This window comes from Hyla sarda, chromosome 7 (genome assembly GCF_029499605.1).
Source record: "Hyla sarda isolate aHylSar1 chromosome 7, aHylSar1.hap1, whole genome shotgun sequence".
NCBI classification, from domain to species: domain Eukaryota; kingdom Metazoa; phylum Chordata; class Amphibia; order Anura; family Hylidae; genus Hyla; species Hyla sarda.
The window spans coordinates 75,034,047-75,178,225 of record NC_079195.1 but is presented as its reverse complement, the minus strand read 5'-3'; the positions used below and the strand labels follow the sequence as shown (position 1 = coordinate 75,178,225).

The 144,179-nt window shown below is 44.3% G+C and overlaps 1 protein-coding gene and 1 long non-coding RNA gene across 11 annotated transcripts; one reads left to right on the top strand and one right to left on the bottom strand.

The window, feature by feature from the left end:
- Positions 1-33,012: 33,012 nt before the first annotated feature.
- Positions 33,013-102,919, bottom strand: LOC130281927 (uncharacterized). Of its 3 annotated transcripts, none has more exons than XR_008846166.1 (10): positions 102,807-102,919; positions 65,730-65,838; positions 64,120-64,176; positions 62,990-63,037; positions 55,544-55,565; positions 43,796-43,814; positions 42,689-42,742; positions 41,983-42,021; positions 36,090-36,825; positions 33,013-33,279 (listed from the first exon to the last, which is right to left on the bottom strand). It is a non-coding gene; the product is annotated as an uncharacterized LOC130281927 (long non-coding RNA). The 3 variants fall into 3 exon arrangements; XR_008846167.1 differs by lacking the exon at positions 102,807-102,919 and adding an exon at positions 65,909-65,973; XR_008846165.1 differs by lacking the exon at positions 102,807-102,919 and having other exon boundaries at positions 65,730-65,925.
- CALHM2 (calcium homeostasis modulator family member 2) lies at positions 61,916-138,823 on the top strand. Of its 8 annotated transcripts, XR_008846164.1 has the most exons (5): positions 62,625-62,967; positions 78,065-78,124; positions 120,089-120,679; positions 136,861-137,393; positions 138,741-138,823. XR_008846164.1 is itself a non-coding variant. In XM_056529679.1 (4 exons), the coding sequence occupies exons 3-4, from the start codon at positions 120,137-120,139 to the stop codon at positions 137,275-137,277; spliced, it is 960 nt and encodes a 319-aa protein (XP_056385654.1). In that variant the 5' UTR covers positions 61,916-62,371; positions 78,065-78,124; positions 120,089-120,136; the 3' UTR covers positions 137,278-137,863. The 8 variants fall into 8 exon arrangements, 7 of the variants coding, with proteins under 7 accessions (XP_056385654.1, XP_056385652.1, XP_056385655.1 ...); XM_056529679.1 differs by lacking the exons at positions 62,625-62,967; positions 138,741-138,823 and adding an exon at positions 61,916-62,371 and having other exon boundaries at positions 136,861-137,863; XM_056529677.1 differs by lacking the exon at positions 138,741-138,823 and having other exon boundaries at positions 136,861-137,863.
- The last annotated feature ends 5,356 nt before the right edge of the window (positions 138,824-144,179 follow it).

Genomic DNA, 144,179 nt, shown 5'->3' with positions numbered 1-144,179 from the left:
AGCCTCCCAATCCACCCACCAACGACCCTACGCCGCCCAAGTAGCCCCACTCACAGACCGCTGTACCAAACTCATCGCCAAGGTCACACCAGCCCCCACATCCACTCTGGACAAGGGAGCCCTCGGTCCTCCACCTCTGGGGCCAACTCTCGAAGCCTGTCCCACTGGAAATGAGAAATAGCATCAGCGACAGAGTTCTGAACCCCTGGCACATGCTGCGCCACAAAATGAGCATTCAACTCCAACCACATGACCACCAGAGGGGAGCTAGCTGTCTGTGCATTAATGGCCTGCAGCCCCCCCAAATTATCACATTGAAAGCACACCTGCCGGTTTCTAAACTCAGCCCCCCATACCTCAACAGCAACCACTATGGGGAACAGTTCCAGGAGCACCAAGTTCCTAATCAACCCAGCTGCCTTCCACTACTCAGGCCATGCCCCCGCACACCACTGCCCCCGGAAGTATGCCCCAAACCCACAGCTCCCAGCCACATCGGTGTACAGCTCCAAGTCTCCACTGGAGATCGGATGCTCAAACACCACCAAACTCCCGTTGAACCTGCCCAATAAGTCCTTCCAAACCCCCAAATCTTTCCGCAACTCAGCCGATAGGCCCACAAACTGGTGTGGCCTGCACACGCCTCCAGTAGCAGCCGCCAGATGCCGGCAGAACACCCTCCCCATAGGCATGATGTGACAAGCAAAGTTAAGATGGCCCAACAAAGACTGGACCTCCCGTAGCCTCAGCTTGTGCACTTTGCATGCCTGGTCAACCTCACCTTTCAAAGCTTTGAGCTTATCGGCAGGCAGCCGACACTCCATGGCTACCGTGTTGATAACAATCTCCAAAAAACTAAACGTCATTGCCAGCCCCTCTGTTTTTTCCGGAGCCAAGGGGACCCCGAACTACCGAGCAATGTGTTCCATAACTTGCAACAAAATCGCACACACCCTCGACCCCGCTGGACCTGAAAACAAAAAATCGCTCAGATAGTGGAGCACAGAATGAACCTGCGCCTCCTAGCGCTCCACCCATTCCAAAAACGTGCTGAAGTGTTCAAAATATGCGCAAGAAATGGAAAACCCCATGGGCAAACAAAGGTCAACAAAAAACCAACCCTCACAATAACAACCCAACAGCGGAAAACTGTCCGGATAAACTAGCAGCAACCGAAACGCGGCCTCAATGTCCGTTTTCGCTAACAGCGCTCCCCGGCCATACCGCCGCACCCAAACCAGCGCCTGATCAAAGGAAGTGTAAGACTATGAAACAAAGCTCTGGGTCAATTCCTTCATTCACCGACCCCCTTCTGGGTAGGACAGGTGATGAATCAGGCAAAACTTGTTCGGCTCTTTCTTTGGCACAAGGCCCAAAGGGGAAACCCGCAACCCAGTCAAACGGACCTGCCATTCGCCCCAACGCTACCTCCTTACCCAGCTTTTCCAGCTCCAGCCCAGGCTGAGCCTGTGCTGAAACAAAGTTGCGAACCCCCCCTTCAACCGGCCCCGCCGTAACACTCGGAATCCTAAAACCCCAGGAAAACCCTTCCCCCAAGAGCGCCGCCACCTCCCTATTTGGATACCTGGAGAGGAAAGGCCCCATATTTTCCACCATGACCAGGGTCACCCCCATTTTGGTCAGAATCCCCGCCCTTTCCCCAACCCTTTTTGAAACACCGGGCAAGCCCATGAGCTTCCCCGCACCCGGAACACTAGTGTTTGATACAGCACTCCGTTCCAAACTTACAGGACCCCTCGTTAAACTTCCAACACAGTCCTTTAGCTCCCCCTGCTGATCGCCCAGATCCCGCGCCGGAACCCCCGACGCCCTCCCGAAAGGGCTGCTGCCCACCCCGCGGCACCGCCATTAGCTTCATCCAAAGACTGATGTCTTTGTGATCCCACTGCAGCAACGGCATGACCGCCATGCGCTGCCGAAACTGCTCATCATAGCGCAGCCGTCCCGCCGTACACTCTATACGCCTCCCCCACTGAGTCGAGATAACAAAAGAGACTGGAACAATGCTTCGGCGCCTTTTCCCCAATCCCACTGGCCAGTATCGGAAACGCCTGAAGCCAGTTGGAAAACTGAAACGCCTGAAGCAGTATCAATCGGTACCGCCGCCATTCCTCCTCCTCTTACGCTTTGAATCCCCCGGCTTCTCCTGATCCAAATTAAACTATTCAAGGGGCAAGAAAAAAAAAATCTCTACATATTCCCCTTTCCAATTCTTTTCATGGACCCCTGACTTCAAATGAGCCTCCAGCGGCCTTTCAAAGCACACATATACTTCCCCTTTCACAGCGTCCACCAACCTGACCCAGATACCAAACCTTCCGCAGTGCCAGGGACCACCACAGTCCCCGCCACCCCCTGACCACCAGGCTCGCTGAACCCAGAGGAACCCCTACAGCCTGTGCACCCCATACTGACACCGGGGACCCACCAACCCCCCACCCTGCAGAAGGGCCTGCATCCCCTGCCATAACAATTGCAAACCCGCCAGACTAGGTAAATTCCTCCCCCCCCCCCCCCCAAGGACCCAAAAGTAGGAGTGGACTCACCAGACCCTTCTGGCATGGCTCCGCCAGCGGTCGTCACTCCAGCAGGAACTGGACCAGGGGCACCCCCGCCCACAGAAGCAGTAGCAGCAGCAGCAGCAGCAGAACTAGAAGCAGGGCCGACCGCCCTCTCCCGATCAGCACCTCCTCGCCAGGGCCAGACGCCCCCTCTCACAGTAGCCGGAGCAGGGGCCTCCCTGCAGTGCCCGGAACCACTAACGACATCCTCAACAGTAGCAACAGCAGCAGAAGCCAGGGGCAGCACCACCCCCACCACATCATCATCTAAATCATTGCCTGGAAAGCTGGAGGTGGGGCTAAGGGAATCCCCCCTCGCACTGCTGAGAACGCTCCTCCATTAGCCGGCTTCGATGTCCAGCAGCCGCCGTGACGTCATCCCCACACGTGGCCTGTGTTCCACCCACCAGACCCGAGTCTTGCCGTCCTCCCCACCGGGAGACGGGGGCAGCTGCAGCCGCAGTCAAGCTCCGCCGGGCCTGCCTCCTCACTCCGTCAGCAGCCTGGGAGCGGGCCGCACCACGACCAGTCCTCTCATTGGGCCGCCGCATCAGGGAGATGGGAATCGTTTTATTTATATTGACCCAATTAATAAAGATTACTTGTCAGTTTTACCAAAAAGTGCACTGGGCAAAAACCTAAAATACCTTTTATGGTAAAATGAAAAGTGGCAAAAAAATTTGCTTTTCAAAAAAAAAAGCCCTCATATGTGTCTGTGTATGACTCTTAAAAGGCAAAACTGAAATTTGTAAAAACTGTGCATTGTATCGTTCCACTATTGTAGGTAAAAACTGTGCATTGGATTTGTCCACTTTTTGAGGTAGAGACTGAACCAATGCACAGAGACAGTTGGGACTGTTGGGATGGGTGGGGGGGAAGCCATCTTGCTTTTCTCTGGCGATCACAGTCTACAGACAATCCTATAAACTCTGATCCAAAGTGAAGGCAGAAATCTATGAGGACTATATGGATTGAAGCCTACACATGTGGTTTGTGTTTTTACCTATGGATTTAAATGGACACAAGTATATATTGTAAGTGTGAATAAGGCCTTACCTCCGCATACTCCATTATTTCCCTCATTTTGTTTATGCAGGCTTGAAGCTAAAAAAAAATAACAAGAAATGTCTTTATTGTGGCTTTTTTGTTATTCTACAGTCTAGTGTTTTACATTGTGATTGATTTCAGTATCCTGTCCTGTCCTGTGGCCATCAGAATAAGATTATTATACAAATCTACTTGTGGATTATAATGGATTACAAAGTGATCTACCAATATATTATTATATAAAGTATTGAGGATTAAACATATAGGGGGAGATTTATCAAAACCCGTGCAGAGGAAAAGTTGACCAGATTGCTTCTTTATTTGGAAAAAAAACAAAACTTCTGAAAAATGAAAGAAGAGATCTGATTGGTTGCTATGGGCAACTGGTTGAATGTTCCTCTGCACATGTTGTGATAAAGCTCTGCCGTGAACAATTCTATAACTGAGTGATCACTATGGTTACCTGGATATAAAATATAATCTAATACCTTCTCCCCATTCATAAATCTGCACAAATATAACACAGAGCGGTTCCTATTCTAATGTACAAACAGATACTACAAGTGTGAGTGAAGCCTTACATCAGTATCCCCAGTATATAAATATTCTCAGAATATAGGACACTAAAAAAGTAGGAAGAAATGTTTTCTCTAGTGTGGTTTCTATGTCATTGTACAGTATAGTGTTTTTATAATGCATTTATACTACTTTACCCCCATTCAGCATATATACAGTAATTCATAACTTTAATTCTGAGTTACCTCCTCGGAAACTTGAGAATTCATTTTTTTTTTCTTTTTTCAGAAAAATCTGTAGAACTGAAGAACAGAAAACCGTTTTTACAATGGGCCTTATGTACTCTTCTATTTTATCAAAAACTCATATTAAGATGGCGGGCTCAGATATGGGGGATATCAGAATACAGAGAGCTTGTCATAAGGAGGGTGAAGCATATACAGGAGGTGGAAGATGGGAAATAATAAGGAGGGTGAAGAATATACAGGAGGTGGAAGATGGGAAATAATAGGAAGGTGAAGCATATACAGGAGGTGGAAGATGGGAAATAATAAGGAGGGTGAAGAATATACAGGAGGTGGAAGATGGGAAATAATAAGGAGGGTGAAGCATATACAGGAGGTGGAAGATGGGAAATAATAAGGAGGGTGAAGCATATACAGGAGGTGGAAGATGGGAAATAATAAGGAGGGTGAAGAATATACAGGAGGTGGGAGATGGGAAATAATAAGGAGGGTGAAGAATATACAGGAGGTGGAAGATGGGAAATAATAAGGAGGGTGAAGAATATACAGGATGTGGAAGATGGGAAATAATAAGGAGGGTGAAGAATATACAGGAGGTGGAAGAGGGGAAATAATAAGGAGGGTGAAGAATATACAGGAGGTGGAAGATGGGAAATAATAAGGAGGGTGAAGAATATACAGGAGGAAGAAGATGGGAAATAATGAGGGTGAAGAATATTCAGGAGGTAGAAGATGGGAAATAATAAGGAGGGTGAAGAATATACAGGAGGTGGAAGATGGGAAATAATAAGGAGGTCGAAGAATATACAGGAGGTGGAAGATGGGAAATAATAAGGAGGTCGAAGCATATACAGGAGGTGGAAGATGGGAAATTAAAAGGAGGGTGAAGAATATACAGGAGGTGGAAGATGGGAAATAATAAGGAGGGTGAAGAATATACAGGAGGAAGAAGATGGGAAATAATAAGGAGGGTGAAGAATATACAGGAGGAAGAAGATGGGAAATAATAAGGAGGGTGAAGAATATACAGGAGGTAGAAGATGGGAAATAATAAGGAGGGTGAAGAATATACAGGAGGTAGAAGATGGGAAGTAATAAGGACAGAACAGGAGATGAAGACAAATGTACTTAACTTACCAAATCCAACTCCAGTTTTGAAGAGCTGAATGCCAGTTGGAAGCCTTACAAAGCTTTTATGTGATGTCATGTGATGTCGTAAGAGTTTAGAATGTTGTGCTTAGAGGAAGACCAGCAGCCTATCAAATTCAGTGTATAAGTATATGTGTGTGTGTGTGTGTGTGTGTGAGAGTGTGTCTGTGTGTGTATGTGCGAGTATATGGTTATATATCACTATTTTACCACCAAATCTACAATAAACAAAAAAAAAATATTATAATTTGTGGGGCAAAATTGAATAAAAATATATATACCGTATATTGCACCTTTTGGGGACTTCCATTTCTACACAGTAGAAATGACACATTGGCCCTCATTTACTAAGAAAATCGGGTTGTAAGTCTATGTTGCTTTCTTACCCGACTGCTTTTTTCCCCTGGTATTTATTATTATGTCGCATCCTGTTTGTCGCACGTGGGTTTTGTTGGTTCAATTCAACAAATTCGGGTTGGAAACCTTAATAAATACGTGGGAAAGCTCAGAAATGTCGGGTTACGCCACTTTTTCGGGTTTGGGAGAATCCACATTGGGTCCGTCGGGAAAAAATGTTGCATCGTGTCGCAGACTGGCGCAGGATGTCTGCGACATGGCGCAGACAAAGATGCGACAAAAAAACCCGACAAAAGAGGTCGGGTTTAGAATAGTAAATGAGGGCCATAATCTTTATTCTGTAGGTCCATACAATTAAAAAGATACCTAACTTATATAGGTTTTGTTTTATTTTACTACTTTTTAAAAACAATAACTTTTTATGTGCTTAAAATTGACCGGATCTGACCCCTAAAACACAATTCTTTTTAATATACAGGGCTCAGTTTTTTTGCACACTGATTTGTAGTTTTTATTGGTACTATTTTTATTTTGATAGGATGACATTTTGATCACTTTTTATTATTACTATTATATATATATGTATGTATATATATATATATATATATATATATATATATATATATATATATAATGCCAAGGATGCAGCACTCCAAAAAATATAAAGTGGTTTATTTTCTCATCTTCAGTGAAGCAACGTTTTTGCTCCTATGGAGCGCCATTTTCAAGCTTGAAAATGGCTCCATAGGAGCAGAAACGTTACTTCACTGATGATGAGAAAATAAACCATTTTATATTTTTTGGAGTGCTGCATCCTTGGCGTTTTTTCTATCTGAATGGACTTTAATCAGGTTTGGGTGCTGGCACCACAGTTGCAATTTTTTTAAGAGTGCTACAATTATTTTCTATTTTGTATATATATATATATATATATATATATATATATATATATATATGTATATACTAGCTGAGTACCTGACTTCATATCTCGTCCTTATATATTGTTGTCATATCTCAACCTCATATCCGGTCCTCATATCCCTACCTCATATCCTGTCTTCATGACCCTTCATCATATCTTGACCTCATATCTCGTCCTCATATCCTGTTCTCATATCCCGACCTCATATCCCGACCTCATATCCCGACCTCATATCTCGACCTCCTATCCCGACCCGTAATATGTGTACATATGTAGTATGTATTATTGAAATATCTCCAGCCGCACGGAAGTTATGTGGGAAAACTTCCCATTTATTTGCATGGGTCTTTAAACAAAAACCCTGACCCTCACAAATGGGGGTAGTTAAGTGTTAAATTACCTATCCTATATTTTAAGTGGACATATAAGTAACATGTGACCAAGTATTATCAAAATATCTTCAGCTGTTTGGAAGTTATACAGTAACACATATTTCCCATAGACTTGTATAGGACTTTAAATAAAAACCCTGACCCTGGCAAATGGGGGTGAGTAAGGGTTAAATTCCCTATCCTATGTTTGTTGTTGACATATAAGTAACATGTGTGCCAAGTTTCATGTTAATATCTTTAACCGTTTGGACGTGATGCTGGAACATACATACACACATACACACACTGAGTTTTCTATATATAGATATAAAATATATGAAAGCTTGAAAATGGCGTCGAGAGGCCGCGGAAACGTTGCTTCTGTCATGTGGTGATGCAATAAACAACCACTTTTTTTCATCAAGCTTTGTGTGCCGTTGGAGTCTGGATTTTCTATAAAATATATGAAGTGACTAAAAAACTTCAATTCTGGTATTTATCTTTACCATTGACCGTGCAGTTTAATTAATGTTATATTTTAATAGTACGGACACTTACGCCACGTATGTTTATTTTTTATTACAATATTTTATTTAAAAAAAGGGGAAAGGGGGGTGATTTAAACTTTTATTAGGGAAGAGGAAAATTAATATTTAACTTTTTAAGACAAATGTTTTAACTATTTTTTAGTCCCCATAGGGGACTATTACAAAAATTCTTACAATTTCAAACACTGAACAGTGCTGCTCCATTGAACAGCATTGAGCAGTGTTATCGGCTCTCCATTACTCCAGACTGCCATGGCTTCCATGGCTTCTTGGAGCACCGATTAGATGGCGAGGAGGCAGGTAAGAGCCCTGCACTAAGCTACCGGCATGTAATTTCTCCAGTTTTAGACGCCGCAATCAAAGTTAGGGGTTAATGACAGACATCAGCCCGTGTGGCAATTTACTGATAGCAACCGGAACCCACCGGGGCGCATCTGACATATCGCTGGAGTGGGTGCAGGACATACATGTGGGTCCTTCGTCCTTAAGTGGATATATATACACATATATAAATAGGATGGTACAGTACATTGTACTATAGGAGAAATTTAGCCAGTGGGAATTCTGCATTTTACACAGATAAACATCACCAAATGGTAAATCATCAAAACACTTGAAGGGGTGAGAGGTTGGGGTAGAGATGTGCTGGGAATTTAAAAACAGGTATCTTTTAGGGTAGGGTCACATGTAGCGCATTCGCAGCGCATTTGATGGTCCTTAGAGTGTGCCTCATGCTGTTCCCATGTGTTCTGCGCTGTGTGCTCGTAATAGCAATCTTCCACTACAAGCAGACACTGGGATCTGCAAGTTGCACACTCATGCACAGTTTGCTCACGGACATTGTGGCCCCGCTCTTGGCCTAGCTCAGTTTTTCCATAGAATAAGGTATGTTTTGGAGTTTAGACCCTTAAGACAGTGTTTTCCAACCAGTGTGCCTCCAGCTGTTGCAAAACCACAACACCCAGTATGCATGGACAGCTTTTGGCTGTCCGAATATGCTGGGAATTGTAGTTTTGCAACAGCTAGAGACACCCTGGTTGGGAAATGCTGTCTTGAGGACACAAAGAATAAAAAAGTTAGCATATTTGCTTTTTTCTCCTCATTTTCTTATAAATGGACATGAGTGAACTTTTACAGAGTCGAGTTGGCTCTGTTTGATGCGAATCAGCAATGAAATAAGCCTCTAAACAATTTATAACACATAACACTGCCTAACAGCTATAAAGCCCTGCTAGGAATGTATTCAAGTAGTTTTAAAGTGTTTTTATGGCTCAGTTATGGCAACATGCGGTAATCTATGGTAAATAACCTTTTAACCTCTTGGGGATGCAGGGCATATACATACGCCCTGCATCCCGATCCTTAAGGACTCAGGGCGTACCTGTAATCCCTGGTCCTGTTTACCGGGTTTAAACCATTCTCACCAGCAGAGAACAGGTTAAACCCGGTGGGTCTCAGTTGCAACGGGCAGCCGATGCCCAACATTAACCATTTAGACACCGCGATTAAAGTTGAGCACAGTGTCTAAAACTAAAGTAAAAGAATCCCGACAGCTCAGCGGAGCTGAACCGGACTATCACGACAAAATCGCGATGCCCCGATCAGCTTACCGGACGACGGGAGGGTCCTCACCTGCCTCTCTCCGTTGTCCGATTGGCGATCTACTGCTCCATGCCTGCAGGCTAGAGCAGTAGATCACCGATTACACTGATAAGTGCTTTGCAATGGCAAAGTACTGATCAGTGTATGCAATCAGAAGATTGCATGTTGTAGCCCCCCCCCTCCCCCCAAAAAAGTGTACATTTTTTTAAAATAAAAATTCATTAACCGCTTCCCTTCCTTGTTTATATCACCCCCCTTTTCCCATTTTTAAAAAATAAAATAATGAAATAAAGAATAAAAATAATCATATGTGGTACCACCCCGTGCGTAAATGTCCGAACTATTAAAATATTAGGTTATCTAAACCACACGGTTGATGGCGTACACATAAAAAAAAATGTGCATTTTTGGTCACTTCATATACCATAAAAATATTTATAAAAAGTGATCAAAAAGTCCCATCAAAACAAAAACGTCACCTATAAAAACTACAGATGGCGCAAAAAATGAGCCCTCATACCACGCCGTACACAGAAAAATAAAAAAGTTATAGGGGTCATAAGATGTCAATTTTAAACATACTAATTTTGGTGCATGCCACATCAACCTTTTCCACAAGAATACAATGGAGAACCGCTGCAGTATCCACAGACTGAGCCCACTGCTGCCGCTGCACATCTGAGATGGCTGAGTCTCTAGCAGCGCACCCTCTGCCCAGGGACTGAGACTCGTCTGGCGATCAGCACAATCTACAGAAGGTATCCATTCTGACTACACTTTGTGTAGCGCTGTTCTTATTGAACTTAACACTGCCGCTGCACAATTGGGAGACGGCTGTGTCTCCAACTACGAGCCCTCTGCATAGAGGATCCAGATTTGTTACATTCTAAAGTCAATTGATACAATTGCCACTAACTAACTTTGCACAAATCGCTGCATTATTTATTCAAGACATTTACTATTTATTCTAACTGAATACAAAATAATTGTGGAAATAGCGAACCAAGACTATAAGAGAAATCACTGCATTTTTACAAATCACTAAACCATTGCTTTCATTCCTATAGATGTGTGGACACTTATTTAAAGGATTATTTTATGTGTTTTAAAAGCCATATTTTATTGTAATATCCCTTTTTATTTGCCCTGATTTTAATTTTACTGTCTTAACCATTGAACAACCATTTTGTGTTTCTGTTGATTCACAAGTATACTAACTTTATACATTATATACTGAATTAAACATACGTTAGCCTAATATTCACGACTTTGAGCCCCAATTTCTATATTCTAATTTTGGTGCATGTAGTATTAAAATAAAATAAAACCTATATAAATTGGGTATCCTTGTAACCATATGGACCTACAGAATAAAGATCATTTTTACCAAATATTGCACTGCGTAGAAACGGGAGCCCCCAAAAGTTACAAAATGGTGTTTTTTTTATTTTTTTTGGTTCAGCGCAGGTTATATTCTAAGATAAGTGATGTCATTGGAAAGTACAATTGGTGACGCAAAAAACAAGCCTTTATATGGATCTTTAGGTGCAAAATTGAAAGCATTATGATTTTTAGAAAGGAAGGAGGAAAAAGTGAAAGTGCAAAAACGAAAATTTGTCCTTAAGGTGAAAATAGGCTGAGTCCCTAAGGGGTTAAAGGGGTACTCCACTGGCCAGCCTTCCTGCTGCGTTCGGAACATTTACTTCTGAACGCTGTGCGTGCGCTGCGGGGGTCGACCACCCCCCACTCGTGACGTCAGGCCACACGCACTCAATGTAAGTCTATGGGAGGGGGCGTGACGAAGGCTGGTGGAGTACCCCTTCAATGCACTCAAGGATTTTTTAGGCTTATTTGCACTAAAATAAAGTGGCATTAAAGGAGTACTTCAGTGGGAAAAAAAATGTTTTTAACTAACTGGTGCCAGAAAGTTAAACAGATTTATACATTACTTCTATTTAAAAGTCTTAATCCTTCCAGTCTTAATCCTTCCAGTACTTATCAGCTGCTGTATACTACAGAGTATACTCTTTTCTTTTTGAATTTCTTTTCTGTCTGACCACAGTGCTCTCTGCTGACACCTCTGTCCATGTCAGGTACTGTCCATTGGAAAGGGATGGCTTTGAGGAGGGACCAAAAGGCGCTGACTGACCACGACAAGGTATGGAGAATAAAAGGATTTTATGGACCAAGATGCAACCTTCTCAGGCATGACAAAGGAGGTACAACAGCATGTTTATAAAGGTAAGAATTAACCCCTTTTTTAACAAAGCAGGAACCAGACACAAAACAACAGGAGAAATTAACCCCCTGTGTGTCTAATATTACCCACATTGCGAGTTGCCACGGGCAATCGCATAATGCGAATCCCGTGGCAAATCGCAATGTGCAGTTAACAATAATCAAGGAACATTCTCTGTTGATTCATTGAGCCCCTGGTGGGTCAATGTAGCAAGCTTAAAAATCCCATAGGATTCATGGTTAATTAGTTTTTGATAATTATGCTGTTGTACCTCCTTTGTCATGCCTAAGGAAGCTGCGCAAGCACAGTGAAACGCATTACATCTTGGTTAATAAAATCCTCTTTTAGCCGGGTCCCTCCTCAAAGCCATCCCTGGCCATAGCATATACCAGTGACCGGAGGGCAGCAGACGACCTACTATTTGTAAGCTATCACTGTAACTCTTTACTAATAGGCCTTCCTTTCTCCAAACTCTCTCCTCTCCAGTCCATCCTTAATGCCGCAGCCAGACTCATCTTCCTCTCCAGCCGCTACACCGACGCCTCCTCCCTGTGCCAGTTACTACACTGGTTACCAATTCAGTCCAGAATACAGTACAAAATCCTCAGTCTCACACACAAAGCTCTCCACAATGCTGCACCTCCCTACATCTCCTCTCTCATCTCTGTCTACCATCCTACACGTTCTATCCAATCTGCTAATGATCTCACACTAACATCTTCTATAATCCGAACTTCTCACTCCCGTCTCCAAGACTTCACTCTTGCTGCATCGGTTCTCTGGAATGCTCATTTTTTGTTCCATGATCTGTAGATATCTTTATTAGTACCATATTTGTTTAAATTGAACTTTTTGATTACTTTTTGTAAAGTTCTTGATGTTCCTGTTTTTTTTTCTTAATGTTTATGGCATTTATTATTCGTGATTAGAGATGAGCGAATCGAAGCTGACAAATCCGAATTCGTTACGAATTTCATGAAAAATTCAATTTGCAATGTATGCGAATATCACTGCGATTCTATTGCGCGAATAGCTTCATAAAACTCCATTTAGTGCGGTCCAGAGCATCTAAAATGCGGATCCACTTGTGAGGACATGGGGCAAGGAACTCTGGGAAGGCGGGAACGAGGGTAGGCGGGATGACCCTGAATCACATGCAGAATGCAGCTAGTCACCCCTTTGATGTCACAGCCCTATATAATCGGCAGCCATATTCCGGATAGTCACTTCATCCTTTCACTGCAGAGAGAAAAGACAGCGGTGTGTGTTACACAGAAAAGCTTTTTACAGCAGCGTTTCACCTCATAGTCTCATCAGTGTTCTGGTGGACAGAGAGCAGTGCATTTTTCACACAAAAGAATGTTTCCTACAGTGATCAACTTCCGAGTCACTTTCTACAGCATTGTATTAAAAGAGGGACAGAGAGCTGTGTGCTGCCTCATACATTTCAATAAGCTGCCTCAACTTCATAAACCTTAGCAGAGGAGGCAGGAATAATTTTTCAGCACAATTCTGTGTTTTTGTTCCCCAACAAATCATCTGCTGATTATACCCAGTAGTCCACTCCTAATAGTCTTTGACAGAGCGCAATTTTGGGTTTAGAACACAGCTTTTGTGTGCTCCAGCACTGCTGTGTACTGCTGGTTTTGTGCAAAAATATGTTTTTTTAACCGTACTGTAACACATTTTTCTGCCTGCATAAGTGCATACCACATACCTACATCTAAGTAGTGTACTATTTTGTACCTGTTAATCTGTCAAGGGCCTAGATACTGTGAAAGTTCAGGCAAAAGTGATCACCGGCTGGTGTTTTACTCCAATACGTCTTTTTAAGCTTACTGTAGCGCATTTTTCTACCCTCTTTGTTCCACAACAAATGGTCTGCTGTTCCACAACAAATGGAGCGAGACAAGATGGATTTTGCGCACTAACGCACAAGGCACTTTAGGATGGAATGATAAGGTAGACCTAGCAATTTTTATCTAAAAGGTTATACCTGCATCTCCTTCTGCCTCTCTGCATAGTTGTAATTGTTTTTAACTTGTCTGTGATTCACTTTGGGTTTTTTCTATGTCCCTTTGCACAGTTGTAAGTTAAGAGATACGCCCACCTGCACCGGAGCTCAGGTATTTAATCTGGGTTCCAGCGGTAGTAGGGGAGTGGTCTGAGGAAGTGCGCTTTGCGCACGAAATAGCTTTCACCGCTACGTGGACGGCGTCCGAGTCCTCCCTTGCCTTGCCTTTAACTATGTTGCACTTTATGGAATAAACACGTTGTGTGCCATTTACCTTCTTCATTTCTGCATTCATATAGACTGTCTTCCAAGAATTGAGCACCCCAGTCTAGATTCACTGCAGTTGCCATTCTCAACACAGGTGTATATGAACTTGCCATAGAGCCACATTTATGTAGTGCTGTGCCGAACGCTATTTCTGTATTACTGATCTGCTGGTTATACTAATCTGTAGACAGTATAATACAAACTAAGCAGTCCATTCCTAATAGTCTGTGAGAGAGTGCAATTATGGGTTTAGTACACAGCGACTGTGTGCTGCAGCACTGTTGTGTACTGCTGGTGTTGTGCAAAAATACGTATTTTTAAGCGTACTGTAGCACATTTTTCTGCCCTCATAAGTGCATACCACATACCTACATCTAAATAGTGTACTATTTTGTACCTGTTAATCTGTCAAGGGCCTACATACTGTGAAAGGACAGCCAAAAGTAATCACCAGCTGGTACTCAGATACTTTTTTAACTGTACTGTAGCGCATTTTTCTTCCCTCATAAGTGCATACCACATACCTACATCTAAGTAGTGTTCTATTTTGTACCTGTTAATATGTCAATGGCCTAGATACTGTGAAAGTCCAGGCAAAAGTACTCACCGGCTGGTGTTGTACTCAGATACTTTTTTAAGTGTACTGTAGCGCATTTTTCTGCCCTCATAAGTGCCTATCACATCCGTACATCTAAGTAGTGTCCTATTTTGTACCTGTTAACCTGTCAAGGGCCTAGATACAGTGAAAGGCCAGGCAAAAGTACTCACCGGCTGATGTTGTACTCAGATACTTTTTTAACCCCTTAAGGACTCAGGGTTTTTCAGTTTTTGCACTTTCGTTTTTTCCTCCTTACCTTTTAAAAATCATAACCCTTTCAATTTTCCACCAAAAAATCCATATTATGGCTTATTTTTGCGTCACCAATTCTACTTTGCAGTGACATTAGTCATTTTACCCAAAAATCCAAGGTGAAACGGAAACGGGGGCTTCCGTTTCTACGCAGTGCATATTTCGGTAAAAATGACACCTTATCATTATTCTGTAGGTCCATATAGTTAAAATGATACCCTACTTATATAGGTTTGATTTTGTCGTACTTCTGGAAAAAATCATAACTACATGCAGGAAAATTTATACGTTTAATAATGTAATCTTCTGACCCCTATAACTTTTTATTTTTCCACGTACAAGGCGGTATGAGGACTAATTTTTTGCGCCGTGATCTGAAGTTTTTATCGGTATGATTTTTGTTTTGATCAGACTTTTTGACCACTTTTTATTAATTTTTTAATGGTATAAAAAGTGACCAAAATAAGCTTTTTTGGAATTTGGAATTTTTTTACGTGTACGCCATTGACCATGCGGTTTAATTAACTATATATTTTTATAGTTTGTACATTTAGGCACGCGGCGATACCACATATGTTTATTTTAATTTACAATGTTTTATTTTTTTGTTATGGGAAAAGGGGGCAGATTCAACATTTTATTAGGGAAGGGGTTAAATGACCTTTATTAACACTTTTTTTTTTTACTTTTATTTTTGTAGTGTTATAGGTCCCATAGAGACCTATAACACTGCACACACTGATCTCTTACACAGATCACTGGCGTGTATTAACACGCCTGTGATCAGTGTTATCGGCGCTTGACTGCTCCTGCCTGGATCTCAGGCACGGAGCAGTCATTCCTCGATCGGACACCGAGGAGGCAGGTAAGGGCCCTCCCGGTGTCCTGTAAGCTGTTCGGGACGCCGCAATTTCACCGCTGCGGTCCCGAACAGCCCGACTGACTAGCCGGGATAGTTTCACTTTCACTTTAGAAGCGGCGGTCAGCTTTGACCGCCGCTTCTAAAGGGTTAATACCGCACATTGCCGCGATCGGCGATGTGTGGTATTAGCCGCGGGTCCCGGCCGTTGATGAGCGCCGGGACCGACACGATGTGATGCGACCCCGCTTCATATGGCGGGAGCCGGCGCAGGACGTAAATATACGTCCTGCGTCGTTAAGGGGTTAAGTGTACTGTAGCGCATTTTTCTGCCCTCATAAGTGCATACCACATACCTACATCTAAGTAGTGTACAATTTTGTACCTGTTAATCTGTCAAGGGCCTAGATACTGTGAAAGTCCAGACAAAAGTAATCACCAGCTGGTGTTTTACTCCACTACTTCTTTAAGCGTACTGTAGCGCATTTTTCTGCCTTCATAAGTGCATACCACATACTTTCATCCAAGTAGTGTACTATTTTGTACCTTTTAATCTGTCAAGGGCCTAGATCAGGGGTCAGCAACCCCTGGCACACATGCCACTCATGGGGTGCCTTTGGGTGACACGCGGGGCTCCGGCTCGAGATGCGCTCACTCCGCTAATGGGGATGCAGGACTCTTCTCCCCGATCCCCAGGTGAGCGAGCGCCGCTCTAAGCTATGTGCGCACACGCACACACAGCTAAAGCTGTGAGCTGCGGGACCTGCGGCTTCACTGAGAGGCGACCTGTGACCTCTGCCCCCACGCAGCGCAGGCGCCGATGACGTCACTCATCGGTGCCTGCACTGTAGTGGGAGAAGAACGCAGCCAGCCTGTGCTGCTGAGGAGATCCCTGCCTGCGTATAAGTGAGTAAAATTTTCTTTTTTTTCTTGATAGGGTAGGAGGGGCAAGTGATGATGGGATGGGGGGTGCAAGTGATGATGGGATGGGGGGGTGCAAGTGATGATGGGATGGGGGGGGCAAGTGATGATGGGATGGTGGGGTGCAAGTGATGATAGCATGGGGGTGCAAGTGATGATGGGATGGTGGGGTGCAAGTGATGATGGGATGGTGGGGTGCAAGTGATGATGGGATGGGGTGTGCAAGTGATGATGGGATGGGGTGTGCAAGTGATGATGGGATGGGGGGGTGCAAGTGATGATGGGATGGGGTGTGCAAGTGATGATGGGATGGGGTGTGCAAGTGATGATGGGATGGGGGGGTGCAAGTGATGATGGGATGGGGTGTGCAAGTGATGATGGGATGGGGGTGCAAGTGATGATGATGGGGTGCAAGTGATGAGGGTATGGGGGGTGCAAGTGATGATGGGATGGGGGGTGCAAGTGATGAGGGGATGGGGAGGTGCAAGTGATGATGGGATGGGGGTGCAAGTGATGATGGGTGGTGCAAGTGACGGGGGAAAGGGGGTGCAGGTGACAAGGAGGGGGGTGCAGGGGAGGAGGGCGCAGTTGACAGCGAGGGGGATGATAATTTAAATGTGAAGGAGAATTGGCTACTTCCCTCCTTGGCTACTTACACAATGATAGGAGTGCACCTACTTAGCCTATGGCTACCTACCTACATAGCAACCTAATTACCTAACTACCTACTTGCTACCTACCAATCTACCCAGGTACCTACCTACCTACATACATAGCTACCCATTTACAAACCTTGCTACCTACCTATGAACTTACCTCCATATCTACTTACCTACCTGCATAGCTACCTACTTACTTATATCCAAGGAAAATCGTAGCTCACCAAAGTATAAAGTGCAGAATTCAGTGTAGTTTATTCCATTTCAAACAGTGTTACAGAGCAGGCTACGTTTCGTCGCCGCTCATGCTTGACAAAGGCAAAGACAGGTCGCTAAAACGTAGTTTGTTCTATAACGCTGTTTGGAATGGAATAAACTGCATCGAATTCGGCACCTCTGGGGACTACACTAGAAAAATGTAGAAACTAAGATGTTTGTCTTGCAGATGCTGCAGTGATGGGTTTTGGCTGTAAGAAGTCGTCATGGTGGTCTGAGCCAGAAGGAGAACAGAAGGAAAGAGGACGACGCTGACCGTAAAAGATGTGAATTGTGAGTCAGTTAATGTAACTGTATGTATATTATTGCACAACACGACTGGGGTCTGACCCTGGGGTCTCTATTATGTAAAGGGGGGAGGATCTTTATTGTGGTGGGGCCTAATTCTGGGGTCTGTATTATAGTGGGGTCTTTATTATAGTGGGGTCTGATTCTGGGGTCTGTATTATGGTGGAGTCTGATTCTGGGGTCTGTATTATGGTGGGTGGTGATTCTGGGGTCTGCATTATGGTAGGTGGTGATTCTGGGGTCTGTATTATGGTGGGTGGTGATTCTGGGGTCTGTATTATAGTGGGTGGTGATTCTGGGGTCTGTATTATGGTGGGTGGGGATTCTGGGGTCTGTATTATGGTGGGTGGTGATTCTGGGGTCAGTATTATGGTGGGTGGTGTTTCTGGGGTCTGTATTATGGTGGGGTCTGATTTTGGGGTCTGTATTATGGTGGGTGGTGATTCTGTGGTCTGTATTATGGTGGGTGGTGATTCTGGGGTCTGTATTATGGTGGGGTCTGATTCTGGGGTCTGTATTATGGTGGGGTCTGATTCTGGGGTCTGTATTATGGTGGGTGGTGATTCTGGGGTCTGTATTACGGTGGGTGGTGATTCTGGGGTCTGTATTATGGTGGGTGGTGATTCTGAGGTCTGTATTATGGTGGGTGGTGATTCTGGGGTCTGTATTATGGTGGGTGGTGATTCTGGGGTCTGTATTATGGTGGGGTCTGATTCTGGGGTCTGTATTATGGTGGGTGGTGATTCTGGGGTCTGTATTGTGGTGGTGGTGATTCTGGGGTCTGTATTACGGTGGGTGGTGATTCTGGGGTCTGTATTATGGTGGGTGGTGATTCTGAGGTCTGTATTATGGTGGGTGGTGATTCTGGGGTCTGTATTATGGTGGGGTCTGATTCTGGGGTCTGTATTATGGTGGGGTCTGATTCTGGGGTCTGTATTATGGTGGGGTCTGATTCTGGGGTCTGTATTGTGGTGGTGGTGATTCTGGGGTTTGTATTACACAGGTCTGAGTTAAAATTGTTGTTCTCACTGTAAGGTCCTTGCAGGGAGAACAATATATAGGGACAATTCTGTAAAAAACCCACCTTGTGACAAGCCACACCCCCACAAGCCACACCCACAACAAGCCACACACATGTTGCCGGCACAACAAGCGACTTCGAAAAAAAAGTTGGGCACAGCACTACCAAAAGGTTGCCTACCCCTGGCCTATAAAACAAAAAGAAAAACAGGCGCTCCCTTGTGAAGAACCAACGGGATCACAGGTGTGTGGGAGGGGAGGGAAAAAGTGAAGGCTCACCCTGCCAGGTTGTGTGCACTCCCACACAACAAAGATGTGCTTTTGATATAATGATCCCGGTCTGCAGCCTTCCCAGAAACAGCGGAGAGATATAAAGCGAACTTCGGAAGAGATGGAAATACCGGCGCTGACCAAAGGAGAAGACAATAGAGCCAGGTGTGTAGCGAACAGATTTAATCCAATGCGACGCGTTTCACCGCGCTTGCGCGGTTTCATCAGGCATAACAAACACTTCTCAGAGAGGGATTTATATGCACGCAGGTATTAACCCCTACCTGACAAAGTAGATTTTCACATCAAATATACAAATGTAAGCATATATACTCATAAAATACATTTAAACACTTAATCAAGGAAAAAAATAATTAATAATCAATTAATGAAACAAAAAATTATTATAATAAAAAGACAAAATAGGAAAAAAGAATAATAAAAAATAGGGGAAAGAAAAAACGCACATAATGTATGGGACATGAAAAATATGCATACATACACATGTATGTTAACGCAACCCCTTCTATATATGGTCAGGATGTAACAAATGACAGATATACATATATGCATATATATATATATATATATATATATATATATATATATATATATATGTGTATATAGACCTATGTGCATATAGACGCACATGCACACATACACATCTATATACATACATATAGAAAATTAAAAATTTATATATTGTGACGATCCGTCTTGGGGATTAGCTCTGGGATCGTCCTGGACCACGCCACAGGATGCGTTTCTTCTCAATAAACCATCAAACAAACGCTTATAATGCAAATCTGGCACCTTGCCAGTTTTATTAGACAGGTTGCAGGGAAAGAAATAAACAAAAAGCAGGAACAAAACAAAATCCTAGACCGTCTGGTCACTGACTAAACAGATCAGCTTGTCCTGACTAACAACCTCTGAGCTTCCCTCAGCCGGTTAAACATATGTCCCCTGCAACCTTCTACTCACAATTCATGGCAGTCTCTTTGAGCCCCTCATAGCTCGGGCTGTGTACTCCTCAGCAGGCTCTGTCTCTTCCCTACAGCCCACATGCTGTCTCCTAGGAAGAGCCTAGATTAGACTGAGTCTCCATCTCATATACACTTCCCTTCCTTCCTGCCTCATTACTTAAGAAGCAGGTGAGAGCTTCTGCAGGGTGAGCCAAGGAAATACACCCTTTCCTTGCCACACTGCCACATATCCCCCCCCCCCCCCCTTTGCTCAGACCACCGGGAAGGAGCACATGTATTTGAAAGGCAGAAACCATCTGCCTTTCCTTTCTCTTGGACAATTTTTGTCCCACAGTCTCTGAAGTCCTTGACTTTTTTCTTCCGGACTTTTACCAGCCACCAATTGCAAGTCTCTCGGTCACACCTCTGTAGTACCAGGTTCTTCACCCTGGTGTGGGCAGGGTTCTTTAAATTAAGGAGTGAGAGGACCGATGCTTCTAACGTTTGTCTTCTTCTGGCTTGCCGGACCTCTGCTTTAGAGAATCTTTCGGCCTCAGTGGCTTCACCAACCACTGTCTTGTTCTCTGTACCGTCAGAGGACCTCTGACACGGGTCCATCTCATCCCATCCAGCTTTCTCTTCTGGGGCACCAGCTTCCTCAGGTTTGGCTTCAGAGTCTTTGGCTCCTTCAGATTCTTGTGTAGAATCAGCTTCTACTACTGCAGCTTCTTCAGGCTTACTCTTCTCTTCACCTGTAGCTTCAGTTGTGCCATTCTCTTTACTCACAGCTTTTGAGGTTGACTCTGGTTTAGCTTCTGCTTCAGAGGATTTCTCTGCCTCAGCATTACCTTCAGAATTTTTGGTCTGCTCAGGTTCAGAGGATTTCCCACCTCTCTTCTCCTTAGTCTTCACTTCAGAGGATTTCCCACCAGGTTTCAGCTCAGTCCTAGCTTCAGGAGACTTCTTACAGGACTTCACCTCAATCTTAGCTTTAGAGGACTTTTTCGCAATCAGAGAAAGCATAACTGTATCCTGTAACTTCGGCCCCAGAAGCCTTTCTTGAGCCAATTCCACCATATCTTGGTCTCTGCTCTCTTTTAGGACTTCCTGGTCCTCTTCCTTTTTCTCACATTTTCGCAGCTTACACTGGAGCTTAGCGGACTTCATCCTCTCACTGTCAAGTAACTCTGTCAAGTCCCTGACAGTATCTTCCGAAGACAGCAATTGTTTCCTCAATTGTTCATTGTCCGCCAGCACAGCCACCTGCTCGTAGAGTTGCGCTCCCAGCAAAACCAAGGCAGCTACGTGGGACCTTCTGCGCGTTTCGTTCTGCGCTTCCAGGCTCTCTTTTAAGATCTTCATGTCATCTTCCAGCTTTATATATTTCAGCTGCTCACTCTTGAGCTTTGTGGAGATCACCTTCTCACTGTCCAGCAACTGTTTCTTGGACTTCACTAACTCATTGATAGATTTTCCACTCTCACCAATCTGTTGAGATAGATCTGAGATCTCCTGTTGCAAGTTCTTGTTTTCATGTTGCAGAGTCTCAACTTGTTCCAGGGCCTCCTCATACTGCTCACGGAGCAAGACATTGTCATGACGAGCAGATTGAAGAGCATGTGCAAGGGCATTCTTCACCTTGACTTCCTCCTCAAGTTGTCTCTTAGCTTTTGAGACACTCTCCAGATTGCTGGCAAGAGCTTCAGCTTTCATCTTCATTTCATTCTTCTCTTTTTTCCATGGCTACCAGGCTAGCCTTGTGATCACTCTGCAGAGCCTGATATGCACCATGTAGAAGACTCACTTCTTCTTCCTGGAATGACATCCGCTTGGCCAGACTCTGCACTTCACTCTCCTTGCTGGTCACAAGACCCTGGGAGCGGGACAGTTCATCCTGCAGAGCCACAAACTCACTTCTATGATGCTCCATTACTTTTTCCAGCTGAAGCCTCACTTCTTGCTCTTTTTTAAAGTCAGCAAGTGATTTGTCCCTCTCCTCTGTCAAGCGATGTACCTCTTTTTCTTTCTCCAACAACTTCACAGAAACCATCTGCAGGGTTTCTTCCAGATTCTGGATCTGCTCCAGTTTTTTCCCAAGGCCAGCTCGTCTTTTCCGAGACCTTTTACTGACAGCGGTCTCCTCACTCTCGCTGTTAGACCTTGAGACATCCTCTGGTCCTCTGTCAGACACTCGACCCAGCTCTTCTCCATCTCTAGATGAAGTCTCCCCCTTTTCCGTGGTTGCGGCCACTTGCGCCTCATTATTATCATTCACAACAGGTGCCACTGACACCTGGCACTCTTCCTCTCCCACCACGTTGGCAACTCTGGAGACTCTCGCTAAACACTCCCGTCGGACCGGCAATCCCTTGGCGGTAAGTTTGTTGCCCCTAGCAACAACTTCAATGGCTCTTGGCACCAGCGAGTCAGGGAGATTCCTGATCAGTTCCTCTGAACTGTCTCTCAGCTTCTTGGCAGACTTTTCTTTTGTCTTGTCACAGTCTACTTCACTTAGGACTCTGTCTGTGACCGTAAGTGCAGCCCCCAGCTCCACTGGTACTCTTTTCTGGAGTTTTGGTTTTTCCACAGCCATCTCTGGAGCTTCTATTCCAGTCACCACTTTAACTTGACTCGCAGACTGTTCTTCAGCTCCCCTAGTGGTCTGGCACACTCCCACCTGACATATACCTAGGGTCTGCTGACACTCCCTGTCCTCAGCTGAGTTACTGTCCCCTGCTATGTGGTGAAAACCAAGTGTTGTGAGCCTATCAGGTGTTCCTGCTCTAGTCACCTGACTATCTTCCCACAACTGCTGAAAAAACGGAAAATCCTTCCCCAGCACTACTTCATACTCTAAGGTAGGCTCTATTGCAACCTTGTGACTTATGGTACCATAGGGAGTAGAAATACACACATTAACTGTTTTATAACCCCAAATACCGGCCTGTATAAACATTACAGCAGGATCTGGCTTTCTGCCGCTGGTCTTTACCAGACTTATTACACATTTTGGATCTAACAAAACAGTCATCTTTTTACTTTCTATTTCCAGCTCACACAGGTTTTCTTTTGTCCTGCGAGAGGTGGGAATAGAACTCTTTACATCAGAACACATTAACATAAGTGTTTCAAGAAAAACATTATCAGCCTGCATGGGTTCACAATATACAGCACCATTCACACAGTCCAGTAGAGACCCCCCAGTCCTCATTACTTCCGGGACCTTTGTGTGCAAACTCTCAGGTGCACTCTCAGCATCCCACAGCTGCCAGAAATACGGAAAGTCTCTGCCCAGTACAATTTCCACTGTAAGTTCCGCACATACCTCCATCATATGGCTTACTGTCCCAAAACATGTATCAAAGGTAATTTGAACAGTCTTACCCGGCTCCGGGTGGGACTTCACAAATGGAATTATTTCTGGCATAATCCGAGATACAGTCTGGCAACAATCTAAGTCCACCCACAGTGGGATTCCGCCCACCGACAACTCACGGGACCTCGGCTTCTTCTTGGCGTCCACCGGTTGTGGCCCACGTCGGTTGCTCCCAGCAACAGCCTTTCGAGATTGTCCCATTTTCTTGAAAAAAAATTCTCGATCCGTTGCCCCTAGCAACGCTCCTCCACAGACACCAAACTGTGCTTGAACTCCTCTGCTGGGCTCCTCCGACTTGCAATCTTGCAGGGGGTTGCTCCTAGCAACAGCTCCTCTCCAACTCGCTTGTTGGTTGCCCTTGGCAACGGGTTGCCCTTAGCAACGGCGTGCCCGCATCCTCCACCAAAATGTGACGATCCGTCTTGGGGATTAGCTCTGGGATCGTCCTGGACCACGCCACAGGATGCGTTTCTTCTCAATAAACCATCAAACAAACGCTTATAATGCAAATCTGGCACCTTGCCAGTTTTATTAGACAGGTTGCAGGGAAAGAAATAAACAAAAAGCAGGAACAAAACAAAATCCTAGACCGTCTGGTCACTGACTAAACAGATCAGCTTGTCCTGACTAACAACCGCTGAGCTTCCCTCAGCCGGTTAAACATATGTCCCCTGCAACCTTCTACTCACAATTCATGGCAGTCTCTTTGAGCCCCTCATAGCTCGGGCTGTGTACTCCTCAGCAGGCTCTGTCTCTTCCCTACAGCCCACATGCTGTCTCCTAGGAAGAGCCTAGATTAGACTGAGTCTCCATCTCATATACACTTCCCTTCCTTCCTGCCTCATTACTTAAGAAGCAGGTGAGAGCTTCTGCAGGGTGAGCCAAGGAAATACACCCTTTCCTTGCCACACTGCCACAATATATATATATAAAAAAAATTTTTATAAAAAAATATATGTAAAACAGGGATAATATTACTAATAATAATAATAGATGGAGGATCAAATAAAATAAAACTTTTTAACATAAATATATATCTATAAAAATTTATCACATAGAACAAAGTGGTGCATGACAACAATCTTATACTGGAAAAAATCAGAACCACCCCAGTAGTCCGAACTGGCAATACAGGATCTCTAATTATTGAAATAAAAAACGCTCAATGTGTACTACTACTTACTAATACTTAGCACTTAGATAGAGTAATCCGGTAAAAAAAGGGGGGAAGGGGAGAATGGATCGTTGATATACAATTGTGGAGGTGACCACATGAAAATATAAGATAACATGAGACCACAGAGAAGTTATCAAAAAGGAAAAAGAAAAAGGAAAAGAAAAGGGAAAGAAAAACTTTGCCTAAAAATAGGTGTTATTTAACATTCTCTATGGTCTCATTAAGCCCATTGGGGGTCAATGTTAAGAGCTTGTAAATCCAATAGGATTCACGATTAATAAGACGTTGGTACCTGTTTAAATGATCGGATGGAATTGTTTCAAGGATTGTTAGTTTTAGAAACTCCAAATTATTATCATGTTTAAGGGTAAAATGTTTTGACACGCTATGCAGCAGATATTTATGTTTGATGTTCCATCGGTGTTTATTCATACGTGCCCGCACTGTTTGTACAGTGCGGCCTACGTATTGAAGATTACAACTGCATGTTAGTAAGTATATTGCAAAAGAAGTATTGCATGTAACCTTATCCTTAATATTATATGATAACCGGGTTTGGGAGGAAAAAAATGATGTGGTTCGTTCTTTGATTAGACTACAACAAAGACAGCGTGAAATTCCACAAGGGGTACAAAAACCATCTCTAGATGTTAAGAGACGTGATTTGGTCTTATATTTACCTGGAGCTACTATATTCTGCAGGGTGCTCGCCCGTCTAAAGGTAACTCTAAGAGTAGAAGGGATTAACTCCTTAAGGACTGGATCTTGGAGTATGATTGGCCAATGTTTGTGTAATATTTGTTTTATTTGTGAAGCTTCCTTGTTATAATTAGTCACAAAATGTATTTTAAATTCAGAGGTTTGTACATAAGAATGGTTATTTAAATTATTGGTAGAACTATTTGGAATATTTACTTTTGGAATAACTAAATCTGATTGTTTTTTATTTTTCACTTTATTGTAGGAATTAATAAGGAGTTTTTTTGGGTACCCCTTTTCCGCGAAACGTCCCCTAAGGACAGCAGCCTGCGCATCGAAATCCTCATCAGAGGTACAATTTTTTCGAATGCGCAGGTACTGTCCATAGGGGACACCCCTCAGCCATACCGGATAATGTGCACTGTCGAAATTGAGAAAACTATTAATATCCACTTTTTAAAAAAATGTTTTGGTGGAAATCTGACCTGTTTCTAGCCTCGTTAGTTCTAAATCTAGAAATTGGATAGTATTAGTAGAATAGTGCATTGTAAATTGTAGACCCCAAGAATTCTGATTCAACTCATAGACGAAATTTTCAGCCTCAGAAAAAGTGCCTCCCCAAATAAAGAAAAGGTCATCAATATACCTACGAAAAAAGTAGACTAAATTAGTAAAATCCCGGGACTGTGCCATGACAAGGGACTCGAAGCGCCCCATGAAAAGATTTGCATAATTTGGGGCGAATCGAGTCCCCATGGCACAGCCCCGGGTCTGTCTGTACAAATTATTATCGAAACAAAAAATGTTATGTTCTAAAATAAATCTAATAGATTTTAATAAAAATAAAGATTGATTTATGGATAGGGAGGAAGCATTCCCAAATGTATCCCGAATGGCATTCAATCCCAATTCTGTGTCAATATTAGAATAAAGAGAACAGACGTCCAAGGTTAAAAAGGAAAAATTTTTGGGCAAAGTTATTGTGCTAAGTTCGTGTATGAGTTGAGCAGAATCCTTCAGGTACGAAGGAAGGCAAATAACATACGGCTGTAAAAAAAGATCTATAACATGTGAGAGATTGGCTGTCATAGAACCCACCCCAGAGATGATGGGGCGGCCAGGGGGTTTATTGTGATTTTTATGTAATTTGGGAAGGTAATAGAAATACGGTAAATTATAATGTTTAATAGACAAAAAACTTTGTTCTTTTTTATTTAACAAAAAACCATCAGCAGCCTCCTTGATTAGGTTACAATATAATTAAAAATAAGTGGTAGATGGGTTAGTAGATAATATCTCATAATAATTTGTATCTGATAAAATATGAAGTGACTCCTCCACATATGCACCACGATCCAAAATTACAGTTCCGCCCCCTTTATCAGCGGGGCGGATAATCACATTTTCATTATTTTGTAAAGTCTTTATAGCCGCCCGTTCGGACTTACTGAGGTTGTCCATACCCTGACTGATGACAGATTTATCACATAATCTATTAAAATCTTTATTCACTAATGAATAAAAGGTATCTAAGAAATTTCCCCTATGATGCAAAGGGTAAAAATTGGATTGAGGTTTTACATCCACATGTCTAATAAAAGGATCATACTGATGTGGACTAGAAAAAGTATCTGCTTGTGCATCACCTGAGTTTATGTCTTGTCCCTGGTTTATTTTCATTTTATCAATAATAGAAAAATGCCTGTTTAATGTCAACTTGCGTATATAACTGTTCAGATCGAGAAATAGTTGAAAATCATTGGGGCGAGTAGTTGGGCAAAAGGAGAGACCCCTAGCCAATAGGTTAATCTCCCTCTCTGTCAAAACATACTGTGATAAATTAAAAATCTTTATTTGGTTAGCTTTAAATTGCTGTGCACTCGGGTTGGATTTTTTAGAGGAGGACCTGCCTCCTCTGCGGCCTCTATATCTATTTTTCTTTTTATAGGTTTTTTGTTGTTGTGGTTCCTTGGTGATATCGGTGCAACCGGAAAATAGTGTGTGATCGGAAAGTGATCGGAGTTGACTGAAATCGATGTGAGGACAGTGTTTACACTTGGGGTGCGGGAGGCTAAAAAAGACACCGAAGATGTGTCTATACTTTATGTATTATAAACATCAGAATTATCTTGTAGAGTAATAAGGGAGGAATTCAAAAGGTCCTCCACATTTGCATGATGTATCGGACTCTGTGGTATTAGTGGGGGGAGAAGGGGACAGACCATGTTTGGAGATGGACGGTCTAAAGTGTGTACAGCTGATGTGTCTGAATGGACGTTTGAATTAGTGTGCGTTTTTGTAGATTTTTGTGTAATGGGGGACTTGGATGAATTCCCAAGAGTTTTAGTGTCTGCTGTGTTTGTTGTTTCCACAGAAAAATTCTTAGTGGGTACTGTGTTTGCTGGAGAGTTCTTAGTGGGTGCATTTTTAGATTTGTGAAGAGTGGAATTAATGATCGTACGAGCATGTTCAAATTTACGTTCAGATGTAATCGGTATTTTATTACTAATCTGAGGGTTATGCTGTTTTTTCATGTGGTGCTGGTTAACCTTCTCATTCACCTTATTATTAGGATTGGGGGAAAAAGGATCCACTCCATCAAATTTATTTTTTGGGAAATTAGGCTTGGGCCATTTATGAATTTGGCCACAGGCATAATCATTTCTGTCACGATTAAATTTATTTTCTTATTTATAGTTTCTATTTCTAGTTTCTGTAATCTATTAAGAATTACCCCATCAGTTCTCTGGTACTCAGAATAATTAGAAAATGTTGAGAGGTCATGCTTAATATCACAAGCTAATTTTCTTGCATCTAGTGCTGCAGATCTGCGTTTAGCAATCAGTCTTCCCATGAGACCGCGAGAGCACTTTTCACTGTATTCATCCCACTCTGTGGAAAAAACAGAATCCTCCGGAAAGGAAGACTCGAATGGTAACCTCAACCCACGAGGGGTGAAGTTATCTGAGAGGTAACGAGACAAAAATAGGGCTTCAATGCTATGTTGTAATTCAATTTTACACTGCACTTCATATTTTATCAGATACAAATTATTATGAGATATTATCTACTAACCCATCTACCACTTATTTTTAATTATATTGTAACCTAATCAAGGAGGCTGCTGATGGTTTTTTGTTATAATTTACCGTATTTCTATTACCTTCCCAAATTACATAAAAATCACAATAAACCCCCTGGCTGCCCCATCATCTCTGGGGTGGGTTCTATGACAGCCAATCTCTCACATTTTATAGATCTTTTTTTACAGCCGTATGTTATTTGCCTTCCTTCGTACCTGAAGGATTCTACTCAACTCATACACGAACTTAGCACAATAACTTTGCCCAAAAATTTTTCCTTTTTAACCTTGGACATCTGTTCTCTTTATTCTAATATTGACACAGAATTGGGATTGAATGCCATTCGGGATACATTTGGGAATGATTCCTCCCTATCCATAAATCAATCTTTATTTTTATTAAAATCTATTAGATTTATTTTAGAACATAACATTTTTTGTTTCGATAATAATTTGTACAGACAGACCCGGGGCTGTGCCATGGGGACTTGATTCGCCCCAAGTTATGCAAATCTTTTCATGGGGCGCTTCGAGTCCCTTGTCATGGCACAGTCCCGGGATTTTACTAATTTAGTCTACTATTTTCGTAGGTATATTGATGACCTTTTCTTTATTTGGGGAGGCACTTTTTCTGAGGCTGAAAATTTCGTCTATGAGTTGAATCAGTATTCTTGGGGTCTACAATTTACAATGCACTATTCTACTAATACTATCCAATTTCTAGATTTAGAACTAACGAGGCTAGAAACAGGTCAGATTTCCACCAAAACATTTTTTTAAAAAGTGGATATTAATAGTTTTCTCAATTTCGACAGTGCACATTATCCGGTATGGCTGAGGGGTGTCCCCTATGGACAGTACCTGCGCATTCGAAAAAATTGTACCTCTGATGAGGATTTCGATGCGCAGGCTGCTGTCCTTAGGGGACGTTTCGCGGAAAAGGGGTACCCAAAAAAACTCCTTATTAATTCCTACAATAAAGTGAAAAATAAAAAACAATCAGATTTAGTTATTCCGAAAGTAAATATTCCAAATAGTTCTACCAATAATTTAAATAACCATTCTTATGTACAAACCTCTGAATTTAAAATACATTTTGTGACTAATTATAACAAGGAAGCTTCACAAATAAAACAAATATTACACAAACATTGGCCAATCATACTCCAAGATCCAGTCCTTAAGGAGTTAATCCCTTCTACTCCTAGAGTTACCTTTAGACGGGCGAGCACCCTGCAGAATATAGTAGCTCCAGGTAAATATAAGACCAAATCACGTCTCTTAACATCTAGAGATGGTTTTTGTACCCCTTGTGGAATTTCACGCTGTCTTTGTTGTAGTCTAATCAAAGAACGAACCACATCATTTTTTTCCTCCCAAACCCGGTTATCATATAATATTAAGGATAAGGTTACATGCAATACTTCTTTTGCAATATACTTACTAACATGCAGTTGTAATCTTCAATACGTAGGCCGCACTGTACAAACAGTGCGGGCACGTATGAATAAACACCGATGGAACATCAAACATAAATATCTGCTGCATAGCGTGTCAAAACATTTTACCCTTAAACATGATAATAATTTGGAGTTTCTAAAACTAACAATCCTTGAAACAATTCCATCCGATCATTTAAACAGGTACCAACGTCTTATTAATCGTGAATCCTATTGGATTCACAAGCTCTTAACATTGACCCCCAATGGGCTTAATGAGACCATAGAGAATGTTAAATAACACCTATTTTTAGGCAAAGTTTTTCTTTCCCTTTTCTTTTTCTTTTTCCTTTTTGATAACTTCTCTGTGGTCTCATGTTATCTTATATTTTCATGTGGTCACCTCCACAATTGTATACCAACGATCCATTCTCCCCTTCCCCCCTTTTTTTACCGGATTACTCTAACTAAGTGCTAAGTATTAGTAAGTAGTAGTACACATTGAGCGTTTTTTATTTCAATAATTAGAGATCCTGTATTGCCAGTTCGGATTACTGGGGTGGTTCTGATTTTTTCCAGTATAAGATTGTTGTCATGCACCACTTTGTTCTATGTGATAAATTTTTATAGATATATATTCATGTTAAAAAGTTTTATTTTATTTGATCCTCCATCTATTATTATTATTAGTAATATTATCCCTGTTTTACATATAGTTTTTTATAAAAATTTTATATATATATATATATATATAAATTTTTAATTTTCTATATGTATGTATATAGATGTGTATGTGTGCGTGTGCGTCTATATGCACATAGGTCTATATACATATATATATATATATATATATATATATATATATATATGCATATATGTATATCTGTCATTTGTTACATCCTGACCATATATAGAAGGGGTTGCGTTAACATACATGTGTATGTATGCGTATTTTTCATGTCCCATACATTATGTGCGTTTTTTCTTTCCCCTATTTTTTATTATTCTTTTTTCCTATTTTGTCTTTTTATTATAATAATTTTTTGTTTTATTAATTGATTATTAATTATTTTTTCCTTGATTAAGTGTTTAAATGTATTTTATGAGTATATATGCTTACATTTGTATATTTGATGTGAAAATCTACTTTGTCAGGTAGGGGTTAATACCTGCGTGTATATAAATCCCTCCCTGAGAAGTGTTTGCTATGCCTGATGAAACCGCGCAAGCGCGGTGAAACGCGTCGCATTGGATTAAATCTGTTCGCTACACACCTGGCTCTATTGTCTTCTCCTTGATCAGCGCCGATATTCCCATCTCTTCCGAAGTTCGCTTTATATCTCTACCCCTGGCCTAGATACTGTGAAAGGACAGCCAAAAATACACACCTGCTCTAGACAAATACTGTTTTAAGCATCGTGAAGCGGATTGTACTCCCCTCATATACGCACTATGCATGTCAGGCAGAGAATTGCCAGGACGTGCACAGAGGAGTGACAGAGGCCTAAATTCATCAGGCGCAGGCAGAGGTCACAGCAGACTAGAGGCGAGTGGCATTTTTCATGAAATTCGTAACGAATTCGGGTTCGTCAACTTCGATTCGCTCATCTCTAATCACTATTATAGGCAGTCTTTAGGTGCACATGTGAGGCCGACAACATATCAGCTTTCTCCCTCCTCCCATTGTATGTGTGCTTAGCCACACTGGAGTGAACTGGGAACAGGCTGTGTCAGTCCTAATGCCACTGTAATTGCCCACTGGCCCCTAGTATTGACCATATGGCATAGGTAGGTTTAGTGTTAGGTCCTGTGCAACTTGAGAAACCTTGGCGTTGGTGTGTGGACTCAGGTATGTCCTTCATATAAGGATATACTGGCTAATGTCTCACTTTTAACATCAGTTTGAGGGTCAGTCATATGTCACTGTATACATCTACCACAGTAGTGCACCTACCGTATTTTTCGCCATATAAGGTGCTCCGGCATATCAGACGCACCCAATTTTAAAGGAGGAAAATCTAGAAAAAAAAAGATTCAGAACCAAATACTGTAGTAAAATTTTTTATATCAGTATAGTTCCCCCACAATAGTTGGCAGTATAGTTCCCCCACAATGGTAGGCAGCTTCCCCCCACCACAATGGTTGGCAGTATAGTTCCCCCACAATGGTAGGCAGCTTCCCCCCACCACAATGGTTGGCAGTATAGTTCCCCCACAATAGTTGACAGTATAGTTCCCTCACAATGGTAGGCAGCTCCCCCCCCCCCACAATGGTTGGCAGTATAGTTCCCCCACAATAGTTGGCAGTGTAGTTCCCCCACAATGGTAGGCAGCTCCCCCCCCCCCACCACCACAATGGTTGGCAGTATAGTTCCCCCACAATAGTTGGCAGTATAGTTCCCCCACAATGGTAGGCACCCCCCCCCCCCCACCCACAATGGTTGGCAGTATAGTTCCCCCACAATAGTTGGCAGTATAGTTCCCCCACAATGGTAGGCAGCTCACCCCCACAATATTTGGCAGTATAGTTCCCCCACAATGGTAGGCAGCTCCCCCCCCCCCCCACAATGGTTGGCAGTATAGTTCCCCCACAATGGTAGGCAGCTCCCCCCCCCCCCACACACACACACACACAATGGTTGGCAGTATGGTTCCCCCACAATAGTTGGCAGTATAGTTCCCCCACAATGGTAGCCAGTTCCCCCCCCCACAATAGTTGGCAGTATACTTCCCCCACAATGGTAGGCAGCTCCCCCCCACAGACATACAGCTTCCAGCCATATACAGTGTACGGCTGGAGGCTTTATGTTTGTGTGCTGCCCCCACAGTGTTCCGGTCACCGCTCCTCTGGCCCAGTGTCACAATCTACTGCTATGGCCTATGGACCATAGCTGTAGGTGCCGGGACCGGAGGAGCGGTGACCAGAACACTGAAGATTACGCGGCGCCGGTCACTCACCAGGCCCAGGAGAAGCTGTCTTCAACCTTGGATCGTATATAGGCTAACGATGTCCTGGCGACACGATGTGATAATATATTTCCCTACACCACCCGTGGTACCACACTTTTTCTACTGAATCTGCTGGAAGTGAGTCAGTCTGATTTAATCCGTGTATCCATTCCCTGATAATGGAATTTTCAGAACCAAGACAATGTGTGAGACAAGAAAAAGAAGTCTCTCAGTATAGGTGTAAGATAACATTGTGTAAGCTGGATGCTTCAATTAACCCCAGGCAGTAATACGTCCACAAAACAGACACAAAATCTGTAGGCTGATGATGACAGAGTTTTATTCAATTTTCATCATGAACAATAAATCCAATCATGTCTTGTACATAAACAAAGAATGATCCAGGTGAAGTCACGTCACGGATTCCTTTACTCTGCACGGAGCCTCCTAGATTCAGCCGTCTAGTTTGCAGATCACTGTGGACTGAGTGTTCGGCAACATTTCTGGAGCCACCGCCCCCATTGTCAAGCATGGCATTAGTGCACCCAACACCATATTAAATAAACAAACAAGTATCGTAAGATCTCACGTCTGTAATAAAAATTTGTGTAGAATTAGTATAAAACCTAACAGTACTATAGAGCAGTATAGTCTTATAAAAATACATTGAAATTACATGATTTTTTTATACCATGAGGGTGTAAAATCAAGAAGAACATTTTCCCAAATGATGATTTATTGTGTTACTAAGTAAGACAAAACACAGGCAAATGCTGCAATCTGTGACCAGTATAACAGTAAATTTCTTCTTGATAATACTCCTTTGGCAAACAATTTTCCTTGGTATCCTTGACAAGTAACATCTGTAATAGTTACCCCTATGCTGCCATAAGGGTGTATAGAGTTAGGCACAAAAAGACCTCCCATTGTAGGAGTCTATTCTTTAACTGTGCTGTATTGCTGCCTTGAATCTCCTCTAGTATCATCCACCTTAGTTTATTAATCTGGTACCTATTCTCAATAAAGTGCCTCACTAGACCAATTTCACCAAACCTGTCCTCTAGTCCCTCCATTTTTCCTTCCAATTTTCTCCTTTCATATGTCCTAATAGCGCTCTTACGTTCATTTAATCTGATTTTTATGGCTCTCGCTGTCTGTCCCACATATACCTTGCTGCAGGGGCATTTTAGAAGGTAAACCATTGTTTGCTATCACAGGTGAACCACCCTTTTATAGGAAACACACTTGCGTTCCTTTTAAAAAGTTTGTCTATTTATCTTTTTCATGTCAGTCCTAACTAAATAATTGGCAATTGATTTCCCCTTTCGGTATACATATCTTGGATGCTGCTGAAAAAGTTAGCTATATTTCTCATCAGATTTTAATATATTCCAATATTTGTTAACAGTCTTTCTTATCAACCTGGAATGACCATCATACGTCGAGAAGAAATAAAATCCCTCCTCTCTATTCTTTTTTTTCTTTTTTCTATTCCTAAGATCTTCACTTGGTATTTTATTAACACCCTTTGCTATTTCTCCAATATATTTTTGTCGTACCTTTTTTTCATGCATTTTTGCACTAGCATATATTTATTTTTATGGTATTCTTCATCAGTATTACAAATTCTCTTAGCTCTTACAAGCTGCCCTTTTGGGATACCTCTAAACACCGGAGGGGCATGTCTACTACTTCTTAACAGCATATTATATTCATCTGTCTGTTTGACATAAAGTGTGGTATCTAAGTGACCATTCTTGTGTTTTGGAACCTGTACATCAAGGTAAAGTGTACTCTGTTTATCAAACTCGCAGGTTAATTCAATTAGGGGATGACAATCATGAAGATTCTTGAAGGGTTACTTCGGAGGAAAAAAATTTTTTTTTCCAAATCAACTGGTGCCAGAAAGTTAAACAGATTTGTAAATTACTTCTATTTAAAAAAACATCTTGATCCTTCCAGTACTTATCAGCTGCTGTATGCTCCAGAGGAAGTTGAGTTGTTCTTTTCAGTCTGACCACAATGCTCTCTGCTGACTCCTCTGTCAATGATAGGAACTGTCCAAAGAAGGAGCAAATCTCCATAGGAAACCTCTACTACATTGGACAGTTCTGACATGGACAGAGGTGTCATCAGAGAGCACTGTGGTCAGACTGAAAAGAACAACAACCAAGAACTAAACTTCCTCTGGAGCATACAGCAGCTTATATGTTCTGAAAGTAATACGATTTTTTTAATAGAAGTAATTTACAAATCTGTTTAACTTTCTGGAACCAGCTGATTTGAAAAAAAGAAAAACTAACATTTTCCACTGGAGTACCCCTTTAACAAATTCCATTAATTGTGGCTGTGTATCTGTCCAGTGGACACACACATCATCCACATAACAGACCCATAGCCCCAATTTTCACTCAATGGATCAGTATGGATGAATTTACCATTACAATTGATCATGAAAATGTTTGCAAGATTTGGGGCTACATGGAACCCCATGGAAGTCCTCTGCGTCTGTAAGAAAAATTCCTCCTTAAATCTGAAATAACATTAGGACAGCACATATTCTAGCATACTCATCAGTAAACCTAAACCTTTTTTTTATACTCCCCTCTTGTGTGGAGATGTTGGTATACAGGCTTTTGATATCCAAAGTACATAATCATTATTCCTCAGTGGTTTCAATGTCTGCTATAGGATCTAAAAACTCATTAGTGCCTCTAAGGCAATTGGGAAGACTAGCCACTATTTTCTGTAAGTAGTTATCCACATATATTTCCAAAGTACATCACTGGGACCCGAGGATTGTCACTGGTAAGTGCTATCTTCTCATCTATTTCAATAATCCCCTCTGTGTAAGCTTCTTCTAACATTAAATCAATTAACCTTTTTATTTCATGTGTGGGATCACCTTTTAATTTGATATACATTGAAATCCTCCAATTCACTATAGGTTTCATTTACATACATCTCTATACCAAGAACAACAGTAGCCCTACCCTTATCTGCATTTTTTTTATAATGATTCTCTCATCATTCTTTAGCTCTTTTAAGGCCTCTCTTTCAGTTTTATGTATTTTAGATCTCATTCTGTACTTCCTATTCTCCCATTCATTAGTGACTTCCCTTATTACCACTTGCTGGAAGCTATCCAATAGGGCACTGTTCCCACAAGGATCAAAATTACTCTTCTTCCTTAATCTGGCAGGAATACTCATCACATTCCCTTTTTTACTCCAATTAATATAATAAAAAAAATGTTTTCAATCTAACATAAAGTTTGTAAAAGTCCACTGTAAAGTCAAATGTATCAAACTCTAACGTTGGCACAAAACCTAATCCTTTATCAATCACCTTCCTATGTATGTCAGAGAGTTCAACAGAGGAGATACTGAGTAACAACTCACCAGCTTTTGATGCTTGTCACGTCCTCATGCTCTGGTCTGCGCTCCCTCTTCTCCACTTACTTTGTTACTTTTTTCTTTTTGGGATTCTTTGGACGTGTCTCCAAAAAATCCTGACTAGATCTTTCAGACACCTTTACATTACGGCTTCTTTCAGGGTCAGCAGAAGCGTACTCCAAGGCATCAAACTCATTCTTTTGTTCTCTCCACTTGTGACGGATCTGTCTCCTTTCATCTGTCCATGAGTAGACACCATCCAGGAGATAGTCCTTAGTGTCCCTTTAGAAAGTTTGACCTGCAAGATGGATGTGCGCAGTTTCTCTATGTTAACCCTCAATTCTTGGGGCGTTGTTTCAACAGCCTCTGCGGTTCCTGTTTTTTTTTTTGTTTTTTTTTTAATCCTCATTGCGTATGGCAGTCTCTTTCTTTATATCCTTTACAGCCACTTGCCAGTGTTACCGTAAGATACATCACATCCAGTGAGTGTCCTTTACATAATGCCTCCCATTTTTGCAGATAATCGGTGTTGTTCTGCAATAGAACAGGTAAGACCTGACTTCTCAATCCTTGTGGGATCCTCTGAACTTAAATATTCTATAAGAGTTGAAGTGTGCAGGACTATGCTGGCCTCTTTTTTCATCAGCTTATTTGGCTTCCTTGCACAATTCACCTAGATGTTTCGCTCAAGTTCAGATCTGACGTCCCTGCCACCTATAAAATACTGCTCCGATCACCGTCTCTGAGAAAGCAAACAAATCTGCGACTTTGTAGTTATCAAAATGGCTTCAAAGGACATTTTATATTTTTTTTGTCAAAATTCTACTTGAACTCTCCACTTCTCTTGGAGAAAATATAATTCTAAGAAACAAGACAATGGCCCTGATTTACTATTGTAACCTGACCTGTTTTGTCGGGTTGTGCGTCAAATTGTGTCGCATTGCACCACAAATTGTTTCTGCACCAGAATTTGCACAAAAAAAAATTAAAAAAAGCAACCAACTCTCTATTTTACTTAGAAAACCTGAAAAACATGTGTGGCCTCTGGAAAAGGGCTGTGGCTGTCGAAAAGGGGGCGTGTTCCCATTAAAAAAATCCCAACATATTTACTAATGTTTTCACCAAAATGAGGTGGATTTGAGCTCTGGAAAACCCTACAGCTCAAAGCAGCTGTTAAAAAAAAAAAAAAAAAAAACACGAATGGAAAAAAGTGCAAAATGTAGGGAAACCTTAGTAAATACTGTAGAAAAATGTCTGTTGGGGAAAAAAAAACCACAAAGAAAACTACACTTTACTCTTAGTAAATGAAGGCCAATGTCTGAGACGGGAGAAAGAAGTCTCTCACCATGGGTGTTTGATAACAATGTGTCAGCTGGAGGCTCCAATTAACCCCAGACTCTGAGTGAGAGATACTTGTTTGTCTATGTAATACCATGATGGGTGTACTAATGGGGCGGTGGCTCCAGAAATGTTGCCGAACGTTTACACTCAGTTCTCAGTGATCTGCAAACTAGACGGCTGGAACTATAAGGCTCCGTGGGGAGTGAAGGAATCTGTAATGTGCCGCACATGAATATCTGCTGACTTCACCCGGAAGACATGATCGGATTCATTGTTCATGATGAAAATTGTATAAAATTTTAAGTCATCATAAGTCTACGGATTTTGTGTCTGTTTTGTGGATTGGTTGTGGAATTTGCCTTCTAGGTCTCAATGACATGTCAGAAGTTTGCTGAACATACAGGTACACATTAACCACTTAAGGACACAGCCTATTTTGGCCTTGGCATTTTTGTTTTTTTCTCCTCACCTGCGTAGAGCCATAACTCTTTTGGTTTTACATCCACAGACCCATATGAGGGCTTGTTTTATGTGTGACCAATCCTACTATAGAATAACGCCCTTCATTTTACCATAACATTTATAATGTAATCAAAAAATTATTATTTGTGGGGGGAAATTGATAAGGAAACTTTTGGGGGGATTGTTTGTTTAGAAAGTGCACTTTATGGTAAACATGACACTTTTTTTCATTCTGTAGATTAAAGTGATACCCAAATTATATAGCTTTTTTTATTATTGTACTTTTAAAAGTGGTACAGTAGTAGTAGTATTACTTTAAAATTAGTATGCCTAAAATTTTCCTAAAATTGCGCAACCCCACTGAAGCCTGCGAGAGCTTTGCCTCGCCATGTCCCACACGCACTACCAGGCCGGGAGAAAACCAAACTAACGGTTTGACTTGCGTCAGGGAACAGCACAGAGCCACCTAGTGGCCGTTTTTTTCAATCACATAAAAAATATATAAAAGTTGAGAATTTTTACAGCAAGGAACAATATATTAAAAGTTTAGTTTGGTGACAGGTACTCTCTAAGGCCCAGGCAGCAAGGGCATACCTGTGCACCCTATGTCCCATATAGGTTAAGGTAATTGGATCTTTTCCCTTTAACCCCTTAAGGACCAGGAGTTTTTCCGTTTTTGCACTTTCATTTTTTCATTCCTTACCTTTAAAAAATCATAACTCTTTCAATTTTGCACCTAAAAATTGATATGATGGCTTATTTTTTGCACCACCAATTCTACTTTGTAATGACATCAGTCATTTTAACCATAAATCTATGAAGAGATGTAAAAAAAAAAAATCATTGTGCGACAAAATTGAAGAAAAAACACAATTTTGTAACTTTTGGGCGCTTCCGGTTCTACGCAGTAAATTTTTCGGTAAAAATGACACCTTATCTTTATTCTATAGGTCCACACGATTAAAATGATACCCTACTTATAGAGGTTTGACTTTGTCGTACTTCTGGAAACAATCATAACTGCATGCAGGAAAATGTATATGATTACAATTGTCATCTTCTGACCCCTATAACTTATTAAATTTTTTCCCATACGGGGTGGTATGTGGGCTCATTTTTTGCGCCGTGATCTGAAGTTTTCAGTGGTACCATTTTTGTATTGATCTGACTTTTTGATCGCTTTTTATTCATTGATTCATGATATAAAAAGTGACCAAAAATACGCTATTTTGGACTTTGGAATTTTTTTGCACGTACGCCATTGACCGTGCGGTTTAATGATATATTTTTATAATTTGGACATTTCCACAACCGGCGGTACCATATATGTTTATTTTTATTTACACTGTTTTTATTTTAATGGGAAAAGGGGGGGGGGTGATCCAAACTTTTATTAGGGAAGGGGTTAAATGATCTTTATTCCCTTTTTTTTCCCTTTTTTTTTTTTTTTTTTTTTTTTTTGCAATGTTATAGCTCCCATAGGGGACTATAACACTGCACACACTGATCTTTTACATTGATTAATGGTTTCTCATAGGAAACCATTGATCAATGATTCTGCTTGAATGCTCATGTCAGGATCTCAGGCACTGAGCCTTCATTTGGCGATCGGACAATAGGAGGCAGGTAAAGGGACCCTCCTGCTGTCCTACAGCGACGATCTCGAACAGCTTCCTGAGCTAACCATCATTGGTTTACTTTCACTTTAGACTGCCTGGCCCCGCATCATAGCAACGGCCGGGACCCGTGGCTAATAGCGCGCAGCACTGATCGCGGTGCCACGCGCTGTTAGCCACGGGTCCCGGCCGTTGTTAGAGGCCAGGCCCAACCCGCTATGACGCGGGGCCACGCCATGGCCCCTGCGTTATAGTAAGGGAGAGGACTCAGGACGTACTGGTACATCCTTGGTCCTTAACCCCTTAACAACAATGGACGTAAATGTACGTCATGGTGACGTGGTACTTAACGCACCATGACATACATTTATGCGCCGACATGATGGTGAGCACCGGAGCGGTGCTCGTGTCATGCCCGGCAGGTCCCGGCTGCTATCAGCAGCCAGGGACGCGCCGGTAATGGCGGATATCCGCGATCGCGCGGATGTACGCCATTAACCCCTACGATGCCGTGATCAATACAGATCACGGCATCTGTGGCAGTGCGGTACTTTGAATGGATGACAGGATCGCCCGCGGCGCTGCCGCGGGGATCCGATCATCCAGCATGGCGGCCGGAGGTCCCCTCACCTGGCTCCGGCCATCTCTCGGGGTCTTCTGCTCTGGTCTGAGATCAAGCAGACCAGAGCAGAAGATCACCGATAATACTGAGCAGTGCTGTGTCCTATACATAGCACTGCACAGTATTAGCAATCAACTGATTTCCCCTATGGGAACATAAAAAGTGTAAAAAAAAAAGTATAAAAATTTTAAATAAAAAAGTTAAAAAATTTGAAAAATCCCCTCCCCCCAAAAATAAGTAAAACATCAGTTTTTCCCATTTTACCCCCAAAAAAGCGTAAAAAAAATAATTAATACACATATTTGGTATCGGCGAGTGAGTAAAAGTCTAAAATATTAAAATATATTGTTAATCATCCCGTACGGTGAACGGTGTAAAAAATTTTTTTTAAAAGTCCAAAATTGCTGCTTTTTAGTCACATTTTATTCCAAAAAAAATTTATTAAAAATTTATAAAAAGTAAAACCTAAGCAAAAGTGATACTGATAAAAACTACAGATCATGGTGCAAAAAATTAGCTCTCATATCGCCCCATATACGGAAAAATTTGAAAGTTATAGGTAGTCAAAATAGGGCAATTTCAAACATACTAATTGTGTTAAAATGGTTTGAGATTTTTTTTTAAGGGGTACAATTATAGAACAGAATATAATCATGGGTATCATTTTAATCGTATTGACCCACAGAATAAAGAAAACATGTAATTTTTACCGGAAAGTGTACAGCGTGGAAACAAAACCTTCCAAAATTTGCTAAATTGCGGTTTTCTTTTCAATTTCCCACATAAATAATATTTGTTTGGTTGCGCCATACATTTTAAGTTAAAATAAGTGATGTAATTACAAAGTACAATTGGTGAGGCAAAAAACAAGCCCTAATATGGGTCTGTGGATGGAAATATAAGAGAGTTATGTGAAAGCGAGGACTAAAAAACGAAAATGCACAAATAAAATTGGTCTGGTCCTTAAAGGGGTATTCCAGGCCAAACCTTTTTTTTTATATATCAACTAGCTCCGGAAAGTTAAACAGATTTGTAAATTACTTCTATTAAAAAATCTTAACTTCAGAAGCTAATAACTATTGGAAGGATTGAGTTGCTGTTTTCTGTCTAACTGCTTTCTGATGACTCACGTCCCGGGAGCTGTCCAGCTCCTATGGGGATATTCTCCCATCATGCACAGCTCCCGGGACGTGACATCATCATTGAGCAGTTAGACAGAAAACTTCAGAAGCTAATAACTATTGGAAGGATTAAGATTTTTTAATAGAAGTAATTTACAAATCTGTTTAACTTTCCGGAGCCAGTTGATATATATAAAAAAGTTTTTGCCTGGGATACCCCTTTAAGGCCAAAATGGGCCTGGTCCTTAAGGGGTAAAGGGGTACTCAAGTGGAAACCTTTTTTTTTTTTTCAACTGGTGCCAGAAAGTTAAACAGATTTGTAAATCACTTCTATAAAAAATTTTAATCATTCCAGTACTTTTTAGGGGCTGTATACTAAAGAGAAATCCAAAAAAGAAATGCATTTCCTGTGATGTCCTGACCCCAGTGCTCTCTGCTGACCTCTGCTGTCCATTTTAGGAACTGTCCAGAACAGGAGAAAATCCCCATAGCAAACATATGCTGCTCTGGGCAGTTATTAAAATGGACAGCAGAGGTCAGCAGAGAGCACTATGGTCAGGACATCAGAGGAAATGCATTTCTTTTTTGTATTTCTCTTTAGTATACAGCCCCTAAAAAGTACTGGAAGGATTAAGATTTGTTAATAGAAGTGATTTACAAATCTGTTTAACTTTCTGGCATCAGTTGATTAAGGGAAGTAAAGGGGACATTTATCAGAATGAATATCGTATACTCACTATTTGTAATAGAAACAGCAACAGAAGAAAGATGTTATCCTAAAGATTACAAAAAAAAAAGAAACAAGCTCACATCAACAAACATACTTCAGGGATACAAAGTTGAAATTAATAATTAACTCTGTATAGAAGTCTCATAAAATACAAGGTAAAGTAGGTACCTCTGGCACATATTTAGTTTATCTATTCATAGGAATGGATGAGCCTTGTACTGCAGCTTATCCCAGTGAATGGGATCCAATAGATCTAACATTAGTGTCTGTTCGTAGTACAGGCCAAAAATATTTTAAAAAGGTGTCTGAACGTTTGTTGTTAGCAACTATTTTGTATGCACTATATCTGAGATCCCTGTGAACACATCCCTACAGGAAGAAAACATAATAATAATAATAATAATAATAGATCATATCATTCTAAATTTTCCATAATACAAACCTACCATTTGTATTCTATTTTCCTGGGACTCTTTAAAAAGTCCCTTCCTCTCATGTATCCCATAAAACACCATTATGCCATTTCTCTATAGTAAATGATACCACATGGCTGGCGCCCACTGAAAGGCATCTATGAGGGCAGATATATAGTATGTGCAGACTGGTTATATCATTATTTCTATCTTCATTTCTAGTCATCAGGGATAATGAGGCTTTTCCATCATTGTGTGATCTGTAATCTTTATATTTACATACTGAATCTCTTTACTTACGTTTCAATCCACCCCATCTCCTCTTTCTCCTCTTCCTCTTCTGGTGTCTCCTCCCTATTGTACATGAAACACATATTATCTAACAAATATATGAATGCCAGAAGTTATTAGAGTTCTACATGGAGGGTTCCCAAGGGCATTGGAGCCAATAAAAGACGGTAAAATTGTCCTTAATCACTCTCTACCACAAATGCAACCTTTTGTAGCTAAAGTAAACGGGTTATCTGGTATCGCCGTATGCAGAATTATCTGAAGTATTAAAATGTAATGTTTATGATCCCGGACGATGAACAGTGTAAATGTTTAAAAATACAAAGTGCCAGAAATAGGTTAGGTTTTAGAAAGTTGTTCCAATAAAAACTTCTGTTCATGGCACAAAAAATTATTCCTCGTACATCCCCGTTTACATGAAAAAATAATAAATTTTTTGTTAAATTAAATTTAAAAAAATTTAATTTTTTAAAGTACGGTAGTGCAAGAATAGAAAAACTGTCATTTAGGTATCATTTCAATCATATTGACCCACAAAATAAAGAGAACATGTCTGTTTTACCAAAAGGCACTACATAAAAACCAAAGCCCCCAAAAAGTTGCAAAATTTTCTTTTTAATTTACAAATAGAAATCTACAAATAATTATTTGGTTTTGCTGTGGATTTTATAGTAAAATGAAAGGTGTTATTACAAAGTACAATTAGCCTCACAAAACACAATCCCTTGTACGGCTCTGTAGGTGGATAAATAAGATAAACCCAATTTTATGTTTTTAAGTTTTTGCCAGTATGACACGCAATACAAACAAGGGACCTCCTATTCAGCCACATCAAGTGGGGGCAGCATGGAGGAGGGAGCAGAGAGGCCGCCATACCTGCTGACTCCTCCACCGCTCCAGGCTGCTTACATGGCAGCAGGGATTTTGCCAGTCAGGACATCACTGCTGCCTCATATGTAAGACATTGGCGCTGGAGCAGTGGGAGATATAACAGATGACAATTATTTGTTTTTAATGAGCTGCTGCCATATTTTGGGTATTAACTAGCTAATGTCTGGATGCTATAACAATGGGATTTTCAGACAGGTTATACGAATCGAAAATAGATTTATTTACCTGACTTCTCCTTCTGGACCTAAAAATACAAATAAAAAATAACCATGAATGAGATTTGCTGAAATATTTTCCGTAAAAATAAATAATCCATTCATCATGTTTGCTGTAGAATCATACTGCTGAGGAAGACTAAGGGATCTTATACACAGGCAGATAATATAGGAGGAACTATATAGGAAATGGATGCTTTATTCTCAGTTACTTTAGTCTTCACCTCAGTTATCTGGAGGGTTTGGATGAGTGATTTTAGTTCTGATGGTTCAGTCCATCTCCTCTTCTCATAGACATAGTTTACAGAATTATTCAGACCCAACTGTGCAATCATTTCTGATGGATACATTATATCAGCAATGCCTCAAGGTACAATACAATGAATGTTTGATCTCAAGTCTCTACAAATTTTAGGCTCTGTTCTCTAGACCAAGGCCGCCGTCAGGGGGGTACAGCCAGTACCCCAGTAAGGGGCCAGTGTACCTTCCTGCAGTAGCCCAAGCACAGAAGCAGGAGAACTGTTACGCCGAGCGCTCCGGGTCCCCGCTCCTCCCCGGAGCGCTCGCTTCTCTCTCTCCGCTGCAGCGCTCCGGTCACGTCCTCTGACCCGGGGCGCTGCGATCCCGCTGCCAGCCGGGATGCGATTCGCGATGCGGGTAGCGCCCGCTCGCGATGCGCACCCCGGCTCCCCTACCTGACTCGCTCCCCGTCTGTTCTGTCCCGGCGCGCGCGGCCCCGCTCCCTAGGGCGCGCGCGCGCCGGGTCTCTGCGATTTAAAGGGCCACTGCGCCGCTGATTGGCGCAGTGGTTCCAATTAGGGTAATCACCTGTGCACTTCCCTATATTACCTCACTTCCCTTGCACTCCCTTGCCGGATCTTGTTGCCTTAGTGCCAGTGAAAGCGTTCCTTGTGTGTTCCTTGCCTGTGTTTCCAGACCTTCTGCCGTTGCCCCTGACTACGATCCTTGCTGCCTGCCCCGACCTTCTGCTACGTCCGACCTTGCTTCTGCCTACTCCCTTGTACCGCGCCTATCTTCAGCAGCCAGAGAGGTGAGCCGTTGCTAGTGGATACGACCTGGTCACTACCGCCGCAGCAAGACCATCCCGCTTTGCGGCGGGCTCTGGTGAAAACCAGTAGTGGCTTAGAACCGGTCCACTAGCACGGTCCACGCCAATCCCTCTCTGGCACAGAGGATCCACTACCTGCCAGCCGGCATCGTGACAGTAGATCCGGCCATGGATCCCGCTGAAGTTCCTCTGCCAGTTGTCGCTGACCTCACCACGGTGGTCGCCCAGCAGTCACAACAGATAGCGCAACAAGGCCAACAGCTGTCTTAACTGACCGTTATGCTACAACAGTTACTACCACAGCTTCAGCAGTCATCTCCGCCGCCAGCTCCTGCACCTCCTCCGCAGCGAGTGGCCGCTCCTGGGCTACGCCTATCCTTGCCGGATAAATTTGATGGGGACTCTAAGTTTTGCCGTGGCTTTCTTTCCCAGTGTTCCCTGCATCTGGAGATGATGTCGGACCTGTTTCCCACTGAAAGGTCTAAAGTGGCTTTCGTAGTCAGCCTTCTGTCCGGAAAAGCCCTGTCATGGGCCACACCGCTCTGGGACCACAATGACCCCGTCACTGCCTCTGTACACTCCTTCTTCTCGGAAATCCGAAGTGTCTTTGAGGAACCTGCCCGAGCCTCTTCTGCTGAGACTGCCCTGTTGAACCTGGTCCAGGGTAATTCTTCCGTTGGCGAGTATGCCGTACAATTCCGTACTCTTGCTTCAGAATTGTCCTGGAATAATGAAGCCCTCTGCGCGACCTTCAAAAAAGGCCTATCCAGCAACATTAAAGATGTTCTGGCCGCACGAGAAATTCCTGCTAATCTACATGAACTTATTCACCTAGCCACTCGCATTGACATGCGTTTTTCCGAAAGGCGTCAGGAACTCCGCCAAGATATGGACTCTGTTCGCACGAGGCGTTTCTCCTCCTCGGCTCCTCTCTCCTCTGGTCCCCTGCAATCTGTTCTTGTGCCTTCCGCCGTGGAGGCTATGCAGGTCGACCGGTCTCGCCTGACACCTCAAGAGAGGACACGACGCCGTATGGAGAACCTCTGCCTGTATTGTGCTAGTACCGAACACTTCCTGAGGGATTGTCCTATCCGTCCTCCCCGCCTGGAAAGACGTACGCTGACTCCGCACAAAGGTGAGACAGTCCTTGATGTCTACTCTGCTTCTCCACGTCTTACAGTGCCTGTGCGGATGTCTGCCTCTGCCTTCTCCTTCCCTGCTGTGGCCTTCTTGGACTCTGGATCTGCAGGAAATTTTATTTTGGCCTCTTTCGTCAACAGGTTCAACATCCCGGTGACCAGTCTCGCCAGACCCCTCTACATCAATTGTGTAAATAATGAAAGATTGGACTGTACCATACGTTTCCGCACGGAGCCCCTTCTTATGAGCATCGGATCTCATCATGAGAGGATTGAACTTTTGGTCCTCCCCAATTGCACCTCAGAAATTCTCCTTGGACTTCCCTGGCTTCAACTTCATTCCCCAACCCTGGATTGGTCCACTGGGGAGATCAAGAGTTGGGGGCCCTCTTGTTCCAAGAACTGTCTAAAACCGGTTCCCAGTAACCCTTGCCGTAACTCTGTGGTTCCTCCAGTAACCGGTCTCCCTAAGGCCTATATGGACTTCGCGGATGTTTTCTGCAAAAAACAAGCTGAGACTCTACCTCCTCACAGGCCTTATGATTGCCCTATCGACCTCCTCCCGGGTACTACTCCACCCCGGGGCAGAATTTATCCTCTCTCTGCCCCAGAGACTCTTGCCATGTCCGAATACGTCCAGGAGAATCTAAAAAAGGGCTTTATCCGTAAATCCTCCTCTCCTGCCGGAGCCGGATTTTTCTTTGTGTCCAAAAAAGATGGCTCCCTACGTCCTTGCATTGACTACCGCGGTCTTAATAAAATCACGGTTAAGAACCACTACCCCTTACCCCTCATCTCTGAACTCTTTGATCGCCTCCAAGGTGCCCACATCTTCACTAAATTGGACTTAAGAGGCGCCTATAACCTCATCCGCATCAGAGAGGGGGACGAGTGGAAAACGGCATTTAACACCAGAGATGGACACTTTGAGTATCTGGTCATGCCCTTTGGACTGTGCAATGCCCCTGCCGTCTTCCAAGACTTTGTCAATGAAATTTTTCGTGATCTGTTATACTCCTGTGTTGTTGTATATCTGGACGATATCCTAATTTTTTCTGCCAATCTAGAAGAACACCGCCAGCATGTCCGTATGGTTCTTCAGAGACTTCGTGACAACCAACTCTATGCCAAAATTGAGAAATGTCTGTTTGAATGCCAATCTCTTCCTTTTCTAGGATATTTGGTCTCTGGCCAGGGACTACAGATGGATCCAGACAAACTCTCTGCCGTCTTAGATTGGCCACGCCCCTCCGGACTCCGTGCTATCCAACGCTTTTTGGGGTTCGCCAATTATTACAGGCAATTTATTCCACATTTTTCTACCATTGTGGCTCCTATCGTGGCTTTAACCAAAAAAAATGCTGATCCCAAGTCCTGGCCTCCTCAAGCAGAAGACTCCTTTAAACGACTCAAGTCTGCCTTTTCTTCGGCTCCCGTGCTCTCCAGACCTGACCCTTCCAAACCCTTCCTATTGGAGGTTGATGCCTCCTCAGTGGGAGCTGGAGCTGTTCTTCTACAAAAAAATTCTTCCGGGCATGCTGTCACTTGTGGTTTTTTCTCTAGGACCTTCTCTCCAGCGGAGTGGAACTACTCCATCGGGGATCGAGAGCTTCTAGCCATTAAATTAGCACTTGAGGAATGGAGGCATCTGCTGGAGGGATCAAGATTTCCTGTTATTATCTACACCGACCACAAGAACCTCTCCTACCTCCAGTCTGCCCAACGGCTGAATCCTCGCCAGGCCCGGTGGTCTCTGTTCTTTGCCCGATTTAATTTTGAGATTCACTTTCGTCCTGCCGATAAGAACATTAGGGCCGATGCTCTCTCTCGTTCCTCGGATGCCTCAGAAGTTGATCTCCCTCCGCAACACATCATTCCACCTGACTGCCTGATCTCCACTTCTCCTGCCTCCATCAGGCAGACTCCTCCAGGAAAGACCTTTGTTTCTCCACGCCAACGCCTCGGAATCCTCAAATGGGGTCACTCCTCCCATCTCGCAGGTCATGCGGGCATCAAGAAATCTGTGCAACTCATCTCCCGCTTCTATTGGTGGCCGACTCTGGAGACGGATGTTGGGGACTTTGTGCGAGCCTGCACTATCTGTGCCCGGGATAAGACTCCTCGCCAGAAGCCCGCTGGTTTTCTTCATCCTCTGCCTGTCCCCGAACAGCCTTGGTCTCTGATTGGTATGGATTTTATTACTGATTTACCCCCTTCCCGTGGCAACACTGTTATTTGGGTGGTCGTTGATCGATTCTCCAAAATGGCACATTTCATCCCTCTTCCTGGTCTTCCTTCTGCGCCTCAGTTGGCTAAACAATTTTTTGTACACATTTTTCGTCTTCACGGGTTGCCTACGCAGATTGTCTCGGATAGAGGGGTCCAATTCGTGTCTAAATTCTGGAGGGCTCTCTGTAAACAACTCAAGATTAAATTAAATTTTTCCTCTGCATATCATCCCCAGTCCAATGGACAAGTAGAAAGAATTAACCAGATCTTGGGTGATTATTTGTGACATTTTGTTTCCTCCCGCCAGGATGACTGGGCAGATCTCCTTCCATGGGCCGAATTCTCGTATAACTTCAGGGTCTCTGAATCTTCCTCCAAATCCCCATTTTTCGTGGTGTACGGCCGTCACCCTCTTCCCCCCCTCCCTACCCCCTTGCCCTCTGGTCTGCCCGCTGTGGATGAAATTTCTCGTGACCTTTCCATTATATGGAGAGAGACCCAAAATTCTCTCTTACAGGCTTCTTCACGCATGAAGAGGTTCGCGGATAAGAAAAGAAGAGCTCCCCCCGTTTTTTCCCCTGGAGACAAGGTATGGCTCTCCGCTAAATATGTCCGCTTCCGTGTCCCTAGCTACAAGTTGGGACCACGCTATCTTGGTCCTTTCAAAATTTTGTGTCAAATTAATCCTGTCTCTTATAAACTTCTTCTTCCTCCTTCTCTTCGTATCCCTAATGCCTTTCACGTCTCTCTTCTCAAACCACTCATCCTCAACCGTTTTTCTCCCAAATCTGTTCCTCCCACTCCTGTTTCCGGCTCCTCGGACGTCTTCTCGGTCAAGGAAATTTTGGCTGCCAAAAAGGTCAGAGGGAAAAATTTTTTTTTAGTAGACTGGGAGGGTTGTGGTCCTGAAGAGAGATCCTGGGAACCTGAGGACAACATCCTTGACAAAAGTCTGCTCCTCAGGTTCTCAGGCTCCAAGAAGAGGGGGAGACCCAAGGGGGGGGGTACTGTTACGCCGAGCACTCCGGGTCCCCGCTCCTCCCCGGAGCGCTCGCTTCTCTCTCTCCGCTGCAGCGCTCCGGTCACGTCCTCTGACCCGGGGCGCTGCGATCCCGCTGCCAGCCGGGATGCGATTCGCGATGCGGGTAGCGCCCGCTCGCGATGCGCACCCCGGCTCCCCTACCTGACTCGCTCCCCGTCTGTTCTGTCCCGGCGCGCGCGGCCCCGCTCCCTAGGGCGCGCGCGCGCCGGGTCTCTGCGATTTAAAGGGCCACTGCGCCGCTGATTGGCGCAGTGGTTCCAATTAGGGTAATCACCTGTGCACTTCCCTATATTACCTCACTTCCCTTGCACTCCCTTGCCGGATCTTGTTGCCTTAGTGCCAGTGAAAGCGTTCCTTGTGTGTTCCTTGCCTGTGTTTCCAGACCTTCTGCCGTTGCCCCTGACTACGATCCTTGCTGCCTGCCCCGACCTTCTGCTACGTCCGACCTTGCTTCTGCCTACTCCCTTGTACCGCGCCTATCTTCAGCAGCCAGAGAGGTGAGCCGTTGCTAGTGGATACGACCTGGTCACTACCGCCGCAGCAAGACCATCCCGCTTTGCGGCGGGCTCTGGTGAAAACCAGTAGTGGCTTAGAACCGGTCCACTAGCACGGTCCACGCCAATCCCTCTCTGGCACAGAGGATCCACTACCTGCCAGCCGGCATCGTGACAAGAACGTTGTTTAAAGCGCAACTGTCACCACCGTGCAGGTACGGAGGTGCAGTTACCATTGCATAGAGTAGAATGTGCAGTAAATGCGGGTGCTTTTACTCACATTCGCTGCGGTCTGTAAAGGAGAATTCTTACTTTATTCTGATGCAGGGCCACAGTCGGATGGGCCGGCCGACTCCCACAGCGGCATGCCCCCTCTCCACCTCCTCTCTGCTCTTAGCATGGTGCACTGCACGTCAATCATGCAGGATCAGCAAGATTAACGTGCAGTGCTCTATGCTAAGAGCAGAGAGGAGGTGGAGAGGGGGCATGCCGCTGCGTGAGTCGGCCGGCCCATCCGACTGTGGCCCGGCATCAGACTAAGGTAAGAATTTTCCTTTACAGACCGCGGCAAAAGTAAGTAAAAGCACCCACATTTACTGCACATTCTTCTCTATGCAATGGTAACTGCACCTCCGTACCTGTACGGTGGTGACAGTTACGCTTTAAAGTGGTCTCCTGCTCCCAGGGGCGGAATGACGGTCGGGCACTGCCGAACCCTTAGAAGGGGCCCACCACTGCCAGCAAAATTTTTTCTTTAAACCTGCGACATGCGGGACCTGTAAAATGAGCACTGGGGCCGTTGACTATCTGGGAGGAGAGCAGAGGAGAAGAGCAGAGAGGAAGACTTCCCATGCCCACAGCTGGATCCTGCCCATCAAAGTAAGTAACCTTCTGGGGGGAAGGGGGGGGGCAGGTTGCAATTGAGGGATTAGTGGGAGGTAAATAGGCACTATCTCATGCAACAGCTGGAGGCACCCTGGTTGGGAAACAATGAGACAGTGCCTTTTTACCTTAATCTCATTGTTTCTCAACCAGGGTGGCTCCAGCTGTTGCAAAACTACAACTCCCAGGTTGCCTTTGGCTGTGTGGTCATGCAGGGAGTTGTAGTTTTGCAACAGCTGGAGGCACCCTATTTGGGAGACACTTTTCTATCGATTTATCTATCATCTATCTTTCTCATTATCTATCTTGCTGCCAGCCCCTTACCCCAGGTCTCCCATACACCCCTCCCCGTGCCCCTACTCATTTGATGCTGGGATGGGATGTGGGCCCTTTAAAATCAGCACAGGGGCTACTATGTACTGGAGGCAATACCTACCTGTGGGCATTACCTACATGGGAGAACTTCCTATTGGAGGCATGACTTACCTGGGGGCACTATGTATTGGGGACACTATATACTGGGGGAACTACCTACTGATTGTACTACCTACTAGGGGCATAACCTACCTGGAGGGCACTATTTACTGGGAGCATTACCTACCTGGGAGAACTTCCTATTGGAGGCATGACTTACCTGGGGGCACTATGTATTGGGGGCACTATTTACTAGGGGCACTACCTACTGATGGTACTACCTACTAGGGGCATAACCTATCTGGGGGCATTACCTATTACATACCTACTGGGGGCATGACCTACTGCCTACCTACTAGGACAATACCTACCTGCGAGCATTACTGTGGGCATTACCTACTAGGGGAATTATCCACCTTCGGGGGGGGGGGGGGTCTACCTTATAGGGGGATTTCCTACATACCTACCTACCTACTGGGGCCACTACATAATAGGAGAGGGGGAATAAACTACCCACCACCACCCTATCCCCCTACCCTTTCCCCCAACACACTTAGCTACTTCCTTATACTATTCAGGGCACCAGAGGGGGCATTTTTTGGGGCACTTAGGGTAGGGAACAGACGGGAAATGTGCTGAAAAAGTGCAGAGCCTAATATGTTTGTTATCTGGCAGATTCTGTGAAGACCAATTATGTTAGTAAGAAGACTTGGTAACAGTCTGAGACAGCTAGAAAAGGAAAGAGAACGACTCCAAGAAGACACCCCCTGTGAGTAAGTAAATGTAACTGCACTGTAATCACTCATAGTGTATGCAGAGCCTGTGTAGAGTCGGGGTCACCACTATATGGGCTTTGTATGGGGGATAATGGTCTATGTTCAGTGGTTTAATTTCAATCACTGTGTGATAATGGTGGTAATGGTATGGTGGTAGTTTTCTCACTTTTTTGTCTCAGTATACAGGATTTGGTCAGTAAAAGTATAATGGTAATATGTATGTTATAAAATACCTCCTTGTGTACTGGTTTTATTGGTACTATTGGTCTCAGTATACTGGATTTGGTCAGTAACAGTATGGCGGTAATATGTATAATAATATTTCCTACTTCCTTCCTCTTAGAACTAAAAGGCTCTTGTTACTCTGACCGGCCGGTCCATTCGACCGTCGTCCGAAGGCCTGTCCGGGAAGAGGGCCCGCTGTCCGCTCTGTACACTGAGGTACAGAACCCTGCTTGTCCTCAGTGTACAGAGCCCTGCTTGTCCTCAGTGTACAGAGCCCCGCTTGTCCTCAGTGTACAGAGCCCTGCTTGTCCTCAGTGTTGAGAGCCCCTCTTGTCCTTGGTGTACAGAGCCCTGCTTGTCCTCAGTGTACAGAACCCTGCTTGTCCTCAGTGTTGAGAGCCCTGCTTGTCCTCAGTGTACAGAGCCCTGCTTGTCCTCAGTGTACAGAACACTGCTTGTCCTCAGTGTACAGAGCCCTGCTTGTCCTCAGTGTACAGAGCTCTGCTTGTCCTCAGTGTACAGAGCCCTGCTTGTCCTCAGTGTTCAGAGCCCTGCTTGTCCTCGGTGTACAGAGCCTTCCCGAAGAAGTGTCCTGATCTCTCTGCCGGCCTTCTCAGTCGACAACTGCATGGACCCAAAACAGGGTAGCCTGGCCAGGTGGGTGGCTTATGAATTGTATAGTTATATGTATCTCTGATGAAGGAAAGCGTTACTTTCCAAAATGCAATAGATGCATTTTGGCCTTGCGCTCTCACTGTAGTAGTGACGTCACTCGCAACGCTAGGTCACAGCACAGTACAGCAAGCCGGTGAGACGCCACTGGCCGGGGCAGATCTCCCGACTAATAGGCTGACTGGAACCATGGACTTCTGAAAACTACTCCAAGCACAAAAAAGGAAGTACAATGGGACAAGCTCCATACTATCAAGGACACAGACTTACAGCTTTGTGGGATCTTTAAGTGGAGACAAGAACTTCCCTCTGGGCAGAGATTCCGAGTACACTCCCCATCAGGATTTTAGTAAGTGAGCTTCTATCACAATTTTGTAGTTTTTATTATTAGAGCGCAGATACATATTTATATATATTGTATACAGCTCCATTTTTTGAGGTTTTAGCCGAGATCCACCTGTTGTATCTCTTCAGTGCTGGTGTTATCTTTTCATTTTGTTATACTGACTTATAAGTTATATGTGAAATATAACTTATATCTCTGACTGTGCCGTCATGTAGGGGGCGGTGAAAGGCAGGGAGAAGATGGAGTAGTCTTCCCAGCAGCACAGAGTATTTCTAGCAGGAACTGTAGTGAAGCAGACAGTCTGCTTCACTACAGTTCCCTCCAGAAATACTCCGTGCTGCTGTGCTTTTTCTTTAATAAATCTAAGAGGCCTCAGCCTCCCCCAAGCAGGGGGCAAAAAAGCAGGGGGTAAAGTGTGTGGCTTGTAAATGGACCAGTTGCTATTTTTTACCTGCCTTTCACCGCTTACAATATGATGGCACAGTCAGACATGAGTTATATATCTGACTGTGCCATCATGTAGTGAGCAGTGAAAGCAGGAATTCTTTTTTTTTTCTTTTTTTAAAGGGGTTCTCCCTTGTTTATACTGTTTTTTGTTATTATGTTTGTGTGTTATGTGTGTATAAGTATGTGATTTTTATGTGTGTTGTGATTATGTATATATGTATTTTCTTACCTTTTGTGAAGATCCGGAAGCTGGCCCCTTTTTCTTCCAGCGGCTTGCTGTGTACCTCGGCCCCTGCCATGTTGTGTTCGGTAAGTGGGATGTCGGGGGGTGTGTTCTTGCTTCTGTCCTTCCTATCTTCTGATGTCCGAGGTGAATCTTTTCTTCCTGTTTCTTCCGTGGCTCAGCGACGAATCTGCGGCCTCTTCCGGCCCATGCGCAGGTAGTTTTTTTTGTTTTTTTTTACCAATAAAGTTTTTTTGTCTAATTGACAAACTGTCTGCGCTTGTGCGAAGCTACGCTATTAGTGTATACCTAAAGTACGCTATGCTGTTAGCGTAGCACTTGCGTACTCGCGCATGCGCAGACAGTTTGTCAATTAGACAAAAAAAACTTTAATGGTAAAAAAAAAAAAAAAAAAAACCTGCGCATGCGCCGGAAGAGGCCGCAGATTCGTCGCTGAGCCACGGAAGAAACAGGAAGAAAAGATTCGCCTCGGATGTCAGAAGATAGGAAGGACAGAAGCAAGAACACACACCCCGACATCCCACTTACCGAACACAACATGGCGGAGGCCGAGGTACACAGCAAGCCACTGGAAAAAAAGGGGCCAGCTTCCGGATCTTCACAAAAGGTAAGAAAATACATATATACATAATCACAACACACATAAAAAAACACATACTTATACACACATAACACACAAACAAAATAACAAAAAACAGTATAAACAAGGGAGAACCCCTTTAAATCAACTGATGCTAGAAAGTTAAATAGATTTGTAAATGACTTCTAATAAAAACCTTAATCCTTCCAGTACTTATCAGCGGCTGTAAACTACAGAGGAAATTCTTTTCTTTTGGATTTCTCTTCTGTCACGACCAAGGTGCTCTCTACTGACACCCCTGTCTATGTCAGGAATTGTCCAAAGCAGGAGAAAATCCCCATAGCAAACATATGCTGCTCTGGACATTTCCTAAAATGGACAGAGGTGTCAGCAGAGAGCACTTTGGGCGTGACAGAAAAGAAATCCAAAAATAAAAGAATTTCCTCTGTAGTATGCAGCCGCTAATAAGTACTGGAAAGATTTTTTAATAGAAGTAAGTTACAAATCTGTTTAACTTTCTGGCACCAGTTGATTAAAAAAAAATGTTTTCCACTGGAGTACCCCTTTAAGGTGAGTGAAGGCTGGAGCCAAGTTGGACTGGGTATCACAGACAGAGATCCCAAGTTGACATAAAAAGGAGGATAGTTTAGTGTTTTTAAGCGCTTGGTGTAGTTAAGGTGATTGGCATTGCTATCCCTCAAAGTACACCATAGCCTCAAGCGCACTGCACCCCCTATTCTATGGCAAATATTCATATACATACTGGGCCGCAAAAAAGGGGCAGGGCAGAGGTGGGGCCAGGGGTGGAGTCTCGCTGGGGGCCCTTGCTTTATTTGGTCCGGGGGGCCCTGAGTGGTGTCAGTCCGCCCCTGCCTGTGTCATTAAGATATTTGTTTCATAGACAATGGGTAAGATAGAGGGCAGGCACTAGGGGCAGACTTGTTGTTGGGCACGGGGGGGGGGGGGGGGGGGCAGGCCTTGAGCTGTGTAAGCCCTGCTCTGGACATCATCGCAAACTGACAAATCTCATGGACAAATAAGGGGGTCTGTTGGTTCCCATTATGGCATCTGTCATCTATTTTACTCAGCACATTTTTTGTTTGCCGAATATGCAGAAAACCATAAGCCTCCAATACAGATATATCACAGTATTATAGTCACAAAATGAGACAAATGTATCATAGAATATCAGTACTTACAAGCCATCATTTTCTCTAGAGTCTGTAATAGTAAAGAAAAGAAAAAGGTTTAAGCAGAGAAGTATATAAAGTAATTGAAAGATTTCAGAATGTACATTGTCTATAATTTAAAGGCCTCCATTATACTTTACTTTTTAAATGAATGGTTTTTAACCCCTAGAGGACACAGGAAGTAAGTGTACTTAGCGCACCATTTACGTCATGCACATGTTGCGCTCATTTCATAGATGGCGGGTAGCAGACGGGACCTCACCACGATTGAAGGACATCACTGAGCAAGTTAACTTCCCTTTGGATGCCATGATCAGTGCTCATCATGGCATCAAATGCAATTGCGGGGCTTTGGAGAGCAGCTCAGAGGAGGGTAAGAGACCTCCGGTTGCCATCTTCACTCATGTGACCCTCTGTAATCATGCTGCGGGTGGACCGATAAGTGAAGGTGGTGGCCGGAGGTCACTTACCCTTCTTAGTGCAGCTCTTCGGGGTTCCTCCTGTATAGTTTACCAGCACACGGGGTGTCCATATACATTGCCGATATTACTGATCAGTGTTATGCCACTGCATAACACTGATCAGTAATAGCAATAGAAAGATCACTTAAACAGTCCATTGGGGTGACTTAGAAAATACGAAACAATTAGTAAAAAAAAAAATATATATAAATAAGCCCCTCCCTCAATAATAATTCGAATCCCATCCCCCCTTTTCCCATTTTACTAATGAAGTATGATATGAAATATGAATGTAACAAAATCCAAAAAGTCCAAAATTGCTGATTTTTGGTCATATCACACCCCAGAAAAAAATAGAATAAGAAATTATCAGCCATACATATATACAGTGATAAAAACTACAGATCATGGTGCAAAGAATTAGCCCTCAAAACTGTATACACATAACTCAGGGATTGTCTGGATGCTGCTGACCCTTACAACACCCTTATTACCCTTCACCCCCCCCCCCCCCCCCATAACACTCTGAGACACTGTTGGTGTAAAACGGCCACAGCAGACCAACTTTTATTAAACATTAACAAATTCTAACCATAAATAACCGTATGAACTTCATACATAACATAACAGCATAACAGGTATAACCTATCCTTAAACCAGAACTAGGGGAAAGACCTTGAGGCACCTCACCCACTCTCTCCATTGTCAACTCACCTGAAAGGGACCTCCTTCTTTACCCCTGGCCATAGGTCGCCGGACCCCGGGGCACCAATTTCAGAGTCCGTACCCCTCCTTGGGGCATCATTGCCCGCAAGGAAATCACCAAGCTGGGTGCCGCCACCCAGCCAACCAATCACTTCATCCATCATAAGTCTCCAAATGTGCCTCCAAGCCTTCCCCCCCCACTACCGCTGCCGTGACAAATTATACAAAACAAAATACAGGGCGGACGGGTGGTAACGTTCTTCTGTGGCTCTGTCCTGCAGACTGTCCCCTCCTCTTTCGCCCCTCAGCCTTTTAACCCCCTGTCTACTCCTCCCCTGACCTCTCCCTGACCTCTTCCTGACCTGCACTTAACCCCTCCTCCTATTAACCCTTTCCTGCTGCTCAGACACCCCTTGTCATGAGCCCCTCCCATACAATTCCTTTCTGTCCAGGGCTTTTTTGACTCAGGGATTGTCTAGATGCTGCTGACCCTAACACCACCCTTATTACCCTTCACCCCCCCCCCCCCCAATAGCACTCTGAGACACTGTTGCTGTAAACTGACCAACTTTTATTAAACATTAACAAATTCTAACCATAAATAACCGTATGAACATCATACATAACATAACAGCATAACAGGTATAACCTATCCTTAAACCAGAACTAGGGGAAAGACCTGGAGGCACCTCACCCACTCTCTCCATCCTCAATCCACTTGAAAGGGACCTCCTACTTTACCCCTGGTCGTAGGTCACCAGACCCCGAGGCACCAATTTCAGAGTCCGCACCCCTCCTTGGGGCCCCAGGCGAGAAAGGAAATCACCAAGCTGGGTGCCGCCACCCAGCCAACCAATCACTTCATCCATCATAAGTCTCCAAATGTGCCTCCAAGCCTTCCCCCCCACTCTCGCCACAGACGACGGGTGTGACCCCTTGCACCCCGCCGCTCCGCCACAAAACCTGCCTGTTCCACTGCCTCACGAATTGCCAGAGTCCATAGTCCATTTCCATGGCATTCAGATGAACCTCGTCTGGATCCATGAACTCTGACGACCCCCTTCCAAATCCCGGTGCCTCACTACCAACCCCCCATTCCTAGCTACGAACTTGCTGACATGCCAGTTCACCTTAGCCCGTGCCCTATTCAAGGACACCACAGACCGAGCCTGCCGCCACTGACGCCTGACCACAATGTCCGGCCATATCAGAATAATGCCAGGGAAAGTAGACCACAGCCGTAACATGTCCAGTTTCACGTCCCGCATAACATCCCTGTACCTCCTCAACCCCAGGTCATTACCCCCTACGTGAAGCACCAGGACATCTGGGGCCCTGTCTAAGCAGACATAAGAGTGGATGTGGGGCAAGAGCCCCATCCACAACATCCCCCCTTTCCCTAACCACCGCACCTGAGCCTCACCTCGGGAGAACCCCAGCTGCCACCCATTTGGCCGAACAGCAGCACAAACCCCACACCGAACCACATAAGGATGGCCCAAAATCCAGTTTAAACATGATCCCGCATCTGTAACAGAAGAAGAACAGAAAAATAGCAACAAAAGAGTTTACAACAATTACGGACGAACATACAGCCTAAAACGTTCAGACTCCCACCGCCCAATACGTCTAATGGCCTCAGGATCAGACTCCACCATGATGCTTCAGTAGCCGCCCCAATACAGAAGGAATGCAAGCTAAAGGTACTTGCCTCACAACTCACCACCCGCAAGCACTTCTGAAAAACCCCCACAAACTGGAAATGGGAAAGGAAACTCCCATCCTCATGCAGCAGCATAGGACCCTCAACCCCAGGACGCACCAACATAAAATCCCTAAAGCACGCTACTGGGCACATAGCTGAAGCCCCATCCTCTGCCAGCCACCCCAGCACCCCCCTACCCAGCTGATCCTTCTTAGACCTGCACACCCAACATTCCAACACCCCCGCCTCCAGCCGTACATCAGCCCGCAACAAACCCCCTGACACCGAGTGACTAGGAGCCACCAATTCAGAGACCCAAAAAGCCCCAAAAAAGGCTAGCGCAAAAGCCAGCTGAAACAACCGCACCTCATACCGCGAAAAACACACCGATCCCAGAACACCCCCCAACCGCTCCAGCAGGGAAAAAGACACCGGCCTCGTGTCCCGGAACACTGCCCCTTTGCGAAAAAACCCCGCAACGCCTGCCAGAGCAAAAAGGATTTCGTAACATCACTCAAACCCCAAAACTTGAACCAAAAAGCAAGAGCCACCATCCGGCGGCTAATGCCCGAAGGCGTGACGCTCTCACCAAATGCCCACCCCACATAATATAACACTGCTGCCTCCCAATCCCGTTCCTCCCTAACACCTGACAACTGACACAGCATAGCCTCCCATTGCACCCACCAATGACTATACGCCACCCAAGAAGCCCCACTCACAGACCGCTGTACCAAACTCATCGCCAAGGTCACACCAGCCCCCACATCCACTCTGGACGAGGTCCTCCACCTCTGGGGCCAACTCTCGAAGCCTGTCCCACTGGAAATAAGAAATAGCGTCAGCGACAGAGTTCTGAACCCCTGGCACATGCTGCGCCACAAAATGAGCATTCAACTCCAACCACATGACCACTGGAGGGGAGCTAGCTGTCTGTGCATTAATGGCCTGCAGCCCCCCCAAATTATCACATTGAAAGCACACCTGACGGTTCCTAAACTCTGCCCCCCATACCTCAACAGCAACCACTATGGGGAACAGTTCCAGGAGCGCCAAGTTCCTAATCAACCCAGCTGCCTTCCACTCCTCTGGCCATGCCCCCGCACACCACTGCCCCCGGAAGTATGCCCCAAACCCACAGTTCCCAGCCGCATCGGTGTACAGCTCCAAGTCTCCACTGGAGATCGGATGCTCAAACACCACCAAACTCCCGTTGAACCTGCCCAAGAAGTCCTTCCAAACCCCCAAATCTTCCCGCAACTCAGCCGATAGGCCCATGAACTGGTGCGGCCTGCGCACGCCTCCAGTAGCAGCCGCCAGACGCCTGGCAGAACACCCTCCCCATAGGCATGATGTGACAAGCAAAGTTAAGTTGGCCCAACAAAGACTGGACCTCCCGTAGCCTCAGCTTGTGCACTTTGCATGCCTGGTTAACCTGCGCCTCCTAGCGCACCACCCATTCCAAAAACGTGCTAAAGTGTTCAAAATATGCGCAAGAAATGGAACACCCCATGGGCAAACAAAGTTCAACAAAAAACCAACCCTCACAACAACAACCCAACAGCGGAAAACTACCCGGATAAACCAGCAGCAACCGAAACGCGGCCTCAATGTCCGTTTTCGTTAACAGCGCTCCCCGGCCATACCGCCGCACCCAAAACAGCGCCTGATCAAAGGAAGTGTAAGACACGGAACAAAGCTTTGGGTCAATTCCATCGTTCACCGACCCCCTTCTGGGTAGGACAGGTGATGAATCAGGCAAAACTTGTTCAGCTCTTTCTTTGGCACAAGGCCCAAAGGGGAAACCCGCAACCCAGGCAAAGTAGGAGAGTCAAACGGACCTGCCATTCGCCCCAACACCACCTCCTTACCCAGCTTTTCCAGCACCAGCCCAGGCTGAGCCTGTGCTGAAACCAAGTTGCGAACCCCCCCCCCCCCTTCAACCGGCCCCGCCGTAACACTCGGAATCCTAAAACCCCAGGAAAACCCTTCCCCCAAGAGCACCGCCACCTCCCTTTTGGGTACCTGGAGAAGAAAGGCACCATCTTTTCCATCATGACCGGGGTCAACCCCTTTTTGGTCAGAATCCCCGCCCTTTCCCCAACCCTTTTTGAAACACCGGGCAAGCCCATGAGCTCCCCCGCACCCGGAACAATCGTGTTTGAAACAGAACTCCGTTCCAAACTTACAGGACCCCTCGTTAAACTTCCAACACTGTCCTTTAGCTCCCCCTGTTGATCGCCCAGATCCCGCAACGGAACCCCCGACGCCCTCCCAAAAGGGCTGCTGCCCACCCTGCGGCGCCGCCATCCAAAGACTGATTCTTTGTGATCCCACAGCAGCAACGGCCTGATCGCCATGCGCTGCCGAAACTGCTCATCATAGCGCAGCCAAGCAGTCCCGCCGTACACTCTATACGCCTCCCCCACTGAGTCGAGATAACAAAAGAGACTGGAACAATGCTTAGGCGCCTTTTCCCCAATCCCACTGGCCAGTATCGGAAACGCCTGAAGCCAGTTTGAAAACGTCCGCAGTATCAATCGGTACCGCCGCCGTTCCTCCTCCTCCTCTTACGCTTTGAATCCTCCGGCTTCACCCGATCCAAATTAAACTTCTCAAGGGGCAAAAGAGAAAAAATCTCTACATATTCCCCTTTTCAAATCTTTTCATGGAACCCTGCCTTCAAATGAGCCTCCAGCGGCCTTTCAAAGCACACATATACTGTCCCTTTCACGGCATCCGCCAACCTGACCCAGCTACCAAACCTTCCGCAGTGCCAGGGACCGCCACAGTCCCCGCCACCCCCTGGCCACCAGGCGCGCTGAACCCAGAGGAACCCCCTACAGCCTGCGCACCCCATACTGACACTGGGGACCCACCAACCCCCAGCCCCCCCACCCTGCAGAAGGGCCTGCAACCCCTGCCATAACAATTGCTAACCCGCCAGACAAGGTAAATCCCCCCCCCCCCCCCCAAGGACCCAAAAGTAGGAGTGGACTCACCAGACCCTTCTGGCATGGCTCCGCCAGCGGCCGTCACTCCAGCAGGAACTTGACCAGGAGCACCCCCGCCCACAGAAGCAGTAGCAGCAGAAGAACTAGAAGAAGGGCCCACCGCCCTCTCCCGATCAGCACCTCCTCGCCGGGGCCAGACGCCCCCCTCTCACAGGGGCACCCCCGCCCGCAGAAGCAGTAGCAGCAGCAGCAGCAGAACTAGAAGAAGGGCCGACCGCCCTCTCCCGATCAGCACCTCCTCGCCGGTTCCAGACGCCCCCTCTCACAGCATCCTCAACAGTAGCAACAGCAGCAGGAGCCAGGGCCAGCACCACCCCCGCCACATCATCATCTAAATCATTGCCCGGAAAGCTGGAGGTGGGGCTAAGGGAACTCCCCCACGCATTGCTCAGAACACTCCTCCATCAGCCGGCTGCGACATCCAGCAGCCGCCGTGATGTCATCCCCACATGTGGCCTGTGTTCCACTCACCAGGCCCGAGTCCTGCCGTCCTCCCCACCAGGAGACGGGGGCAGCTGCAGCCGCAGTCAAGCTCCGCCGGGCCCGCCCCCTCACTCTGTCAGCAACCTGGGAGTGGCCCGCACCACGACCAGTCCTCTCATTGTGCCGCCGCACCGGGGAGTGCGCTGATGCTCTGACCCCCCCAACCGCACCAACCGCTCACCGCCGGCACCGCCAGCAGCGGAGGTCGAAGGGCGGGCGCCAGGGCTACACTGGCGGCATCTGGAATGAGGCACCGGGCTGGGGCTCAGGCGGGTCGGTGGCCGGGACCGGCGTCCATTCACCCACAACTCCGGCCCCTCCGCCGACACCCCCACCGCAAGTCCAGCTGTCGGAGCTCCCACCATGCCCTGCAGCTGCTCCGACAGCCATCCAGGACCCCGGAGCAGCGCCTCCTCCTGCACCCGGGCCAGCAGATCATCAATGGACGCCATAAAAGAAAGTTATAGAGGTCAGAATATGGTAATTTTAAGCCTACTAATTTTTTTTACTTTTTTTAAAAAAAAAGGAGTACAATATAAAAGGAGTACAATACAAGACAAGAGTGTAACCATGGTAATCGTTTTATTTATATTGACCCAAAAATAAAGATTACCTGTCAGTTTTACCAAAAAGTGCACTGGGCAAAAACCTAAAATACCTTTTATGGTAAAATGAAAAGTGGCAAAAAAAATTGGTTTTCCCAAAAACAAGCCCTCATATGTGTCTGTGTATAGAAAAAACTGAGTTATGACTCTTAAAAGGCAAAACTGAAATTTGTAAAAACTGTGCATTGTATCGTTTCACTATTGTAGGTAAAAACTGTGCATTGGGTTGGACCACTATTGGAGGTAGAGACCGAACCAATGCACAGAGACAGTTGGGACTGTTGGGATGGGGGGGGGCGGGGGAGCCATCTTGCTTTTCTCTGGCGATCACAGTCTACAGACAATCCTATAAACTCTGATCCAAAGGGAAGGCAGAAATCTATGAGGACAATATGGATTGAAGCCTACACATGTGGTTTGTGTTTTTACCTATGGATTTAAATGGACACAAGTATATATTGTAAGTGTGAATAAGGCCTTACCTCCACATACTCCATTATTTCCCTCATTTTGTTTATGCAGGCTTGAAGCTAAAAAAAAAAATAACAAGAAATGTCTTTATTGTGGATTCTTTGTTATTCTACAGTCTAGTGTTTTACATTGTGATTGATTTCAGTATCCTGTCCTGTCCTGTGGCCATCAGAATAAGATTATTATACAAATCTACTTGTGGATTATAATGGATTCCAAAGTGATCTACTAATAATATATTATTATATAAAGTATTGAGGATTAAACATATAGGGGGAGATTTATCAAAACCCGTGCAGAGGAAAAGTTGACCAGATTGCTTCTTTCTTTGAAAAAAAAAAATTAAAAATGAAAGAAGAGATCTGATTGGTTGCTATGGGCAACTGGTTGAATTTTCCTCTGCACATGTTGTGATAAAACTCTGCCGTGAACAATTCTATAACTGAGTGATCACTATGGTCACCTGGACATAAAATATAATCTAATACCTTCTCCCCATTCATAAATCTGCACAAATATAACACAGAGCGGTTCCTATTCTAATGTACAAACAGATACTACAAGTTCCAAGAGAAGAGAAAGAAATCGGCAACTCACCATTCAGCTGGTATGTTCTTCTTTTATTGAAGCATACTCACATAAATATAACAAAGGGAGAGGGTAGTGGGGGGATAGTGATATGCGACCGAGCTCCAGTCGCATATCACTATCCCCCCACTACCCTCTCCCTTTGTTATATTTATGTGAGTATGCTTCAATAAAAGAAGAACATGCCAGCTGAATGGTGAGTTGCCGATTTCTTTCTCTTCTATTGGAATATATGAATATCTTATTGTGTCAGAGCACCACCAGCAGCACCTAGCTACACCAACGCATATCCAACACGTTTATTTCCACCAATACCGCAGTGCCGTGCTACTTCTTATATGAACAGATACTACAAGTGTGAGTGAAGCCTTACATCAGTATCCCCAGTATATAAATATTCCCAGAATATAGGACACTAAAAAAGTAGGAAGAAATGTTTTCTCTAGTGTGGTTTCTATGTCATTGTACAGTATAGCGTTTTTATAATACATTTATACTACTTTACCCCCATTCAGCATATATAGTGTAATTCATAACTTTAATTCTGACTTACCTCCTCGGAAACTTGAGAATTCATTTTTTTTTTCTTTTTTCAGAAAAATCTGTAGAACTGAAGAACAAAAAAACGTTTTTACAATGGGCCTTATGTACTCTTCTATTTGATCAAAAACTCATATTAAAATGGCGGGCTCAGGTATGGGGGGTATCAGAATACAGAGAGCTTGTCATAAGGAGGGTGAAGCATATACAGGAGGTGGAAGATGGGAAATAATAAGGAGAGTGAAGAATATACAGGAGGTGGGAGATGGGAAATAATAAGGAGGGTGAAGAATATACAGGAGGTGGAAGATGGGAAATAATAAGGAGGGTGAAGAATATACAGGAGGTGGAAGATGGGAAATAATAAGGAGGGTGAAGAATATACAGGAGGTGGAAGATGGGAAATAATAAGGAGGGTGAAGAATATACAGGAGGTGGAAGATGGGAAATAATGAGGGTGAAGAATATACAGGAGGTGGAAGATGGGAAATAATAAGGAGGGTGAAGAATATACAGGAGGCGGAAGATGGGAAATAATAAGGAGGGTGAAGAATATACAGGAGGTGGAAGATGGGAAATAATAAGGAGGGTGAAGCATATACAGGAGGTGGAAGATGGGAAATAATAAGGAGGGTGAAGAATATACAGGAGGAAGAGGATGGGAAATAATAAGGAGGGTGAAGCATATACAGGAGGTGGAAGATGGGAAATAATAAGGAGGGTGAAGCATATACAGGAGGTGGAAGATGGGAAATAATAAGGAGGGTGAAGAATATACAGGAGGTGGAAGATGGGAAATAATAAGGAGGGTGAAGAATATACAGGAGGTGGAAGATGGGAAATAATAAGGAGGGTGAAGAATATACAGGAGGTTGAAAATGGGAAATAATAAGGAGGGTGAAGAATATACAGGAGGTGGAAGATGGGAAATAACAAGGAGGGTGAAGAATATACAGGAGGTGGAAGATGGGAAATAATAAGGAGGGTGAAGCATATACAGGAGGTGGAAGATGGGAAATAATAAGGAGGGTGAAGCATATACAGGAGGTGGAAGATGGGAAATAATAAGGAGAGTGAAGCATATACAGGAGGTGGAAGATGGGAAATAATAAGGAGGGTGAAGAATATACAGGAGGTAGAAGATGGGAAATAATAAGGAGGGTGAAGCATATACAGGAGGTGGAAGATGGGAAATAATAAGGAGGGTGAAGAATATACAGGAGGTAGAAGATGGGAAATAATAAGGACAGAACAGGAGATGAAGACAAATGTACTTAACTTACCAAATCCAACTCCAGTTTTGAAGAGCTGAATGCCAGTTGGAAGCCTTACAAAGCTTTTATGTGATGTCATGTGATGTCGTAAGAGTTTAGAATGTTGTGCTTAGAGGATGACCAGCAGCCTATCAAATTCAGTGTATAAGTATATGTGTGTGTGTGTATGTGCAAGTATATGTTTATATATGTATATATGTGGGTGTGTGCGAGTATATGTTTATATATGTATATATGTGGGTGTGGGTGTGTGAGTATATGTTTATATATGTATATATGAGTGTGTATGTATCCTCTTGAAGACACAGGGATTTTTTCATTTTCTTTACTTTAACTTTTTCCTCCTTACCTTCTACTAGCCATAATGCTTTACATTTTCCACCTACAGATCCATATGAGGCTTGTTTTTTGTAGCACCAATAGTACTTTGTAATTACATGACTATTTTACCACCAAATCTACAATAAACAAAAAAAATTATTATAATTTGTGGGGCAAAATTGAAAAAAAAATATATATATTTTGCACCTTTTGGGGGCTTCCATTTCTATGCAGTAGAAATGACACATTGGGGGAGATTTATCAAAACCTGTGCAGAGGAAAACTTACCCAGTTGCCCATAGCAACCAATCAGCTTGCTTCTTTCATTTTCATGAAGGCCTGTGAAAAATGAAAGAAGCGATCTGATTGGTTGCTATGGACAACTGGACAACTTTTCCTCTGCACAGGTTTTGATAAATCTCCCCCATTATCTTTATTCTGTAGGTCCATACAATTAAAAAGATACCTAACTTATATAGGTATACACAATTCTTTTAAATATACAGGGCTCAGTTTTTTTGCACAGTGATTTGTAGTTTATATTGGTGCTATTTTAATTTTGATAGGACTATTTGATCACTTTTTATTATTACTAATATATATATATATATATATATATATATATATATATATATATACTACCTGGGTACCTGACTTCATATCCTGTCCTTATATATTGTTGTCATATCTCAACCTCATATCCGGTCCTCATATCCCTATCTCATATCCCATCTTCATAACCCTTCATCATATCTCGACCTCCTATCCCGTCCTCCTATTTCAACCTCCCATCTCTTCCTCCTATCCTGTACTCATATCCCGACTTCCTATCTCGACCTCATATCCCGTCCTCCTATCCCGACCTCCTATCCCATCCACCTATCTCAACCCCATATCCCGTCCTCATATCCTGACCTCTAATCCCGACCTCCTAACCAGACCTCCTATCCCATAACCTGACCTCCTCTCCCATCCTCATATCCCGTCCTCATATTCCGACCTCCTATCTTGACCTCATTTCCCATCCTCCTATCTCGACCTCCTATCTCGACATTATATCCCGTCCTCATATCCTGACCTCATATCCTTTCCTCATATCCCAACCTCATATCCCATCCTCATATCCCATCCTCATGTCCCGTCCTCATATCCCATCCATATATCCCGTCCTCATATCCCAACCTCATATCCCGACCTCATATCTCGACCTCCTATCCCGACCCGTAATATGTGTACATATGTAGTATGTATTATTGAAATATCTCCAGCCGTACGGAAGTTATGTGGGAAAACTTCCCATTTATTTGCATGGGTCTTTAAACAAAACCCTGACCCTCACAAATGGGGGTAGTTAAGTGTTAAATTACCTATCCTATATTTTAAGTGGACATATAAGTAACATGTGACCAAGTATTATCGAAATATCTTCAGCTGTTTGGAAGTTATACAGTAACATATATTTCCCATAGACTTGTATAGGACTTTAACTCCTTAACAACGCAGGACGTATATTTACGTCCTGCGCCGGCTCCCACGATATGAAGCGGGATCGCGCTGCGATCCTGCATCATATCGCGGTGGTCCCGGCGCTCATCAACGATCGCGGCCATGTGCGGTATTAACCCTTTAGAAGCGGCGGTCAAAGCTGACCGCTGCTTCTAAAGTGAAACTGAAAGTGACCCGGCTGCTCAGTCGGGCTGTTCGGGACCGCCGCGGTGAAATCGCGGCGTCCCGAACAGCTGACCGGACACCAGGAGGGCCCTTACCTGCCTCCTCAGTGTCCGATCGACGAATGACTGCTCCGTGCCTGAGATCCAGGCAGGAGCAGTCAAGCGCCGATAATGCTGATCACAGGCGTTTTAATACACGCCAGTGATCAGCATAGGAGATCATTGTGTGCAGTGTTATAGGTCCCTATGGGACCTATAACACTGCAAAAAAAATGTAAAAAAAAAGTGTTAATAAAGGTCATTTAACCCCTTCCCTAATAAAAGTTTGAATCACCCCCCTTTTCCCATAAAAAAAATAAAACAGTGTAAAAAATAAATAAATAAACATATGTGGTATCGTCGCGTGCATAAATGTCCGAACTATAAAAATATATCATTAATTAAACCGCACGGTCAATGGCGTACGTGCAAAAAAATTCCAAAGTCCAAAAAAGCGTATTTTGGTCACTTTTTATACCATTAAAAAAATTAATAAAAAGTGATCAAAAAGTCTGATCAAAACAAAAATCATACCGATAAAAACTTCAGATCGCAGCGCAAAAAAATGAGTCCTCATACCGCCCTGTACGTGGAAAAATAAAAAAGTTATAGGGGTCAGAAGATGACATTTTTAAACGTATATATGTAGTTATGATTTTTTCCAGAAGTGCGACAAAATCAAACCTATATAAGTAGGGTATCATTTTAACCGTATGGACCTACAGAATAATGATAAGGTGTAATTTTTACCAAAATATGCACTGCGTAGAAACGGAAGCCCCCAAAAGTTACAAAATGACGTTTTTTTTTTCAATTTTGTCGCACAATGATTTTTTTTTCCGTTTCGCCCTGAATTTTTGGGTAAAATGATGCAAAAAATAAGCCATAATATGGATTTTTAGGTGGAAAATTGAAAGGGTTATGATTTTTAAAAGGTAAGGAGGAAAAAACGAAAGTGCAAAAACGGAAAAACCCTGAGTCCTTAAGGGGTTAAATAAAAACTCTGACCCTGGCAAATGGGTGTGAGTAAGGGTTAAGTTCCCTATCCTATGTTTGTTGTTGACATATAAGAAACATGTGTGCCAAGTTTCATGTTAATATCTTTAGCCGTTTGGACGTGATGCTGGAACATACATACACACATACACACACTGAGTTTTCTATATTTAGATATAAAATATATGAAAGCTTGAAAATGGCGGCGAGAGGCCGCGGAAACGTTGCTTCTGTCATGTGGTGATGCAATAAACAACCACTTTTTTTCATCAAGCTTTGTGTGCCGTTGGAGTCTGGATTTTCTATAAAATATATGAAGTGACTAAAAAACTTCAATTCTGGTATTTATCTTTAGCTTTATACTATTGACCGTGCAGTTTAATTAATGTTATATTTTAATAGTACGGACACTTACTTACACTTACTTACTTACGTATGTTTATTTTTTATTACAATATTTTATTTAAGAAAAAGGGGAAAGGGGGGTGATTTAAACTTTTATTAGGGAAGAGGTAAATTAATATTTAACTTTTTAAAACAAATGTTTTAAAGGGGTATTCCAGGCCAAAACTTTTTTTTATATATCAACTGGCTCTGGAAAGTTAAACAGATTTGTAAATTACGTCTATTAAAAAATCTTAATCCTTCCAATAGTTATTAGCTTCTGAAGTTGAGTTGCTGTTTTCTGTCTAACTGCTTTCTGATGACTCACATCCCAGGAGCTGTGCAGCTCCTATGGGGGTATTTTCCCATCATGCACAGCTCCCGGGACGTGACATCATCATTGAGCAGTTAGACAGAAAACTTCAGAAGCTAATAACTATTGGAAGGATTAAGATTTTTTAATAGAAGTAATTTACAAATCTGTTTAACTTTCCGGAGCCAGTTGATATATAAAAAAAAGTTTTTGCCTGGAATACCCCTTTAACTATTTTTTTAGTCCCCATAGGGGACTATTACAAGAATTCTTGAAATTTCAAACACTGAACAGTGCTGCTCCATTGAACAGCATTGAGCAGTGTTATCGGCTCTCCATTACTCCAGACTGCCATGGCTTCTTGGAGCACCGATTAGATGGCAAGGAGGCAGGTAAGAGCCCTGCACTAAGCTACCGGCATGTCATTTCTCCAGTTTTAGACGCCGCAATCAAAGTTAGGGATTAATGACAGACATCAGCCCATGTGGCAATTTACTGATGGCAACCGGAACCCACCGGGGCGCATCTGACATATCGCTGGAGTGGGTGCAGGACGTACATGTGGGTCCTTCGTCCTTAAGTGGATATATATACACATATATAAATAGGATGGTACAGTACATTGTACTATAGGAGAAATTTAGCCAGTGGGAATTCAGCATTTTACACAGATAAACATCACCAAATGGTAAATCATCAAAACACTTGAAGGGGTGAGAGGTTGGGGTAGAGATGTGCTGGGGATTTAAAAAAGGTAACTTTTAGGGTAGGGTAACACGTAGCGCATTCGCAGCGTATTTGACTGTCCTTAGAGTGTGCCTCCTGCTGTTCCCATGTATTCTGCGCTGTGTGCTCGTAATAGCAATCTTCCACTACAAGTAGACACTGGGATCTGCAAGTTGCACACTCATGCACAGTTTGCTCATGGACATTGTGGTCCCGCTCTTGGCCTAGCTCAGTTTTTCCATAGAATAAGGTATGTTTTGGAGTTTAGACCCTTAAGACAGTGTTTTTCAACCAGTGTGCCTCCAGCTGTTGCAAAACTACAACATCCAGCATGCATGGACAGCCTTTGGCTGTCCGAATATGCTGGGTAGTGATGTCGTGAACATCAAATTTTCGGTTTGCGAACCGCGACCGTTCGCAAAAGTTCGCGAATCGGGCGAACCGCCATTGACTTCAATGGGCAGGTGAATTTTAAAACCCACAGGGTCTCTTTCTGGCCACAATAGTGATTTAAAAGTTGTTTCAAGGGGACTAAAACCTGGACCGTGGCGTGCCGGAGTGGGATCCATGGCAAAACTTCCATGGAAAATTACATAGTTGATACAGAGTCTGGTTTAATCCATAAAGGGCATAAATCACCTATTATTCCTAAATGGTTTGGAATAATGTGCTTTAGCCCCCTTTAGGCAGTACATGGAGCCCCCCTTTAGGCATCACATAGTTAGATTCCCCCCTTTAGACAGCACATAGAGTCCCCCATATTAGGCAGCACATAGATTCCCCCATGTTAGGCAGCACATAGATTCCCCCATGTTAGGCAGCACATAGTTAGAGCCCTCCTTGAGGCAGCACATAGTGGGATTTGAAGAAGGCCCCAGCGCTGCAAGGCAGCAGTGCTAACCTCTGAGCCACCATGCTTCCCTTAGCATACATCTTATATCCACGGTTGCAAAAATGGACAGAGATGTCAGCAGAGAGTACCTGAAAAATTAGGCATGTACACATGCCTGAAAAATTGGGTATTGTCGCAGCCGCATCTGTAGCAGCGGCCATAAATATTGCAGCACCATAACAAGTGCAGCAGCAGAGGCCAGAAAAATTAGGCATGTACACCTGGCTGGAAAATTTGGTATTGTCGTAGCCGCTGAAAAATTTCTGTTTGTTTCGCCAGGCAGAAAGTGCCCTAAAACATTGCGGCTTGAACCCTAGTTGGTGGCGGATAAGTCACGCAATTTATCCGGCATTCAGAGTTCAAATACAGCAGCGTGTGGACCATTTTTAGGCCAAGGCAGCTCATCTGATCAGGCCTTGTTCAGTCAAATGTATCGCCCAGTGTCAGTCCCTTCGGGATCCATCCCTCATTCATCTTAACCCCTTAAGGACTCAGGGTTTTTCAGTTTTTGCACTTTCGTTTTTTCCTTCTTACCTTTTAAAAATCATAACCCTTTTAATTTTCCACCTAAAAATCCATATTATGGCTTATTTTTTGCGTCACCAATTCTACTTTGCAACAACATTAGTCATTTTACCCAAAAATTCACGGCGAAACAGGAAAAAAAATCATTTTGCGACAAAATCAAAGAAAAAAAGCCATTTTGTAACTTTTGGAGGCTTCCGATTCTACGCAGTACATATTTCAGTACAAATGACACCTTACCATTATTCTGTAGGTCCATACGGTTAAAATGATACCCTACTTATATAGGTTTGATTTTGTCGTACTTCCGGAAAAAATCATAACTACATGCAGAAAAATGTATATGTTTAAAAATGTCATCTTCTGACCCCTATAACTTTTTTATAGGACTCATTTTTGCGCCAATATCTGAAGTTTTTATCGGTACTATTTTAGTTTTGATCGGACTTTTTGATCATTTTTAATTCGTTTTTTAATGGTATAAAAAGTGACCAAAAATACGCTTTTTTGGACTTTGGAATTTTTTTGCGCGTACGCCATTGACCGTGCGGTTTAATTAATGATATATTTTTATAGTTAGGACATTTACGCATGCGGCGATACCACGTATGTTTATTTAATTTTTTTTATTTACACTGTTTTATTTTTTTTTATGGGAACAGGGGGGTGATTCAAACTTTAATTAGGGAAGGGGTTAAATTACCTTTATTAACACTTTTTTTTTTACTTTTTTTTGCAGTTTTATAGGTCCCATAGGGACCTATAACACTGCACACACTGATCTTTTACACAGATCACAGGCGTGTATTAACACGCCTGTGATCAGTGTTATCGGCGCTTGACTGCTCCTGCCTGGATCTCAGGCACGGAGCAGTCATTCGTCGATCGGACACCGAGAAGGCAGGTAATGGCCCTCCCGGTGTCCTGTAAGCTGTTCGGGACGCCGCGATTTCACCGCGGCGGTCCCGAACAGCCCGACTGAGCAGCCGGGATACTTTCACTTTCACTTTAGAAGGGGCGGTGCCACGATCGGCGATGTGTGGTATTAGCCGCGGGGCCCGGCCTTTGATGAGCGCCGGGACCGATGCGATGTAATGCGGGAGCCGGCGCAGGATGTAAAAATACGTCCTGCGTCGTTAAAGGGGTTAAGAAAGGTGAGGTAATCCAGACTTTTTTGACCAAAGCGACTCCTCTTCTCAGTGACAATACCTCCTGCGGAACTGAAGGTCCTTTCTGACAGGACACTTGAAGCAGGACAGGCCAGAAGTTCGAGCGCAAATTGGGATAGCTCAAGCCGGCACACCCAGTAGTCAAGGGGTTCATCACTCCTCGGAGTGTCGATATCTGCGGTTAAGGCCATGTAGTCTGCTACCTGTCGGTCAAGTCATTCTCTGAGGGTGGATCCCGAAGGGCTGTGGCGATGCGTAGGACTTGAAAAGCTCCGCATGTCCTCCATCAACAGCATGTCTGTACAGCTTCCTGTCCTTGCCGGCATGTTCGTGGTAGGAGGAGGAGGAGATCCCTGTTGTGCTGTGACATGACCCTTATACGCTGTGTACAGCATACTTCTTAATTTATTTTGGACCTGCTGAATCCTTTCCGCCTTGCTGTAATGCGGTAACATGTCAAGCACTTTATGTTTATACCGGGGGTCTAGTAGCGTGGACACCCAGTACAGGTCGTACTTTCATCCTTTTTATACAAGGGTCCTTCAACAGGGATGACAGCATGAAAGACCCCATTTGCACAAGGACGGATGCCGAGCTACTCATGTCCCGTTCCTTGTCCTCAGTGATGCCAGGGAAGGTATAATCTTCTTCCCCCCAGCCACGTACAACACCACGGGAACCAGATAGGTGACAAGGAGCACCCTGGGATGCCTGCGGTGTTTGGTCTTCCTCCTCCTCTTCAAAGCCACATTCCTCCTCTGACTTCTCTTGATCACAATCCTCTTCCAGCGTTGCCGCAGGTCCAGCAAGCGATGCTGATAAGGCTGTTTCTGGTGGTGATGGTGTCCACAATTCTTCCTCTTCATGCTCATCTACTGCCTGATCCAGCACTCTTCGCAGGGCACGCTCCAGGAAGAAAACAAACGGTATGATGTTGCTGATGGTGCCTTCGGTGCGACTGACCAGGTTTGTCACCTCCTCAAAAGGATGCATGAGCCTACAGGCATTGCGCATGAGCCTCCAGTAACGTGGCAAAAAAATTCCCAGCTCCGCAGATGATGTCCTAGCACCCCGGTCATACAAATATTCGTTGATGGCTTTTCCTTGTTGGAGCAGGCGGTCGAACATTAGGAGTGTTGAATTCCAACGTGTCGGGCTGTCGCAAATCAAGCACCTCACTGGCATGTTGTTTTGCCGCTGGATATCTGACAAGTGCGCCATGGCTGTGTAGGAATGCCTGAAATGGCCACACACCTTCCTGGACTGCTTCAGGACATTCTGTAAGCCTGGGTACTTGAGCACAAAGCGTTGTACAATCAGATTAAACACATGTGCCAACTTGCCCAACCTCAATGCCGCCAACAAATTTGTTCAGTTGTCACAAACTACCTTGCCGATCTCCAGTTGGTGCGGAGTCAGCCACTGGTCCACCTGTGCGTTCAGGGCCGACAGGAGCGCTGGTGCGGTGTGACTCTCCGCTTTGAGACAAGTCAACCCCAAGATGGCGTGACACTGCTGTATCCGGGATGTGGAATAGCACCTGGGGAGCTGGGGGGTGCCGGTGATGTGGAGCAAGACGCAGCAGTGGAAGAGGACTCGGCCAAGGATGTTATGGAAGAGGATGGAGTAGGAGGTGTAGAGGAGGTGGCAGCAGGCCTGCCTGCAAGTCATGGCAGTGTCACCAACTCCTCTGCAGAGCCACGCATTCCATGCTTGGCAGCCGTCACCAAGTTTACCCAATTAGCAGTGCAGGTGATATACCTGCCCTGACCATGCTTTGCAGACCAGGTATCAGTGGTCAGATGGACCCTTGCCCCTACACTGTGTGCCAGACATGCCATAATTTCCTTTTGCACAATGGAGTAAAGGTTGGAGATTGCCTTTTGTGCAAAAAAATTTCATCCGGGTACCTTCCACTGCGGTGTCCCAATGGCTACAAATTTTTTAAAGGCCTCAGACTCCACCAGCTTGTATGGTAAAAGCTGGCGGGCTAGCAGTTCTGACAAGCCAGCTGTCAGACGCCGGGCTAGGGGGTGACTTCTTGCGCTCAAACATCTCCTTGACAGACACCTGGCTGTGGGCAGATGAGCAGGAACTGCTCAAGGCGAGAGGCGGATGGTGGTTGAGAGGGGGCTAGGAGGGCAGCAGTGGTTGACCTGGCTGAAGATGCTGGACCAGGAGGAGGATGGCAGCTTTGACTTTGTGTGCTGCTTGTACTGATGTGTTGATCCCATAGGCGTTTGTGATGTGACATCATGTGCCTTCGCAAAGCAGTTGTGGGTGTCGGACTTCCCACGACTCAGTTTCTTCTGGCAAAGGTTGCAAATGGCCTCGCTGTTGTCAGAGGCAGACACACAAAAAAAATGCCACACTGCTGAGCTCTGCGATGACAGCACTCTGGTGGTGGCAACAGCATGCGTTGATTGGTATCCCGTCTTGCTGACCCCGGGTGCCGATGCATGCTGTCTGACTGTGCCACTAGCTCCTTGCGATGACCTCCCCCTGCTTCCAACTCGTCTCCTCCTCCTCTCTGTCTCCCCATCTGAACTTTTCCCCTCTTCTTCTCTTCTAGCGCTCACCCACGTGGCATCCACGGACACATCGTTATCATCAACACCTTCACCGCTATCTGACAGCAGGGTACAACAGGCAGCGGGTACAACATCATCCTCACACCGTACGTCCATGTGTGTAATGCTGGCTGACTGAGACATATCCCTGTTAACTACATCCTCTGCCAATAATGATTGTGCATCACTCATGTCTTCAAACTGATGTGTAAATAACTCCTCTGACGGATCAAGTAAAGCTGCTGTGGTGCTAGTGTTGGTGGTGGCGGCAGGCAAGTGGTAGCATGAGAGGTGCTCGAAGCTAAGCTAGAGAAGGAGAAGGATGGTGCGTCAATGTTCCGAGCGGAAGCTTTAGTAGTAGATTGGGTGTCTTGTGATAGCCAGTCAACTAAGTCCTCAGAACTTTGGGGGTTCAGGGTACGTGGCCTCTGAACACTGGCCATTCTAGGGCCAAAGTGAATCCCAGCACCACGACTGCCCCTGCGGGGTGGCCTTCCTCTGCTTGTCATTTTTTTGGTTAAATTTGCACAAGTGTCACACCTAATGTGATTTGCACTAGGGTGACACAATTTGCCCTGCAGGCAAGAAAAATGGCAACTGTGATGTGAACAAACAGTGATGACTGATTGTATTTAAAAGCCAAAAAAGGTATTTTTTTTTAATTTGCACAACTGTCACACCTAATGTGATTTGCACTAGGGTGACACAATTTGCCCTGCAGGCAAGAAAAATGGCAACTGTGACGTGAACTAACAGTGACTGCTCGGCCCTTGGGGATTTCAAGAATCAAGCTTTGGATCTTAAAAATAGATTCATGGAAAGGGGAAATCCAAGTGGGCCCTTGAAGAAGGCATATTAGCATGCCATCTCCCAGGATAGATCCTCCTTGTTGAGACCAAAAAGCAAGAAAGAGGATGAGGACATTATTCGTTTGGTGGGCATGTTTGACAACCAGAATAATAGAATTATGTCAATTCTGAGGAGACACTGGAATATCCTAAGAGCAGATCCCGATATTGCCAATGTAATTTCAAAACATCCATCTGTGACCTATAGAAGAGGCAGGTCCATAGGTGATCGGATTATTCATAGTCATTACTCTGGACCTCCAAGAGAAGGGACGTGGCTCCAATGCAGACCTGTGGGCCAGTTCAGATGTAGTGGATGCATTGCCTGCCCCTTTATAAGCACTGGCAAAACCTTCAAAAATTTTCTAAATGGTCGTGTCTATACAATAAGGGATTTCTTAAAATGTAGAACCATAGGAGTGGTATATCTCATCACATGTACCTGCCCATTAAATTATATAGGCAAAACCAAACGGGAACTTAGGAGGAGAGTAGGTGAACATCTTAGCGATATTAGGCATCGCAGAGATACCTCTGTCGCAAGACATGTCTGGGAAAAGCATGGGGAGGGGACAATAAAACCCTTACTTTCCAGGGAATCGAGGTAATTCGTCAAAGCCCCAGAAGGGGAGATTGGGATAATAAAATCCTGCAAAAGGAAACTCAATGGATTTATAGGTTTGGTCACCTCATGGTCTCAATGACCAATTATCATTCCAATGCTTTATTGATTAATTAATCTGCTATTTTGGGTGTCTGTTGGTTATATCATAAATGGTGAAACCGATGAATCCTAGAAAAATCTGGGATATTTTGTTATCGTTTGAGTGGGGAACAGATGGTATTATGTTTTTGGCCGTTTTGTGGCAAACCATTTGTAGATACCTACATTAGATCTATGAGGCCCTAATATTGTTGTGGATTCAATCATAGATGCCTAATTTATATGAATATAGGGTTGAATTAGTGTATATATAAAAATTGATAATGTTACACACATACTGTTCGTCTATATAATTGTACCCTTTAAATTTGATCTATAGTAAATTATTTATTTTCTTAATATTGTTTATTTAGATGTACCTTTGTTAAACAAATAGTGTGGGGAGATATATTTTTCCATCATCTAGTTATATTTACAATTATCTGTATACAGGATATTTTATTTTATTATACTGTTATGTGGTGGGCTAGATTTCTCCCATTATATTTATATAGACTTGTAGCTATACCACATGGCGAGAGGCAGTATGGATATATGGCCATGATCATTTTATACACTTAATATGGCCATCTTTGATATAATATGATTACCTGCTATTGAGCAACTTCTGGGTATTTAAACATCTCAATTATAATATATTAATTTGTATAATTGTATTATCCCTGTATCACAATATGCGTTTCACGGGGTATGGCACGCATACATCATGTCCGGCCCACACTAGAATACTTGTTTTCTCTGTTTGCGTTCCACCCCGGGAGGTTGGTTGACACGCAAACGTCACTTCCGGTTATTTACCCTGGATCGCTCACAGCATCCGGCGGAGACTGTATCAAGGGGTCATTTCACCCTGAGCGCATGCGCCGGATGCACGTAATGATCGGCGGCGATTGGCTGGCATGTTTCAAGAATACTTTGAGCGCATACGTATTATACACTTCCGGACTCCACTTGGATGGCGCTCCACATGGCGTTTACAATGGAACTACACATTTATTGGATTATCTGTTATATTTTGGATTTTGGGGATGAAACAGGTGTGTAACTTTTTAATTAATCCCTCCCCTATCTGACTATAAAAAGATCTTGGTTGCTCCCAGTGTTAGGGACGCACGGCATCTATGTGCACCACAGCTTTGGAGAGTATTCACTGTAGTGTTGCTACCATCAGCTTCTCACATAGCTACTAATTTACATCTATTTTTCTCCCTCCTGAGGAACCCCAAAATATTGAGAATGGGGGGAAACGTGTAGAGGAAGTTCATGGTTTTATCTTTTGTTATTATCATATTGTTTGAGCACATTTTTGCACATTTTAGTCTGTGAGTGGTGATGCATCATCATTAGGGACCTTATTCCAATATAGGGTCATATAGGGTCATATAGTGGACAGTCAATGCTTGAAGTGGGGGCTCATCCTCCACTGTGAGGCAGGGCCAGTATAGGATTGGTATTGTAGGGAGAGTATTATCATTGTTTACATTGTTTATACCATCATTCCCAACAGAGGACACCCTACAAATGCCTCCAGCTGACTAGCCTGTCCTGCTGATTTCGGCGAATAACTGTAAGTGCTATAAATTACCAATTTTTTTGCTGTATATATGCATTCTAAGTGTCATAAACTATCTATCAGAATTGTATATATAGGCAATCTGTATATTTTGATATTGGCTTTAGGCTTTGCTATATATATGTGGTCCATAGAGCCTCTATATGTCACCTGATTGATAAAAAAGTAATTGGATTGATGTTTTGGTTTACCTGGATATAATCTCTAATTAAATACGGTATATCTTGGTTTACTGATATAATAATTTTCTGTGCCATGATGCACACTCAACAGACAATTTTTGGTGGTTTCATTGGTCATTTATTATATTGAAGGAACATAATAAAAGTTATATTCTAAAAGGGGTATTGTGCTACACACTTAGTTACGTGTGAACTTACAGTGACGGCTGATTTTATTTAAAAGCCAAAAAAGGTATTTTTTTTTATTTGCACAACTGTCACACCTAATGTGATTTAAACTAGGGTGACACAATTTGCCCTGCAGGCAAGAAAAATGGCAACTGTGACGTGAAGTAACAGTGTCGATTGATTTTATTTAACAGCCAAAAAAGTTGTTTTTTTTTATTTGCACAACTGTCACACCTAATGTGATTTGCACTAAGGTGACACAATTTGCCCTGTGATTTGCACTAGTGTGACAATGAGCAAAAAAAAATTGCCAGCGGAGTTCCCCTTTTATGCAGTGGTCCCCAACCAGGGTGCCTCCAGCTGTTGCAAGACTAACGGACTGATATCTTTCAGCCCTTTGAATACTGTAGTAGTTAGTTGCTTTAAAGAAAAAAAGCTTGCCAGCGGAGTTCCCCTTTTAAGCAGTGGCCCCCAACCAGGGTGCCTCCAGCTGTTGCAAGACTAACGGACTGATATCTTTCAGCCCTTTGAATACTGTAGTAGTTAGTTGCTTGAAGGAGCTTAAGTTTGATTCTGAAGTACCCCTTTTAACCAGCGGTTCCCTCCCAACCAGGGTGCCTCCAGCTGTTGCAAGACTAACGGACTGATATCTTTCAGCCCTTTGAATACTGTAGTAGATAGTTGCTTGAAGGAACTTAAGTTTGATTCTGGAGTAACCCTTTTAACCAGCGGTTCCCTCCCAACCAGGGTGCCTCCAGCTGTTGCAAGACTAACAGACTGATATCTTTCAGCCCTTTGAATACTGTAGTAGATAGTTGCTTGAAGGAACTTAAGTTTGATTCTGGAGTACCCCTTTTAACCAGCGGTTCCCTCCCAACCAGGGTGCCTCCAGCTGTTGCAAGACTAACAGACTGATATCTTTCAGCCCTTTGAATACTGTAGTAGATAGTTGCTTGAAAGAACTTAAGTTTGATTCTGGAGTACCCCTTTTAACCAGCGGTTCCCTCCCAACCAGGACTGATATCTTTCAGCCCTAAAAAGTTTTTTTTTGGGTGCTGTCCTTAAAGCAGATGTTACACTAGTGCTTTAGGAGTAAACTGGACCCTGAATACACCACCTAGCAGCAACCTAGCTATCGCTTTCCCTATACAGCAGGAGCAGCTTCTCTAACCCTCCACTTCCTAAGCCTGCAGCATGCCGAATGAGGCTAAAATGGTGTCCGTGCAAGAGGTAGGAGGGTCTGGAAGGGACAGATGCTGATTGGCTGTAATGTGTCAGCTGACTCTGACTCACAGGGTCAAAGTTTACTGCAATGTTAAAGTATAGGGGGCGGATCGAACTTCACATATGTTCGCCCGGCGATTCGAACGCGAACATGCAAAATTCGCCGGGAACTGTTAGCCGGCGAACAATTCGCGACAACTCTAATGCTGGGAATTGTAGTTTTGCAACACCTAGAGACACCCTGGTTGGGAAATGCTGTCTTGAGGACACAAAGAATAAAAAATGTTTGCATATTTGCTTTTTCCTCCTCATTTTCTTGTAAATGGACATGAGTGAACATTTAAAGAGTCGAGTTGGCTCTGTTTGATGTGAATCAGCAATGAAATAAGCCTCTAAACACTTTATAACACTGCCTTACAGCTATAAAGCCCTGCTAGGAATGTATTCAAATAGTTTTAAAGTGTTTTTATGGCTCAGTTATGGCAACATGCGGTAATCTATGGTAAATAACTTTTTAACCTCTTGGGGACGCAGGGCATATACATACGCCCTGCATCCCGATCCTTAAGGACTCAGGGCGTACCTGTAAGCCCTGGTCCTGTTTACCGGGTTTAAACCATTCTCACCAGCAGAGAACGGGTTAAACCCGGTGGGTCTCAGTTGCTACGGGCAGCCAGGACCCCTGGCTAATGCTGGGCATAGCTGATCGGGCCGATGCCCTACAGTAACCCTCTAAAATGAAAGTAAAAGAATCCCGGCAGCTCAGCGGAGCTGATCGGGACTATCACAACAAAATTGCGATGGCCCGATCAGCTTACCGGACGTCTGGAGGGTCCTCACCTGCCTCTCTCCGTTGTCCTACTCCGCGATCTACTGCTCCATGCCTGTAATGCATGCGATTACACTGATCAGTGCTTTGGCAAAGTACTGATAGGTGTATGCAATCAGAAGATTGCATGTTGTAGCCCCCCCCCCCCAAAAAAAAGTAATTTTTTTTAAATAAAACTTCATTAACCGCTTCCCTAATAAAAGTTTAGATCACCCCCCCCCTTTTCCCATTTTTTTAAATAAAATAATGAAATAAAGAATAAAAATTATCATATGTGGTACCGCCACGTGCGTAAATGTCCAAACTATTAAAATATTAGGTTATCTAAACCCCACGGTTGATGGTGTACACATAAATAAAATACCAAAGTCCAAAATTGTGCATTTTTGGTCACTTCATATACCATAAAAATATTTATAAAAAAAAGTGATCAAAAAGTCCCATCAAAACAAAAATGGTACCTATAAAAACTACAGATGACGGTACAAAAAATGAGCCCTCATACCACGCCGTACACGGAAAAATAAAAAAGTTATAGGGGTCATAAGATGCCAATTTTAAACCCACTGGGGGAGATTTTTCAAAACCAGTGCAAAGGAAAAATTGCCCAGTTGCCCATAGCAACCAATCAGATCGCTTCTTTCATTTTGCAGAGGCCTTGTTAAAAATTAAAGAAGCGATCTGATTGGTTGTGATGGGCGACTGGGCAACTTTTCCTCTGGACAGGTTTTCATAAATCTCCCCCACTAATTTTGGTGCATGCCACATCAACCTTTTCCACAAGAATACAATGGAGAACAGCTGCAGTATCCACAGACTGAGCCCACTGCTGCCGCTGCACATCTGAGACGGCCGAGTCTCTAGCAGCGCACCCTCTGCCCAGGGACTGGGACTCGTCCGGCGATCAGCGCAATCTACAGAAGTAAAGAATGTAGATAGACACAGTTCATAGATGGACAGCACGGCGCTACTTTCCCTTCAGGTGCAGAACGGTGATGACACGGCAGACTGGGACTAAGGATTGCTGGAGGTGGTGCTCTGACTAGCCATAGTGCATGGAATTGCAACAAAGAAGCAGAGAAATAATCGGCAACTCACCGCGGCCAGCTGAGTAAATCTTCTTTTATTTCATACTCACAAAAATATCATATGGGAAGAGGGTAGTGGGGGGACACAGGATGGCGACCAAGCTCCGTTTCGCACGATGATCGTGCTTCCTCCGGCCGGAGGAAGCACGATCATCGTGCGAAACGGAGCTTGGTCGCCATCCTGTGTCCCCCCACTACCCTCTTCCCATATGATATTTTTGTGAGTATGAAATAAAAGAAGATTTAAGCACGATCATCGTGCGAAACGGAGCTTGGTCGCCATCCTGTGTCCCCCCACTACCCTCTTCCCATATGATATTTTTGTGAGTATGAAATAAAAGAAGATTTACTCAGCTGGCCGCGGTGAGTTGCTGATTATTTCTCTGCTTCTTTGTTGCAATCTACAGAAGGTATCCATTCTGACTACACTTTTAGGGTGCGTTCACACGGAGTAAATGAAGAGTAATTCACGCTGAAAAATTTACAGGGGGAAAAAAGATTTTTTTTTCATGCAAAATTCGCTGAAAATTTGCACGCAATTTGCGCGCGGACATGGGGGAGAAAGAAGTTGTCACGATGCCGGCTGGCAGGTAGTGGATCCTCTGTGCCAGAGAGGGATTGGCGTGGACCGTGCTAGTGGATCGGTTCTAAGTCACTACTGGTTTTCACCAGAGCCTGCCGCAAAGCGGGATGGACTTGCTGCGGCGGTAGTGACCAGGTCGTATCCACTAGCAACGGCTCAACCTCTCTGACTGCTGAAGATAGGCGCGGTACAAGGGAGTAGGCAGAAGCAAGGTCGGACGTAGCAGAAGGTCGGGGCAGGCAGCAAGGATCGTAGTCAGGGGCAACGACAGGAGGTCTGGAACACAGGCTGGGAACACACAAGGAAACGCTTTCACTGGCACAATGGCAACAAGATCCGGCGAGGGAGTGCAGGGGAAGTGAGGTGATATAGGGAAGTGCACAGGTGATCAGGCTAATTGGAACCACTGCGCCAATCAGCGGCGCAGTGGCCCTTTAAATCGCAAAGACCCGGCGCGCGCGCGCCCTAAGGAGCGGGGCCGCGCGCGCCGGGACAGGACCGACGGAGAGCGAGTCAGGTACGGGAGCCGGGGTGCGCATCGCGAGCGGGCGCTACCCGCATCGCGAATCGCATCCCGGCTGGAGGCAGTATCGCAGCGCCCCGGGTCAGTGGATCTGACCGGAGCGCTGCAGTGAGGAGAGTGTAGCGAGCGCTCCGGGGAGGAGCGGGGACCCGGAGCGCTCGGCGTAACAGTACCCCCCCCCTTGGGTCTCCCCCTCTTCTTAGAGCCTGAGAACCTGAGGAGCAGACTTTTGTCTAGGATATTGTCCTCAGGTTCCCAGGATCTCTCTTCTGGACCACAACCCTCCCAATCCACTAAAAAAAAGGTTTTCCCTCTGACCTTTTTTGATGCCAGAATCTCTTTGACGGAGAAGATGTCCGAGGAGCCGGAAACAGGAGTGGGAGGAACAGATTTGGGAGAGAAACGGTTGATGATGAGTGGTTTAAGAAGAGAAACGTGAAAGGCATTAGGAATACGAAGAGAAGGAGGAAGAAGAAGTTTGTAAGAGACAGGATTAATCTGACACAAAATTTTGAAAGGACCAAGATAGCGTGGTCCCAACTTGTAGCTAGGGACACGGAAGCGGACATATTTAGCGGAGAGCCATACCTTGTCTCCAGGGGAAAAAATGGGAGGAGCTCTTCTTTTCTTATCCGCGAACTTCTTCATGCGTGATGAAGCCTGTAAGAGAGAATTTTGGGTCTCTCTCCATATGATGGAAAGGTCACGAGAAATTTCATCCACAGCGGGCAGACCAGAGGGCAAGGGGGTAGGGAGGGGGGGAAGAGGGTGACGGCCGTACACCACGAAAAATGGGGATTTGGAGGAAGATTCAGAGACTCTGAAGTTATACGAGAATTCGGCCCATGGAAGGAGATCTGCCCAGTCATCCTGGCGGGAGGAAACAAAATGTCGTAAATAATCACCCAGGACCTGGTTAATTCTTTCTACTTGTCCATTGGATTGGGGATGATATGCAGAAGAAAAATTTAGTTTAATCTTGAGTTGTTTACAGAGAGCCCTCCAGAATTTAGACACGAATTGGACGCCTCTATCCGAGACGATCTGCGTAGGCAACCCGTGAAGACGAAAAATGTGTACAAAAAATTGTTTAGCCAACTGAGGCGCTGAAGGAAGACCAGGAAGAGGAATGAAATGTGCCATTTTGGAGAATCGATCAACGACCACCCAAATAACAGTGTTGCCACGGTAAGGGGGTAAATCAGTAATAAAATCCATACCAATCAGAGACCAAGGCTGTTCGGGGACAGGCAGGGGGTGAAGAAAACCAGCGGGCTTCTGGCGAGGAGTCTTATCCCGGGCACAGATAGTGCAGGCTCGCACAAAGTCCACAACATCCGTCTCCAGAGTCGGCCACCAATAGAAGCGGGAGATGAGTTGCACAGATTTCTTGATGCCCACATGACCTGCGAGATGGGAGGAGTGACCCCATTTGAGGATTCCGAGGCGTTGGCGTGGAGAAACAAAGGTCTTTCCTGGAGGAGTTTGCCTGATGGAGGCTGGAGAAGTGGAAATCAGGCAGTCCGGAGGAATGATGTGTTGCGGAGAGAGTTCAACTTCCGAAGCATCCGAGGAACGAGAGAGAGCATCGGCCCTAATGTTCTTATCGGCAGGCCGAAAGTGAATTTCAAAATTAAATCAGGCAAAGAACAGAGACCATCGGGCCTGGCGAGGATTCAGCCGTTGGGCAGACTGGAGGTAGGAGAGGTTCTTGTGATCGGTGTAAATAATAACTGGAAATCTTGATCCCTCCAGCAGATGCCTCCATTCCTCAAGTGCTAATTTGATGGCTAGAAGCTCTCGATCCCCGATGGAGTAGTTCCTCTCCGCCGGAGAGAAGGTCCTAGAAAAAAACCCACAAGTGACAGCATGCCCGGAAGAATTTTTTTGTAGAAGAACAGCTCCAGCTCCCACTGAGGAGGCATCAACCTCCAATAGGAAGGGTTTGGAAAGGTCAGGTCTGGAGAGCACGGGAGCCGAAGAAAAGGCAGACTTGAGTCGTTTAAAGGCGTCTTCCGCTTGAGGAGGCCAAGACTTGGGATCGGCATTTTTTTTGGTTAAAGCCACGATAGGAGCCACAACGGTAGAAAAATGTGGAATAAATTGCCTGTAATAATTGGCGAACCCCAAAAAGCGTTGGATAGCACGGAGTCCGGAGGGGCGTGGCCAATCTAAGACGGCAGAGAGTTTGTCTGGATCCATTTGTAGTCCCTGGCCAGAGACCAAGTATCCTAGAAAAGGAAGAGATTGGCATTCAAACAGACATTTCTCAATTTTGGCATAGAGTTGATTGTCACGAAGTCTCTGAAGAACCATACGGACATGCTGGCGGTGTTCTTCTAGATTGGCAGAAAAAATCAGGATATCGTCCAGATATACAACAACACAGGAGTATAAAAGATCACGAAAAATTTCATTAACAAAGTCTTGGAAGACGGCAGGGGCGTTGCACAGGCCAAAGGGCATGACCAGATACTCAAAGTGTCCATCTCTGGTGTTAAATGCCGTTTTCCATTCATCCCCCTCTCTGATGCGGATGAGATTATAAGCACCTCTTAAGTCCAGTTTAGTAAAGATGTGGGCACCTTGGAGGCGATCAAAGAGTTCAGAGATGAGGGGTAGGGGGTAGCGGTTCTTAACCGTGATTTTATTAAGACCGCGGTAGTCAATGCAAGGACGTAGGGAGCCATCTTTTTTGGACACAAAGAAAAATCCGGCTCCGGCAGGAGAGGAGGATTTACGGATAAAGCCCTTTTTTAAATTTTCCTGGACGTATTCAGACATGGCAAGAGTCTCTGGGGCGGACAGAGGATAAATTCTGCCCCGGGGTGGAGTAGTGCCCGGGAGGAGGTCGATAGGACAATCATAAGGCCTGTGAGGAGGTAGAGTCTCAGCTTGTTTTTTGCAAAAAACATCCGCAAAGTCCATATAGGCCTTAGGGAGACCGGTTACTGGAGGAACCACAGAGTCACGGCAAGGGTTACTGGGAACCGGTTTTAGACAGTCCTTGGAACAAGAGGGCCCCCAACTCTTGATCTCCCCAGTGGACCAATCCAGGGTTGGGGAATGAAGTTGAAGCCAGGGAAGTCCAAGGAGAATTTCAGAAGTGCAATTGGGGAGGACCAAAAGTTCAATCCTCTCGTGATGAGATCCGATGCACATTAGAAGGGGCTCCGTGCGGAAACGTATGGTACAGTCCAATCTTTCATTGTTTACACAATTGATGTAAAGGGGTCTGGCGAGACTGGTCACTGGGATGTTGAACCTGTTGACGAGAGAGGCCAAAATAAAATTTCCTGCAGATCCAGAGTCCAAGAAGGCCATAGTAGAGAAGGAGAAGGCAGAGGCAGACATCCGCACAGGCACAGTAAGACGTGGAGAAGCAGAGTAGACATCAAGGACTGTCTCACCTTTGTGCGGAGTCAGCGTACGTTTTTCCAGGCGGGGAGGACGGATAGGACAATCCCTCAGGAAGTGTTCGGTACTAGCACAGTACAGGCAGAGATTCTCCATGCGGCGTCGTGTCCTTTCTTGAGGTGTCAGGCGAGACCGGTCGACCTGCATAGCCTCCACGGCGGGAGGCACAGGAACGGATTGCAGGGGACCAGAGGAGAGAGGAGCCGAGGAGAAGAAACGCCTCGTGCGAACAGAGTCCATATCTTGGCGGAGCTCCTGACGCCTTTCGGAAAAACGCATGTCAATGCGAGTGGCTAGGTGAATGAGTTCATGTAGATTAGCAGGGATTTCTCGTGCGGCCAGAACATCTTTAATGTTGCTGGATAGGCCTTTTTTAAAGGTCGCGCAGAGGGCCTCATTATTCCAGGATAATTCTGAAGCAAGAGTACGGAATTGTACGGCATACTCGCCAACGGAAGAATTACCCTGGACCAGGTTCAACAGGGCAGTCTCAGCAGAAGAGGCTCGGGCAGGTTCCTCAAAGACACTTCGGATTTCCGAGAAGAAGGAGTGTACAGAGGCAGTGACGGGGTCATTGCGGTCCCAGAGCGGTGTGGCCCAAGACAGGGCTTTTCCAGACAGAAGGCTGACTACGAAAGCCACCTTAGACCTTTCAGTGGGAAACTGGTCCGACATCATCTCCAGGTGCAGGGAACATTGGGAAAGAAAGCCACGGCAAAACTTAGAGTCCCCATCAAATTTATCCGGCAAGGATAGGCGTAGACCAGAAGCGGCCACTCGCTGCGGAGGAGGTGCAGGAGCTGGCGGAGGAGATGATTGCTGAAGCTGTGGTAGTAACTGCTGTAGCATAACGGTCAGTTGAGACAGCTGTTGGCCTTGTTGCGCTATCTGTTGTGACTGCTGGGCGACCACCGTGGTGAGGTCGGCGACAACTGGCAGAGGAACTTCAGCGGGATCCATGGCCGGATCTACTGTCACGATGCCGGCTGGCAGGTAGTGGATCCTCTGTGCCAGAGAGGGATTGGCGTGGACCGTGCTAGTGGATCGGTTCTAAGTCACTACTGGTTTTCACCAGAGCCCGCCGCAAAGCGGGATGGACTTGCTGCGGCGGTAGTGACCAGGTCGTATCCACTAGCAACGGCTCAACCTCTCTGACTGCTGAAGATAGGCGCGGTACAAGGGAGTAGGCAGAAGCAAGGTCGGACGTAGCAGAAGGTCGGGGCAGGCAGCAAGGATCGTAGTCAGGGGCAACGGCAGGAGGTCTGGAACACAGGCTGGGAACACACAAGGAAACGCTTTCACTGGCACAATGGCAACAAGATCCGGCGAGGGAGTGCAGGGGAAGTGAGGTGATATAGGGAAGTGCACAGGTGATCAGGCTAATTGGAACCACTGCGCCAATCAGCGGCGCAGTGGCCCTTTAAATCGCAAAGACCCGGCGCGCGCGCGCCCTAAGGAGCGGGGCCGCGCGCGCCGGGACAGGACCGACGGAGAGCGAGTCAGGTACGGGAGCCGGGGTGCGCATCGCGAGCGGGCGCTACCCGCATCGCGAATCGCATCCCGGCTGGAGGCAGTATCGCAGCGCCCCGGGTCAGTGGATCTGACCGGAGCGCTGCAGTGAGGAGAGTGTAGCGAGCGCTCCGGGGAGGAGCGGGGACCCGGAGCGCTCGGCGTAACAGAAGTGAAGGGTTTTACAGCCATTTCTGCGCAAATTGCCCGCGAATTCCGGGCGAAAACGATATCGGGCGGAATTTTTTATTACCTTTGACTTCAATTGATTTCTGCTAGCGGATTCCGCTTAAAGAATGAACATGTTCTTTGTTCAAGCAGAAAGGAATTCAGCGTCGGAATTCTGCTAGCAGAATTTCCGCAGTGTGAACAGGACAGCAGAAATAACATTAAAGTCAATGGGCAGAGGAGATGTGCATTAATTTGGAGCAGAGAATTCAAGAGGAATTACTCGAGTAAATTCCTCTTGAATTACTCCGTGTGAACGCACCCTTAACCCCTTCATGACCCAGGGTTTTTCAATTTTTGCACTTTCGTTTTTTCCTCCTTACCTTTAAAAAACCATAACTCTTTAAATTTTGCACCTAAAAATCCATATGATGGCTTATTTTTTGCGCCACCAATTCTACTTTGTAATGACATAAGTCATTTTACCCAAAAATCTACAGAGAATGGGAAAAAAAAATTCATTGTGCGACAAAATTGAAGAAAAAACACAATTTTGTAAATTTTGGGGGCTTCCATTTCTACGCAGTGCATTTTTCGGTAAAAATGACACTTTCTCTTTATTCTGTAGGTCCATACGGTTAAAATGATCCCCTACATATAGGTTTGTTTTTCTTGTACTTCATAAAAAATCATAACTACATACAGGAAAATGTATACGTTTAAAATTGTCATCTTCTGACCCCTATAACTTTTTTATTTTTCTGCGTATGGGACAGTATGAGGGCTAATTTTTTGCGTCGTGATCTGAAGTTTTTAGCGGTACCATGTTTGTAATGATCGGGCTTTTTGATCACTTTTTATTCATTTTTTCATGATATAAAAAGTGACCAAAAATAAGCTTTTTTGGACTTTGGAATTTTTTGCGCATACGCCATTGACCATACGGTTTAATTAATGATATATTTTTATAATTCCGACATTTACGCACGTGAAGATACCACTTATGTTTATTTTTATTTACACAGTTTTTTTTTTTTAATAGGAAAAGGGGGGTGATTCAAACTTTTATTAGGGAAGGGGTTAAATGATCTTTATTCACTTTTTTTCCCCACTTTTTTTTGCAGTGTTATAGCTCCCATAGGGACCTATAACAGTGCCCACAATCATCTTTTACATTGATCACTGGTTTCTCATAGGAAACCAGTGATCAATGATTCTGCCGCTTGACTGATCATGCCTGGATCTCAGGCACTGAGCAGTCATTCGGCGATCGGACAGCATGGAGGCAGGTAGGGATCCTCCGGCTGTCATGTAAGCTGTTCGGGATGCCGCGATTTTGCTGCGGCGATCCCGAGCAGCTCCCTGAGCTAACCGGCATTAGTTTACTTTCACTTTAGACGCGGCATTCAACTTTGAATGCCGTGTCTAAAGGGTTAATAGCGCGCGGCACCGCGATCACTGCCACGCGCTATTAGCCACGGGTGTGGCCCCCACGCCGTGGCCCCAAGTTATAGAATGGGAGCCGACCCATGACAGACATGTATGCCATGGGTCGGGAAGGGGTTAAAGCGCTGTTCTTAAATGGGCACTGTCATGAAATAAAAAAATTCATATGTTGTAGTACTTAAGTACTTCAACATATCTCTATTATACTTTAATTTAAAAAAGTGATTTAAACCAGCTTAAAATCACTTTTAAATTCGGCCACTAGGGGTCGCCCTCCTAGTGGCCGAATGCATTCGGCAGTGACGTCACTACGGAATTTCGACTCATTTAAGCCTGGCAACAAGTCAAAATTCAGTCACTGCGGTGCTCGCTCCCGCCTGTCAATCAAACAGGTGAGAGCGAGCACGCTGATAGCTGGGGCTGCGCGCATTGGCCAGCTCCACTGGCCTCGCGCGCGGCCCCGCCTCCGTTACCCTGTCCGGAGGCAGCGCGCAAACTCATTGCTGCGCTGATCCTCCGGATGGGTAAGTCTGATCTGAGGTCTTATAATACCGGCCCCGGGTCTCGGCTGTAATATCGTGCACGGCAGGCCGGCGATGCTCCTCTACTCCTCCTCCCTGGATAGCACATGCACAGGTAAACAGGGAGGAGGAGACCCCGGAGCTGCCTGCAGTGCTATTGGCAGATCATCTATGCACAGGAGCGCTGCATAAACGATCTGAGGGCGGAAGCAAGCGCCCAGCAAGGCGTCAGTGACGTTGCGCCTGTTGGGAAGCGCTGCTTCCTGCCCTGCTTTATAGAGCAGATTTAGAAGCACTAAATCTGATTTATTAAAGCGATTTAAAAAATTGTTGAAGCTAGGTAGGGGGTTAGGGCTAGATTACTACTAGGTAGGGACATATTAGATTATATATTACTTGGTGGGAGCTACACTTTAATGAACTTAACACTGCCGCTGCACAATTGGGAGATGGCTGTGTCTCCAACATCGAGCCCTCTGCATAGAGGATCCAGATTTGTTACATTCTAAAGTCAATTGATACAATTGCCACTAACTAACTTTGCACAAATCGCTGCATTCTTTATTCAAGACATTTACTATTTATTCTAACTGAATACAAAATAATTGTGGAAATAGCGAACCAAGACTATCAGAGAAATCACTGCATTTTTACAAATCGCTAAACCATTGCTTTCATTCCTATAGATGTGTGGACACAGCGCGGCCCTGCTTCTTATCGCGGGAGCCTGCGCAGGACGTAAATATACGTCCTGCATCGTTAAGGGGTTAAGGTGAAAATAGGCTGAGTCCCTAAGGGGTTAAAGGGGCACTCCATTGGCCAGCCTTCCTGCTGCGTTCGGAATATTTACTTCTGAACGCTGTGCGTGCGCTGCGGGGGTCGGCCACCCCCCTTCAGGCCACACCCACTCAATGTAAGTCTATGGGAGGGGGCGTGACGGATGGCTGGTGGAGTACCCCTTTAATGCACTCAAGGATTTTTTAGGCTTATTTTCACTAAAATAAAGTGGCATTAAAGGAGTACTCCAGTGGAAAGCATTTTTTTATTTTTTATTAACTGGTGCCAGAAAGTTAAACAGATTTATACATTACTTCTATTTAAAAGTCTTAATCCTTCCAGTCTTAATCCTTCCAGTCTTAATCCTTCCAGTACTTATCAGCTGCTGTATACTACAGAGTATACTCTTTTCTTTTTGAAGTTCTTTTCTGTCTGACCACAGTGCTCTCTGCTGACACCTCTGTCCATGTCAGGTACTGTCCATTGGACAGGAATGGCTTCGAGGAGGGACCAAACGGCGCTGACTGACCACGACAAGGTATGGAGAATAAAAGAGGATTTTATGGACCAAGATGCAACGCGTTTCACTGCACTTGCGCATCTTCCTCAGGCATGACATAGGAGGTACAACAGCATGTTTATAAAGGTAAGAATTAACCCCTTCTTTAACAAAGCAGGAACCAGACACAAGACAACAGGAGAAATTAAACCCCTGTGTGTCTAATAGTACCCACATTGCGAGTTGCCACGGGCAATCGCATAATGTGAATCCTGTGGCAAATCGCAATGTGCAGTTAACAATAATCAACGAACATTCTCTGTTGATTCATTGAGCCCCTGGTGGGTCAATGTAGCAAGCTTAAAAATCCCATAGGATTCATGGTTAATTAGTTTTTGATAATTATGCTGTTGTACCTCCTTTGTTATGCCTGATGAAGCTGCGCAAGCACAGTGAAACGCATTGCATCTTGGTTAATAAAATACTCTTTTATCCTCCATACCCTGTCATGGTCGGTCAGCACCCTTTGAGCCGGGTCCCTCCTCAAAGCCATCCCTGGCCATAGCATATACCAGTGACCGGAGGGAAGCAGACGACCTACTATTTGTAAGCTATCATCATTGTTGTGTATGAAGCTACACAACCACCTAGGGTGGGCAGTCATTCGTTTTCTACCTCACACTGGGGCTTAACAATATTACCCTATGGAGCGCTTGTCTTTCTATTCTAGGTACTGTCCCTAGCCGGAGCAAATCCCCATAGCATAAGGAGTCTTCCTAGTGGTAGCCATTGTACAGCAGAAGTAGAAGGACAAGTATTAGCCAGCATACAACGGGAGGTTTAAAAATTTTAGTTTCTCAAATTTTGCATAGCATAGCATTGATCAGTGTTATCAGCGCTCTGCTGCTCTAGCCTGCATAGCAGGCTTGGAGCAGCTGATGACCGATCAGAGGGCAAGAAGGCAGGTGAGGAGCCTCCCGCCATTCACTCAGCTCCACTGAGCTACCGGCACCGTTAACCCCACATTTTAGGGTTAGTGCCAGGCATCGGCCTGATTGGCAGTGTCCAGCATTGGCCTGTATGCCCTTGGTCCTGGTGAGGTTAAACTGTGTAAAAGTCCTTACCCCCCCCCCCCCCCCCTTGCTGTCTCCTATGGGAATTTGAGCTGATTGACACTTAAACCAGCAAATCATATGATAACTTGGGTTATCATGTGATATGCTGGTCACCCTGACGTGATTTCACTGCCGTCTGCCCTTCCTGCTTCCTCTGGGTGTCAAAACGTCATGTGTTCAATGATTATTTCATACTTTTGCCAGTTCACGCAAGCCAAATCAGTAAAAGTTCTAAAGTTTAGCGAGCTAAGCAAAACCTGAAGTTCGGGTAGAATCCAGGTTCACCGGACTCGGCTCGCTCAACATTTTTCTTTATTCTTTGGGTCAATAGGATTACAAAGATAACAATATCTACATAGCTTTTGTATTACTATTCTACAAAAAAAAAAAAAAACATTTAGCAAAATAAGTATTCTTAAAATTGCCCTATTAACTTGTATAACTTTTTTTTTTTTGCATACAGGGCTGTTCGAGGGCTAATTTTTTTTGTTCCATGATCTGTAGATATCTATATTGGTACCATATTTGTTTAAATTTAACTTTTTGATTACTTTTTGTAAAGTTCTTGATGTTTCTGTTTTTTTTTTCTTAATGGCATTTATTAATCGGGATTAGTGATGAGCAAAGATGACAAATCCGAATTCTTTACGAATTTCATGAAAAATTCAATTTGCAATGAATGCGAATATCACTGCGATTCTATTGCGCGAATAGCTTCATTAAACTCCATTTAGTGCGGTCCAGAGCATCTAAGATGGCGGAACCACATGTGAGGACATGGGGCAAGGAACTCTGGGAAGGCGGGAACGAGGGTAGGCGGGATGACCCTGAATCACATGCAGGATGCAGCCTATGAGCAGCCAGTCACCCCTGTGATGTCACAGCCCTATATAATCGGCAGCCATATTCTGGCTAGTCACTTCCTCCTTTCACTGCAGAGAGAAAGGACAGCGGTGTGGGTTACACAGAAAGCTTTTTACAGCAGCGTTTCACCTCATAGTCTATGGTGGACAGAGAGCAGTGCATTTTTCACACAAAAGAATGTTTCCTACAGTGATCAACTTCCGAGTCACTTTCTACAGCATTGTATTAAAAGAGGGACAGAGAGCTGTGTGCTGCCTCATACATTTCAATAAGCTGCCTAAACTTCATAAACCTTAGAGGAGGCAGGAATAATTTTTCAGCACAATTCTGTGTTTTTGTTCCCCCACAAATCATCTGCTGGTTATACTAGTCTGTAGATGGTATAATGCCCAGCCATCCACTGCTAATAGTCTTTGACAGAGTGCAATATTAGGTTTAGAACACAGCTTTTGTGTGCTCCAGCACTGTTGTGCCCTGCTGGTGTTGTGCAAAAATATGTTTTTTTAAGCATACTGTAACCCATTTTTCTGCCCGCATAAGTGCATACCACATACCTACATCTAAGTAGTGTACTATTTTGTAGCTGTTAATCTGTCAAGGGCCTAGATACTGTGAGAGTTCAGGCAAAAGTGATCACCGGCTGGTGTTTTACTCCAATACGTCTTTTTAAGCTTACTGTAGCGCATTTTTCTGCCCTCTTTGTTCCACAACAAATGGTCTGCTGGTTATACTACTCTGTAGACAGTATAATACAAACTAAGCAGTCCATTCCTAATAGTCTGTGAGAGAGTGCAATTATGGGTTTAGTGCACATCGACTGTGTGCTGCAGCACTGTTGTGTACTGCTGGTGTTGTGCAAAAATACGGATTTTTAAGCGTTCTGTAGCGCATTTTTCTGCCCTCATAAGTGCATACCACATACCTACATCTAAGTAGTGTACTATTTTGTACCTGTTAATCTGTCAATGGCCTAGATACTGTGAAAGTGCAGGCAAAAGTACTCACCGGCTGGTGTTTTACTCAGATACTTTTTTAACTGTACTGTAGCACATTTTTCTTCCCTCATAAGTGCATACCATATACCTACATCTAAGTAGTGTACTATTTTGTACCTGTTAATCTGTCAATGGCCTAGATACTGTGAAAGTCCAGGCAAATGTACTCACTGGCTGGTGTTGTACTCAGATACTTTTTTAAGTGTACTGTAGCTCATTTTTCTACCCTCATAAGTGCCTACCACATCTGTACATCTAAGTAGTGTCCTATTTTGTACCTGTTAATCTGTCAAGGGCCTAGATACTGTGAAAGGCCAGGCAAAAGTACTCACCGGCTGATGTTGTACTCAGATACTTTTTTAAGCGTACTGTAGCGCATTTTTCTGCCCTCATAAGTGCATACCACATATCTGCATCTAAGTAGTGTACTATTTTGTACCTGTTAATCTGTCAAGGGCCTAGATACTGTGAAAGTCCAGACAAAAGTCATCACCGGCTGGTGTTTTAATCCACTACTTCTTTAAGCGTACTTTAGCGCATTTTTCTGCCTTCATAAGTGCATACCACATACTTTCATCCAAGTAGTATACTATTTTGTACCTTTTAATCTGTCAAGGGCCTAGATACTGTGAAAGGACAACCAAAAGTACACACCTGCTTTAAACAAATACTGTTTTAAAAATGCAAATGTGTGTGCAGCTCACAAACCAAAAATCCGAGGATATAACTGGTTATATGCCGGAACCCAACGGCCAGAAATAAATATAAAGAAAGAAATTATATAACCAATTCTTCAAGGATTTTACCCCGAAAAAGGTACACAATGATACTCAAATCAATATTATAGGAATACTTCAATTAATAATTAATTGCTTTTATTATTAAACATTTGTAAAACAATATTATAAAATTATTCTATTATTAATATTATCGTGGCACAAGTGCATAAAAGGGGAGAATCCACTGGGCCCTGGTGGAAATAATCACCAAAATGTAGTATCACTATATACTTTATATTCTGGCAACTATATAGTTAGTATATAATAGATATTGCTGGATATCCCAGTCTGGAAAAGGGATGATAAAAGTCCTCTTCAGTGTATCTGGTGAAAAAAGTCTTTATAATAGATGTTGTAGAAAATAAAGTCTTTATAATAGATATTGTAATAGATAATGTAACATATGTGTTGTTACTTATTACAGTCTTTTAACTGTTAGAGTCTTTTATCTGAGCCGTATAGAACACTGCTGGTACAATGTATCTCACCCGCTCCTGACAAGTGTTGTCCTCTCCGCTCACCACACGCCGGCAGCGTTGGCACAGGGCTGTCGCTGGTGCAAGGAAGGACCTGTGCAAGGGTGCGATTGGCACAACGTCCCCAGTAACCTCCGTATTGCTCCTGTATTGTTGCTAAAGGGCGGGCACAGCGTTGGCGTCCCTCGTGGTGGATGTAATGGAGTCTTAGGGCGGATGGATGGATGAATGGATCTCTCCCGGCAGGTTCAGGCTGAAGTAAAACACAATGAAAATCCGGACCAGACCGTGGCTGCAGTGGTTGCCGATTTCAATGGATCATGAGTATCGGTGCCAGGTTCACACCATATTTATATTGCACGGTGCGGTAATAGATATATATCTATTCTAGACGCGTTTCAGGGTTCTCCTGCTATATATCGCACGACCCTTTCTTCAGTAGGGATTAAAACAAATGTATATTGAAGCTTATCCTGTAGGTCACTTTTATACGGTGGTTCACATTTGAATCCAATTCGTTAAAGGTCAGAGCTAATATCTGGCCTGGATTGCACATCTGAATTGCATTACATTATATTCTTTTGACAGTATCTATGGTCCAATTCACATTGGGCCATAGCGTTTTTATATCCTAGTTAATGTATACATACATATTGGAGAGAGCAGTTTAACAGCAGCCTATATTAGATTTCTGTAAACACAAACATTTAAAATATAATAAAATAAAATAAATATACCCTAAATAAAATTACAAACTCAGATTGCGATCATACACTTACACGTATACTTTCCATTATAGGAAGATCGCATCTATGTAAATAGATGCGAAAACTACATATTTATTGGAAATGAAATATTATTAGGAAAAAGTATGATTGAAAATAAATGAAATACAATTGGATACGTTAATAATATTAAGAATAAAGTATGTAAATATATATTAAAATATATACGGAACTATATAATAATAAAAGTAATAGTAATATGATAATATGAAAAATAAAAATGGAAATAATAATAATAAAAATATGATAAAAATGAAATAAACAATGAGAAAGATACAACATAAAAAATACAATATAAAAAATAAAAATGAATATAAAAATGAATACATTATGAAAATTGAAATAGTAGCAAGGTGAACAATGTAAACCATATTGGGGATAGAGACAACTTACATGTGAAAATGAGAGGGGTTGAGTCACCACCAATGGGCGCCTCAAATATAATATACAAAGTCGCGCAATGGTCGCGAGGCAAACCCCCTCAGAGGAAACCAAATAATTCTAGACTGGAATTAAGACCATTAGGTTCCAAGGTGTTGTAATAAGTAACAACACATATGTTACATTATCTATTACAATATCTATTATAAAGACTTTATTTGCTACAACATCTATTATAAAGACTTTTTTCACCAGATACACTGAAGAGGACTTTTATCATCCCTTTTCCAGAATGGGATATCCAGCAATATCTATTATATACTATATGGTTGCCAGAATATAAAGTATATAGTGATACTACATTTTGGTGATTATTACCACTAGGGCCCAGTGGATTCTCACCTTTTATGCACTTGTGCCAGGATAATATTAATAATAGAATAATTTTATAATATTGCTTTACAAATGTTTAATAATAAAAGCAATTATTTATTAATTGAAGTATTCCTATAATATTGATTTGAGTATCATTGTGTACCTTTTTCGGGGTAAAATCCTTGAAGGATTGGTTAAATAATTTCTTTCTAAATACTGTTTTAAGCATAGTGAAACGGATTGTACTCCCCTCATAAACGCACTAAGTATGTAAGGCAGAGAAGTGCCAGGACATGCACAGAGGAGTGACAGAGGCCTAAATTCATCAGGCACAGGCAGAGGTCACAGCAGACTAGAGGTGAGTGGCAGCAGAAGTCACAGCGAGAGTCACATTGTCATCCACTTCATCACAAATGTCATCTGATACCCCCAGTCAACAGTCGGTGGGTTCCTCAGACACAACCCTCAGTTGGCATGTCCCGGGAGCAGTCACTGTCCTCCCATTGCCTCTGTTCTATGCTGTTCCCTCCCCTAAAGAAGTATCTTATACTGTGGGTTCAGCTCCACTATTTGTGAGGATGATCTAATAGAGGACAGTCAGCAGCTACTGCCCAGTCAGGAAGGGGAGGAGACATCCGCCGCTACCTCCGCTAGGCGGGCAAGAAGTGATGAGGAGAGTTATGTGGGAGGCAGTGTTGCCAACGTTCAGGGTCCTGAAGCTGACACTGTTGAGGAACCTGAGGAGGACATCAGCTAAGTGCAGACAATTGTTGATGATGATGAAGCCGATCGCAATTGGGAGACGGGTGCAGAAGGGGCTTCATCATCATCAGGAGAAGAGGGTTACAGGTTGCTCGTGAGGCAGCAGCTGAGCCAGCAAGGTGGTAGCATGGTTGGCAGTCAGCATGGTAGCGTGCCTGGGGAGACAAACTGCTATGCGGTAGCCTACCTTCCCGGGAGGTAGTGGAACAGGGGTTCCTGGAGACGGTGGCAGGAGCAGTCAATTAGTGCAGACTTTTGGTGGGAAAATCAGCTACTCGGCGGTGTGGCAGTTTTTCATCAAGCATCCGGAGGAGGTTAACATAGCCATATGCAAGATGTGTCGGCAGAAAATGAAGCATGGCCAGGGCCCCAATGTTGGCACCGCGGCCCTGTGTCAACATATGCTGCGCCACCATAAAGCAGTCTCGGAGAACTGTGGCTCCGATGTGGTGGTCCAGCCTGCTGCATCATCCAGTGGCATGCCGCTCCCTGTTTCAGCCAGCCAAGGCTCCACCACCTCAGCCGAAGGGAGCTGTGTGTCATACCCTCCTTCTGTCGCTCCAGATGCTCCGGCTCCTTCTACTATTAGTCAATTATTCCGCCAGCAATCCATCGGCGAAGCCGTGTCCAAGAGTCAATAGTATGCACCCACTCATCCAACGGCGCAGAAACTGAATGTGCTCCTGTCTAAGTTGCTGGTGCTGCAGTCCCTCCCTTTTCAAGTGGTGGACTCTGCACCTTTCAGAGAACTGATGGCTTGTGCCGAGCCGAGGTGGAAAGTGCATTTCTTTGAGAGGAAGGCAGTACCAGCCCTGCACAATTTTGTGGAAGAGAAGGTGGGCCAGTTCTTGAGCCTGTCGGCGTGTACCAAAGTGCACGGCAGCGCTGAAGTCTGGAGCTGTAACTATGGTCAGAGACAATACATGTTTTTTACTGCCCACTAGGTGAATGTGGTTCCTGCACAGCCACAACACCAACTTGGACAGGTCCCGCTGCTTCCTCCTCCACGCTATCAGGCTGTTGGTCTTGTGACAGTGTGCGACTCCGCGTTCTCAGTAGTGTTGAGCGGCATAGGCCATATTCGAATTCGCGAATATTCGCGAATATATGGACGAATATTCGTCATATATTCGCTAAATTAGCATATTCGTAATATTCTCGTTTTATTTTCGCATTTGCGAAAATTCGCGTATGCGAAAATTAACATATGCGAAAATTAGCATATACAAAATTAGCATAAGCGAAAATTCGCATATGCGAACATTCGCACGCCATTCTCACACAGTAGTATTAGAGCCTTCTTTACACCACACAAGCTGGAAGCAGAGAGGGATGATCACTGTGATGTGTACTGTGAAAAAAAAAAAAATATTCATCATTACGAATATATAGTGCTATATTCGCGAATATTCGCGAATTCGCGAATATGCGATATTCGCGAATAAAATTCGCATTGTGAATATTCGTGAGCAACACTAGTTCTCAGCCTCCACTGCACAGACAAGTCTCAGTGCTCTTTCAGCATACTGTGGTGTCCCGGTACTGTACCTTGTGTGCTAAGTCCCCAAAGTCAGAGATCCTATGTACCGGTAGGATCCTCCTGGTGGGATAACCCCTTGTCACCTCTTCCTTCTTTAATTTTATTATGTTTGATGTGTATAAATTGTATATATTTTATTATATGTATAGTACTTCCAGAACCTTAGGTCACATGACTACTAAGTCTAATGTTAAGTTAAGCTTAAAGGAGTAGTCCAGTGGTGACCCAGTGGTGAACAACTCATCCCCTATCCTAAGGATAGGGGATAAGTTGCAGATCGCGGGGGGTCCGACCGCTGGGGCCCCCGCGATCTCCTGTACGGAGCCCCGACAGCCCGCTGGAAGGGGGCGTGTCGACCTCCGCACGAAGCGGCGGCCGACACGCCCCCTCAATACAACTCTATGGCAGAGCCGAAGCGATGCCTTCGGCAATCTCCAGCTCTGCCATTGAGATGTATTGAGGGGGCATGTCGGCCGCCGCTTCGTGCGGGGGTCGACACCCGCTATCTGGCTGGAGAGCCTGGCCCCCGTACAGAGAGATCGCAGGGGGCCCCAGCGGTCGGACCCCCCGCGATCTCAATCTTATCCACTATCCTTAGGATAGGGGATAAGTTTTTCCCCACTGGACTACCCCTTTAAGGACCTTCCAGGGCACATGATGTGGTCACATGATGTACCATAATGCTTTGTGAAAGGACTGACAGCTGGTGGGAACCAATAAGCTCTAAGCCTGCCTCTCTCCATATAGGGGTGCTGTAACCAATCTCTCGCCTGAAGCCTATCACTGCTGCACCTTACTAAACGTGAGTCTACCAAATCTAAATCCCGTTAATCCTGCGTGACTGCTGGACCTAAACAATTCCCCTGAATCCAGCGGAACAGCGTAATTCCAGACTCAGAGCTTATATACTACAAGGTCCCAACCAACTGTGAGGAACTTACAGACTACTCTTCTGTATAGACGTACTGTATAGATGTTTGCCGTTATCAACCTGCATAAAAGCTGCATTAAAGTTATCTACAGTTTACTAAACCTCCGGTTGTGGACAATCCTTTATTCCTCCCTATCGTTCCTGGGACGGGTGGCGGTAGGATATATACAGTACAGACCAAAAGTTTGGAAACACCTTCTCATTCAGAGTTTTCTTTATTTTGATGACCATGGAAATTGTAGATTCACACTGAAAGCATCAAAACTATGAATTAACACATGTGGACTTATATACATAGAAAAGTGTGAAACAACTGAAAATATGTCATATTCTAGGTTCTTCAAAGTAGCCACCTTTTGCTTTGATTACTGCTTTGCACACTCTTGGCATTCTCTTGATGAGATTCAAGAGGTAGTTACCTAAAATGGTTTTCACTATGCAGGTGTGCTGGTGTGGAGGAGGAGGTGTGATGTTGTGGGGATGCTTTGCTGGTGACACTGTTGGGGATTTATTCAAAATTGAAGGCATACTGAACCAGCATGGCTACCACAGCATCTTGTAGCGGCATGCTATTCCATCCGGTTTCCATTTAGTTGGACCATCATTTATTTTTCAACAGGACAATTACCCCAAACACACCTCCAGGTTGTGTAAGGGCTATTTGACCAAGAAGGAGAGTGATGGGGTGCTGCTCCAGATGACCTGGCCTCCACAGTCACCGGACCTGAACCCAATTGAGATGGTTTGGGGTGAGCTGGACCGTAGAGTGAAGGCAAAAGGTCCAACAAGTGCTAAGCATCTCTGGGAACTCCTTCAAGACTGTTGGAAGACCATTTCAGGTGGATACCTCTTGAAGCTCATGAAGAGAATGAGTGTGCAAAGCAGTAATCAAAGCAAAAGGTGGCTACTTTGAAGAACCTAGAATATGACATATTTTTAATTGTTTCACACTTTTTTGTTATGTATATAATTCCATGTGTTAATTCATAGTTTTGATGCCTTCAGTGTGAATCTACAATTTTCATACTCATGAAAATAAAGAAAACTTAGAATGAGAAGGTGTATCCAAACTTTTGGTCTGTATTGTATATACTGAGGAAGAACCCGCACCCAGGCGTCACGACAGTTAAGGGTTAATACAACACCCTTTCATCACTGCACAGCTACACCACCTACACCCTACACCCCCAAGCTATCACAATACCATGTGTGCAGGGCACAGTGGTGTCACACTGTTCTTCACATGGGGAGGAACTGCTAAAAGTCATTCATAAAGAAATCGGAGCATGGCTTACTCCACGAAAACTGGAAATGGGAACCATGGTGACCGACAACGGGAAGAACATCTTGTCTGTGCTGCGACAAGGAAGCCTGAGCCATGAGCCCTGCATGGCACACGTGTTCAATCTGGTTGTCAAGCGGTTCCTGAAGTGTTCCCCCCATTTGCAAAACATCCTAACAATGGGAAGGAAGCTTTGCATGCACTTCAGCCACTCGTACACCGCAAAGCACACCCTCCTTTAGCTGCAGTGTCAGAACGGTATCCCCCAACATAGTCTGATTTGTGTCGTTGCCACATGTTGGAATTCCACCCTCCATATGGTGGACTGACTATGCAAACAGAGAAAAGCCATCACCAAGTTCTTGATGATCCAAGAGGATAGGGGGACTCCCCTGTGTAACTGCCGTTTGCTCAGGCCCTTTGAGGATTACAGGATGAACAATGCCCTTGCACTGCTTCATTACCTACAACGCGTGTTGGAAACGATGTCTGGTCAAAACAATGGAAAAGTGGTGCCTACATCTCAAGGCCACATGAGCCCTGTGGGAGCTGAACTAAAGGAGGAGGAGGGGGAGGGGCACAGTGGAGCACAGTTTAGGTTTCCCCGAATGGACAGTTTTTCTTGTAATCTGACAGGAGAAGAGGAGCAGGAGCAGCCAGAGGAGCTAGAGGGTTATGAGGAAGGCGAGACAGAGGATCCAGACACACCGTGGTAGTATGCAGTGGAGATGGAGGCAGGGAGTCCCTCCGAGTCACTTGCACAAATGGCATGATGCATGCTCACTTGCTTGCGTAGTGACCACCGAATAGTCAACATTCGGCAGCGGGATGATTTCTGGCTCTCCACCTTATTGGACCCTCGCTACCGCCACAAAATTGGGGCCTTTTTTACACACACTGAAGGGGAGGACAAACTGACCTACTACAGAGACATCCTACGTAGTTAGTTGGCCGATGCCTATCTGCACCATCGCCCATCTGCTCGCAGGTTTGACTCGGGGGGCCCTCTGTGCTCACCATCCACTGCAATGGCTGCTGGCGAGGGGAGGGGTGGCAGGAGCAGTACCAGCTCCATCAGCAGCAGCCTGAGTCTACAGTCGCTGATGAGTAGCTTTCTTCACCCGCATAGTGAAGCAACTCATCAGCAGCAGTTAGACCTGGATCAGGACCTGAACCAGCAGGGGGTGGCATACCCCGACATGACCATACCAACACACCTTGAAGATCCGCTGGACTTCTGGGCAGCCAAACTTGATTTGGGGCCGCAACTAGCAGAGTTTGCTATGAAAAAGCTGTCCTGCCCAGCCAATAGTGTGCCATCAGAGCGGTTGTTGAGTGCGGCGGGGGCAGGGATCGAGTCCTGCAGGAACACACAGGAACAGCGTTCCTTTGCTTTTTCCAGAGGAGGAGCGCCGTCCCTGTTGCATTAGTCCTGCAGGACCGACCTCTGTTCTTACCCTTCCTCCATCTCCTCCCCTGGACAGGACTGCTAGATGCTGGAGATCTAGGACCTGTGATGATGTCACCATTATATGTTGGGGGCGGAGCTTAGCTGTGGAGGAGAGGAAAGACTGAAGGACCTGTGTGATGCTGTGGAGGAGGCGGGGCTGAACTGGAGGAGAGGTCACATTTCACTCCAGGAAGGTAATTACATTGAAGGAGATTTGTTACAGTGTGTCACCACAGTAGTAAGGTGATTACATGAGGAGGAGGTTTGCTACAGTGTGTCACCACAGTAGTAAAGAGACTACATGAGGAGGAGGTTTGTTACAGTGTTTCACCACAGTAGTAAGGAGATTACATGAGGTGGAGGTTTGTTACAGTGTGTCACCCCAGTAGTAAGGAGATTACATGAGGAGGAGGTTTGTTACAGTGTGTCACCACAGTAGTAAGGTGATTACATGAGGAGGAGGTTTGCTACAGTGTGTCACCCCAGTAGTAAGGAGATTATATGAAGAGGAGGTTTGTTACAGTGTGTCACCCAAGTAGTAAGGATATTACATGAGGAGAGGTTTTGTTACAGTGTGTCACCACAGTAGTAAAAGGATTACATGAGGAGGAGGTTTGTTACAGCATGTCACCCCAGTAGTAAGGAGATTACATGAGGAGGAGGAGGTTTGTTACAGTGTGTCACCCCAGTAGTAAGGAGATTACATGAGGATGAGGTTTGTTACAGTGTGGCACCTCAGTAGTAAGGAGATTACATGAGGAGGGGTTTGTTACAGTGTGTCACCCCAGTAGTAAGAAGATTACATGAGGAGAGGTTTGTTACAGTGTGTCACCCAAGTAGTAAAAAGATTACATGAGGAGAAGGTTTGTTACAGTGTGTCACCCCAGTAGTAAGGAGATTACATGAGGAGAGGTTTTGTTACAGTGTGTCACCCCAATAGTAAGGAGATTACATGAGGAGGAGGTTTGTTACAGTGTGTCACCCCAGTAGTAAGGAGATTACACGAGGAGGGGTTTGTTACAGTGTGTCACCCCAGTAGTAAGAAGATTACATGAGGAGAGGTTTGTTACAGTGTGTCACCCCAGTAGTAAAAAGATTACATGAGGAGGAGGTTTGTTACAGTGTGTCACCCCAGTAGTAAGGAGATTACATGAGGAGAGGTTTTGTTACAGTGTGTCACCTCAGTAGTAAGGAGATTACATGAGGAGGAGGTTTGTTACAGTGTGTCACCCCAGTAGTAAGGAGATTACATGAGGATGAGGTTTGTTACAGTGTGGCACCCCAGTAGTAAGGAGATTACATGAGGAGGGGTTTGTTACAGTGTGTCACCCCAGTAGTAAGAAGATTACATGAGGAGAGGTTTGTTACAGTGTGTCATCCCAGTAGTAAAAATATTACATGAGGAGGAGGTTTGTTACAGTGTGTCACCCCAGTAGTAAGGAGATTCCATGAGGAGAGGTTTTGTTACAGTGTGTCACCTCAATAGTAAGGAGATTACATGAGGAGGAGGTTTGTTACAGTGTCACCCCAGTAGTAAAAAGATTACATGAGGAGGAGGTTTGTTACAGTGTGTCACCCCAGTAGTAAGGAGATTACATGAGGAGGAGGTTTGTTACAGTGTGTCACCCCAGTAGTAAGGAGATTACATGAGGATGAGGTTTGTTACAGTGTGGCACCCCAGTAGTAAGGAGATTACATGAGGAGGGGTTTGTTACAGTGTGTCACCCCAGTAGTAAGAAGATTACATGAGGAGAGGTTTGTTACAGTGTGTCATCCCAGTAGTAAAAATATTACATGAGGAGGAGGTTTGTTACAGTGTGTCACCCCAGTAGTAAGGAGATTCCATGAGGAGAGGTTTTGTTACAGTGTGTCACCCCAATAGTAAGGAGATTACATGAGGAGGAGGTTTGTTACAGTGTCACCCCAGTAGTAAAAAGATTACATGAGGAGGAGGTTTGTTACAGTGTGTCACCCCAGTAGTAAGGAGATTACATGAGGAGGAGGTTTGTTACAGTGTGTCACCCCAGTAGTAAGGATATTACATGAGGGGAAGGTTTGTTACAGTGTTGCACCCCAATAGTAAGAAGATTACATGAGGAGGAGGTTTGTTACAGTGTGTCACCACAGTAGTAAGAAGATTACATGAGAAGAAGGTTTGTTAGTGTGTCACCACAGTAGTAAGGAGATTACTTGAGAAGAAGGTTTGTTACAGCGTGTCACCCCAGTAGTAAGGAGATTACATGAGGATGAGGTTTGTTACAGTGTGTCACCCCAGTAGAAAAGAGATTACATGAGGAGGAGGTTTGTTACAGGGTGTCACCCCAGTAGTAAGGAGATTACATGAGGAGAAGGTTTGTTACAGTGTGTCACCCCAGTAGAAAATAAATTACCCGAGGAGGAGGTTTGTTACAGGGTGTCACCCCAGTAGTAAGGAGATTACATGAGGAGAGGGCTTGTTACAGTGTGTCACCCCAGTAGTAAGAAGATTACATGAGAAGGGGGTTTGTTACAGTGTGTCACCCCAGTAGTAAGGTGATTACATGAGGAGGAGGTTTGTTACAGTGTGTCACCCAAGTAGTAGGGAGATTACATGAGGAGGGGTTTGTTACAGTGTGTCACCCAGTAGTAAGGAGATTACATGAGGAGGAGGTTTGTTACAGTGTGTTATCGTGATGATAGGGACATAAGGAGGTTTTTGTTACAGTGTATTATCAGAATGATAACCCCTGAAGAACATTGGGGAGATATATAAAGACGTGTGCAGAGGAAAAGTGGAGCAGTTGCCGATAGCAACCAATCAGATCTCTTATTTCATGTTTCAGAGGCCTTTTTAAACTATAAAGGAGCGATCTGCTCGGTTGCTAGGGGCAACTGGTCAACTTATCCTCTGTACAGGTTTTATTAAATCTCCCCATTGGAGGTAAATATACATCTTGGTGCCCTGGTACTTAATGCACTAGGAAGTACACTTACATCCTGAGCAACAGACCAACTATGGAGCGAGTGCAGGAGCTGTCAGGAGAACAGCGTTCTTGCTGCTCTCCTTCATTAACCCCTTAGGTGCCGTCCGTAATCATGACACTTAAGCACCGTCCGCAATCACTGTCCCCCTAAACCGATTGGCTACCTCGCAACATGTATGGGGGGGGGGTCCAATCAGTTTGCTCACCTGTCAGAGGTCCTCTCACCTGCTCTGTGTGGGTCCTGGCTTCAACCTGCTGATAGAGCCTGCTGAGCCAGGCTGTACTAGCAGTTCACCAATAACACTGAGTACTGTTATCTGCTATGCAACAGCACAGCATTACTCAGTGTAAGCAATCAGATTGCATGTAAAAGTTTCCTATGGGAGACCTAAAAAAGTGAAAGTAAACTAATAAAAATGTTTATTTATTTATTTATTTATTTTAAACACACATAAGCCCCTCCCCTAATAAATATTTAAGTCATTCCTTTTTTCTATTTTTTAAATAAAAATAAATAAAAAGCCCTGCATATTTGGTATTACTGCACGTGAAAATATCCAAATTATTTAAAATATAATGTTTATGATCCCATATGGCGAACGGTGATGTCCACATCACAACCCAGAATAAATTGAATATAAAAGTGATCAAAAAGACTTTTAGGTGCAATAGTGGTACTGATGAACATTACAGATCACGGCCCAAGAAATGAGCCCTCATACAGCCCAGTATAGAGAAAATTAAAAAAGTTATAGAGGTCAGAATCCAATATATATATTTTTTTTAAATGCTTGACTTTTTTTTTAAAAAGCCGTACAATAATAGAAAAGCATGTGGGCATGGGTATCGTTTTAATCATATCGACCCACAGAATAAAAGTGGGATATATTTTCTACCATAAAGTGCACTCCAAATAAACAAACCCTCCCCCCCCCCCCCCAAAAAAAAAACGTTGCAAAAATTGCAATTTTCTTTTCAATTTCTCTCACAAATTATATATATTTTTAGATGCGCCATAGATTTCAGACTAATATGAGTGATATCATTACAAAGTACAATTGGTGCAAAAATAAGCCTCATATCGGTCTGTGGGTGGCAAAATGAGTTATAGCTCTTAGAAAGCAAGGTGAAAAAAATCAAAACACAAAAAAAGTTAAATTCATGTGACTTCAAGACTTTATGTGAATTTATGTGACTTCTTAATTCTATGAAGGGTTTGTTACAGTTTGTTATGAGAAAGGTAATTTGTTACAGTGTGTACTCTTGAGTGACAGTCACCCAGGGCCACCACCACATTAGGAATGCAGCCGCCCTCTCCTACTTTAACAGAGTAATGGCTACTGGGAGTAGATGTGCTGAGACACGTCTGCTAGAATACACCGGGCTCTCTGCTGCCCGCCAATGAGGAGCAGAACAGCCACGACTGTGGAGTTGGACTGTGATGGTACCTAACTTCGGTCAGGGCCTACTGCCATATAGGGGCTATACAGGAGGGCTGGTCACTCTACAGGGGGGCATTATTACTGTTTGGGGCACTATAGATGCTGGAAAAGTGAGGAGCCTAAAATGTTTGTCTTGCAGATTCTGTGGAGACGAGTTGTGTCTGGAATGAATTTTCATGACATTCTGGGCAAGATGGAGAAAAAAAAGGAAGGTAACCGACTCTGATCAGAGAAGACGTCACTCGCGAGTCACCTGATATAACTGTATGCTAACCTGTTATAAAATAATGTGTTTACAGCTAATATCTGTGACTGAGCAATGAGTCTTGCCCTGTTACTAAACTCCGTTAAACCATAGGCAGCTGTATGCCTGCGGCCTGTAAGAAGCCTGGAACCCACACTTTTATTTCCAGGACTTGACCCCTGGGCGGGGGCCATAGTCACCACATGTGGAACTCGTCTGACCACGAAAAATGTGGAGAGACGGACCTTTGTGAAGATGAATCAGGCATGGATCAGCCAGGATTTCCACCCACCCATGCCTGATGCATCAGAGTAGATTGACCATGGTGCCACACAAACACTTCACAAATATGGATATTGCAAAACAGATTTAAGGCGCTGCTCCCCAATTACAAACATTCCTCCACATGAGACCTTTTTTCACCCACCTTCGTCACAGGTACTGGTATTGCCACCCACCGCACCACTCTGTCACCGGGTCACTTTCAGGACTCCTGATGCTGCTGCTGCCATCTCCAGGCTATCTCATTCTGTCACCATATGGTCTCCTCATGCTACCGCCAACTCCAGGCTGTGCCATTCAGCCCCTATATGTTCTACTGATGCTGCGGCCAAATCCCGGTTTTGCCATTCAGCCACTACATGGTCTCCTCATTTACCGCCCACTCCGGGCTGTGCCACTCAGCCACTATATGTTCTACTCATGCTGCCACCAACTCCAGGCTGTGCCATTCATCCACTATATGTTCTACTCATGCTGCCGCCAACTCCAGGCTGTGCCATTCAACCACTATATGTTCTACTCATGTTGTCGCCAACTCCAGGCTGTGCCATTCAGCCACTATATGGTCTCCTCATCTTCTGCCAACTCCAGGCTGTGCCATTCAGCCACTATATGTTCTACTCATGCTGCCACCAACTCCAGGCTGTGCCATTCAGCCACTATATGGTCTCCTCATCTGCTGCCATTTCCAGGCTGTGCCATTCAGCTACTATATGTTCTACTCATGCTGCCACCAACTACAGTCTGTGCCATTCAGCCACGATATGTTCTATTTATGTTGCTGCCAACTCCAGGCTGTGCCATTCAGCCACTATATGGTCTCCTCATCTGCAGCCCACTCCAGGCTGTGCCACTCAGCCACTATATGTTCTACTCATCTGCCGCCAACTCCAGGCTGTGCCACTCAGCCACTATATGTTCTACTCATGCTGCCGCCAACTCCAGGCTGTGCCATTCAACCACTATATGTTCTACTCATGTTGTCGCCAACTCCAGGCTGTGCCATTCAGCCACTATATGGTCTCCTCATCTTCTGCCAACTCCAGGCTGTGCCATTCAGCCACTATATGTTCTACTCATGCTGCCACCAACTCCAGGCTGTGCCATTCAGCCACTATATGGTCTCCTCATCTGCTGCCATTTCCAGGCTGTGCCATTCAGCTACTATATGTTCTACTCATGCTGCCACCAACTCCGGGCTGTGCCATTCAGCCACTATATGGTCTCCTCATCTGCAGCCCACTCCAGGCTGTGCCATTCAGCCACTATATGGTCTCCTCATCTGCCACAAACTCCAGGCTGTGCCATTCAGCCCCTATATGTTCTACTCATGCTGCCGCCAACTCCAGTCTGTGCCATTCAGCCACTATATGTTCTAGTCATGCTGCCGTCAACTCCAGGTAGAGCCATTCAGCTACTATATGGTCTCCTCATCTGCCACAAACTCCAGGCTGTGCCATTCAGCCCCTATATGTTCTACTCATGCTGCCGCCAACTCCAGTCTGTGCCATTCAGTCATTATATGTTCTAGTCATGCTGCCGTCAACTCCAGGCTGAGCCATTCAGCTACTATATGGTCTCCTCATCTGCAGCCAACTCCCGACTGTACCATTCAGCCACTATATGTTCTACTCATGCTGCCGCCAACTCCAGGCTGTGCCATTCAGCCACTATACAGTCTCCTCATCTACCGCCAACTCCAGGTTGTGTCATTCAGCCACTATATATTCTACTCATGCTGCCGCCAACTCCAGGCTGTGCCATTCAGCCACTATATGTTCTAGTCATGCTGCCGCCAAATCCAGGCTGTGTCATTCAGCCACTATATGGTCTCCTCATATGCCGTGAACTCCAGGCTGTGCCATTAAGCCACTATATGTTCTACTTATGCTGCCGCCAACTCCAGGCTGTGCCATTCAGCCACTATATGGCCTCCTCATCTGCTGCCAACTCTAGGCTGTGCCACTCAGCCACTATATGTTCTACTCATGCTGCCCCCATCTCCAGGCTGTGCAACGCAGCCACTATCACAATATGTTGTACTCATGCTGGCGCTAACTCCAGGCTGTGCAATTCAGCCACTATATGTTCTACTCATGCTGCCACCAACTCCAGGCTGTGCCATGTTCTACTCATGCTGCCACCAACTCCAGGCTGTGCCATTCAGCCACTATATGGTCTCCTCATCTGCTGACATTTCCAGGCTGTGCCATTCAGCTACTATATGTTCTACTCATGCTGCCGCCAACTCCAGGCTGTGCCATTCAGCCACTATATGGTCTCCTCATCTGCCGCCAACTCAAGGCTGTGCCACTCAGCCACTATATGGTCTTTTCATCTGCCGCCAACTCCAGGCTGTGCCATTCAGCCACTATATGTTCTACTCATGCTGCCGCCAACTCCAGGCTGTGCTATTCAGCCACTATATGGTCTCCTCATCTGCCGCCAACTCAAGGCTGTGCCACTCAGCCACTATATGGTCTTTTCATCTGCCGCCAACTCCGGGCTGTGCCATTCAGCCACTATATGTTCTACTCATGCTGCCGCCAACTCCAGGCTGTGCCATTCAGCCGCAATATGGTCTCTTCATCTGCCGCCAACTCCAGGCTGTGCCATTCAGCCACTTTATGTTCTACTTATGCTGCCGCCAACTCCAGGCTGTGCCATTAAGCCACTATATGTTCTACTCATGCTGCCACCTACTCCAGGCTGTGCCATTCAGCCACTATATGGTCTCCTCATCTGCCGCCAACTCCAGGCTGTGCGATTCAGCCACTATATGTTCTACTCATACTGCTGCCAACTACAGGCTCTGCCATTCAGCCACTATATGGTCTCCTCATCTGCCACCAACTCCGGGCTGTGCCATTGAGCCACTATATGGTCTCCTCATCTGCCACCAACTCCAGGCTTTGTCATTGAGCCACTATATGTTCTACTCATGCTGCCGCCAACTCCAGGCTGTGCCATTCATCCACTATATGGTTTACTGATGCTGCTGGACCTGGGACATTACCTAAAAAATTTTATGGTAGCACTAGCTACCATAAATCTTCAATTCAAATTTTAAAATTCATCTTTAATCTTAAGGTTTATGACGCTCTATTGTCTCCTCATGCTGCCGCCAACTCCAGTCTGTCATTCAGCCACTATATGGTCTTCTCTTGCTGCCACCAATTCCAGGCTGTGCCATTCTGCCAGATTATGGTCTCTTCATGCTGCTCTAGGCTCTGTATGCAGTATTAGTTCTAAGTAAAAGCACGGAAAAAAAACTTGGGAATCTAATATAGATCTTAAATTTAAATTTAAAAAATCGATATAATCTTTTCAAGACTGAGGCCCTATGGTCATCGACGTCATATTATCTGTGGAATTATCACAAAAATACAATGAAACAGCTTGGAATGATAACAATGAAACATAACTGATTAAATGATACATTCACACTTTCACAATCAGGGGGGTGCTGGGAGGCAGGGGCTGGAACAGGTGGTATCTCTCCTGGCGTATGACCGCCAGCTCGATTTTAAGATACAAGTACGAGCTTTTTCACTGCAGCCACTACTAGTATTATGCGCCCACTTATCCAATGGCACAGAAGCTGAATGTGCTCCTGTCCAAGTTGCTGGTACTGCAGTCCCCCCCTTTTCAAGTAGACACTCAGAGTATGGGGGTGTGCTGAGAGGCAGGGTCTTGAACAGGTGGTAGCTCACCTCGCGGCGGGCCGCCAGCTCGATGCTCACCAGAATGGGTAATCAAAATATGTAAATCAATTAAAATTTAATTAAATACAAATTACATAAAAAATCTGCCACATCCAGACGCTCTGCGGCAGTGATTCTAGTAGCGATGCCTGTAATCTGCATGTCATACTGAATAACAGTATTATTTCACTAACACAGCACACTCCTTATGCATGTTAGGCCAAAGCAAAGTGTTCTACACCCCTATTGAGGCTCTCTGTAGGCCAGAAATAGCTGTTTTTAATTTTTTAGGAAAATTCGGCGAATGGGCCAAATCAATTTTTTCAAAAATTTGCTCATCTCTAAATGTAATGTATATAACTTGTCATATACCTTTTGGTAACTGTTACACCTGTCTACCTCAGTACAGCTGTCGTTCTGTAACTTGGCGTCGGAGTCATTATTTGCCCCCGTGCCTAGCCCAGGATCCAGCTGTATACCTTCAGGTGGTGAAGAGGTTAAATCATGCCCGGGCGTTACGAACACAAGGGGTTAATGCCCTCTGCCCTAGGGTAAATCCATCTGCCCTCATCACACCTGCCTCTAGTGACTATAGCATCATTGGAGGCCGAGCTTCAGAATAAAGAAGATGCTGTACAGGACCCCTGACTAGAGATGAGCGAAGTTACAGTAAATTCGATTCGTCACAAACTTCTCGGCTCGGCAGTTGATGACTTTTCCTGCGTAAATTAGTTCAGCCTTCAGGTGCTCCGGTGGGCTGGAAAAGGTGGATACATTCCTAGGAAAGAGTCTCCTAGTACTGTATCCACCTTTTCCAGCCCACCGGAGCACCGGAAAGCTGAACTAATTTATGCAGGAAAAGCCATCAACTGCAGAGCCGAGAAGTTCGTGACGAATCGAATTTACTGTAAGTTCGCTCATCTCTACCCCTGACCAGTAAGTAAATGGCTCCTGACGTATTCAGCTGTTTATATAAATGGCTGTATACTGTAAAACCCATGAGTAGTTAACTAGCGATGCTCAGACATCAGTACTATATTGGTAGTAGTCTGGAGGTAAAAATTTGTGACAGTTGCGCTTTAATTACTAAACCTTGGAAACAACAGTTGTGTGTTTCCAACCACTATCTGGGCATGCTGGAAGTTGTAGTTTTGCAACAGCTGGAGGCACCCTGGTTAAGAAACCCTGTACTTAACACAGTGGTCTCCAAACTGTGGCCCATACGATATTGCAAAACTATAATTCCCAGCCTGCTGGGACAGCCAACCACTATCTGGCATGCTGGGATTTGTAGTTTTGCAACATCTGGAGGTCCACAGTTTGGAGACCACTGAAGGACAGGAATAGAATAGAGAAGTTTGAAGGCTACAAAGTCTGCACAGTATATAGAGTTGGTAAAGCTGAAGCTTGTGGTGAAGAAAGGAGCAGAAAATCTCTCCCATCCTGGTTGGCTTTTTTTTGGCTGGAGCCCCTCAGGTCACGTGTCATCCCCTCAGTACTCAGTACACACCCTTGGAGGAGTCCTGAGCAGTGTCCCCGCCCGGGCTGTGAGGAGGTGGAGGAGGCTCCTTGGATGTTGTTTGCAGAAAGCTGAAGACCCTCTGGAGTGACTGTAAGTGCTGACCTTCTTACTATAGACCCCCAGCCTCCATACAGACCACCAGGGAGCAGGGGCTTTCCAGGAACCTTCTCTGGATACATGAGCTGTGCTGGCTGGAGAGCTGCACATGTGGCAGAAGGGCTGACCATCCTGCCATTGGCTTTACACATTATACTTGTTGCCATTAATAACATTTGCTCTTGGGGGAAATTAACAAATGTGGAGATTGTTTTTAATGGAATGTTCTGTACTATTTGTAAATACATTATGTATCTATAAGATTATATTCTGTACTATTGGTAAATACATTGGGTATCTATAAGATTATATTCTGTGCTATTAGTAAATACATCATGTTTCTATTGTAGTATATTCTGTACTATTGGTAATTACATCGTGTATCTATTGGAATCTATTATGTACTATTGGTAAATAAAAAAAATTTGTAGTCTATTCTGTGCTAATCTATTCTGTACTATTGGTAAAGACAATGGCCCTCATTTACTTAGAAAATCGGGTTGTAAGTCTATGTTGCTTTCTTACCCGACTGCTTTTTTCCCCTAATATTTATTATTATGTCGCATCCTGTTTGTTGCACGTGGGTTTTGTTGGTTTTGGTTTCCAACTCCTCTGAGTTGTCGGGGAAAAAATCCACAACAATTCAACAAATTCGGGTTGGAAACCTTTATAAATACGTGGGAAAGCTCAGAAATGTCAGGTTACGCCCCTTTTTCGGGTTTGGGAGACTCCACATTGGGTCCGTCAGGAAAAAATGTTGCATCGTGTCGCAGACTGGCGCACGGTATCTGCGATATGTCGCAGACAAAGATGCGACAAAAAAACCTGACAAAACAAGTCGGGTTTAGAATAGTAAATGAGGGCCATTGTGTATCTATTAGATTCTATTCTGTACTATTTGTAAATACATGATGTAGCCCTTAAATTACTGCAACTATGTATCATTCAATGATTACAGTTACTTTTCATGTTACTGTCTCTTTTTACCTGGGCTCCTATTGAAGGTCTCATATACCCCAAGTGACTAAATACATAGAGAGGAAGCCTGGCTCATTCCAGCCTGCATTCCATGGTCTAGTTCCAGCTGGGAAGAGGAGAGCCTAACATTGCCATAACTGATTATAACATTGGAAAAATACATCATGGATTTGAAAGAGTGTTATTATAAACCTGTGGTTCTCCGCTTTAAAGTGTACTTGTTGCTTTAAAAAAAAAGAAGAAGAAAAAAATAGAACCATGTCCTAGAGACATGTCGAAAGCTTTAATCAGACAGGGGTTCTGAGTGTTCAGACGTCCACCAATTGTTAGGATAAGTGAGGAGAAAAGGGCAGCTAAGGCTTCTTTCACACTGCTATTAGTACACGGCAGTGTGACGGACGTTGGTGGAGCCCAGGGGAATAGCACGAGAAAAATTACTGCTTGTGCCGTCTTTTACTCCCGCTATTCCCGTAAAAAAAAACAACGGTGCCCAGCGGCCCCCATAATAGTAAATGGGAGGCACCGGGACCCGTTGTTGCCCATTGCCTGTTAAAGTCACACACACAAAAAAAAAAAAAGACTTATGTCCGTTCTCGACCTGGGGAGGGGTTGGGGGGGCAACGGCAGTGTGAAAGGGGCCTGACATAGACAATACCATAGACGTACTTTGTAAGTTTGTCTTTCTCTTCTTCCAGCTAGTTCTAGCTACTGGTCATGGTCTGAATGCTCAGACCTGGACCAATGAAAACTTTTGATGTGTCTCTACAACATGTCAAAAGTTTTTAAAGGGACAGTGCCCATTTAAGTATGTTCACGCAGGGGTCTGATTTCTTCTATATGAAGGAACTGCTTTTTGGAAAGATAAGGGGAGATTTATCAAAACCTGTGTCGAGGGAAAGTTTACCAGTTCCCCATAGCAACCAGATTGGTTTTTTTTTTTTTTTTTTTTTAAGAGGCCCTTTCAAAAATCAAGCAATGTTTACTCTACACAAGTTTTGATAAATCTCCCCCATAGTGTCTATTTTTAAATCATGTTCTTCTCTGTCCCCTATCAGAGGGGTAGATTGAAGCACCTCAGTTTCAAGTAGTTTTCTGTTGTAGGACTGGTCTTATATGGGACAGAATGAGCAACAGCAGCCTCTGCACCGACTATAGCAGTGTTTTCCAAACAGTGTATCTCTAGCTGTTGCAAAACTACAACTCCCAGCATGGCCCGATGGCAACTAACAGCATACAAACACCACAGTTCAGCACAAAATACCACAGTGAACCAGTATTATCCTAATTCCACCACTTGCAGCAGTTCTGCAGTTCCCCTCATTTAAAGGGGTATTGTGGCTTAAATCAATGCTTCACCAGACAGTAAGCTGAGATCAATGCTTCACCAGACAGTAAGCCAGTGTTTTCCAAACAGTGTATCTCTAGCTGTTGCAAAACTACAACTCCCAGCATGGCCCGATTGCAATTAACAGCATACAAACACCACAGTTCTGCAGTTCCCCTCCTTTAAAGTGGTATTGTGGCTTACATTTTCTTATTCACTATCGCAAGCATCCTTTTGCAGCCAACACCCCATACCCCAGTGTAGTAATTTCTACTTTGGATTCCCTGCTTTCTACCAAAACCTAACATAAGCAGAGATCAATGCTTCAACAGACAGTAAGCCAGTGTTTCCCAACCAGGGTGCCTCCAGCTGCTGCAAAACTACAACTCCCAGCATGCCCGGACAGCCAAAGGCTGTCCGGGCATGCTGGGAGTTGTAATTTTGCAACAGCTGGAGGCACTATGGTTGGGAAATACTGCAGTAAGGGTGCGTTTACATGGTCGTCTGTCCCCGTTTTTTCCCCCCTGTTTAGGTTCCGTTGTTGTTGCTTGTAAACGGATTACAAACGGTTGTGAAATAATCCCATTATTTTTTTTTTTACAATCCTTTCACATCCGTTTGCACCCGTCTGCGCTCATTTCTAGAGATGAGCGAACTTACAGTAAATTAGATTCGTCACGAACTTCTCGGCTCGGCAGTTGATGACTGTTCCTGCGTAAATTAGTTCAGCCTTCAGGTGCTCCGGTGGGCTGGAAAAGGTGGATACATTCCTAGGAAAGAGTCTCCTAGGACTGTATCCACTTTTTCCAGCCCACAGGAGCACCTGAAGGCTGAACTAATTTATGCAGGGAAAGTCATCAACTGCCGAGCCGAGAAGTTCGTGACGAATCGAATTTACTGTAAATTCGCTCATCTCTACTCATTTCTGTTGGGTTTTTTTTACGGGAGAAAACAAACAAAAAAATAAAAAATAAATAAATTTAAAAAAAAAGAGGAAGAAAAAACTAATACAGTAAATTTAATATTTAAGTCTATGGAAAACGGATGAGCCTTTAATGTCCGTTTGCATCCGTTTTTTCAATCTGTTTTTCTATCTGTTTTTACTTCTGAGCATGCTCAAAACAAACAAAAAAATTTTTGGGGGTTTATTAACTAAACAATAACATCCATTTGCATCCGTTATTGTCCCTTTTTATTTTTGATTGGAGAAAAACGGGACGGGTCTAGACGGCAGTGTGAATGCAGCCTTAGAGATGGTTTATGGTCTATTTCTGATTACATATTAATTCTCATCTTTGCAATTATATTTCTTGCTATTTTGTGCTGATACCGTTGCATTTTAAAAGGGTTTATCCCACATTGAAAAGTTAATCTCTATCCATAGAATAGGGGATACCTGTCTAATCAGTCAGTGTCCAAGCGCTGGGACACCCTCTGATTGCGAGAACGGGGGTGAAATGTGTAATCTGTGGAAACCCCAAAGAGAATGAGTGGAGAGCGCTGCTCAGTCATGTATGATGCTTATACATATGATTAGCCAAAAGATTCCCACCCATTGCCTTCTAACCGACTCATTTACAATAGGCTGTGTTCCATTTCTCTTGTATACCATGCTGAATTCGATGTCATGGTTTCGGTGACCTTTATTACACATCATAACGTTTTTTTTCTGTATTATTTTTTGCTTTCACATCTTTAGTTCTAATCCTCTTTCCGTTTGTTAACTTCTTTCTAGGTAATATATATCCTGGATAGTATTACAAACAGGTTTCTACTTGTTTGCTGTCATCTTTGTATAGAGACGTACAAGAGGGAATTCTTGGCCTTGGGCGTTACCCTGTTGATATTGCCTTACGTGAGACCCATTCACTACAGCCACATTCTTATAATATATTATATTAGTACTCTCCCTGTCATTGTGCATACAGAACACACACTGCTGGGAGTGCTTGATACAATGAAGTCCAATTTCTTCATTTTTTGTTTCCCTTTTTATACCACATTGGGAGATGGCAAGATGTATCACCGATGCTGAATGTAGGGGACTTGTGTGCCCCCCTCTTTCCTTTCTGAACTACTGGCAGCAGAGTGAGGTACCAATCCTTAAAAAGGGCCGAACACCCCCTTGCTCCCACTCCCATCCATGTCCTTGTCCTGGGAGGTTGAGCCCTGACTGTCAATCACACAGGGATGGGGAGGGGTGCGGGAGGCACTTCAGAGACTTGGGAACGCCTCTTTGACACTTTGCACCAGAATAATTAAAAGGCTTTTCTATGTAATAGAAGCACAGACAGAGATATGAAAGATATCATGTGTCCTTGTCTTAGCATCTAACAGTGTCAGCAGTTTGGAATGTAAAGGCAGATAACAGGTTCCCTTTAGGGTAGGACATTAATAGACATGCCTGGAAATGGGCGGCCTATATAAAAAAAATTACAGTATGCTTTGCAATGTATCATATATCTGATCATATATATCCCTAGAAGCCTTGCTTCATTGCCTGCTTAGGGGCAAATGGTGTAATATAGAGTGTAATTACCCAGCAGTCAGTATTAGGCATGTTATCCAGAGCTTATACACATGTTGGATGACGTCTATGTGTACATGTAATATCCCCATACATACAGCACCTAAGTAATAAGGCCCTGTTCACTTGTTGTTGTTGTGGGTTGTTGTTGTTTTTTTTTTTTTTTTTTTTTTGGGGGGGGGGGGGGGGTTTGGGGGGGGGGGGGGTCTTTTTTATTAAAGTGTACCTTTCTTCAACAAAATTTATTTTTTATTTTTATGTAATGTAAATAATACAATTATGTATATTTATAATACACATTGGTTAAAAAAAATTGTGTATTTAGTGGTGAAAAAGGGCTGTCCCTACAGCTATTGTCTGTGAGGAGTCCAAATACAGGAAGTGATGGCAGGACAAGTAGAGCTCTATGCAGGCTCCTGGCTTGTCAGTCATCCTGCTGTGTGAGCCTGTAGCATGTTACAGAGCCTCAGTGTACAGAGCCCTGCTTGTCCTCAGTGTACAGAGCCCTGCTTGTCCTCAGTGTACAGAGCCCTGATTGTCCTCAGTGTACAGAGCCCTGCTTGTCCTCAGTGTACAGAGCCCTGATTGTCTTCAGTGTACAGAGCCCAGCTTGTCCTCAGTGCACAGAGCCCAGCTTGTCCTCAGTGCACAGAGCCCTGCTTGTCCTCAGTGCACAGAGCCCTGCTTGTCCTCAGTGCACAGAGCCCTGCTTGTCCTCAGTGCACAGAGCCCTGCTTGTCCTCAGTGCACAGAGCCCTGCTTGTCCTCAGTGCACAGAGCCCTGCTTGTCCTCAGTGCACAGAGCCGTGCTTGTCCTCAGTGCACAGAGCCCAGCTTGTCCTCAGTGCACAGAGCCCAGCTTGTCCTCAGTGCACAGAGCCCTGCTTGTCCTCAGTGCACAGAGCCCTGCTTGTCCTCAGTGCACAGAGCCCTGCTTGTCCTCAGTGCACAGAGCCCTGCTTGTCCTCAGTGCACAGGGCCCTGCTTGTCCTCAGTGCACAGGGCCCTGCTTGTCCGCAGTGCACAGGGCCCTGCCTGTCCGCAGTGCACAGGGCCCTGCCTGTCCGCAGTGCACAGGGCCCTGCCTGTCCGCAGTGCACAGGGCCCTGCCTGTCCGCAGTGCACAGGGCCCTGCCTGTCCGCAGTGCACAGGGCCCTGCCTGTCCGCAGTGCACAGGGCCCTTCCTGTCCGCAGTGCACAGGGCCCTGCCTGTCCCCCCTCACTTCCTGTTTTTGGACTCCTCATAGAGACACACAGGCAATAGCTGCAGGGACAAAAATATACATATTTTTTAACCAATGTATATAACAAATATACATATAATGGTACTATCTGCGTTATATAAAAAGTTTTTGTTGATGACAGGCACACTTTAACCCCTTAACGCAAATGGACGTACATTCACATCCATTTGCGGCTCCTAAGGTATGATGCGCTCACAGGAGAGCGCGCATCATACCCGGTGGGTCCCGGTTGCTATAAGCGCCAAGGGCCCTGCGCTAGACCTCTGCTGTTACATATGTTATTTTATAAATAATAAATACACCATTATTAATATAATCACTGGATCTAATCTTCCTTTCTCTATGCACCTTATATATAAATTTATATTTTATTTTTTGGCCTATCTTGGGTGTTCGTGGGTGTAGACAACGACAGTAACTTTGGGTACATATTCAGCCTCAAGTGAGCTACAGTGTGCTTTTTTTATATGGTCACAATGTATCTTGTCTTTAGCATTTTACCAGGGTTTTTTTTACAGCTTAAATGTAGCGCTTGTTGCTGTTATGAATACATGAGCTGTATAAATTATTCATACATACAAAACCCCTTGCTATAGGCAAATCTATACAAAGCTTGCTTGGGTAACTACACAGACATGGCTTTTTGTTGGTCATTCATATGATTCTGATTATAACTCGTACCACTTTGTATCCAGAATCCTAAATTCTGAATGAGTGTTTTGTATGGAATCAGCAATGAAACTAAATAGTTCCTGTACTTTACTTTATGCAGAGCTGGCTGTGTTTGTTCTGTTTCCTTTTACCACATTATCTCTAAACCGATGTCTGGTAAAAGTTGTAGGCAGAGCTCAAAAGGAAACAGACAGGGGAAATGGCAGCAGAAGCTGTTAATAGAATCACGCCATTAGTTTTTATTGTAGCGTTTTCTTAGTTGAGTTGAATTTTTTTTCTTTTCTCTGCAGTAAAAAGTTTGGACACTTTTCTTGGCTGGACCTTGAAACCACAGAAGAATGGCCTCCATAATATCTGAAAACTTAAAGTTTTTTTCTCTGTTCTTCAAGAGCAGAGATGTGATGATATTCAACGGACTGGTAGCATTGGGAACGGTTGGCAGCCAGGAGTTGTTCTCCGTAGTGGCGTTCCACTGCCCTTGTTCTCCAGAGAGGAACTATATGTACGGACTGGCAGCTATCGGAGTGCCTGCCCTTGCCTTGTTTCTCATTGGCATCATATTAAATAACCACACTTGGAATCTAGTAGCAGAATGTCGTAAGAGGGCAGTAAAGAACTGTTCGATCCCTGCTACCTTCTTATTATTTGGATCCATAGCAGGGAGGGCGGCTGTAGCCCCTGTGACCTGGTCTGTTATTTCACTGCTCCGGGGAGATGCCTATGTGTGCGCCCTGAGTGAGTTCTTGAAACCCGACAAATTTCATGAATTCCCTCTGGGCAAGGGACGAGAAGACATGGCTAAATTTCCCTGTAAAGACACACCAACTGAGCTTTTGGTCTATAAAGATGAAGTTATACGGAGACTACAGTATGAGTCACAGGTAAGCTTCTATAGTACTTGGCCATAACTAAAAATCATTCACCGAAGGTATATTATATATTAAGTATGCATAAACTGTTATATAATAGATATAAAATAAAGATCATTCTTCTAAAATGGAGGTTACATCCTGTATCACGCCCTGTGTGACCACCCTGTTTGGCACAGAAAATATGATGCAATGCCTAGGTAAAGAAGTCTGCTAATCAATTAGAATGCTTATACATGTGCTATGCCCTACTGAAGGATATAACTTGTGTGTACACAATACAATAAATCAGAAAGTACCATTTTGACCTAATCTTGTGTCAGCGTAAGTTTTTTTCCCTCCATGCACATATTATCTAATTTGGCTCAGGACATCAACCTAGAGCGGTCACTTGGAAGGCATCCAAAACCAAACCATTTAAACCATTTCCAGTTTACTTCATAATAAACTTTAAAGGGGTACTCTAGAGAAAAAAGGTTCTACAGATTTGTGAATTGTGAATATTTAAAGATCTTAATCCTTCTAGTACTTATCAGCTGATGTATGTTCCAGAGGAAGTTGTGTAGTTCTTTCCAGTCTGATCACAGTGCTCTCTGCTGCCTCCTCTGTCTGTGTCAGAAATGGTCTGGAGCAGGAGAAAATCTCCATAGCAAACCTCTCCTGCCCCAGACCGTTCCTGACATGGACAGAGGTGTCAGTAGAGAGCACTGTGGTCAGACTGGAAAGAACTACACAACTTCCTCTGGAGCATACAGCAGCTGATCAGTACTGAAAGGATTAAGATGTTTAAATATAAGTAATTCACAGATCTGTAGAAGTTTCTGGCACCAGTCGATTGGAAATGATATATTTTTTTCTCTGGAGTACCTCTTTAAAAGTATTTTTTTGTCTCCCTGGTGACTATCGGAGGGATGTATCTGTTACTGTGTACATGGTTTCCTGGTTCATAAGCTAATATGGTGCACTAACTTTATCTATACTACCAATCCTGCAAGGGGCATGATATTCATTATCAGCTATGTCTAATGCTATTAAAACAAAGCATATGTGCAAAGGACTTGGCCAACGTCAATAGTTGGTGGCAAATGGAGAACTAAAACCTCTTCTTCTATAGAAGAGCTACTTTGCATACTTTATTTTTCCAGCGAGCATTGCATTGTCTGTAAGACTTACTTAGTGGTCTCCTCAAAGAGACACAATTCTCCTCAGATCTAGCAGTTTATTGTAAAATGTAAGTCTTAGACTAGGGCAATATTTCTCAACCAGTGCCTCCAGCTGTTGCAAAACCACTCCCAGCATGCCTGGACAGCCTTTGGCTGTCCGGACATGCTGGGAGTTGTAGTTTTGCATCAGTTGGAGGCATCTTGGTTGGGAAACTTTGGACTAGGGTGATACAGTGCTGCCTGCAAGTTTCAGTAAGTTGGTGGATATTTTGCCACTGTAATGTTTCCCTATAGGATGCAACCTTTACTCCAGTGAAAAACGATTATTTTTAAATCCACTGGTGCCAGAAAGTTAAACAGATTTGTAAATTAGAAAAAAGTAGAAAAAGGCCAGCACGGCTGAATGAAATCTTCAAAACTTTATTCACGAATCCTCGTTAAAAACCTTCATGGTGGCAGAAAGACACGGACATATACAAAAGTAGAAAAATTGCAAATGGAAAAACAGTCCCAAACAAGGCTGACGCGTTTCAGGTTGCTATACCCTTACTCATAGCTTGCCAATACTCAAATGAGAATGCCTTATATACTACAAGGCCATCCCTTCCATTAGGAAGGGGAGGGACATCTTATGTCAGTGTGCAATCCAACACAAGTAAAACCAGGAAAATACATGCATAATTAAAAAGCTCACATATAAAATCCAATAGGACTATATAACAGCTATGAGAAACAAAACAAATGATGGACTTTTTAGTAATGTAGTATTAAGTCCGTCTTGTTATTCAGACCATGCGGATATGTGCAATTCAACAAATAGATCCACATAATCTCTCTATTGTGAAGAATGCGTATAAGATCACCTCCTCTTTTACTTCTTTTGATTTTTTCAATGCCATAAAAGCGCATATGTCTGACGATATGTCTGAATTATGTTTAAGAAAAAAATGTTTTGAGACATTAGACATGCTAGGTACCAAAGGACCTGCAGCATGCCTGATATGCTCCTGCATTCTCTTTTTTTAAGGTGCGTTTAGTGCTACCTACACAATCCATTTTGCAAGTAGTGCAGGTGACTCTATATATTATGAAGGTACTATCACAGTTAATAAACTCGCGAATCATATGGATTTTACCATCTATTGTACCTTCTATTTTATTGCCCTTTGTTGCATAGGGGCACACCACACACCTTGCGCTACCGCACTTATGAAAGCCTTTAATTGTCAGCCAGGTTGACTGCTCCTCCTCTACACAAACCATACTAGGAACAAGCAGGCTTGATAGAGTTGGAGCACGTCGGGTGGAAAACCGGAGCCCTGGTTTGATAATTTCTCCTACTACTGGATCTGCTGCCAGTAGAGGTAGATGTCTGTTCACAATCCTTTTGATTTCATTAAATTCCATACTATAAGTGGTGACAAAAGTCACTTGATCATAAGTACTGGAATATTTCCTACCTGTTAAAAGGCTGTTGCGGTCCATATGATCGACCCAAGCCCGGGCTTTATTCAGGAGCCAAGGGGGATATCCACGCGCTGTCAAGCGGGTGCAAACCCTTTCGGCTTCCCTCTGATACACTTGTGATGAGGAACTGTTCCGTTTCATACGGATCAATTCACCAACTGGTATGGCAGAAATAGTATGCTTAGCATGGCAAGAATCAGCTCTTAAGATAGTATTGCCCGTAATATCCTTACGGTAGGGTTCTATTTCTACTTTTCTTGTTATGGAGTTACCCCGCAACAACAGATCCAAGAAGGGAACCTCCTGTTTGCTGTATGTGTATGTAAATTTCAAATTACAATGATTGTCATTCATGTATTGTATGAATGCAAATGCCTCCTTTGGATCGGATTTCCAAACCATAATCACGTCGTCCACATACCTCCCGTACCATGAGAGGCATGTGGAAAACCGATTCTGATCACAAAAAATGAAGTGCTCATCCCACCAAAAAACATAAAGATTGGCTAACTCAGGTGAAGATTTAGCCCCCATTGAGGCACCCGTGCGCTGTAAATAAAAATCCTTGCCAAACAAAAAATAATTGTGCTTCAAAACATAATCCACCACCTCTATAATAAATTGCATTAAATCAAAAGAATAATCTGAAAAACGATCCTAGATTTCCAAAATGGCAACCAGAGCCAAATTTTGGGGGATACATGAATAGAGCGACTCAATGTCGCAGGTGATCCACGACAGAGAGTCGCTCCATGTGAATCCATCCATAATACCTAGAAGATGTTTCGTATCTTTGATGTAGCTTGGACAGAGGTTTACGTAAACCTCTGCCCAAGCTACATCAAAGATACGAAACATCTTGTGCAATTTTTCTACTTTTGTATATGTCCGTGTCTTTCTGCCACCATGAAGGTTTTTAACGAGGATTCGTGAATAAAGTTTTGAAGATTTCATTTAGCCGTGCTGGCCTTTTTCTACTTTTTTCTACTTTGGTTGGAGGTAGCCGTGCACGCCCCAGGTGAGCTGAAACTCCTTTTCTCTTTTATAGGTTTGTAAATTACTTGTATTTAAAAATCTTAACCCTTCCAGTACTCATCATGCTGCTGTATGCTCCACAGGAAGTTATTTTCTGTCTGACCACAGTGCTCTCTGCTGACACCTCTGTCTGTCTCGGGAACTGTCAAGAGCAGGAGAGGTTTGCTATGGGGGTTTGCGCCTACTCTGGACAGTTCCTGAGACAGACAGAGGTGTCAGCAGAGAGCACTGTGGTCGAACAAAAGAAATTCAAAAAGAAAAGAACTTCCTGTGGAGCATACAGCAGGTGATGAGTACTGGAAGGGTTAAGAATTTTTAATAGAAGTAATTTACAAATCCGTTTAACTTTCTGGCACCAGTTGAAAATAGTTTTTCACCGGAGTACTTCTTTAAACTATGACTAACATAAACAGCCATGTTGCCCAGTATGTGCATGCAGTAGGCAGGGTTCCCATTACGTTTTTCCCCATACGGGAGCGCATACGGCAGGGGAGAGCTAAAAACTTGCGCTCCCGTATGCCTTTCTATGCGCTCCCGTATGTAATTCATTTCACGGTTTTAGTTCCGGTTGTAAAAGCGCATATGGGGCAAAAATGAGCCGACTGGACCAAACGTTTCACTGCGGTCGGCTCATTGAAATTTCGTGCCATATGCACTCCCGTATGGGGGAAAACGTAATGGGATCCCAGCCTTACATGGCCAGCTATCCAGCTGTTTCCCCGAAAATACACCCTAGCTGGATTATCGGGGTGGGCTGCAATATAAGCCCTACCCCGAAAATAAGACCTAGGGCCAGGGGTACTCGACTAACGGACCACGGCCGCCAGTAATGCGATGTGGACCCCCCCCCCCCCCCCCCACCTTTGGCTGGTCCCTTGGCAAGTTAAATGAGCCGGGGCAGGGACGCTTTCGCTTTAAAACGTCTGCGCATATGCACGCCCGACATCACGGACGTGTCCCTGCCCCGCCTGCTACCGGTAAGCAGCAGAAGGAAATCCCGCCGCCGCCGAGAGCTGCAGCTTCAGTTGCGGATGCTATGAAGGTGGGGAAGTGCTGGTTTATTATGGCAGAGGGGTGGGGGGCACTGTAGGAGTGTGGAGGATGATGGGGGAAGGGGAGGATGGGGAGCTGTAGCAGTGTGGAGGATGGGGGGGGGCTGCAGGAGTGTGGAGGATGAAGGGCTGTATAGCAGTGTGGAGGATGGGGGCTGTGGGAGGATGGGGGGTTGTTGCAGTTTGTAAGATGGGGGGTGCGGCATCCTCCACACTGCTAAAGCCCCCCATCCCCCCACAGCCCCCCATCCTCCACACTCCTGCAGCCCCCCATAAATAAATAAGCCCTACCCTGAAAATAAGCCCTAGTGTGTTTTTTGTGACTAAAATTAATATACGACCCGGTCGTATTTTCGGAGAAACACGGTACCTGTTTCTATGATGCATGCCTCATAGATAAATTGTTTCTGAGCTGTTTGCTTCATTGGATGTGCTCCACAAGTTTATGAAAGGGATTTTTTCCAAATATTCCAAACTAGTAAATTACTGCCCTTGGGCTCTGCCAGGTGTGACCCATCTTAAATGCCAACTACATACTCAGGTCCTGGTTCCAGGATTAAATGCTGTTCTATTTCTGTCTACCCTATGATATGTTCCTCAGCATGCATACACGAAGGTATAGATTATCTTGCATAGTACAGTGCAGATATATTTGTCTGTTGTATGAATGATTATAAACACAAGTTCTGCATGTGCGACAATTCAACATCTGAACATCTAAAAACATCTCTCCATGCATGTGGTGGGCACCTGATATGCCACCTCTTGATGAAATTCCACAGCATGCTAAAAATTTCGGCATTGAGCCATCAGTGAAATGAATAGTCATTTAATATAAATGCATGATGAAATTCTTATTTTTTTTTTTACTGTTTATTTATAAGATTTTTTTTTTATAACAATAAACAAAAATACAAACAATACACTTCAAGGAAATGCATGTATACAAAGCAGTACAAACAATACGAACAATGAAAAAAATAAAATGAGAGAAAGGAAAAATAAAATAAAAAGAGAGAAGAAGTAGGGAAAAGAGAAAGATAAATGTAGAGAAAACAGCGAGAGATAAAAATGGAAAAATGATGAGTCTCGACAATAATTAGCATGTTTTGGCTAGGCATTGAAGTATTAAACTCGCAACATATTGCCGCCTAGATAAGACAAAAATCATAACTTTTGAACATATAAGTTGCCCTGCATCCTCTCTTTGTGTAATTCCAGCATCATATATTGCAACAGAGATTTGGCAACGTAGGAATCTATGGATTCAAGGTAAAGCGGCCATGTTACGATTATAATAAAGACACCATTTTCATAGAAAAAAGTGGAAGAAGGAATAGGAAAGAGAAAAGGGGAATAGAAGTAGCAAGGTCCGCACGGCCCTCTCCACAGTCCTCGGCCCAGAGTCAAAACAAAAAAATAAAAATAAATAAATAAAAATTCAATGTAAAGAAAGGCAATGCACAATGAACAAGTCATTTGTCCATTCACTAGTGCTAGTACTCTCTAGGTCATGCAGATTGTTTACATGTCTTTCTTATGTATTTGGCTCACAAATCCCTCTGTTCTGCTACTCACTCATTCTGACATTCACTGCTCAGGAAGGGGCGTGTCCGAGGCAGGCCCTCACTCACCATACATTCACTTCGTCCCCGAGTCTGTTTGCTGAGTCTATTCATTCAATCACTGCAGGCTGCTCTGTAACCTACTCCTCCCTGTTTTCATGCGGCAGTCTGATAGGACAGAAGTGAGCACAGATAAGTGCTAGTCCCACTTTCTGGACTTTGTCCCTGCCTGTGCTTCAGCTGGGACAAAGATGATGCTGCAGCCATACATGATAAAAAGAGAGACTTTTTTTTATGAAGTATATTGTGATATCCCAGTATGGGATATAGTCCTGTACAGTGCTTAGACCCTGTCAGGTTAAGTCCCTCTGTGTCCTAGGGGCCCTCATGCAGTGTCTCCCCCATGGTAATATGTATTATGTATAGTGTTATGTATAAAGGACCTTTTAAGGAACTTTGAGTTAGTCACATGATAATGTGTTCACATGATGTTTGTTAACCAGAGAGCACCAGTTAACCAGGTGACCTGCAGATTGACATATGGGCTTCTGGCTCAGCCTCTCTTTATAAGAGGGGGAGCCATTACAATCTCTCTCTTCTACCACACTTCCTATGTGGCACACCACAATATTACAAAGGTTAGTGTTTTTCCAAGATGTACAACGTATAAAAGGTTTTTAAATCTTGCAATGCCCATTTAAAGACGTAGCAAACTTCCACTACTATAATAAACTTCCACTACTATAATAAAATACTAAAACATTAAATATAAAAATAAAATAATTTCAGATACAGGAAAACGAGGACAGAAAATCAATAATGCAAAAAAATGAAATCAGGGTAGTCATTTAAGCCCTTTGGGACAATGCCAATATCTTTTGCATGCTGTGAATTCTGACCACTTGTTTGATGTCACTATACTGGCAAATGGCTTTTATTTATGTCAAGAAGTAAAGAAACAGATATCAGGCTTGTTAATGGCAAATGGCTTAAAAATGACCTAAAGAGCAACCAGCTGAGTCAGAAGGAACACACTGCAGAGCATATTTATGCCCTTAAAACTTTTGGGGAATTCATATCTGATAGCAATGTTTGTCTAGCTTAAAGGGGTACTGTGCCCCTAAACATCTTATGGATATGTTCACACTGAGGAATTGGGGCGGAAATCAAGCAGAAATTTTCTGCCTCAAAATATTGTTACTTTTCCACAAGAACTCACAGAGATTTTGCGCGGAATTTCGCGCGGAATTGGCATGGAATTCGAGTGGAATTCCACATGCGGAATTGAAAATTTCAAGCGGAGGAGAAGAGTATAATATATAGATATTATCCTCTTTTTTTTTTCATGCGGAAATTCCGTGCGAATTCCTCGCCATTTCCAATTTCGCGTGGAAATGATTCTGACTGAAAAAAAAACTCTATGGGAGTAAGAGGCTGATTCCGCCTGAAAGAAAGAACATGTTCTTTCTTCAAGCGGAACAGACTTCCTCGTCAGAATTCTGCTTGAGGAAATTCCTCAGTGTGAACTGAGGGGCAGAAATTCTGCACAGCTCTATGGGGATTTTCACTGCTGAATGAATTGGAGAGGAAAAAGCGAGCAGAATTACTCATGGAAATTCCTCTCCAATTCCTCAGTGGGAACATACCCTATCCCTATCCAAAGGTCCCGCCGGTGCAGTGATGGAGACTCGTGACGTCAGGGTCACTCCCCGCTTGTGATGTCACAGGAGGCCTGGCGCCTTATGAACTGTTTTAGGGACGCAGTGTGGCTTGCCAGGAACCGCCTCGTGATCAACAGGGAGAACATGTCCGTCCGGGACTGCCGCAGGTTCATCAAGAGCCTGCTTAGAGACTATTCCATCTTGGACAGCCCGGCCGTCGATGAGGAAGAAGAGGAGTGAAGACCCCTCTCCTTCTCCCATGTCTCCTTGAAGATATAGCCCAGCAGTTTGACCCTGTGATCCGCCCCCTCCCCACCCCCACATAATCGCCCATACCCCCCACAGCCCACGCCCCTACCCCGATCACAGATTGTATTGTTTTGTTGTTCGATATCTTGTGCTTTTCTATTACAGGATTGAGTGGAGTGTTAGAGTAGCATGATGTGCGATGTATAGCTTAGGGAACCTTTGCTGTGTATTGTACTGTCATGCTTTGTGTGATTGTAATTTATTGTATGACTTGTAATGACTGAACGGACAATAAAGCTCTTTCAATAAACCACTAGAACTCAACAAGTAGTATGATACTATATAACCATTTTACCTCTGCATAATGTACTCTTCCTCTACATGTGTCTTACATTTATTTTCAGGGGAACCCTCTGGCCAGTAGAGTACCCCGTACACGAGGACAGAAAAATGTTAGACAGATATATATACATTGGACATTTGTGGACTGGGACTACAAGTAATGTTACAGACCTAACTTAAGTGTTTACATATGAACTTACTGTGTGGTACATAACCTTGTACACTATATTGTGAGCAGATCTTTGTACCTTGCAGGAATTTGTCCTTGTGTTGACCTTTGGGACCTGCGCAACACTACTTCTGGAAAGTCTGGAACGCCTTCGTCTTCGGGAGCTCTTGGAACCTCTGGAATGGCAGCTGGCTTTTCCTCAGCAAACTCGGGAGCTGGTATTAGTCCAGGACTAGTTGGATTCTGAGTCACTGGCAGCAGTGGTGGAGAGACTGGTGACAGGGTCGGCACTCTAGAGACGGGGGTATAAGCTGGAGCCAACGGTGACAAGACTGGGACTGGTATGGAGATTAGTGTCGGTTGGACCTGCCCCGGGTTTTGTGAGACACAGAAGATCGCAAGCTGTCTCGGAGAAAACATGGGGAAATCCATAGATGGATCCCTTCCTCTGGGACATACTCTCTCGCAGGTCTGACGGATGGAGAAGATGGGTCTGGGAGCACTGGCAGATCTTTTTAAACACAACTTGATCCGGTTTCGGTGAACAACTTGCGGCTCTTAACCATGCCTTTGTACTTCATACACATCGGAATCTGGATAGGGTATGGCTGTCACTGTGTACGGTTCTGTCTCCCAGGCAGAGTCTAACTTATGGGTTCTAGGAAACTTCAGCAGCCACACTTTGTCGCCCAATTGAAGTGCTTTGGCAGAGGCATGACGATTATAGTCCTGTCGTTGTCTTTGCTGAGCCCCGCATATCTTCTTGCTGACAATTTCTTTGGCTTCTTGGATTCTTCTCTGGTGGTCAGAGACCCACACCAGGGAGACTTGCGGAGACTTGTTGAATGGGACTTGAAGCCCAAATGTTTGGTCTTTAGGCAGCTGTCCATGTTGCCCCATCATCAAGTAGAAAGGGGTGTACCCCGTAGAACAGTGGACTGTGTTATTATAGATCTCCAATAGTTCGGGCAGCAGTCAGGGCCACTCTTCTTGTCTTGACACGGAGGCTGCAACATGTGGATAAAGACTTGATTGATACACTCACAGAGTCCGTTCCCCTGGGCGTGATAAGCAGTAATCCGGAATTTCTTGCAGGCATGGAATTGACACAGCTTTCGGAGGAGTTGGGCCTCGAAGGCCATTCCACGGTCCATTAGGACAGACTCCAGACTACTCCAAGGGTCTGCACACAATTGCAGTAGAACATCTGGACTGCTGTCTTGGCTGTGAAATCTTTGACTGGGACAATGACAAACCATTAAGAGTAGTGATCCACCATGGTGAGAGCATAGGTGTACCCAGACCGGGTAGGAGACAACTTGACATGGTCTAGAGTGACCAACTGGTTAGGCCTTTCACTCTGGATGGAATAGAGGGGTGCTCTTGCATCCTTGAGCACGTTCTTTTTGATGTTACAGACAACACATTCACTGCACCATTTTTTCAATGTCACTCCGCATTCCGATCCAATAGAATCTTCGCCTGACAGTAGCTTCAGTCTTGTGGACTCCAAAGTGTCCCAACTGATCATGGTATGCATACCCTCGCCGCATCTCTTCGGGGAACCAGAATCTGATGAAGTCAATCACCAGAGACTGGATCCAAAGAATTTCAGTACAACAGTCCTTTGTGCACAAACAGTCGCTTCCTCTGTCACCACAGATGTTTCATCTCTTAGTCACACTGGGCCCGGCGTAGACAGGTTGGTACCTTTTTCGCCAGAAGGTAGTCCTGAAGAGTGTTCCAGGTGTATAGGTCTTCTTTAACCTTTTTGGACCTGGGTTCACCGTCCATGAGGGCAGTCACAACATTCTGTTTCACGAACCATTGGTAGAATGGGGGCATCTACACGTGTTCGCACACGTCCTCAATAGAGGGTTCTTCGCCGGGGGTCATCCTAGACAGTACGTTGGCATTGACATTCGACTTGCCGCTTCTGTACTTGATGGGGAAACTGTAATTGGCTAATCTTGAAGCGCAACGCTGCTCAATAGCACCCAACTTAGCAGTGTTCAGGTGGGCCAACAGGTTATTATCCGTATAGACAGTAAATGGCATGGCGGCCAAATAGTCTTTGAAATTTTTGGTCACGGCCCACACCAGGGCGAGAAGTTCCAACTTGAATGAGCTGTAATTTGCATAGTTCTTCTCTGCTTCTCGCAGGTTACTACTGGCATAGGCAATTATTCGCTCTTGCCCTTCCGGGACAAGACAGCTCCCAGACCTTCAAAACTGGCATCAGTATACAGCCGGAATGGCTTACTGTAGTCTGGATACGCCAAGATGGGTGGTTCTGTCAGCAGACTTTTGTGAGCTTGGAACGCCGTCTATTGCTCTTCGGCCCATTCAACAGGTAGTCTTCCATAGTTCTCCTTTCGCCGTACCCCGTAAAAGAGCTGTGAGGGGTTCTGCAATCTGGGTGAAGTGGGGATTGAAATGGCGGTAGTAGCCAGCAAACCCCAAGAAGCTCCTGACTTCTTTCACCGTCCGTGGGGTTGTACAGTTCTTGACAACTTCCACCTTTTCAGGATTAGGCTCGACTCCGTCTGCGCTGACAACATTACCCAAGTAGTGGACCTGTGATTTGAGCAAGTTACACTTTGATGGTTTGATCTTCAGCCCATGCTTGATCAGGACTTGGAAGACGTCTGACAGGTGGCTAAGGTGTTCCTGGTAGGACTTGGAATACACAATGACATCGTCCAGGTACAATAGGACACTTTGAAAATTCAGATTTCACTTTCCATTAGACACTGGAACGTAGCAGGGGCATTGCACAGCCCAAACAGCATACTTTTAAACTCTAACAGTCCCATGGATGTCACGAAGGTGGTCTTCTCCCAATCCTCCACAGCCATGGACACTTGCCAATATCCACTGGTTAAGTCCAGGGTGGAGAAGTAAGCATCCGACCCGATGGCAGTGAGTGACTCCTCTATCCTTGGCAATGGATATGCGTTCTTATGTGTGAAATTGTTCAATTTTCTGTAGTCGACACAAGCGGATGGTTCCATCCTTTTTCTTGACTAGGACAAGTGGTGCCGTCCACGGGCTCTGACTTTCCTGGATTACTTCTGCCTCTTTCATGTCAGCCAGCATCTTCTTGACAGCATGATAAATGCCGGGCGCAACCAGATGGTGGCTTTCCTTGATAGGTGGGCTGTCACCTGTGAGGATTCAGTGCTAAATCATTGAAGTCTGCCCGAAGTCTGTGGGCTGCTTGCTGAAAGCCTCATGGTACCTCTTGGCAACATTTGATAATTCCATTGACTTGGTCCCTTGGGGTAGTGTCATCTCCAGTCTGGAGTTGCGTCCATGAGGGCTCTGGAAGGCTCACACTGGATCCTTCGGCCACTTGAGCTGCACGATGTGAAGCCACCAGACATTCTGTCACAATGTCTTTCCACTCTAGGAGGTACAGCTTGGCTACAGGAGTAGCCAAGATAGTAGCATAATCAGACAGGTTTACTAACCGCATCGGGACTCTCTCATTGGTGACAGTGAAAAGGCTTCTCACTGCTCGAACAAGAGGATGATCTTCCAATTGCATAGATTCCAGCAGGGCTTGATAGTACCTATTCTTGACTTTGGGACATACACAACACCAGATAATCATCTCCGTGTTTGGTTGGAAGGTCACTGACCTGATGTCTTGAAATCGTACTCTGCAAATTTCACCTTGCTTGTTGGCAAACTTCTGCTCCGCCTGTAGAATTTTTAAGTGGTACTGTGCAGCCCGCTGGCCTGAAGGGGACATATGGGGAAGAGAGGCATGTAAGGCATCTAACACTTCAGTGAAACTATTCTTCATAATGTTCATCCCCAATATAAACTCAGCAGACCCCTTATCTGTCACATTAGTTACAATCACTCCCTGCCCGCTAAGTACATGCTCTCCCAACTGAATAGTTGGCTCCAAGTATCCATGCCTCGGCACTGGTTGACCATTACCCACAACTACTTGGAGGTTAACATCATCAGGCTCACACAATAAACTAGCCTCCTAATGCTGATAGAAAACACTTTTAGATATAGTAGACACTTGTGACCCTGTATCTATCAATGCCTCCAATGGAACACCTTCTACAATAACTTTTACATAAGGGCGCATAAAGTGAGAGTGAGAGTCCTGACTTTCGGGGATTGGACCTGATGACTGTTTTCCTGAGGGCCAGTCCGCGTCCTCAGGGGAAATCCGTTTTAAATCCTACACTACATTTTCCAATGTCCTGATTTGTTACAGTAAGTGCAAAAGGGTTTTTGGGTCTCTCGGGGTCTATTGGATGGAGGATTGCAGTAATTGAAATTGTGTGGAGCAGGAGCAGGGGCAGGTTTTCTAGGCAGGGGTGGTTCACGGTCAGGTGGAGCGGCCCGGGTGGCAAGCTCCTTCACAGCCTTAGTCAGTTGTTCAATGTCCTGCCTAACCCTCTATAAATCTGAGGCTGCAGTGACTGGCAAAGTAGAGGACATTAGGGTGGGGGCTGGTGACGGAGGTGGTATAGATCTGGCTACTGCCCCTAGTGGCTCTGGACAGGTGTAAGGTGCGCACAAGCTTCCTCTAACTCAGTCCCGGACTCAATCACTTGGATAGCCAGTCTTTTTGAAAGCGAAGTTGGAGTTTTGGACTGCTAACATTCCCAGCTGGGCTTTGTCCTACTTATTATGCCCCATCAATCAATCTGTCCATTAACTCCTTATCGCCCTAGTTATACCATCTAGTTTTTGGACAGTCTCTATGGCATTCTGTAGGGCTACGGCATATGCTGTCAAGGTCTCACCTGGCTTTTGTCGCCTTTCATACAGCCGGAAATGTACCTCTGATGAAGAATGTGACTCAAATACCTTGTACAGTCCTTCAAAGATCTGCTCTACAGTCGCCTTCTCGGAGGCTGGCCAGGTGCGGATTTCCTCTAACGCTGGTCCCTGGAGTTGTCCTGTGAGCAATTGCACCTGGTGATTAGGAGGGAAAGAGTGAAAGACAAACAAACTCTGGATTCTCTCTTTGAAATCCCTCAGGGTGAAGGGGTCTCCATTGTAGGTAGGGAGGACAGGGTTCCCCATGAATACCAGTGCAGACGCTGGAACACCAGGACTGTTGATACTGACTGCAGGTGGAGCTGGCAAGATCCTGGCTTTTGGGGTAGGGGATGACCTTGCTGCTGGAGATGAATGGACAAAAAGAGTTTTAAAAGAATGCAGAGGTGGATTTAAATGCCATTTCCAAATATTGATTTATATTACCAGTAGTGTATCTGTTGCTCATGAGTGTGTGCATATCTACGTTGACATGGGTTACAATTTCAAATCTGCTTATTCTGGGCAAAACATCACCTTTTTCAGGACTTATGCTTATGTGATGCTTTTTTGCCATAATAGCAGACCCAGACCAATCTTACTAGTATATGGAATACTTACATACGGTAGGTCAGGTTGTAAATAATCTCTGGTTCAGTCCTGTTCAATACCAACCCATATGTGAAGCCTGCTCTACTCCATGATTGCATGTGCGGGCACTTTTTTGAAAAGAATAGAACAAGAGCACAGCTGATTCCTATTGATAAAAGTGCGATCAGATGTAAAAAGATGGAGGGATTGACCAGCATATGTCTTTCATCAGCAGTACTTTGTGCCTGCAGTGATACAGGGCCATTAAATGAGGATACTGCTGAAGTTTAAAACATGTGTAACCAGCCTCCCCTACATGTTTCGTGACATCATATGCCTCAGACACCCCTGATGACGTGACTGATGTCACGAAACATGTAGGGGAGGCAGGTTACATATGTTTTAAACTACAGCAGTATCCTCATTTAATGGCCCTGTAGCACTGCAGGCACAGGGATTTATACAGTCCTCCGGTTGGAGGCCTATTTATGATTAAAAGTATGTGGAAACAACTGCTGGGCTTTTAAATCATTGGGGTTTTTTTTCCCTCACAAGGTTGATAAAAATTTTTTTTTAAAGCAAATCAAAGTTTTATAAGGGAGGGTGCACTATAAAAGGGGTCTTGAATTAAACTCATGTAATAGAGATTGATGTAGGAGTTGCACATTGAGCTGTCATAATCTTACAGCTGTTGTGTGTTCCCCTGGCCTAGCAGAAATGATCCGCCTTTACAGAGAGCGAGAGAGAGAGAGATCGAATAAGATGCATTCAGTAACAGTCTAGCTCCATGTTGTTTGCAGTGGGTAAAAGCACCAAGCCACCAGTTAAGTTTCTTAAAGGGGTACTCCGCTGCTCAGCGTTTGGAACAAAATGAGCTGGTGCCGGGAGCTTGTGATGTCATAACCCCGCCCCCTCAATGCAAGACTATGGGAGGGGGCGTGACAGATTTCACACCCCCTCCCATAGACTTGCATTAAGGGGGTGGAGCATGACATCATGAGGGGGAGGGGCTATGACATCACAAGCGCCCGGATCTAGCATTCGGAACAGTTTGTTCCAAACTCTGAGAAGCTGAGTATCCCTTTAAGCACCAAGCACCATGAAAACTAGTCTGTGTTCCGCTCTGACTATGGACTTTTGCGTAGCATACTTGGTGACAATTATGAAATCCCCTTTTAATTAGTAAGATTTGTGTCCAGTTGTAATGCTAAGATCGGAGCCGTCATATGGTGAAAAGAAAATACACCACTGTTTGGAAATTTTTTGGAAAATATACCACTTTGTATGGTTTCTCCTTTGCAACTTTCTCTGCAACTTTTTTAACCTATTGCGAAAATTTGTGCGATCGAGCACTGGCATTCGATGCAGTGGATTTTCTTTCCACTGTTTAAGACTCACGAGCTGAGTGTGGATCCAGGCGCAAGCTTAGGGGGAGGTGAGCTCTACTCTATATGGTTTCTCCTTTGCAACTTTTACTGCAATTTTTTTTAATACGACAATTTGTGCAAATTTTTACTAATGCTGTACACAACCAGTTTTGTAAGCCAGGTCAGGGCTGGTATAGGCTGGCAAGTCACACATGATAAATTCATGACCACTGTAGAAAAATAACTTTATTTTGACATACCTACACAATCATATGAAAATGATCTGCTTCAAAAGTTACCAACAAAGTAACTGTAACAAATTTAGAGACTAATTCAGAGCAAAAATATAGTGTACATACAATGATAAATTCCCCCAATGTCCATATGTCCTAATGGTGGTACATGCAGTAATGAGATGACTTTACCGCCTTTATAGGTTTTTTTTGCCAAATGTTAGAGACTTGGTCTTAGTTCACACCGTGTAGATTTTCTGCAACAGATCTGCAACTAATTTTAAATTCTTGTATTTGTTTTCATGCAGAAACACTGCACATTTTCTGCAGTAAATGCACAATGTGCAAACTTACCCTTAGTAAAGATAACTTGAGCTCTATAGAAACATAATACTGTACTGTACTGTTCTTTATTCTCAAGCAAACTCGAGGTGGTGATGGAAGACAAACAAATGACGTTTTGTTAACAGGCTGAACTCACATGTTATTTTCTATCTCCTTTTAGTTTCTCGGCTGGATTATGATTGGTGTCGTTGCTTCAACTATATTCCTTCTAAAGTGCTTGCACCATTGCTGTTCTCCTTTGAGTTACCACCAGGAAGCATACTGGAGCCAATACCGTGTCAATGAGAAGGATCTCTTCAACCGCACCGCCGAAGTCCATGCAAAGGTCCTAGCGGCCAGTAATGTCAAGCAGTTCTTTGGTTTTGTGGATTTGACTAAAGAAGAACAGGAAATGGTCACAGCATATCCAGTGGATGAAGCCCAGCCAAGTCCTCAGTGGAATGAAATAACAGGGCTATATCTGTATCGGGAAAATAAAGGCTTCCCCCTGTACAGTCGTCTCCACAAATGGGCTAAAAAGGTCATTGGAAATGGCACAGATGCTGGAGACAGAGAAATGGCACTGCTGGCGGTGTGAAATAGTGATCATATATCATGGATTAAAAGGGGAGTCCAATGACCCATGACTGGCTTAGTAATTAAATTGAGACATTAGAAAGTCTATACAGAATTACTATTAGTTGGAACTAAAAGGTACTAAAACTAAAATAACTAGCACCTTCTTAAAAATCAAACTACAGAAGGTCCATACAAAGTCCTATCTTTTTTTTTTTTTTATTGTGTCCAATACTTTGCCTTTCCCAAATATCATATCTTGCACAGGGATTCAGTTTTACGCACAAGGTAGTATATGTTACCACTGACCATGATTCAGGGAAGATATCAGATGGAATTTGTTATAGATAAAGTGTCTGTCTCTGTTAAAAAACCCAAATAGACATGTTGGCCGTGTTAGGTGGTTGAATTTGGGAGCTGATCAGCCACTACGTAGGGCTCTCTATTTAAAGGACTTTTAGAAAGCAATGAACAATGATTATTATTATATATATTTTTTTCAAATCAACTGGTGCCAGAAAGTTAAACAGATTTGCAAATTGCTTCTATTAAAAAATCTTACGTCTTCCAGTACTTATCAGCTGTTGTATACTACAGAGGAAGTTGTGTTGTTCATTTCTGTCTGACCACAGTGCTCTCTGCTGACACCTCTGCCCATGTCAGGAACTTTCCAGAGCCTGAGCAAATGCCCATAGCAAAGCTCTCCAGCTCCAGACAGTTCCTGACATGGACAGAGGTGTCAGCAGAGAGCACTGTGGTCAGACTGGAAAGAACTACACCACTTCCTCTAAAGCATACAGCAGCTAAAAAGTACTGAAAGACTTAAAGGGGTACTGCAGCCAAGTTACCCTGTGGATAGGGGATAAGTTACTTTTGGCTGCAGTACCCCTTTAAGATTATTAAATAGAAGTAGTTTACAGATCTGTATAATTTTCACCAGTCGATTTGGGGGGTGGGGGGGGAATAAATCACAGATGTACCTCTTTAAAATTTAGTTGGATATATGTAGATCAGTTCCACAGTACAGTGCTTCCCAACAAGGGTTTCTCCAGCTGGGAGTTGTAGTTTTGCAACAGCTGGAGGCACCCTGGTTGGGAAATACTGCCATAGTAGCTCCCACATCATAGCAGCTGATTGTGTATGTGCATCTCCATGTAGTCCAAAAATTCGAAAGGACCCTCTAAGAGAACCCCTTTTCTCTAAAGGAGCACTTTGTGGTAAACCGTATGCACTAGTACAGGGTCTGATTGGGTGATACATGATTCAGAGATCCAAAGAAACCAAACAAAGAATTTTCAGGGTTAACTTACATTTATGTCTAGTATAAGGCCTATTGGTTTTTCCTTATACCGTTGCATTATGAGATGTAACATATTTCACATTTTTGAAAAGCAATAAGTAAAGCAGTTCTTTATTTTATTGCATTTTTTTACAATTGCTGCTGACCTGGGACCTTGACCAATGTTGTGAATCTTGATTTTACAGATGGCTTTACAACTGGGACTGGCATTCAGAAACAGCCTCCATGGTACATAGGTTGTCTCATCAGTGAATGTGGACTGAAATTCTTTCTGCACATTGTCCTCATATGATATATATTGTAAAGTATTTCTATCTTTTTAATACATACATTTATGTATAAGACTCAGGAAGTGTATTTTGGTGTTTTGTATGTTTTATAATTAAATATTGCATATTTGAAAATTAAGCTGTTGTAGTTTCTTTAAATGGGCACTGTTAGGTATAAAAACTTACTATATGTTGTACATCTTGGCAAAAAACAATAATTCACATTGTTTTCACAAAGCTGCCATCGAAAATCACATTACTAGGGGTCCCCATACTTCCTGGGACACTGATGAGTCCCAATGCAGCATGAGGGTGTCCAAGAGTCATGGACACAAGATGGCTGATTGACATGGCTGCAGGAGGAACACAGCTTGCAGCAACACTGTGCCTCCAGCTGTTGCAAAACTACAATTCCAAGTATGCCTGGACAGTCAAAGGATGTCTGGGGGTGTTGGGGATTGTTGTCTTGCAAAACCTGTAGGCACACAGCTGAAGGCCACACTGCTGTGAAGAGTTATCCAAACACTGTACCTCCAACTATTCCAAAACAAAGTCCCAGCATTACAGGGCTGCCTAAGGATGACACATGAATGACATTGGAAGATTTAAGTTATACACTCACCATATTGTGTTTGGTGGTAGATACAGGCAATCTCCAATAATCATTGGGGGAATTTATCAAGGGATTTACACAGTATTTTTGGTTTATATTTGTCGCAAAAAAGTCGCACGCGCAACTTTTAGTGGTATGCCGGGCTGAACGATTTCTCACAATCCAGCTGGTTTACACAAGATCGTTTTTCTACTTAGCTGTAGGCAGGGATTTACTAACTGTGACTTTTGTTTAAAAGTCGCACAAAAAGTTGCAAGCGGCCTAAAAAGTCGCAAATCTACACAAAAAAAAGTTGGCTTAGAGAAAGTCCCATAAAGTCCCGCCTGCATCTATCAACCACCGCCCGCATCTACCACCTGCCACCCACTGTTGTAAGACTACAACTCCCAGAATGCCCTTACAGTGAGGACATGCTGGGAGTTGTAGTCTTGCAGTAGCTAGCTGGCGGGAATTAAATGCGGCCGGGCAACGGGTGGTATATGGGGTGGGGGGCCGCATGGTGGGGGCATACTGTGGGCGGTGTGTGTATGCAGGGGGCAGCGGGTGATAGATGCGGGCGGTGGGGAGCGGAGTCGGCCGGGAACCATGAATATAATACTGCGGCATTGTCATTTCATATTCCCTGCCTGGAGCTGTAATTGGCCGAGGGGTCTCGGACAATCACAGCTTCAGGAGGGACATATGAAACTACAGTTCTGTAGTTTCATATTCATAGTAATCCACCGGGGAGCAGAGCGTTTGTGACTACATATCCCAGCATGCCCTTACAGTAAGGGCATGCTGGGAGTTGTAGTTGTGTGGTACGGGAAGGTGACAAGCGCTCCGCTCCCTGGTGGGCTACCATGAATATTAAACTTCGGCACTGGAGTTTCATTTTACCCTTCTGAAGCGGTGATTGGCCGAGACCTCTCGGCCAATCACAGCTCCAGGTGGGTAATATGAAATGACAATGCCGCAGTATTATATTCATGATTCCCGGTCGGCCGTCTCCGCTCCCCCACTGCCCGCATTATTAATAAAATGGTTAATGAGGGCTTGTGGGGGAGTGTTTTTTGGAATAAAAATGTTTTTAATGTGTGGTGGTGTTTTCTTAACAGGGTTAGTAGTGGAAGCAGTCTTTTTTTTTTTTCAGAAATTTTCATTAAAGTTTTTTTTATTTAAAACAAACAGCATACAAAAACAAAGAAAAAAAACAAACCCAGAAAACCCATCCCAACCGCACAAAAATAACATCCCCCAACCCCTGTGAACTTTCTTCACAGCAGAGAAAACAAAAACAATATTATGGAAAATAGTGCAGTGCAATACACTGAATCGTCCCACAAACGAGAGGCATATTCAAGGCTAAAAACATATTCAAAAACACTGTATGGGCTTCACAGAAGAGAAAATATAATATCAAGTAGCACAAGAGGAGGAGCAACAACAAGTGGCATAGGTAACCCAGACATAAAATAACAAGAAATTAGACAGCGGACTCTTAATGCTAAAGTCCCAACCTTTGTCAATCCCCAAGGAAAGCTGCTGTTATGCTCAGAGACTGTTGTATTATTGAAGCTTGCAGAAAACCTTCAGTTATTGCTGTTTCAGAAACTCTCCGGTTGTGGACAATCCATTCTTCTTATCTACCTTGCTATCGCTCTTGGGAAGGGTGGCGGTAGGAAAAGCGTTATTGAGGAACCCCCACCCTGGCATCACGAATAGCAAGGGTTAACAAGCACCCTTAAATTACTGCACAGCTACACTCCCCATACCCTACACCCCCCAGGCTATCACACAATCGGATATAGTGGGTCGGGAAGTCCACAACCAACGCTGTGCAATTAGTTTACGAGCTTGGTACAAAATCCTACTAATATCAATGTGCAAGCCACCATCCTCATCTGGCCCCTCCAGATATCCCAATACAGATGTCAGAGTGGGCAAACTTAACGCACAACTACACACCCGCCTAATCAATCGTCCCACGTCGTTCCAAAAATGTGCAAGATAAGTACAGTCCCACATCACATGAAGCAGGGGAGCATCGGGCAAGGAACAATGGGGATAGCCGGAATCTGTCCGCACCCCAATCCTATGCAAGAAGGCGGGAAAACTATACACCCGGTGTAGTAGAAATATTTGGGACACCCAGTGGGCCTCCGACACTGCAAGCCACGGGGTCATAGGCATAATCTGCTCCCACAGCTCATCTGATATAGGACCCACATCTGTCTCCCATTTATCCTTAATATTCAATGGCTAGGCCTCATGATAAGAGGACAGCAGTTTCCTATACAACACAGATATTACAGCTTTAGTAGAAATCTGAGTGAACAAATCATTCACCACCACAGACGAGCCGACAGTCAAATCAAAAGCTCGAGACTGCGCATCGAGGGTATGTAAAGATAAATGAATGAGTGAGGCAGAATGAATGCCACTCGCAATTGAGCAAATTACTTCAAAATTGGCCCATCATATAGCTGCGAAAGATACAAAACCCCATGGGTAACCCAAAGGGAAATATCAGGTAACAAGCACAATTCAGATAGACCAGGATTATGCCAAAGAGGAGAATATGTAACAAATACAGAGTAATGCATAAGGGTCTTAAATTTCATCCACACTTTACAGATAAGCACAAAAGTAGGAGGACGGTCTGGGGGGCGTGTCTGTCCAGCCATTTCCAGCAGATAAATAGGGGTCACTTTACCAATACGCCTTGAAACTAGATCACCTGTGCGCCCCATAGTGGTAAACTGCGCCCACCCCTTCAACTGTTGAACCTGCAATGCTAAAAAGTACAACCAAGGGTTTGGAATGGACAAGCCACCCGCCTCTTTGCCACGTTTTAATGTTTCAAGACGGATCCTAGCCGACTTGCCATTCCAAATATGCTCCCTAAACAAGGACTGAATCCTAAGAAAATATTTTATAGGAATCCAAACATGGGGTATTATGTAAAATGTACAAAAACTGAGGCATAAGAACAATTTTAACTAGGTTAGATCTACCGACCATAGAGAGGGGAAGCTTACACCAAGTAGCTACTTTATGAGAACTATGGTCTAGCAATGGGATAATTTGAGAGTAACCTAGTCTGAGGGAAGGGCAGTAACATACACACCCAGATATTTAAACTGTGTAACTATGGGAAGGCCAACCCTAGCAATAACTGGTACAAGAGCGAGGGGGTTAAGGGAAAGGATCGTGGACTTTTCCCAATTAATAGATAGGCCAGAGTAGTACATTTCTATAAGGGCCATCAATACATTTCTATAAGGGCCATTAAAGGGGGCAAGGAATGTGCAACATCTCCCAGGAAGAGGAACATGTCATCTGCATAAAGGGAAATACGTTCCTCTAGGTCCCCATAACGGAAGCCTCTAAATTCTGTGGAAACCCTAATGAGCCAGGGGCTCTATTGCCAAGGCAAATAAAAATTGAGATAGGTGACACCCCTGGCGTGTACCACGATCCAGGGGAAAGGAATGGAAAAGCAAACCGTTAGCCCGAATTCTAGCATGAGGAGCATCATACAACAATTGCACCAATGTTAAGAACCTGGGCCCAATTCCCATGTGACGCATGATGCTCCACAGGAAATTCCACTCAACGCTGTCAAAAGCTTTGGCAACATCAAGTGAAAGCACAGCCCTACAAACAGTACCCTCAGGTTGCAGCTGGAGATTCAGAAAGAGCCTTCTGATATTATCTGAGATCAATTTCCCCGTCATGAACCCTGTCTGATCCCCATGCACCAGAGTAGTAATAATCCTCAAAAGACGGTTGGCCAGGACCTTTGCTATTAACTTAACATCAGAGCACAGTAGGGAGATCGGTCTATACGAACCCGCTGGGAGTGGGTCCTTACCAGGCTTCAATAACAAGACTATGATGGCATCCAACATAGGCAAACCCTCCCCCTCTGCAGCAGCCTGCAAAACCCCCAGCAACCGGGGCAACAAAACATCCTGATATTGTTTAAGATACTCATTAGGGAGAACATCGACACCTGGGGACTTCTATGAAGGCAAGGCCCCCAGCGCACTCTCTAATTCCTCAAGAGTAACAGGCTCATCTAGAATTCTCTTTGGGTCTGTGACAGCACTGGGAGCAAGATACTAGAGACAAACTGATCAATAGCAACCAGCCCATGTGTCAGTTTAGAGGAATACGTCTCCTCATAAAAGTAAGCCAAGACATTCAAAATGTCCACATCATCCTGGACAACAGTCCTGGCACTATCACAGAGGCAAGAAATAGAAGTGGACCCCTGCTGGGCCCTAATAGTACGGGCCACCTGGCAACCCGTACTCTCACCACTCTCAAAATAGTGCTGCTGTTGAAAGAAGTGCTTATTATCTGCCATCTGCAACAAATGTGAGTCTAACAGAGTCTGTAAGGACTGCCAATTATTTCTAGCCAGGTCAGAAGGGTCACCAAAAACTGTTGTTCTGCCAGAAGCACTTGCTTCTGTAATGATAGTGATAAGCGGCATTGGCCATATTCTAATTCGCAATATTTCGCAAATATATAAACGAATGTTCATCCTATATTCACGAATTTCGCGTATTCGTTATATTCGCATATGTGAATATTCGCGTATTCGAGGAAGAAAACAGTGAGGGGGTGGGCAACTTTACTATTGGTTGCTAGGGATGTTGTTGATAACCTCTGACAAGTTATTGTCACGATGCCGGCTGGCAGGAGGTGGATCCTCTGTGCCAGAGAGGGATTGGCGAGGACCGCGCTAGTGG

Coding starts and splice junctions, on each gene's coding strand:
- CALHM2 (XM_056529679.1), top strand. CDS start 120,137: ATGGCCTCCATAATATCTGAAAACTTAAAGTTTTTTTCTCTGTTCTTC. Junction 120,680..136,860: donor GACTACAGTATGAGTCACAG/GTAAGCTTCTAT, acceptor ATCTCCTTTTAG/TTTCTCGGCTGGATTATGAT.